This window comes from Synchiropus splendidus, chromosome 8, assembly GCF_027744825.2.
Source record: "Synchiropus splendidus isolate RoL2022-P1 chromosome 8, RoL_Sspl_1.0, whole genome shotgun sequence".
NCBI lineage: Eukaryota > Metazoa > Chordata > Actinopteri > Syngnathiformes > Callionymidae > Synchiropus > Synchiropus splendidus.
This window is the reverse complement of record NC_071341.1, coordinates 8,524,577-8,648,471: the sequence shown is the minus strand read 5'-3', so window position 1 is coordinate 8,648,471 and position 123,895 is coordinate 8,524,577. Positions and strand designations below refer to the sequence as shown.

The window sequence follows — 123,895 nt, the reverse complement described above, 5'->3', positions numbered from 1 at the left end:
AGACTAGACAGCCAAAGCCTCCTTCGAGGATAATAGTGAAGATGAAATTGATGAAATGATGATTTCACTCAAGTTACTGTAAAATACATCCAACTGAGTGATAAAAACTCGAGTTTAAAGTGAGTTTTCAAGGTGAACAAGGAGAAGCCGTGCTGCTTTCTTCGCTTGCTCCTCACTCTCCTTCCATGAACAAAAACACAGTATCTATGGTTTGCACATTCAGTGTGTGGGGAATTAAGAAGTGCAATAGTTCTCAATAGTTCTGTGGAAGTTGCATTTGTGCTGACTTGACTGGACTAATTCAAGCGTCTAGTCCAGATAAATAATGGTTGAAGATACTTTACTTGAGAGTGGTTCATGAGAATTGTGCATGACTCAATAGTTCAGAGCGAACAATACATTTTGAAGAGGTAAACATTCCCCATCACACCTGTTTACTGTGAAATGTCAAGGACTGAAATGGTTAAGAGGCAGAGCAGCACAATAATCAGGTGGCATTCTTGTGTGACAAATCTCACCCACAAGCCCCTGGGCTCCATACATGCTGCCGTGCACGCCTGCTATAACAGACTCGTTCATAAATGGCAGCAAATTTCAAAAGTCATTTTTCACAGTCTGACACGTTTGTGACAACAGCAGCTCATTCCAAACAGCCACTGCCCGCTGCTCTTGTTGCGTGACCTCTGTCTGTTTGTGTTGCTAAAATCGAGAAGACCTTTCTGAAAGTAACCCTCACATCCACTTGCACGCGCATTCATCCCCATCATTTGTCCACAGAGAGCATGAACAGATCTAAAGAAAAGTCTATTGAGACGCCAGCATGACTGTGAGGAAGACCCTTGCTGTCTCCAGGCAGCTCGGCTCTGAAGCATCTTCTCCTGTCTCGACGCCCACCAGGACTCTAAACATAGACCTGCAGAGCTGCTGACCCACGCGGCTGCTGCTCCGCTGCGTCTATTAACTGTTGCTCCGCTGGGAGACGCCTTTAACGAGACAGACGGTGAGCGGTCGCTCCAGAGGTGTCGGCAACATTTCACATTTATAATGTGGCTATACCTCCTGCGATACTCTCACTTTCTCTCTTCATTCCTTTTGAAATTTACTTTAAGGAAGGCGATTTTCCTCCCTTCTGCTCTTCAGTGACGGTCCGTGTCGCAACTTTTCATAAATGTAACAATCTAAATACATAATATTTAAAAAGAAAATTACAAAACTCCCACTTTTCTACATGTTAAAGCCATAGATTTAAGTCCGGGAATAGGAATAACCACTGATTTCAGGTAATTACTGAATCTAGTCTATATGTTCTATAAGATTTATTTTCCTCTAAAATAGAAGTTTATAAAAAAAAAAGGGAGCCTGATAAACATTTTTAATAAAAACAAATGACAAAAGAGTGAGCTATAAAATAATTTCCCTTTATGTTTCTAATCCATATATTGTGTATAGATCATTTCTTGAAAAAAAATCAACAAATTACATTTGTTTTAATTTAATTTCCAAAGTAAAAGTAGCACAAAGCATTCATCAAGATTAATCTATATTGTAATTTATTAATGTGTCAGTGATTTGTTACATATATATCTCACTACCTGCGGGGGGAGCAATTGACTTGTTGCAATTTGTGTAAAACCGTCTATTTATTTGCTATTACTTTGCTTATTATAAACTCATGCGTCTTTATCATCTGTGGCTGAGCCATGTTTGCGGCAACTGATGCTATAGCGCCATCCAACGGACAAAGGAGGGTCACTTCCGTCGCATCCACTCTATTGTAAACCTTGTCTACTGCACAGGAGTTTGTCCTCAATATGATGTGTGTAACAGCCGCACATTAAGTCACTTCATGTTCTCTCTGTTCGACAATATGAACCTGTAACTTGCACATCACACAAGAGCAAACCTTGAGAGTCATATCAGTACACAAAAGAGCTACATTTAAGGAGGCGCGGCCTTTATTAAATAGTGTTTGAAAATATATTATTTTCTTTGCATTCATCGATGTCTTTCATTTTATTTACATATCAATCTGAATCTGGCATTCCTGCTCCACTCTCCATGACATGTGGGCTGCACTTATTTATGTGGAACACAGAAAACAATAAAAGGTCACAGCAACCCAAAGCGCAGCATTATTATCCGCTGTCCCAGGATTTAGCCGCTGAAAGCCAATCCAAACTAATTTAGTGGAGGTCAGGTTCATACTGACTCTTGCGCTGGTGACCCAGACGACCCAACGGCCCAATAATCCAGTCAGCTGCCCTTTGACCTCTGCTGAGAGCATAAGCTGTTCCCTCAAAGATAATTTGATTTCTGTTCCATGTCATTCACTCAGAGCACATTTTTTTCTTTCCCAACATCTCAGCTGATGTGTTTTTATTTGATTCCACACAGCTGAACTCAAAAAACTCCTCACCTGACCACTATGTCGGGGGGCTGTACTGCGCCCTGCAGGGCCCCATGAGGTCCCTGAGGGGCTGAAGAAGCAGCAGCAGGTCCAGTTGGCACTCACTGAAAAACCCACCCACTTACCTGTCTTTGAGTCCAGGTCAGATGGTACAAGCTTCCTCACCAAAGAGCTGAATCTTATGTAGCTTGCTTCTCAGAACAACCTACTGTGATTCATGGCTTTTAAGTTCATTCAGCTCCCCAAAATGATTGAGTAGCCACTAGACAAGAACAGGAGTTGACAAGCCTCATAAGAGCCGCGGTCGTGACTAAACATTAACACGTCAGACCTATTTGTCAAATCTTTATCACATCTTGAAACTCGCTGTTTAGCAGGAATTAAATCACGACCGAGGGATCACAGGAAAGAAAAGCGGTGGCCTCCGGCTGGACCGGAATGAGAGCAAGGACGGCCCAAACCTGGTTTAATAAACCCCAACAGATGTCCAAAATGATCACCTCAATCTGTCACCTGCAGATAAAAATAGAAGCTCTTTAAATATGGATTACAAATAGCTGCGCTGACGTCATCTGACTCCATTAATGAAGCTGGGAAAGGACCCCGGTGGACACGAGACCTCACCCAGCACTGATGACACGGAGGGTTGAGATGCTGCATTTACAGTTATTATCTGATTCATTCCAGCGTTTGTTTTGTCAGGGAAATGTGCCGACCTGTGCATTACATGCAGGTATGGCACACACAACAGAACAGGAGGCGATGTGGAGAAGGAATCAAACTTTTTAACAATATTTGGATGAACAAATGAAAAACTTTTCTTTTTTTAAGCACTGCTACTTCTCCTCAGTAGCTGATGAGGCTTCAGTGAAACAGTGTCATCATTATCAGTGACCACTAGATGGCACGCTCCGTCATCTAGAAAGTCTAAAATTTCAATGAAATTTTAAATGATTTTTAAATTGAGAGCGCCACCTACTGAGCTGTGAAAATTAGTACAGTGTTTCACCAGCCCACACTCAGTAGTAATACCATTTCTGAAGCTTTTGAAGTAGCCAATATTGGTGTCCTGAACGCTACTGGAATTCAAATGAAAAAGTGATTTTTTTTACACTATTTTGCAAGGACAGCAGTGGAATTTGTGTATTTTAAAAGTTCGCACACTTCATATAGGAGTTGTTTTATTGGCATCTCATTCAGTCGAGCATTGCTTTACATCAAAACCTTCAGTGACAGCAGGGCAGTGAGGATGGTCGGCATCAAGGTGGTGAAGGTGCGCCACTCAGCGGCTGCGTTCCTGTCAACTGTCAAAGGAGATTTTTGGCAGTGTCTCTGGTCAGCGCCGATACAAGCGGCATAGCCCATGGCATGGGCTACAAAGTTCTGCTCCTGGACCCCATGGAAGAGGTGAGACATGGGCCCACGGGCGAGCACTGCCACGTCCTCACCGCTGTGGGTGGCTGACTCTGTAGGAACGGCAGCAAACTGCACATAGTCCTTTGTTTCTGGAATAGATAAAAAGCCGTATCAGCAGTTATGTAGTTATCAGAAAACACGAGGCTTCATGAAACAGTGTCTTCATTGTCAGAGCTCAGTAGGTGGCGCTCTATGTTTAAAATTGATGCAAATGGTTGTTCAAATCAAAGATATTCGAGTGGGCCCTCTAGTCCACATTTGAGGGCACTGTATCGTGAAGCCTCATCAGCTCATTCCTACTGGCGAGGCTTCATGAAATAGTTCCCTCGGTAGGTGCTGCTGTCGGTAAAAAAAAATGATTAAGGTTTCATTGGTTTCACAGTTGTTCAAAAGTCCAGAGGGCATTGGATAGAAGGACATTCTTTCATGATACTTCATAAGCTTTTACCATTGAATCACAGCACTGGGGTAGGAAAACGTGAGAGGTATAGGAACTAATGGTAGAGCCACCCTCAGATTTTGCGTGGATTATGGCCAAAATGTTGCCATATCTGCTTGACTACAATCATGCCGTCACTTACTGGTGTCGACGTCGCGGAGGTCAGGACGCTTTCCTTTGGTGAGCTTGTGTCCCGGTCCATTTCCGTACATCAGCGTGGTGTAAGGAAGGACGTCTGAGGCCCACAGTGGCGACTTACCTGAAGAAATACCCCAAATAAGGAACAAAAGAACGGTAGTAGCTGAAGATTTATATCTCAGGGACTTCACCTCAAGGAAGGGGAGCAGTGTGTACACTGTGAAGATTTATGCCCCAGACACACACACACACACATATAAACACAAACACAATAAGGAGGCGCCCCCAAGGGGCAGCGGAAGGTCTAAAAGCTTGTTGTGAATCTCGGTGTGTCTCTCCAGATGAGCCATTAGCCAGACAAGTCTCCTCACCGATGAAGAGCTAGGAGCTTCACAAGCACATTAATCATGGCAGCACGACTAGGGAGGAGGAGGAGGAGGGGGAAAGGGAGAGTAAACAAGGTTGATAGAGGGCCATTTCATTAACGTATGAGATGGGATCCTCCAATGATTGTATCTTAAGGGGCCTCCTTCCATAAACGATACATTTTATACATTCTAGTGAAGGAGGCGCTTGGAAAGTGAAGGAGAAGTCTTAAACTTTAACGTTCGGGAAAGTCTGCTCGGCTGGACTCCACCAGATGAAGTGAACGTAGGCTGCGAGGGTTTAATGACACTAGTTGTGGAAGCGCGTGTTTCAAATGTATATTTAGATCATTTAATCTGCTAATCTGAGATTAAATCTACACTGATCACACTGATGCACAAGACACGTGGCAGCTAGGATGATAACAACAACAACAAACATGGAGGAATCCCTGGACAAAAGCAAACAAAAGCATCTGTTTGCTTTTGTTCAGGGAGGGTTTTCTCTACACAGTGACCAGGGTTTCCGCTACTCTGAATGGAGTTGAAATTGTTATAACATTGAAATTCTTCATCCAAATATTTTCAAGACATTAAAAGAGCTTCAGTTTAAATAAGGTGATATAAAAACTTGACTATAGCCACCATGGTGATTTATTCTGTGGTCAAACTGATGCAAAATAAACAATATTCTGTTGTTTAAATGTATGTGATTCAGTAATATACCAAATTCATTCAAATTGAAAAATGTGGCTTCCTGTGGCAAATATTCTGATACCATTACACTGTGATTAATTGAGATTAATTCATCACAAATCCACTAATTAACTAGATTAATGTTTTTAATCGAATCCCAGCCCTAGTATAAGTCTCACATAATACTACATCATCTCCATCGTCCTCGATAACACGACCTATGAAGATTACAGTGATGAAGCTTTGATGTTCAACCGGCTGTTTCCAGCTGCAAGAGGAAAAAAGCAGCAGCGACGCTTTATATCTTAGCTTCATGAAACACTGTCATCATTCCTATACCCCACTAGATGGCAGTCTCTGTACTGTAATCGCTGGCTTTCAACAACTATTTCATGAAACCAGTTTTAAATCAAGAGCGCCACCTGGTCAACTGTGAAAATTAGGATACTGTTTCATCAAGTTTCATCAGTCCATCGTGACCTTCTGGATATTGCTGTTACTATGTAAATGTTGGCGCATTTGTGATGAGGTTTGAGACTCCAGTAATGCAAGCTGTATCAACAGAGAAGCTCAGAAGAAGAAGAAGGTGAAGAAGCTCAGCCATGCACCTATTGCTTTCTGTCTCAGGTTGGTTCAGAAGACTTAAGGAGAAAGTTCTCACACCCTGTAGGGAAACACTTAAAAGGGTTGGAGGAGGGAGGAAACTCAATACATCTAGGAGGCCTCACAGTCAGCATCTCCCTGTCTACTGAAGCTCACCACATAAGCAGGGACTTGTTGTAAAAGACTCAACTCCAGTCAGTGATGGGCTGATGAGGCTTCATGGAACAGTGTCCTTCTTTCCGTAGCGCAGTAGGTGGCCTGCTAAGTTTAAAAATGATGTCAGGTGTCAATGAAATGGTTGTTCAAATCAAAAGATTTTTTGAGCAGGGAGTGCCATCTAGTGGGCTCTGAATATAAACTGTTTCATGAGGTTTGTCTGTGTAAAGATGAGCGAAAGAGCGTTGCTGTTTCTGGTTCAAATGAAATTAAACTCTAGTAATATTTGTAGGCTGTTTATAATACTGCTGCCTCTAGAGACTTCACTGACTATGACTATCAACCGGACCATTCATGACTCCGACGGCATCACCACCATATGACACAATAACCTTTCAGCAGCTCTATGGAGTGAAAATAAAACTGATGTTACCAGGAACAGTAAATAAATATTTCGCCACTGTCACCATATACTTGGTTCTTAAATGTGATGTGATGTGATAAACACATTTAATGATCAATCCTCCTCCATTATGTTCCCTTTTTCTTCAGTGGAGAGCATATTTCAGAGCAAAAAGGTCTGTGGAAACAGCATCTGACATCATCACCAGTTCCTGTGGCAGCAGCCGACTCTAATGATGGCCAGCAGTAGGAGGAGACGTGGTATCAGAGATTAAGTCAGCGATATATATATATATATATATATATATATATATATATGATGGTAACATGGTGATTATGTGTTGGCACAGGCTTGTTTACTGGAAGAAGATAAGCAGATGCAGATGAGTTTGGGAGACGGTGCCGCGAGAGAGGGTGAGGCGTCATGGCTTGATGGTCCAAGATAGGTAAAGATGGGAGAGAGGACGAGGGACTGAAATAGAAAGGCGGAGGAGAGACAAGCTGCCATCTCCATGTGGTTACCCCGGCTGTAATTGCAGGGGAAAGAGAGAGGAAGAAATGTCAAGCAGCTGCTGGCAGAAAGACACGGGGGCAGAGAGGTGGCGAAACATGCACACACACACACACACACACACACACACACGCGTGTTACTTCTAAACCGCGTAAAACACTGAACATAATAATTTCAGAAGATTGTGGCCAAATTTCTTCAGCAAACATCTCTTTTTCATATTTAAATATGAATATATAAGCTTCAAATTTAGCTTAATATATCCATTTGTTTGCTACAGTGACAGATCATTGTGACTCCTCCACAACAGAGGACGTGCAGTGGGAGGAGTCACTATGGCCCATGATGTTTGCTAATGATGTAGTCATCTTTAATGAGCGTAGAGGAGGAGGAGGGGAAGCAGATGTGAAGAGGATTGAAAGACCTCTGACTGAATGAAGGAGATGACAAATGGTGAAAAACACATATGTCATGTCCTTTTATTTGAGTGATTTCCGGTTGTGTTCTGTGTTTTCCGTTTGCCTGTTTTTCCCCAGCTTTCCGAGTTCCACAGCATTCATTTGCTAATCATGCTCCCACAGATATCAACACCTCGGTGCCTCCTCGTGTCGCCAGATGGTTACTTTGCATTCCTGTGGTAAACTCTCCTGTATATTTGTACATTGTGTGCGCGCTTGATTTCCTTTTCAACCGCCTCCTTTGTTTCATTCTTCTTGCTCCGTTTCTGCTCCCGATTATTCCCCAGTTCGATCACGTGTGAAGGTTTTGTAAAACTCAGCTTTTGTTTTCCTATAGCTACCGTTATTTCCTTGTGTGGGTGTGTTTTATCCACCACCGAGCGTTTTCTGTTTATTGGGCCTTTCCATGGCCCGTTCCGTGTTCTGGTGTTGGCGCCCTGGGTTCTCCCTTTCTGTTATATATATAAATAAATCTTTAATTTAATCTCGTTCTCTGAGTCTTCTGTTGACCAGCATTCACACAGCACCTGCTCTGATTCCACCGACAGCCATGACAAGATAAAAGTGGGAGAATTACCCAGAATGCTCTGCCCTCTGAAGGGGTATCCATTGAAGGAGAAGGGGTGGGAGTGGTCGGCCATCACGATGGTGAGCGTTTCCTCCTCATTGGTGAGTTCAAGACCTTTGGCGACAGCGTAGTCCAGAGCAACAGCCTCGTGTAGCGCCATGTACGCTCGCCCGTCATGGTGGGCCTGGTCGATGCGGCCACCTGGACACAGCAACGTCAGCTGTAAAGGTTTGGTCGGTTTTACACAAACAAGATACGGTTGTGTCAGAGACATACGTATCTCAATATATCTCCACATTTATTCATTCATACCTTTGCAAATGTGAATGTTTGGACACGACTGGCTCACATCAACTATGCAAACCAAATACTGTCACACAGATCAACTGAATAGCAGAGATGCAGCCCATCATCTCTGACTTGTGATGTTAATGAGCCATCTGGTCCCTACAAAAAGAAAATCCCCAAATCTAAAGTGAATTAATAAAGAGCCGGAAGCCTTTTTTTTTCTTCCGCACAAATACCTATTTAATCATCTTTACCCAGTTGATGGAGGATGCGGGATTCAGATATATATATATATATATATATATATATATATATATATATATATATATATATATTGATATATTATTGTAAATCTCACTATGAAGTTTGGATTCGAGCACAAGATGCATGAGCTATATACCTTATTATTTTTGTCAAATTGATTTTAATTCCTTTTTGGAAGGGGATTGAGAGGTGAGTCTAGTAGTTGCATTGTTTTTGTGCATTATATTGACTCCTTGATGTCCAGCAGCTGCACTAAGCTCTCAGTTTGGCCCACAGTCCAACAGTTCCACTTGACAATGGAGAGTCTGTGATTAAGTTGTTGGCTGGCCTACATCATGAGCAGGTGGTCATAATGTTAAGGCTCATCAGTGCTCTGGGACGTTCACATTTCTCGACTAAATAGTTTACAAAGGTATTTCAGAATTCAATGATGGACGTCACATCTATGCAGTGTTCACCACTTGCTAGTTTGGAAGTCACACACATCACATCACACACTTGCACACCATAGTCCTGCATGGATTTATACATTTATGGCGGTAACTTGGGGCTGTGTAGCTCCACCGAGTCCCTCAGGCCGCCGCCTCAGATTAAAGCAGAGATGGATGGGAAAGCATCGGGAGACGCTCTAACGCACACACTGCAGCAAACTCATTGAGCTGTAAGCAGAATCGATGCAGAGTCACCGGATCCACTGCAGGGCCACAGAGCCCTGCGTCTGGGGCGCCTTGTCATCGGCAACTGGCTCTCTGCTAACTAACTCAGGGACGTCAGCGTGAACACATCTGCGGCTCACAGCATCAGTGGCCATGATGGTTAATTGCCAGCTGGACTGCTGTTTGTGAGCGGATCAATGACTCAATTGATCGGCACGCTCCAGGCTCATGCTGTTAGCTATTTTTAGCTGAGCAGTCATCTCTGCGGGGATTTCATTAGCCAGCCTTTTGAATGACAGCTGTGAAGAGTGTGAATGTCCTCACTCTCCACCAGCAGGAAGAAGCCTTTCGGGTTCTTCTGCAGGATGCGGATGGCTTTCTCTGTGGTCTCCACGATGGACGGGTCCATCCTTGGATCCCGGTCAGCTTCATAGCGCAGATCGCCCGGTTCAAACAGAGCTGAGGGACAAAAGAGGATGGATCAGTTTCATCGAGTTCATCCGGTCGCCCAAGTTAAAGGCAGCATGAGAAAAACAACGTTCCCCTTGTTTAGAACAACAGAGTGCAGTACTCGAGATGACTCAACTTTGGGAGAAAATAACTTGGGAATGGTAAGGTTGCAGGATTATGGGACATCAGAACATAATACAGTAATGGAATATAATAATATAAAATATAACGTATATTAGGTGACGAAATTATTATTATTATTATTATTATTATACAAATGCCATAATTATAAATAAACTTAGGTAGACAACTACCACAACAGCAAATAAACACATTAAACATTTCGTGATCACAAGGTCAAAAACACATTTTCCATGCCTAAGAAATATTGTATAAAACTTCCACCAGACAACAATTACAAAACACTGTAATATATCATGAGTCTATGAAAGTAATAAAGAAATACTACACAATGATTCGCATAAACACCTTGGACAAAATGCCACAACAAATCTGTATACATTAGTAAACATAACAAATGCCAAACAAAAGTCAAGGGCCGACGAGGCTTCATGAAACAGTGTCCTTGTTTTTAGAGCTCAGTGGGTGGCGCTCTTGGTTTAAGAGGGATGTCTCATTGAAATAAGTCATATCCAAAGATTGTAGGGCAGCGAGTGCCATCTAGTGGACTCTGAAAATATGACACTGTTTCATGAAGCCTCATCACACCATCCCTACCTACAACAAACACTGACCAACCCAGTGAAAACACCAACAGAAACATGAATAAATCACAGCAAAACGGCAAATCCTCAAACATTTTAAAAAATGTAATAAATATGACACAACAATGAAGTTCACTTAACACAACAGCAAATAACCCACTGCCTCCGCAGGACACTATGCATCGTAGACTAAATTGCTGTTTTTACAGTTTTTTGGTCTTTGTATCAACGTATCCAGCATCGGTGACTATGAAGCTTCTGTTGTGGGCCATTTAAGATCATATAAAAAAAACATTTTGGACGAACCCTCGCAATGCTTTTATGAGCAGATATCTATTTCAGTTTCTATAATACGTTACGTTTGTCATTTGTCAGAATGACTTCCCCGCATTACATAACATTGTTTCCGATCCATGATATATAATGCAGTCAATATTTCTTCTTACATGCCACAGAGATTGAAAAGGGGCGAGTACAGAACAGAACTAAAATTCCTCCATTTTTCTAAACAGTGGTTTGCGTGTTACTGTGTGTAATGCTTGTGCCTGTGTGAGGTCCCTTATGTCATGCTGTCATTCAGGCAACTGAATAACCCCGGTGAAGACAGAAATGCAGAGGAAAAACTCTACAATATCAGTGGTTTCCACAAGTCAAACTCTCTGTCATAAATGCGTCACAGCAGCCTCCTTGGACTCCGGTGAACTCTGATAGAGCAGAGCCACATGAGAGAGAGACTCGCCTGCTGTTTCTGAGCGCGATAATAATATTATATAATAATAACCTGTTAATGAACTAATATCTCAAACTGAAGTCCAACAGATGTCAAGAATTAAAAAGGCCTCTGGCTTCGGCAGATGGGAGTATATTAGTCTGGTGGAACTATTACTGCGGGTGAGACAGTGTTACTCAACAGCTGCTGTGACGGACTTCTTATCATTACCGCTGACCTATTGATCATATCAATCACATCTTTATGTAACCAGCGCAGGCTGAATTCTAACAAGCTCTGACAAAAATGATCAGATAGTTCTGGCGCACCTCAGGGCTGCGTGCTCAGTCCCATGCTGTTTATATCATCGCCAGTGACCCCACATGCTGACACCAATGTCTTTGTGAAAAAGGCACGGCAGCTTTGCTGCTGTTTTTAGGGTAGGTCATCCTGCCACTGCAGCTGTTCTCATACAGATGTTCTACAAAGGCTGTCCTCAACCAAGACGCCTTTCAGGGGAGTCAGGAAGTCACTCACCCTCACTCCCATTCGCAGTCTGTGCATGTCTCCTGTCTGAGTTTTTCTCCAGATTCTCTCTTGTTTAATCTCATCCGATTCGTCTGCCCCTCCAAACCAACCAACTTCTTACGGACACCTTCATCTGTGTCTTCACCTTTTGTCCAATCTATATCTACCTTAAGCTCTCATTGTCTCCTCCCCTAGATTCCCAACTACCCCACCAACCCTGCTTACTGCCTCTCTTTCCATAGACGTCCCATTTCCTTGCATTATTCAGCACACATTACACAAATGATCTCTAGATGAAGCTCTTTAAATAGGCTTGAAAAGCTCCACGAGTGTGAGGTCACTGATGACGCAAGGAACCAAGGACACTGTTGGGGTCCTGAACCTACCTGGGATTTTTTACGGGAGAAATTCACATCATGCTGAATCGTTTTAGAAGCCAGTTGCAGTGAGACTAGTTGGCAATAAAGGAATATTCAGGTGCAATAGGCGCAGGAGGAATGACTTACCCAAGAGGTAGTCGGTTTTCTTTGGATCAACGGCGTCAAAGTCTGTTTTGTTCCACACGTAGTGAGCCACCTGGGAGCCCAACGACAGCAGCAAAATCACTATTTTTGAAGATGAATGCTGTGAAGATGAGGGTTTACCTTTCCCGTCTTCAAGGTCTGCCACTCCTTGATGAGATCACGGCCATCCTTTCTCTTGCCTCGGGAGGAGTAGTCCGTGGGGTACTCTGGATCCTTGGTGCCTCTCGGAGTCATGTACTTCCTGCCTCCCCCGATGATCACCTGGAAGCCCCCGACAGTAAGCAGACACTATGTCTGCATGTAAGGACGTGAGCGACAACTTGGCTTACGTCAATGTCAACGTTTTTGATCAGCTGCGAAGAGATGTCGGTACAGCCTTCCTTCTTGGCACTGTCAGGCATGTCGGCGTCGCTGTACCACTTCCTGCTGGCACTGTGGGCGTAAGTGGTCGCTGGGGTGGCGTGTTGCACCCTAGTCGTTGTCACTACGCCAACAGACTTGCCTGGGAAACATGTGTCTTATTATAAAAAGTGTGATCATTTTGCCGCTTATGACAGGTTTGGCACACCACTATTCAGTTCCACAGCCTGTTTCAATGTATTATAAAGTTCCTTTCTTTTCTCCGGTTGAACGGCATAACGTGATGTAAGACTTTTGAGGGACTTTTGATGGACGCTGAGACAAGATTTGGTTCAGGGTCATGCATGATGTGTGTATTTTATGGCTGTTGATAAAAACAAGGACATGATAAGAGGAAGCGAACGACTGAATCACATGATCCCAGTCCGGGACCCGGCTCTGACATGTTGAAGAGATTAACTGCTGAGTCCCCAACAGGAGATGTATGTATAATCTAACTACCCCCTTCGTGTTTGCATTTCATTTACATTTCGATAAGTATTTTTCTCGCTCCTTACCAGCGTCTTTGGCCCACTTCAAAATGGATGTCACCTCATTCCCCTTCTGGGACTTGCAGATGCCGTTCCGGGCGGCTGCACTGACCCCGACAGTGTTGAGGTTGGTTTTGACTCCGCAGAGATATGCAGTCGCTGTGGCAGCGCTGTCAGGAATCTGGAAGTCCACACTGTAGGTCTGCAGGGGAGCACAGGAGGAAGCAACCACTGGAGTTCCATGCAGCACACTGACAGTCATCGCTATAGCAAGGTGTAGCCTTGTAACGCCAGTATCGCATGTCCAGAGGGGACTTCAAAGTGAGTTAGACTTTATCTACTGGTGATAGGTCAAGGGCTTGTTTAAAAGTGTCCATCGTGAGCTTGTGAGTACCTTAACCAACCCCACGTTGGGGAAAGTGTCCATGGTCATCACTGTCTCCTCTCCAGTCTGGTTCTTCAGCTGTCCCTTGAGGATACGAGCGGCGGTGTAGGTTGTGATGCTCATCCCTAAACACACACACACACACACACGGGTCGACACCAACCTGGATATTAAAATGGGAAAAGAATCGTTTCTGACGGTGTAGTGCTACAAACCATCTCCGAGGAAAAACAAGATGTTCTTGGCCACATTGTAGTTTGGCTTCCTGTCCAGCACTTGCTGCAACGTCTTCTGGGCCTGTGACCTCCAGAACTCTGGATTCTCCTCCTCAACTGGGGACCAAGTTCAAATGAGACAGCGTTGTGTTAGTGAAGGGAAGGCCGTGTGCACTCAGACACCACTTCTATTAGAGCTCAACACAGCCATGAGACACACAGGAACACAGGAGTTGGTCTGCTGCTCTTTGTTCACACCTGAGGGGTTTGTTTGTGGCAGCAGCTGTCGGCGCTCACTCCTATGCAGGGAGTTACATAACTATCCAGAAGAAAATTCATATTGGAAATCTTGGACTCAAAAATGCTCTTCCAATTCTCAGGACTGCTGTTACATTTGTTATGTTACTACGTTTCGACCTCGCGGATTTAGCAAGGCACTCTTCGGAGATGACTGGGCTTCAAACTATGTTTCGGATTATGTGTTCGGACTCGCTTCCTTACTGAACGCCACACACTGTTCTCCTTACACTGGTGATGGGTCGATGAGGCTTCACGAAACAGTGTCCTCAATTTCAGAACACAATAGGTGGCGCTCTTGGTTTTAAAATGATGCAAGGTTCTATTGAAATGATTCTTTAAAGCTAAAGTTTATGTAGCACGGCATGATCTAGCAGTCACTGAAAATCAGAGTACCGTTTCATGAAACCACATTAACTCATCACTACCTAACACCATAAATATAATATGGTTTTCTCCATCGTAAGATGATCAAAAGGTGAACAAGTCTGACTTTTTTTGAGACTTTTAATGTGGTAATAAAAAGTGAACGTTATTGTCATTTACAAAGGACGTCTAGTAGTAATGGGCTGATGAAGCTTCATGAAACACTGTCCTCATTTCCAGAGCTCAGGTTTTAAAATGATGGTGAGGTTTGATAGAAATGGTTGTTCCAACAAAGCAGAGAGTGCCATCTAGCTGGCTCTGAAAATGAGAACACTGTTTCATGAATCCCCACCGGTTCATCACAACTGCTCAGCACTACGCCGTGGACGCTGCGCAGAGACACACTCTCATCTGTCTTGGAACATCTAGACACTATTTTGCCTCCATTAAAAGAAAGCACTCAAACTCCCCAAGTGCATCTTAAGGCACAGAACATTGCATATTTGTGAAAACAAAATCTTCGAAGCGAACTTGAGTTGTTACAGTGATAGTTACATTTAGCTGTGAGAGATTTGCTTAAATTATAAGCTGTATACTTATAGACACTCATTAATAAATGCATTCAAAGCAACATCTATATTATATTTGATATAAAACTAAGTAAACATTTACACTGTCTGATGCATCAGCATGATCTTCCTGTAATATGTAAATATGAGACGATTGCATCTGAAGCTTTGGAGAATTTTCACAGTGTGTCTGTGAAACAAGTGCTCATACCTTTGGCTTCAGCAGAGGCGAACAGCGCCAGCAGAAGAACAACCACGCCGCTCCACTCCATGACCACAACTCCTCACAGCTGACGTGCGCTCAGCTCCTGGTCTAAACTCCAGTCTCTCAACTTCCAATCATCTTCACCCAGCTGTCATAAAGGGACGACGGCCCACACTTGGGTCAGCACACTTTATCGCTGGTTTGGGGAGAAAAGGTGAAATAGTGGAGTGCTCAAACACATGTAAGCATGGAGACATAAACAGAGTCTGCAGTGAGATGTTTGGATCTTGTGTTTGTCTTTGATAGAGTCAGAAGTGAGAGGTTGGTGACAGAGCTGACAGTGAGATTCATGGTGATTATTAGCTAATAATTTGTGAAGAAGCTGCGATTTCTAATCATGCAGTGATAACAAAGGGCAAGGTGGCAGTTATATAACTGAGCGAGACAGAGTCCAGTGGGCTTGGAGGATGACGCACTATTTTCCAATTATTATAAATCATTTTTATGGAGGCGCAATGACGCTGCTGTGTTCAAAGGCAAAACATCATTTAAATATTTATTCCTGATTAGATTGTGTCTAGAGATGGACGTAATTGAATATTTTTATATATTTTATATTGCCTTTTGTAACACTTAGAAGCACTTTATATCACAAATAATCCAGAATTAAACAGAAACAAACTGTTGATCACAATGGAATATGAATATCCAGACGCCAAAACAGTTGAAAACTAAACCCATCAGGCAGACAGAAGAACCATCCAAAGAAATTTGCTACAGCTTCCATGCTGCTTTTATTTTATTTTACAGTAAAAAACTGAAACATTTCACACATTAAAAAGCAGCATTTGCAACAAGCATTGTTGTTAGTTAAGAATTTCAAACACACATACATTTCCCTCATAATTCAACATGTAACCATCATCTCCGGGGTCAGTCGATGCTTGCAGGTTGATGCTGAGGCAATGAGGCCTGGCTCTCCTCCTGGTTCTCCTGGGAGCTCCTCTGGATGCTCAGCTCTCTGCTGGCCTCCTCCACACTCGGAGCTTTGGCTGCCTGGATGTGCAGCCTCCCCTCTGGACTCAGAGAGCAGATGATGTCTTCAGGGTTCACTCCTTCAGGAAGCTCCAGCTCTTGTCTGAACTCCTGGACTGAGTGCCAGCGCCAGCCTTCCTGCTCCTGCTGCTTCATCTCCGTCTTCCCGCTGACTCTCAGCTTCCTGCCCTGCAGCCTGACCGACAGGTCCTCTGGAGAGAAGCCTGTGGTGTCCAGGGTCAGCTCATAGTGACCTCCGTCCTCCTGCACAGCAGCGCTCATGGCAGCGGACGCTGGCTTCTTCTGGATCTTGTCTTGATGTGAGCAGATCAGATGCTGAAGGCTCCTCTGAAGGAGATGCTGTCGCTGGAGCACAACCTGCACCTCTGGAGAGAGAGAGCAGACTGGCCAGTAGAAGTCCATGAAGGGACTGAGGGCAGAGTGGAGTCCCCGAGTGGTCATCATCTTCTCTGCTCACCGCTCCTGCTGTCAGCTGAAACTGTGTGAAAGCGTTGGCTGTTCTTCTGTGATGCTCCCTGTGGGGTCTGGGCAGCCTTTATACTCTGACAGAAGAACACGTTTCCAGAACAATCCTGTAGTTTCCAGCAATCGCCAGCAGATGGCGTCAGTTTTCGGCGACATGCACATGTATGTCACTTTTCCTAAAAAAATATATAAAAATTTAAAGTTAAAAAAACAAAAATAAATAAATAAATATGACTTTCAAAAAAATAAGAAACAACATCCTTTGAATCTTCATTAAACTATTCTGGATGATAACGATTGATGATTTTAAAAGTACATGCGAGCAAACGTGATAAGTGAATTGGATTTAAAGAAAGAAAAAAAGAATAATGATAAAATAATTTGGGGAAAAGCTTTTGTGTAACTGGAGAAACTGCCGCCATCTGCTGTCGAATGCTGGAAACTACAGGATTGTTCTGGAAACCTCTGCGTGTTCTTCTTCTGTCAGAGTATAAAGGCTGCCCAGACCCCACAGGGAGCATCACAGAAGAACAGCCAACGCTTTCACACAGTTTCAGCTGACAGCAGGAGCGGTGAGCAGAGAAGATGATGACCACTCGGGGACTCCACTCTGCTCTCAGGCCCTTCATGGACTTCTACTGGCCAGTCTGCTCTCTCTCTCCAGAGGTGCAGGTTGTGCTCCAGGGGCAGCATCTCCTTCAGAGGAGCCTTCAGCATCTGATCAGCTCACATCAAGACAAGATCCAGAACAAGCCAGCGTCCGCTCCCGTGAGCGCTGCGTGCAGGAGGACGGAGGTCACTATGAGCTGACCCTGGACACCACAGGCTTCTCTCCAGAGAACCTGTCGGTCAGGCTGCAGGGCAGGAAGCTGAGAGTCAGCGGGAAGATGGAGATGAAGCAGGAGGAGCAGGAAGGCTGGCGCTGGCACTCAGTCCAGGAGTTCAGACAAGAGCTGGAGCTTCCTGAAGGAGTGAACCCTGAAGACATCATCTGCTCTCTGAGTCCAGAGGGGAGGCTGCACATCCAGGCAGCCAAAGCTCCGAGTGTGGAGGAGGCCAGCAGAGAGCTGAGCATCCAGAGGAGCTCCCAGGAGAACCAGGAGGAGAGCCAGGCCTCACTGCCTCAGCATCAACCTGCAAGCAAAGACTGACCTCGGAGATGACGATGCTAGTCACATGTTGAATTATGAGGGAAATGTAAAATATATCTGTTTGTAGTTTCATGCTCTCACACGCCTTGTTTATACTACTGAACATCCACTGCATCTTTGGAATTATGTTTCTTCACACTTTTGTCACTGAAAGTAAAATAAAAGCAGCATGGAAGCTAAAACAAACATGTTTGGACGGTTATTTCTGTCTGTCTAGTGAAGATAGTTTGTAGCTGCCCTCTGCACTGCCGTGCGTCTGGAGAATCCATGTTTCATGGGATCTCCGTCTTCATCTGTCACCTCCTTCTCTTTATCTTTTCGATCGTGCCTTAAATGCAAAACGCCACAGCTGATAAAAGTGGAGGTGGGTGGAGTTCAAAAGGCTGCTGTCACTGTTGAGTCTCGCAAGTGAGTAACTGTTACTGCTGAAGGTCACAGTGGCTCGAGCTGACTCAGCAATAAACTTACTTTCCGTGTGATGCAAGACAAGTTTTACGAACTGAAAGTCAATGAAATGTCCCCACATAACATAAAAAAAACACGATGTGTGTGTGTTTGCGTGAAGGATTGATACAAATGAAATGAAATGATTATCCCAAGTATATTTTTACATGCTTCCATCTGAAGGGAATTTAATCTCAGCACTATTTTCCATTTGATCAATAACAACAACAAACACCTGCTGATGTTTAGGATCCAAATGATGCAGTGATGTTAGAAGCCCTGAAGATTACTGACTAAAGAACAAGGATGATGGTGTCTCACTGTTTCAAAAGTAAAATAATGCTCAACTAAAACCAATAAATAAATGTCTCATCATATTCATCTACACACCAAAACAAGAGTGTCATCGCTTTTTATTACCACACGAGTTTTTTCCCCTAAAGTTTACCTTCTTGCAGTTTTGTGTTTGCTCCTCATTTTTGACATGAATTATATGAATTTATCTATATTTTAGTAAAAGTATGTTTATCTCGTGCTGAATTTCACTCCACTGACGTCGTGGAGAGATGTGAAAATATTTTCAGAGACGTCATACTTATCACAAAGCATTTATACTGGAGAGACTTCTTCTTACTATAACGCATCTTTATAGTCACAAGACTGCAATCTGTGACCAACAAATGTGTTTTTATTTCCATATTTAAATTTGACATTGCAATATTAATAAAGGTAAGGTTAACATCCATTATGTCAATAAGTTGAAACATCTCACATTTTTGTTAAATTTGTATTGACCAGTTGAAAAAAACTTTATACATTTCATTTGGCTAGCAAGAACATATGACATATGTACTGTATGATGAAAAATAAAATTAGAAAAAAACATCTTACACATCTTTGTCCAAGAATATAACTTCACAAATCAGAAAATCTGGTGATACACAAAATATTTGGACTTCTGTTGACGCTCTTTAGCTGAGAATTGACCTCAGGAGCTGGTGGAGTCAAACGCACTTTGATGATAGTATATTACAAAACAGTTCTTTCAATATTAGGTCCATCATCATCATCATCATCATGTTCATCTCCGAGGTCAGTCTTTGCTTGCAGGTTGATGCTGAGGCAGTGAGGCCTGGCTCTCCTCCTGGTTCTCCTGGGAGCTCCTCTGGATGCTCAGCTCTCTGCTGGCCTCCTCCACACTCGGAGCTTTGGCTGCCTGGATGTGCAGCCTCCCCTCTGGACTCAGAGAGCAGATGATGTCTTCAGGGTTCACTCCTTCAGGAAGCTCCAGCTCTTGTCTGAACTCCTGGACTGAGTGCCAGCGCTGCGTTACTTTGGCATAGCGTTGGCTGTTCTTCTGTGATGCTCCCTGGGGGGTCTGAGCAGCCTTTATACTCTATATACTATACTATACTCTATACTATACTCTATACCCTTTATACAGAAGAACACGTTTGCAGAACGATCCTGTAGTTTCCAGCATTCACCAGCAGATGGCGACAGTTTCTCATGTTACGTAAATATTAAAAACTGGAACATTCTCGCCTCGTTTACAAATGATAATTATTGTGACAGTGTGTAAAGTAAATATACATCGTTTTTAGTATAGATTTTTTTAATTTATATTGTCTTATTATGTATCACATATTGTCATGATTCACAGCTTGATATGAAGAGCACAGTGAAATAGTTGAAATTAATAACTTTTTTATGCATTACAATGGTTTCTACAGGATTTTTTTTTTCGTAATAAAATTTGAAAAAGAAATAAATCTAGTTGGCGCGAATCTACTGACGTCAACAGACGTCATGGTTCCGAGCCCGCGACATTTACTTAGTACAGTGAGCAGCCAACTAAATATACTACTTCAGTATTTTCGTTCTCTTCTCAGTCGTGCGTGTTACGTTCATCTCCCTGAGTTGAGTCTGTGAAGAGTAGCGATGCTGTGCAGCAGCACCGAGAACGCGACCACCGGCGACAGCTCCGACAGTGGGGGAGCGGTGTGGACTCAGGTGTCAGCCTCTGACCAACCACCCGCAGAGTCCACCTCCAACATCCCGGGATCCGCTTCTTCCTCGGTCTCCCCTCACCCGCGTTTGCCAGCACTCCCCACAGCAGCAACAGGTAACGCTACAGGGAGCAATGCGTCTTTCTCGTTATAATATGAGAATATCTGCTGTTGTGTTTGCCTAGGAAGGTTCCAGTTACCGAATCCTTCTTTCCTGTCTCTTACATCGGACAGCTCCTCCCGCCGCCATGTTGGAACACCCAGGGCACGAGCCACGCCCGGTTCATCCGGAGGCCCCCGCGCCCAGACGCCAGCCTCCGGCCACGCTGGTGCCTGAGATGAATTCACTGTTAAAGGTCGTGGGGAGGGATGACGAAGTTAGTCTCTCTCGTCCAGGTGCCAGTTGCTCCTCTGCGACCTCAGCATCTGGGGCCTCTGTGGTGGTGGCGGTGGTGGAGGGCAGCGGTCTGGCCAGGGGCCAGATCGGCATGGCCAGTCTGGACCTCAGATGTCCAGAGCTCATCGTGTCTCAGTTTGCAGACACCGGAACTTATGCCAAAGTAACCGACACACTCTCCCTGCTCAAAGCTTCCTGCTGTAGCACTGGTGTGTGACTCTTCATTTTTGAAGGTCATCACAAAGCTGAACATCCTGGTTCCCAAGGAGATACTGATGCCAGACACTGCTTCTGACAGAGGCAAGGGGAGCAAACTATTCAACCTCATCACACAGAACTTCCAGGTAAGTCATCCAGACCTGAAATATGTGGGAATTTATCATTGATGTGCAAGTATGTTTTATTCCTTTTTTGTATCTAACATTGATGCATGTGCTCTATAAATTCAACAAGACTGTGGACTGCAGTACATGTTTAACTCTAGAGAGATTAATAGCACAATTAACAATATTTATTTTCAGGCACAATATAGAAAACAAATATTCAGTTTGTTCTTAAATATAACATGTAATCAAAAGTAGCATGTTTATCATTGTAATTGCATTATATTTGGAGGGAATTATACTCTAAACTTAATGTATGACTGTGCAAACATGCTTCATCTATTTTGAAGTCATAAAAGTCAGAAGCATGCAGGGGAATTCGGAATGGTTTTACAACTTTATAACTAAAGACATCTTGCAATATCATTTAAATCATTTTTGTTAAAAAAAATTTTGGATTCAAATTTCAAAGATAATATTCAAGGGCAGAGTATTTTGGGAAAAACAAAACCACATAAAATGTACATTAAAAATTTTGCCATGTTGGAATATCACCGCACAATGTATGCATAAAATGCTTACAAATACAGAAGAAAACAAAAGTAGCATGTAATTATTATTGGAAGAATATAGGGACTAATAAAAAAGTGACATAAACATGGAGGATGAATATAACAAATTGGACCTTGGCTCTTTAGTTTGGCTGAGCTCCCACAGGGTGAGGTTTCACTTGCACCTGGGTCGGAGCTTCTCTTCATGGTGATACGGAGCCAGTTGAACTTCTAGATTTCTTGTGAATGAAGTTGGAAATGACGCGTCTGAGAGTCTCTTGTCTTCAATGTTCCTCACCAGGGAGTTGCTTTCACTGCGATCCGGAGGAAATACTTTAATGAGAAGAAAGGTCTGGAGTACATTCAGCAGCTGTGCACTCCGGAATTTGACACTGTGCTTATGGAAGTGCAAATGAAGTACGTCAGTGACTGCAGTGGCCATGTACAAAACCCTGTCTAATGTCGTGATGCGTGCAGATACTATTGCCTGTCCGCTGTGGCCGCGCTCCTCAAATACCTGGAGTTCAGTCAGAATAGTCTGTACCCGGCCAAGTCCCTCAAAGTGGTCTTCAAGGGGAGCGAGCAGACCGCCATGATTGACTGGGCCTCTGCTTCCAACTTGGAGCTGGTGATCAACAACAGCAACCACAGGTAGGACCGCAGGAGGGCCACAAGGTTCAGTCACTATCCTCCTCATATCCATGTGCGCAGAAGCAACCACACTCTGCTCGGTGTGCTCAACCACACCAAGACAGCCGGAGGAGCGAGGCGGCTGCGCTCTTCCATTCTGGAGCCCCTGATGGATGCGGACACCATCAACATTCGCTTGGACTCGGTTCAAGAAATGCTGCTGAACGAAGAGCTTTTCTTTGGACTGAAAGACGGTCAGTACCATTCGGTCCGCCCCTGATCCGATCTATATCTAAAGCATCTTTTCTTAGAACAGCCGTCAGTCACTTCCTGGACATCGACCAGCTGCTCTCCGTTCTTGTCCGCGTCCCCAAACAGCAGACTGTGCGTGAGCCCGTGCTGTGACTCACAGCGGTAATGCCACCCTCTCTGACCTGTGTGTGGTTTGGTTGTAGATCCAGGCGGCCGAGGCGAAGATCACACATGTCATCCAGCTGAAGCACACGCTGAACCTGGTGCCCCGATTAACAGTTTGTGTTTTGATCATTACTGATAGATGTTTACTAGGAAGTAGAGCTTGACATTATTGAGTCACACAGCACCACCTAGTGGTCTCTGAAAATGAGGACACTGTTTCATGAAGCGTCATCGGCCCACCACAAATGTCTAGCCTGATCCAAATGGGCATCCTCACTAGCTGCCTCCATACCGCTCCATGCAGAGGTCTCTCCTTGATAACTCAGTTTCCACCGCTGTTTCAAGACAGATCGATACTGAGTTCTCCTGACTGAAGATGCCGTGAGGGCTGGGGTTTATCCCACCTATGTGGGGTGAGAGGTGGGGTACGCCCTGGACAGGTCGCCAGAAGATTCTAGCTTATCCATTATGTACTTGTTTGCTTCCTTCATCTCAGATTTGGGATCTGCTCTGATCCACTATATTCATTTGTGTTTGGACACAGACTGTGCTGAGCAACTGCCACACTGCCCTGCTAAAAGCTTACAGCGCGTCCCTGAACGACCACAGGTGAAGAGTGTTCCTCTTGACTGACCTTCTGCTGCGCCTCTGAGAACACCTGGAGTGTTTGCTCTGCCTTGGGTGACAGATTCGACCTGATCCTGAAGCAGATCCACACCGTGATCTCCGACAACACCAGCTACGTGAGAGGGGTCCTCGACATGCGCACCCAGAAATGCTTTGCCGTGCGGCCGAACATCAACGAGTTCCTGGACATCGCCCGGCGAGCCTACGCGGAGATTGTGGAAGACATTGCAGGTGATGGTGCTGCCATTTTATTCAGTATCCACCACTCGACTTTACCATCATCTTCTATCTTTAAAAGGTGAAACACTCCTGTCTATAATGGTGTACTATCACAGGTCACTTGTTTTGCTTGTGGCACCGCCGTCCCTTCTTCATTCTTGTTATTCTTCCTGAGACGACCCTTCCAAACGCAGCTTTGATTCTCAGGCCTAGTGGACCTGATGTCTGAGAAGTACGGCGCACCTATGAGGACCAGCTTCAGCTCTTCCCGAGGCTTCTTCATTCAAATGAAGCGGCATGTGAACGCTTTTCCCGATGGCAGACTTCCTGCTGAGTTCATCAAGGTGAGCTGAAGCCAAGAGTAGTACGGCTCATCACTTCACCGCCCTGCTCTCCTCTCAGGTGACCAAGAACAAAGATAGCTATGCCTTCACCACCGATGACCTGGTGAAGCTGAACGACCGCTGCAACCACGCCCTGAGAGAGATCTACCACATGTCCTCCGTGTACAAAAAAACATTCACCACTTGCACTTCAACTTGCTAAAGCGTGCTGTTTCTGTAACCGGTCGTTCCCCTCCAGGGTGGTGGGTCGCCTGCTCAGCACCATCCATGAGAACATCCACTGCCTCTACAAGCTCTCGGAGGCCGTCTCCATGCTGGACATGCTGCTGTCACTGGCCAACGCCTGCACCCTGTCTGACTACGGTGAGTCTCGACGGCGGCTCCTCGGTCTCCTCTCCTGCTTCTGTCATTACAAGTTTAACTCATTGACATATGATTGTAAATATGTGAAACGCTCATTCCTAGGAGGGAACTAGTGTTGGTGTGACGTAGGGCTGCGACGATTAGTTGATGTCATCGATAACGTCAACGTCAAAATCGGTGCGTCGATGCGTCGTGTTGCTGTTGCTGTAAAGACATACGGGCCACAGGATGGGCATCGAGAACTGGTTGTTACTGAGAAGCAGTGAGAACATATCACGTTCTCTGCAATCATTCAGATATGTTCATTTCTATTCCTTTAATTGGTTCCTGACCGAGGTCCGACTCCAACTGGCTGCTGTCACTGCGCGCCCCAGGCTCCCGACTGACCGCCTCAGTCACAGTCACGGAGGAGTTCGAGTGGCGACGGGTTGTAGAGTTCAAAAGTGTGGCTTCGTTTTGTTTGCGAAGATAACGCGTCTCAAGGAGGAGCAAACCCCTTCGACACCATGGTAGAATGATGAAAGAGTGTTCCGTGTTTGGTCTGTGAGCGCTCTTCCATTCGCTCACAGACCAGAGCGAATCAGATATATCAGATCAGATATTTTATATGCGATACACGTGTATAGTGATGATTTTAAATTCTTCTCAAGGACTTAGAAAGACCTCCGTTTTAAAGAACTGGAGCTCTCTGTCAACAGTTTTCTGCTCCATGCTTCGCAGGGTGAATACATGTTCCTGGATTGTGTCTCATTATTCGGATATACTTGTTTAATAATGTAGATGATTTAAGCAACTTACGGTTAAACAGAAATTCAAAATAGGTCCAAACAAAGGTAATCGGCATTAGTCGACTAATCTAAAAAATAATGAATAGATAAGTCGACACTGAAAATAATCATTGGTTGCAGCCCTAGTGTGAAAATACCAGAAGGACCCAGGACATTGTTGTCTTGGCCTTTGTTACCACGAGAAAAGTCTCCTGCAGCATCCTCCTGCAACAGTGTCCACACAGCAGCGACACGCTCCTCCACACTGTGAGTGTTGTTGTTCCGCAGTCCGCCCTGAGTTCACCGACACGCTGGCCATCAAAGGAGGTCGACACCCCATTCTGGAGCGCATGTCTGTCCAGCAGACGGTGGCCAACAACAGCTTCATCTCCGAGGGCAGCAACTTTATCATCATCACCGGGCCCAACATGAGCGGCAAATCCACCTATCTCAAGCAGGTGGCGCTGTGCCAGATCATGGCTCAGATCGGTTGGTGCAGCGATCTACTCATGCATTGAGTCAGTCATCTAGACAAAGAAAACATTGAAAATGTGTTTTGAATATTATATATATTATGTTATAATACATATATATATATATATATATATATATATAGTAATGTTGTTTAATGCTTAATAATATGAATGAAAATACAAAGTAGTTTTTTAAATGAGAATTAACTTTGTTTTTGTAATATGAGTAAAAGGGAAAAAGTGTATTTTAAACTACAGTAAGCAGCAGATTTATTGGGAAATGCTAAAATAAATGTATGATTTGAATTTTTTAAAAATGCAAATTGAGTTCAATAAGATTTAACAGTAGTAGTTAGAGCACATTTTAAGCTGAATGAATCAATAAATGTGCTACAATTCATTTGATTAAAAAGGAATGGAAAATATCCAGGAAAAACTTTAAATTAAAAGCAATTATTTCAAAGTACAAACTTGTGTATAACACAGTGTAATGAGTGGAACAGTGAGTAAATGTGTTGCAGCGTATCATCTTTTCCTCCACACTGACCTGTAGCCCTGCCTGTCCAGGCTCCTTCGTCCCGGCGGAATACGCCTCTTTCCGTGTGGCAGATCAGATCTTCACCCGGATCGGAGTGGAAGATGACCTGGAAAACAAGTGCTCCTCCTTCATGGTGGAGATGAAGGAGGTGAGTTGACCTCTCTCCTCTCCACCTCTCTGAGTCAGTCATCGGCGTCTCACCTCCCAATAAAAGGTCTCCTACATCTTCCGCAACGTCAACGACCGCTCTCTTATCATCATCGATGAGTTGGGGCGGAGCACCAGTGCCGAGGATGGCTTCGGCATCTGCCTCGCCATCTGCGAGTTGCTCATGGGCTTAAAGGTAGCCGGCACCGTCTTCACCCTCTCAGCCAAGGCCAGACTCTTCCTTCTCAGCGTCATTTATTTTCTGTCTCAACAGGCGTTCACTCTTTTCGCCACTCACTTCCTGGAGCTGTGCCAGTCCCTGGAGTCTCTGCACCCAAACGTGGAGGTCCAGCAGATGGAGGTGCAGCACACCCGGGATGCTGACACGGGAGCTGAGAGTGTGGTGTACACGCACACGCTGACCCAAGGCTGCACTGAGGAGAGGCATTATGGTGCGTGACAGTCACTGGAGAACCTGCAATGTTAGAAAACCTCGCTCTCAGGAGACTCACTGTGAAACCCTGACGTCCACTGGCAGAGTGAGCATGGAATCATATTCAGAACATGAGCATACATGGTTTCCTAAACTGGGCGGTGCAATGGGTGTACTCCGGTTTCCTCCCAAAGACATGCTCACTAGGTTATTGGACGCTCTGAAAGTGAGTGAATGGTGTTTATGCTCCCGAAATTGAGTATAAAATAGTTGTCAGATTTTAAAAATGAAGCATACGATGGTGTTATTTACAGAAATGTGAGGACAAAACATTTTTAAAGTGAAATATACTAATTAATACCAATTTTATTCATTAAATGTTCGCAAATACTACAGTACATTTTGTTTTTAATACTTTCTAAAAAAACTGAAATAAAAATCTAAAATAAAAAGGAGAAAATGTTTCACTAAAATATGAAGAAAAAGTGCTTTCAGAAGCTTCATATTTCTTATGAAATACGGTCAACTGAGATCAAACTTGAATGATGACAGTGTTCTGTTTCTATTCTGTTTTGGAGGTTTGCATGCAGCAGGACTGACGTCACTTCCTGCCAGTGCAATCCAGGAAGCCAAGACAATAGCATGCAACATCAAGCAGCAGTTTTTGGTACGATTCTTCCTAATGTCTGAACATGAGGGGCTTTCCTGTATGTTTTCATCCACTCTCTACTTTTTTTTTTATCCTAAGTGACTGTTTTTGCTCCTCCATAATAGACATGAGAGGGTGATCTGTGGGGTGAAGTGGGCGCAGGAGCCCCAACAATTACCATGTAGTAGGGAGAGATTTTCAAAATACTTGTAATGTAATTACAACATATTACACAATAAATATATTATTTATAAATGTTTATGATATTCAGTTATACAACTATTACTAGTTTTTTAGAGAACAAAAATGCAGGGTGGTGTCGTGTCCTGTTTTGGTCTCCGGTCAGTCTGTGTTCCTCCTCTCACCTGAGGTCACCAACTTTGGGCTGGCAGGACTGTCCCTTAGTTTACCAGCCTGAGGTTGGAGGTCAGTCTGACCGTGTGTGGTGCTGTCGCTCTGCAGGACAAACTTGTGAAAGATGCAGAGGCACAGAAAGAGAGAGCACATTACCAGCTAGCCACTCGCCTCCAGCAGGCAGCCAGGAACTCCCGACTGGACCCGGACAGCCTGAGGGAGTATCTGAGGGGCCTGAAGACACAGTACGAGGCCGAGCTACAGGCCGTCGACGAAGCAGAGCCTGAGGACACGGCCTAGATGAGCGTCCAACCCAGATGCTTCTCATGTTGTGTTATTCTCATGTTTGTTTATGTATATATATGTATATATGTATATATATAATTCTGGTGAGGTTCAGACTTATATATATATACACTCAATTGTTGACTGTATCTGAAACAAGAAAACCTCATTATATTAGAACGTGTGTTCATGAATAAACCTGTGAAAGGTGGAAGAACTGCCACACAGTGTCCATCGAACTCAGAAACCTATTGCCTTGAAATGATTAAATATGCGAAGGAATGCCGGGCCGGACTTGGTGCACCAGAAAGGAAGCGATATTTGGAAAAGTTGCGTTTCACAGACGAGGTTTGGCGGAATGGCCGGCACATAAAACCTTTTAAACGAACAAAAACAGGCAAACGAATCAGAGCCGAGTATTATATTTTGTGTTAGAGACTCGGACTTCATTCACACTCTGTTGTAAACATGCAGAAGGAAGCTGATCTGGTTGTCACTTCCAACCATGCGCGTCTTTTTGGTGTTTATTCTTCGGTAAGTACAGTTAAAAATATCGTTTAAAACCGTAGACACATAAATATGAAGTCCATGACTTCTGTGAGGAAAGAAAATTTCGTACTCTGCGAAGGTCCTGCAACCAAAAATGACTCAACGGAGGCCTCTAGTGGTAGCGTCGCGGAAGTCCAGAACCGACACAAACCAAAACATATATGATCAAGATACAATTCTACACGTGCAGACACATCAAACCACAATCATTTCCACACAGATTTACACAGAGGTGAACATCTCAGTCATACACCAGATAGTTAAAGCTTTTCAACTATTCCACACCCTCTCAAAAACCACAGGCACCTTCTCCTTAAATGCAACAATCTTTATTATCTCTTACAGCTCTGGATGTGAAAAGAGGCGTTAATCTTCTTTAATTAAATATCTCTTTTTAATAAAGTAAAGCAAAAAAGTATTTACAAAATTTCAATAATTTGTAATCAATGAGTCGGGTAAGATGAGGACAAGCACCTTCTGCTGGAGGGAGAGAAATATAAATAGTCGGGGTGAGTTTGGGGGGGCGGGGAGGGGGTTCATGGCATCTCCACTTTTTCTTACCAAAAAAGAAACTGTTAACAAAAGCACTTCCACACATACCAGAGCAGAAAATGCAAACAGACATGACTATTTTATGATGTGGCACAGCCTGGATTTTTTTTTCCCACCAAATTCTTAAGTGAAGCACGGGAAAAAGGGTCCGAGATGCTCAGAGATGAAGGTGGGGGTGGGGGGTCAGGAGAGTGTCTTCACCCTCCTCAGCAGCAAAATGGTTCCTGTTCATCCTCCTCACTGTCTCCGCAGGCTTTTTGAGCCTCACGGTCCGTAACCGTCAGTCAGAGCGCCTGTGTGAAATGTCTCTCTTCGCTCTCTTTATAGTTATTTTTTCAACTTTTTTTTTTTTTTTTTTTTTTTTACAAAACACACTTCAATCATCCAACACCAAAAAAAAAAACAACTACATGGTAACATGTAGCCAATCAGCTGTGAACTGCTGACGCTGCCGAGTCCATGATAAAAGATGAAGTCATCAAAAATAGAAATGTGATCCGCCTCTTTTGGGATATTCATCGAAAGTGTCTTGATAGTGTTGCTGAGACGCAGGAAAGCATTTGAAAACAGTCTCAAAAAATACTGACAGAAACAGCATGATCTCCTGCAACGCATGACACTTCGCAGCATCTTTCTAGTCATCCTGGATTTGTGTTTTTTCAAAAAAGACATTCGGTTGAAGGAGGACAAAAAAAATAATAACACGATCGAGTGCTCGATCCAAAATACAATCTCTCCCAGTTGAAGAATTTTTTTCTCGCTTTTTTTCTGTTTATGCAGAAGGATCTTTGCTGATTCAGCTGAGCCTGAATCCACAACAGAAATGTCACGACCTCCGCGATGGCGGTTCCCGCCGAGGCCCTAGCTGTTGTCCGACTCGTCTTCGGCCTCGCGCAGCCACGTGAAGAAGGCGGTAACAGACTTGAGGGCCACTCCTTTTCCCTGCTGCTCAGCGGGGTCTTTGCTGGTCTCCCACTTGCAGAAGGCCTCCTCTTTGATCACGTCCTCATCGTAGAGGGCATCGAAGAACATCCGCAGTAGATCTGGTGAGGAGGAGACAGCCGGGCGTAACACGACAACTCAGGGAAGCAGCCTGACTTTGTCCACTTACTGGCTGGCTGTTCCATGTCCACCATCAGGGCCTGCAGGGCATACAGTGCCTGCAGCTCCTGCTGCTCGTCCGTTAGGTACTTCTGCAGCAGCTTGGCCCGACGCTTGATCTGCTCCACGTCCATCTTGTACGGAGTCTCATCTGGTGGGAAAACACCATTCTTTCATCAAAACTTGAACATGTCAACAAAAAGCTGCCACACAACAGGGCAGACACTTTACCTACTGTCATTTCCAGACTATAAGCTACTTTTTTTGCTGTCTTGAACCCTGAAGCTTATGGAACGGCGATGCTAATATATGGATTTTAACAAGCTAAAGAGCATCATGCGGCCAAAATATTGAGCTTCATCACATCAAACTGCTGTTTTATTGACCTTCAAGTGCTGAAAATGCGCTGATTTTGCCTGCGCGTCCCCAGCTCCGCCCACAGTCCCGAGCTCCTGGAGGACCGGAGACGAGAAGCATCAGCTGAGACCAGCTGTGGTGTCAGAACTTTGGACTCATGGGCGAAAACAGCGCATTTTCAGCGCTTGAAGGTCAATAAAATATTGATTCAAGTTCAGAACTTTGTCCAGTTTGTTTCATGAGTCCATCTCCATGCTGGACCCCGTTTTCAAAACTAGTTTAAAGTCATCCTCATGCATGTTTAAGCCTGTTGCACCACTAACCTTTCTACTGAGCAGACAGCACCACTGCACCCACAGCTTCTAAACCAGTGCGGCTTATGTATGAACAAGATCTTTTATTAAACTTAGTGGGTGGGGCTAATATTGCGGTGCACTCTATAGTCCAGAATTTACGGTAATTGGAGTCACGGTAACAGGAAGCACTTACTGATGATGGCAGCCTGGCAGACGCAGGTCATCAGCGCACGAATGAAGATGCTGGAGGAACTCTGCTGCTCGTCCAGGTTGGCCTTCAGACAGTGACACACCAGACTCAGACAACAGAAGCCACACCCATCTCAAAGTTACGCAACGGCTCTCTAGTGACTGGCAGTTTAATCTCGACATCTCCTCACATCTTGCATCATAAATTATCTGGAGACATGAAGCTATCTAGAAAATGTTCTGTGCTGATGTGAAATGCCACGAGGAGCTGAGGCCCCCACAGGGAGATGGGGCTGTAACATGACATCAGTGTCAGTGAGCATCCTCTCAGACTGTGAGGGGAGTCGAGAGCATGAGATGTGTTGAGAGAAAGGAAACTCATTGGTGCCACGTGTGTCCTGAAGCTTTTCGTCGTGACTACATCTGAGGTCCGAAACAGAAGAACCGACCTCCACCCAGTCGAAGATCCTCTGATTGTCAGCCTGGTCCCGGATGAGCCGGTCCAGCTCCTTGGTCAACTCCTGAGAGTCCAGCTCCTTCTTTGTGCTCCTCTCCGACTCGTCCCCAAGAGTGAACTCCATGTTCTGCACACAAGCAAACCTCGTGAGATCACATACAGACTCCAGACTCCATCGAGTCCACTGACCTTCTCTGTGACAAACTTGTCCACGTCCACGTCAGCAGGAAGGAAGTCTTTCCACCGCAACCCCGCCTCATTCCAGAGAGCACCTGCTTTTTTATGGCTCTTTTGGGGGAGAAACAGATATTTAATGACCGATTTCGGAATGAGTCACGCTTCAGCCTCGTCTTTCAAACATCTCACCAGTCCTTTGCAGAGTAAGTTGAGGATGTGGACCAGCAGCACTCCAGCTTTGCCCAGAGGAATCAAAGGCTTGGAAATCTCCCTGAAGAACAAAATGGGATCCACGTCAGCTCAACAAGATGCCGACATGTTAGCATGAAACGTTGAGGAGAGGTGTGGAGCAAACCTGAACAGCAGACCCATGGGGATGACTCCCTCGTGCAGCATGGGTGTGATCTGCTCAGCCAGGTACTGCCAGATGTGGGGGATGTCGATCTCCATGTCTTCACCCACCTCCAGGATCTCATGCAGCCTGCAGAGGCAGACAAACAGCAAATATTGATGAACAATGAAGGATGAAGAAAGATTACAGCAAACACTATGGGGAGAAAACCCTATCAATTGGGCCCAAAAATAAAGGGCTTCACATTATTCACTCAGACAACAGAGGTTTGGATCATCACACTTAATCCACTTTTGGTTAAAGAGCAACTCATGCACTGATTTCAGTGTCTTTTAAAATGATATTGGACCACAACTGAACTCATCCGTATATTTCTGTTCGCACAAAACCCTCGTATTAACTTTAGAAAATGTGCATAAGCCACGCCCATCAAAAACCACTTCATTTCTCCTCAACCATGCCCACTCAAACTTTCAGCCCGCCTCTGCTCACCACCAATGTAATGTAATGTAATATAATGTAATGTAATATAACTAACAGAAAACTCAGAGCTTCCAGCTTATTCTACACAACTGTTTTTCTTGTCACAGAGTCCCATACTTGGATGGTCCTCCTCATACTGACCCTTTATAATACTGCTGAGTTGGGAGGGTTCCCTTCTTCACGAGCTGCTGCAGCAGCTTGCCCAGCTGCTCTCGAGCCGTGGTGCTGCGCTCCAGCGTCTGTTCAAGTCCGTTTCGCACGAAGACAAACAGCAAGGGAGCGCTGTTCAACTCCTGCACACATTGCAGAGCTTCCTGTTGGGGACAGAGACCAAGCGATGAGCCACGTGCCAGCTGATGGTGTGCTAGCTGATCATATTGATCGTTCAGAGAAGTTTAAATGGACTTGATTCATTTGTCATCTGTGTGCACCTTCATATCGTTGATGTGCAGGTATTCCTCAATGATGGCTGTGGACTTCTTGTCCAGCTCTTCTTCAGTCAGTGCTGGCTTAGCTGGGCTCGGGGGAGGAGGGGTGGCAGCGTTCTCCCTCTTCACTGTTCACATACGACCAAGTTAAGAGGCGTGTGTGTTCATTCTGCAGGGCATCAAATCCAACAAGTGCATTTCTGCTTCCTCACCGTTTTCTTTGCTCCTGGCTCGCTCTCTGCTGCCACCTCGGCTTCTCTCCTGTGTCAAGTCTGTGACTCTCCGCACGGGATCTACTGAGCCACGCTGATCTCGGTCACGGCTCCTCTCCTCGTTTTCGCGGCTGAAGCTACGCTTCGTGACCTGCAGTCGGTTTCTGTCGCGTCTGTCGAAGCCGCGGTCGGAGCGGTCGAAGCGGTCACTGCGCTCTCGACTTGAGCTGTTTCTGAGGGACAGAACATAATCAGTTAAAGTTTGTAGCGAAACTTGAATTTTAAATTGGTGGTTTGGAGATTTAACCACCTCTGAGGGACTCGTCTGTCGGAGTCCATTGAAGAACCAGAGGACACATTCTGTTGCAAAGCAGAGAACCGGTTCAGAGTGCTGGTGGAAGGACGACCGCCGGACTCTGAGACTGGGGGGAAAAAAAAAAAGTTACAAAGAATTTCGAGTGGACAGAAACTGACCATTACATGAGGAAACTGACCAGCATCAGCAGGTTTAGTACTACTGCCACCACTGCTGCCTTTACCCCAGCTGCCCCAAGTGCCTTTATAGCTAGGGGCAAGCAACTGGTTGTTGAGGTCCAGAACAGGAGTCTGCAAAACATGAAAAACCTTGAATGTCAGGGACCAGTGTCTCAGGAGAAAACCACACACCTAACGCCACATGTTCCCCAACTCACCTTGGTGATTTTGCTAAGGCGTGAGGTGTCGATTGGCCGGTTCTTTGAGATGGGCACTGTGTTCCAGCCCTCGTCCTGAAGAGGAGCGCCACGGTTTGGAGTGTGGTGACTGCCACGGCTCCCGGGTCCCCTCTCACTCATCCTGCCTCCAGGACCGCTACCAATGGAGTCTTTCTTGGAGATGAAGGCCTGCTGCACCTTCATTTGCTCCCTGTGCTCCTCCATCTCCGCCTCCTTGTGGATCTGGTCGATGGTTTTGGGGCCTTGGTCGCCTCTCCTTGGGACCCAGTTACTCTGGAAATGCATGACGAAGCATAAGTCTACACAATTCAGTTTCACTCATCTCAGTCCAACGAAGCCAAATGATGTCCATAATTAATCATTTTAGATAGTTTGTGAATACATTAATGATAATAATAATACATGTTCTTTCAGTCCTCCTACACAAGACAGTCTTGTCTTGCTGATTTTAAGTCGCATTTGGTCCAAGACTATAACTGGCAGTTAATCTTGAAATTTTGGTTTCAGGGTGACAGGAGGGACATGATTTTTAATGGTTGGAGATGGAAGTTTAAACAGGTGTTTAGGTGAAGACACAAAATGTGCAGTAAACATTGATAGTATTCAAAACTTGTAAAAGTAACTTACAATATGCAAAAACTGGATTCAAACTGAATGTAAAAAAAAGCATGGATAAAAGATATAAACCAACAAATATAAGGCTCGACTGTGTGTATTTCCTTCAGGACTCACCCGCCTGAGGTCCTGAACATCCTGCAGCATGAAACGGATCCTAGACGACGTCTTCTTCTCATTTATTATCTTCTCCATCTGGTTGAAGTACGGGTCCATACGAAGCTGCAGACCCATTGAAAATAAAGGAAAACCCACTATCAGGTCAAACACATTTAAATGAATGTAGCGCTGGTTCACAACAAAAAAATGTTATAGCTAATAATAACAAACACAGCAGTGGCACAATCTCATTGGACCACATTAAGAACACAAAGCATAATCCCGCATCGTGGATTAATCCTCTCCATCACTTGTCACAATTACACTATAAAATAAATCATCTTATGTCAAAATAAATTTCAAAAGAAAATCACTTTCCTCGCATCTTTTATCTCTAGACAATATTAAATAGATTATTGAAGAATTATCTTTCCTTATCTTATTTGCGATTACAGATCGTTCACTGACTACTCAGAATAATAATAATAATTATAATAAACCATGAGTCATTATGGTTAATAACGTAATAATGTAAAAAGAAGGCTAGATAGTTTAGTTGAACACCTGTTTGTAGCTGCAATTCGATTCTCACTGTCCAACACTTTAAAATATCTACACACTGACGGCATTTCACCAAAGGCGCCAGATCACTGCATCATACTTAATCATACAAATAAAAAAAAAAAAAATAATAATCATAATAATAGTGATGATGATGATACACATCTTGACCTGCAAAAAATGCCTGATGGGAGACACACTCGATCTGATATAAACATCTCAGCACAGCTGGACTGTACCTTGGCCTTTTCAAAGTCGAGGTCCTTGCCGATGGTGAACATCAGTCTGCAAAGGCACTCCAGTGACTCCTCGTCGTGATTCTTCAGGAGCTTCATGATGCAGTCATGCATGATCATCTCAGTCAGCATCTTGAGTTTGAACAGCTCGCCAATGAACTTAATGTTTCCAAGCGAGCGTTTCCTGGCCTTGTTTTTAGCCTCTTCAAGTTCATCATTCAGTCGCTGCTTCTCCTCCTCCTGCCGGGATCATGAGAGAATGTAAAAAGTGTATGAGATGAAGGGGTCAGTTTGCAAATATTGACTTCTTCAGGTACTTTACCTCTGTTGCAGCATCAAGCTCCTTCTGCTTCCTATCAAAGATCACGTCGTCATCCTTGTCTTTCTCAAACTCCTTCTGGCAGCGATGTAGAAGGAGACTTCGGAAATTCACAAATTCTCCCGGCTTATCTGTGTTTTCCACTTTTAGCTACAGAAAGAGAACATGTTAGTGAAAAGCAAATCAGGTGAGGAGAGGTACTGCTGCTACGTGAAGAAGCTCCTCAGTTCCTCATATCCATCACTGTTCTCAGTGGCCCAGACACTTGGCACAAAGTTGAAGTCATCATCGGAGCTTGGTAGAGCGATATCTTGAAGGCAATAAGGAAGAAGATACATCCGTCTCTTTCCTCTGTTGTCATCAACACCATTTTAACCTTTCAGTTTGATTTAATGCCTCTCAGAAAAAATGCATTTCAAGTAGTGTCGTCTCATAACTGTCATGGCCTTTCAGCTGCATCTCATTCATTACAAGACTTCTACAGGAGGAACTTGTCTACTGTCAGCACTAAGCAGGAGGGGTAAAGCAAAATGTGTTTTAAGGGAGCAGCACATCCCTTTAGATGAATTCCTGTTTTCCTTTGTATCTTGTCTCAGAAAGAAAAAACACAAAAAGCTCTGTATGAGCATAAGAGGAAATGATTGGTTAATTCAAGGCACACCTACTGCATTGTTTGAAATTTTATACAAAATGTGTTTTTTTTAAATCACTGCAAAAATATTAGAATACAATTATTTGTTGTCAGAAAAGGCATTGCACTCAGAAATGGCAGTATTTTGGTTTAATGTAAGCTAAAACATGACAACAATGTTGAGTATTTAGTTACTCCACTTACCCCAGTTAAGCATCGGCACATGTTGGCATAGGCCACTGAGAAGTTGGGTTCAGCGATGGCCTTTTCGAAGATGAGGTCAATGACGCCTTTCAACCGTTCCTGTGTGTCGATGCTCAGCTCCAGCACTTGTTTCATCAGCTGCTGAAACTTCTGCGGGGTCAGTTTGTTGAGGATGCTTCTGACGCGTTTAAAGAGCTCCTGCGTTTGAACATCACTTTCACTCTCCTCTGTTTCTTCCCCGCCACGACCGCGAGAGCTTTTCTTCACTGTGGGCTTCCAGGCCTTTTCTGCCTTGTTGAGCTGGATGTCTTCTGTGAGCGACATGCTGGTGATGATTTTCCTCGGCTCTTTTCTCTGCATCTGCTGAGAGCGACGTGGTCCACCGATGCCCATGCCCATACCAGGAGGCTGAGTATACAACAGAATGAACAAATTCATGTGGAACTTGTTTTTTGATTCCAAAATTAAGGAAACTTAAGAGAAATTTGTGACACTGAAAAAAATGGGTTAATAATAGGAGTGTGGCGTCCCCAAGAAATGCACTTGACTGGTTGTATTCTCTCCTTGGAGAGGTACAATTTAAAGGAGTCCTAGAGTATAAATATAGAGAGTAGCTGTCAAACAAATCTGCATAATTTTGTCATGTCCATCTGCTAATCATGATGTCATATGCACCCATTTATTGGCGCTCAAATCTTCTAAAATAATAAAAGTAAACAAACGCTAATCAAAGAGAATGACATCAATGCATGCAACATAGTTCCCCAAACACTTAAGCATTTCTCAGAGTTTCTACTCACACAGCAGAATATTTTTTAACATGAATGAGCGTGACAGACCGGCAGGAGCCCAACTTTCACCAGTCTAAAAACGTTGAACCGCAGAAGTTGCTCAAATTAAAGTTACACTTCTGCCACACTGGTCACCAAAACCACAAACCATAGAGAGACTTATTCTTTTACTGAACTGCTGCCTGTTCCACCAGCTCTCCACTGACGACTGTTCTTGCAACAATTCTCATACAATGAGGATGAACTAAGACTCACCGGCCCTCGACCTCCTCCTCCCATTCCAGGCCTTCCGAGGTTGGCAAAAGAGGGTGTGAAATCCAGACCACAGTTCATCCCTGGTAACCGACTAGGGTCAATTTGGCGCAGGGGGGTCTTGTTTGCCTGAAATACGTAAAGAAAGACAGAAACACACAAGATTTAACTTGAATCCATCAGCCAAACAGAGTGAGGACAGAAGAAATGTACTATCCCAATTATAAACTTCCTCCGATAATCCTAACTAGCATGAACATTGGCACAGATTTTTAAAACCAGAATTCCAGCTGACTGGAAGCTGCTTGAAACAACACTTGACATGCTTCAGCCACACCTGAACTCCAGGAGCTTTCCTTTAACATAAGCATGCAATGAACCGTGCAGCAGGTGTTGCATTGTTGTAAATGGTCAAAGTATGGAGGCGCACATGCTTTCATAAATGCTTTCTTTGGGCTGGTCTGATGCTCCTTCTGGTCCTCACACAACAGTGGAGGGCAGTTCTGGTGTTTCAGTACATCCACTCCAAAAGCAGGAACACATTCATGTACTGTACATATATGACAAATGAAGGACTCCACCTTGTCAAGCACAACATCACTGATGGCAGGTAAACCTTCAGGCTTGTTCATGCTGGCTGTAATGAACTGGAAGCCCAGGAGAAACTCTCTGTCATATTTCTTCTTCTCCTCCGTGTTGATGGGTTTCCAGTCCTCTGTAACAGCAACAAGAGAAAAAAATGAGCCCTTGGAATGTTTTAACAGGATTATCATACAAAAGTGCTGCAGTGTACATCATCAACGCTTCTGAATGCAGGTCCTGTCATACTGCAGTACAGCTGGTTGAAGGTGCTGACAAGGAGACTGGTTTACAGACCCACCTTCTTTATACTGGTATTTCTTGTCTGTGGCTGTCGGCTCGGGTGAATTGGGCTGAATATTTTCAGCGTCTAATTTGTCCTCCTTGTCCTCCCAGGTCAAGTCGGACTCATCCTGGGTCGGAGGCAGAATGGCCGCAGGCTTAGGTTCGACTGGGGCTGCAACTGGTTCGGGCTCAGGTGGGACAACAACCTGATCCTGAGGTGGAGAGACAGTGGGCAGTGATTCCTGACTGACAGCATATAATGAGCTGAACAAGCTGTTTGTTATTTATTAAAGATGCTGCGATACAACAGCATTGTATATTCATGGTCTTTCACAAGATTCACAAAAAAATGCTGTGAAAAGTGTTGTCCATCTGTGTTGTATCTGCAAAAAATACATTAATATTTAACACACTGACACAACTGTTGGATGTTTGATGAAGCCTTTCATGGATTACACTAGCTATATGTCACTTTAACAACACTCCTCCAGCCATAGGTCTTCCGCTCAAACAACATCTAAGGCTGGTCTTTCTGAGCTTGAAAGCAGACAGGAAACATCACAACCAAAAAAGTGAAGCAATCAAAATATGTGGAGAAGCATACAATCACAAGCAACAAGCTCAATGGCAAATACCACGCATGGAATACCCCCCGGTGGAATCTAACTTCAAGTCCATCTATGATGAAATAATGATGTGTATTCATGAAATTGTCACTGTGGCTCTGCTATGGACCAGCAGCCCCCAACCAAAATGTCAGCAGCCGATTGCTGACACATTAAACTATTTAGCTTGTGAGCATAATAACAGAATATTAATATAAACATCACATGTAATGCTTCGCTCAACGACTCGTTCTGACATCATTGACCTTTTGCACATTTGGATCTCAATGAGGTTTTAAGAGGTTTTAAGTAGAGCTACAATATGGAAAAGCAAGAAGGGGAGTGCGACAAAAACATTTTGAAAATTTATTGAAAACAACAAGTAAACTGAAATAGGCTGTTTATCAGCTGATCAAAAGACCATGGCTCAAAAAATTCAAAAAAAAAACAAAAAACAGAACAAAAACTCAGTAATGAGCTGATGCAAGTGTTTCCAAGACGCATTGCTCCAAGTGGTGAAGACGGTTTCACAAAGGGTATCAACTGTCTGGAACTGATGGCCATTTTTATGAACTTCCCTTGCATCCCCAACATCCCCAAATGTTCTCTATGGGATTTAAATCCGGTCCAAAAGAGTGATGTCATTGTCCCTGAAGAAGTCCCTGGTCAAGCGAGCATTGTGAACGGATGCCCGCTGCAACATCTGCACATAACCAGCCCCTGTTTGACGACCCTCCACCACCTGAAGCTCCAGTGTTCCACTGAATGAAAAAGCACCCCAGAACATAATGGACCCCCACCTCCACTGTGCCAGGTAGGAAACATCTCAGGTGGGAGCTCCTTGTCATGTCAGTAACGTTGGAAGCCATTTGGACCGTCATGGTAATTTTTTTCTCATGAGACAATAAAACTTGTCCACCTTTTAATGTCCTACGTTTAATGCTCCCTGTCAAAGTCTAAACGGACAGTTTTGAGGCGTTGAAGCAGACGAGGTCTTTGAATTCATTTTTGGTTTTTGAAATCTTTTTCTCGCAGATGCCCTCTGATGGTTATTGCGCTGCAGCAGGCACCAATAAGGGCCTTAACTTATTTGAGGACCACCCTGTGTCCGGCTCAGCGCAGGTGTCATTTTCTTGAGTCTATCACTCGACATTTTTGTCCCGTAGTGCTCAGGATATTTCAAAAAATGTTTTGTCTCACTCCCCCTTCTTGCTTTTGCATATTGTAGCTCTACTTAAAACCTCATCAAGGTCCAAATGTGCTGAATGCATATTTGAGCAATTTTTCAACTGGTCTTAAGATTTTGATCAGGTCTGTAGGGTGTACTGTATACTGTTGCTCTTAACATACTGTCAAGTCACATTTGAAGAGTTTTGGTGAGGAGTAATGAGTTGAAGTTATCCCATTTCATCATCCATCAGCTTGACAGAGACCTCCATTTTATTGTTGTGGACTAGATTGGTGCTTGGTACACACTGGTTCAACTAGAGTAAATGATGGAATCCAGCTTGGATTTTCACCCAACTTAGGTAACTAAAGGATTCAGATTTAAGTTGCCAACCTAGAAAGGCAAACAAGAATTATTTCTGCACTTACCTCTTTAAAGGCATCGAGAAGATCTCCCTTGGCTTCTTTTTTGTTTAGATCCTTCATCTTCCTCTTCTTCTTTGGCACAGACACAGCAGCTACGCAAAGTGTATAATAGGCATCATATTGACTTATTTTATTCAACAACCACACACCAACCAATCGGTGACTCACCTTGCATAGTAGGCTCTGAAGGTGCAGGGGTAATGACAGGGGGAGGAGGGGTGCACTCCCTCTCCTCTGCTGCTGGGGTGGGAGGAGTAGGCACCGTTTCTGGGACGCTGCCAGCTAAGAGAGCGTCCTCTGTCGGCAGAGGTGTCTCTTCTGTGACTTCGGATTGGGGTTCAGGGCTTTCAACTTGAATATCCACAGTGTCTGAAAGAACCGTTTCTTGATCCTCAGGTGGTGCTGAGGCCTCAATTTCTTCTACTACCTCGGTCTCAACAGAGGCAGGTACAGTCTCATCAACACTTTCAGAAGTAGCTACTTCTTCAGCAGTGTCCACTACTGCTGTAACACTGATGTCGGGTTCTGCGATGGGGCTGTCATCACGCTCTGCTGTGCTGGTGGTGGGGACCTCAGGGTCCTGGGGAGCAGGGAGTGGTAAACCGTTAGGTAGGCGAAGCTCTTCAGGCTGAGCAATTGGTGACTCCAGAGGTACCTCCATCTTACTGGATGGTGGTGAGACCGAGGAACTATCTTCAACTATCAAACCATTAGAGGGGGGCTGGGGAGAGGGCGAACTTTCTGAAGCTGCAGCAGGTTCATCCATGTCCTCCGGATCTTTTGTAAACAACTCTTCTGTTGCTTTGTTTTCCGTTTTGTCTCTGGTCCGAGACATGTGGACAGGGTCAGGGAGCGGTGCAGGGTAAGCAGGCACCTCAGGCGCTTGTTGGAGGGGTGGGGTCGGTTCTTTCAAAATTGGGGGTGGATCCATTACATCTACAAGTGACAAGGTGGAAATAGTGCTTAGAGTGGGCTCCTCTGCTTGAGAAAGAGGAGGGGGGGAAGTGGATGTAGTGTCCGTGTCAGAGGAGGACGCCTCTGTTGGCAGGTCAGCCTTAATTTCAGGCGTCTTTGACCGAGGAAGGAGCAAGGTTTTTCCTCTGTCATCTGAAATGGGTCAGAATAAAAATTGGTTATAAGTGGGTCAGCAGCAGTACTACTACAAGTTCAGTCCGATTATGGGTCACAGTTCTTAGTTGGTACCGACAGTAATGAACTGCAGCAGCAATAACAACAGACATTAATGTACAGTATGGCACAGCTTTAACACATTAATGAAGATATAGAAAGACACCATCTCTACCTATCTCGTCCTTCTCAAAAAGGATAAAGAAATGAAGTTTGAAAATTCATAGATAATATGTTCAAATGTTTTGGGGAATGAAATGGAGACATTGTCATTGTCTTCAGATGCTGGCACAGTGTGTTCTTATTTCACACAAAACTGGTACAGTGGTACCTTGGTTTTCGAACATCCCGGACTTCGAAGAAATTGGAGTTTGAACAAAAATTTCGAGATTTTTTTTGCTTCGGATTTCGAAAAAAGATCCAGAAGTCGAACGCCCCCGAAAAAAGCCGGAAATAACATAACATGCGTGGACCGATCAGCTGACCCACAACGCGCTTTGTTATTGTGCATAACGCAGCCTCTGTATGCAGACGTGTCCCGTTAGCTACATTTACTGACTGTTTTTTCTTCATATTGAGGTGTAAAACCTTTCCTGTCTCCGCACTGGACCGTGGTAGAGGGTCAGAGGGGAGGTGCTCGCTCTCCACACCTCCGAGGCTGGAGCGCTCACTCCAGGGTTTGATGTCCTGGCTGGAGCTGGGACAGAGATGAGGCGAGTCTGGGACAGAGCGTTACTTGGTTTATGACTTTGTCACAGCCAAACTGCACAGAAGCGCACATTCAGAGCTGGACACGCACCGGGCACCTCTTCACTTCTGGAGAGACGTCACTCACTCGGCAACCCCTCCCACATGCAGCGGCCACACACATAGAGGAACAGCGCACCTGCAGCAGACACTCTACATTCACTCCTACAAAAGCCTAGTTTAAGGCTTGGAACGCATTATTTCTTTTTCAATTCATTGTAATGGGAAAAATTGATTCAGATTTCGAACAAATTGCATGTCGAACGGCCGTCTGGAACGGATTGTGGTCGAGAACCAAGGTACCACTGTATGATTTATACATTAAATGACTATAATATTTTGACAATATATTGCTGACGAACGGCAATTCAATTGAAGCAGTAAAATAAATAAGTCTTTATTATAGTGAACATTTCTGAGCACAACTGGGAACATATTTTTAAATAAAAATAAAGCACAAACTAAATTGTAAAATGTGACAATGAAACAGACCTAATTAAATTATTCTAACTATTTAAACTATTAATATTTCTCAATATCATAATGCAATTTAATTTGCAGTTAAAATTTTTGTAATAGATTATCTGAAGACTACTAGTGAACACTGGCACGAGCAGCTAGACATTCCACATGATTATTATATTTGTTCTTTTGTTAAATATCTAGAACTTTTAACCAACTGTGCCTCGAAGACATAGGTTTAGGAGAACACACGTTCATTTATTTAGGTGGCAAGTCAATTAAAGTAGATGTACTTTTGAACTTGTAAATATGCACAAACTGTCCTCCATTGTTACTTGGTCATGGCATAAGTCTCTTCGGGGTGTGATTTGTCATGCCCTACAGCAAAAGTGAATCAACACAGGATTTATTCTGGAGAATTGTTGTTTCACAAAGAGGGTGTGTTACGAAACCCTTTGAAAAGCAAAACAAACCAGCAACTCTTGGTCTCAATCAAAAGTTATGAATCCAATCAGGCAGATGCAGTTCCAACATTTCCCCTTCTACATGATTGGATTGATTCATTATTTTGAGAAAATAATTCAATCTGTTGTGGAAAAGAAAAAAAAATGTTCCTCTCTGCTTCGATGGTTTTATGAAGGGACAACGTGAAGAGGAAGGAAATGCTTGGCTTTAACACCCTGGAATGTTCAGGTAGATGTTCTGTCGACAAAACCTAAAATAGTTGTTGGGTAATTTCTGAGAATGACTTGAAGGTTTGTGTGTGTTCAAGCACCCACCTGGTCTGACCAGTGCTGGTGTAGCAGCAGCTGTAACGCTCTCACCGTTGGTCTGGACGACTGCTGTGCTTTCTGATCCAGATATGGCTGTCTGTTGAGAGAAAACAAAGCAGCCTTGTAAAGTATCAAATTAGAACTGAGCATGTTTCAACATAACATTCTGAAATTTCCCATTTTGCGAGTACTTTTAAGTACTCCAACTAAATAGGATAGGGATGTTCATACTGGTAAAGTTGCTGTGTTTTCTTTTTCTTTTTTAAAACCATTAAAAAAATTACATCACATGACTTTGAAACGGTGTGTTTTAAATCTTTAAATTTCATAAATAGAACCGTTTGTATCACTTTCTGGGTGAAAAACGTCAAGTATATCATAAGTTCTCTGTCCCGATACCACACAGTGGTGTTCATTGTGGGACTCAACCATGACAGCTCACCTGTGGTGGAGTTGGAGTGGAGCCACTTCGGCCTCCTGACATAATCTCCTCTGTAATATCTCGACCTCCCTGGTTCGGGTCTCTTATCCTGATCTGCCACAGACAGAAAGAACATGTTGTCATGCTTAAAGCAGAGATGACAAAGGTCAGGGCCGACGTAATCAGCACATGAAAAGAGTTAAATTAAACTGGTTAGGTTTCTTGTTCCCTGGAAAGGGGAGGAAAAGCAGTTTCAGCTGAATATGCAAGAGGATCCTCCCAGTGCAGAACGCCTACAATCATCTGTGCTCTCCGTCAGACCGAACTGAGTCACTAGCGCTCGCTCATTCAATAAAAAACTGCATTTTTTACATTCTGAGCAGGGACGTTCAACAGATCCTACCACTAAAACCAGAGTGAATCCCAGTGCAGAACAAATGAACACTTGCAGGACAGATTCAAAACCTGGACAGAAAACCTTAAAAAAAACATTTTGAGCCTCGAGTGCAGTAACACGTGTCATCCGACACACTAGCTCTTTTGAAAACTGATTCTCTCAAATACATGTCAGCAGCTGAAATGTATGAGGGATTGCAAAAATGCCAGTGGACAAAAGCATAATCCCCAATATCCAAAAAGTTTCTCCACTGTTACGCCAACACCTCAGCTTGCAACATAACAATCTGTTGACTGTGACTGACCTTATCTGGGGAAATGTAGCAAAACCCCGTGGGCCTCTCTCATCCGGGCGCTACAGTAGCTGCTTCAAAGGCCCGGCAGGTTTAACTTTAAACTGAGCAAAGCAGAAAAGGAGCTAAAAGTAGCCAGGGTAGTTTACCTTGAGTGAACCAACATGGATCCAGGCCGGGATACAGAGCAACACGCCGGGGTAACAGAACAGAGCAGGGCAGGGCAGGGCCCGACTGTCAGTGAGCTAGCTAGCAACTTGTCTCACTCTCTCTCCCTCTCTCGTATGCTGAACAGAACAGGGAGGAAAAAAGGATAAAGTGACTGGCCTTCTAAAGCTATGGTATTGGAATGTGCAAAACCCCCCCTCCCGCCCACAGAGACTAACAGACAGTTAAAGGGGCCGTAGTGGGAAGGTGGGGCAGGTCTGGGGGAGAGGGCGGGTTTCTAGGGGGGAAAAAAAACCTACAGTTAACAAATAAGCTGCGGCTAAGTAGAGATACACCCCTTTCACAGCTCAGTCTCTCACTTTGCACAGTCATCTTTGCAAGAACTTAAGTTGACAAACTTTTTTTCAGGCAGACCGCGTTTGAGCGGGGAGACTCTTAAGTAGGGCAGGGAGTGCCACTCAGCAGAACGGGGCTGGACGTTAGCCCTTCTGACTGGGAAGAGGGAGGAGATTGGTGGCCACGTGGAGCTGAGCTATGTGCTGACATGTCCTTCACCCCCTCCCTCACTCACTCACTTCTTCCTGGCACACGGTAACTGGGAAATCAGGAAGCAGATAGCTCAGCGAGAAACTCTTTCGAAACTGCAAGTCATTAAGCCGACATGGCCTTGAAAAGATCATTAATCTGTAACTCTGACATCAATAAATATGCCGTCACGCATCGCGTACTCCCTGTGACAGTGAATAGAAAACATGAGGAGCATGACTCAAGTGTCACTGGCATACATAAAATTGCTCAACTTTTTCTTTTGAGTGAACGGGGCACCTGCGGCGCTCGAGCAAATACGCGGTATAGTTTCTCAAATGGGCTCCCCTGTACAGTGTCAAAGTCCACCCTGGGCGACCAGACGCGCTGATAAGCAACCAAGTACCAGAGACAGGGGCCTAGACTGGACACAGGTCTCAAACTTATCACTTCTCTTGCGATACAAAATCATGGACGCATAAATGAGGAACAAGAAACAGCCATTTTTCACAGTTTTGAAAGAAGCTTGAAAAGAGCAATGAAAGAAAATTAACTACCATGGCTGAAACAATCACATTCACAAAGGATTCCAGCTTAAATGAAGACTGATTCAAATGGAACTCTTCTCATTTTGAGTTGGCTAGAGTTTCCAACTTGCTTCACAGTGGCATGCTTGCTGACTCAAAACAAGTAGCCAAGGCTACTCTTGTCTTTTTTTTCAATGCAAGTCAGAGAAAGAAACCACCACGAGACCAGATTGTGGTTTCATCGTTGGAAAACAAAACAGTGATGGAAAAAAGATTAAAGAATGTGAGTGAAAATACAATACAATATATCGTACAACTATGTTGCCTTTTTTTCTTTTGTATTATTTTCATTTTTGTCCATTCACCAAATTGCAGACTGAGTTTTTTGTGTTTACTTTTTTCTTAAGTCATTACATTTGCTTGAGGCAAGCCTAAAGTTATCTTCCAGAGAAATGTATCAGCAATATCTGCTTAAGAGATGGAAGTTTCTCATGAACCGAAAAAGCCATCTGTGTCAGAGACCTTGTCTATTAAGTAGCTGAATTACGTTTTCATTCAGCGAAATGACAAAATCTAATGGATGGTGATGATGGTCCATTTAGCACAAAATTTACAATACCTGTTTACGTTCCCTGATAGGAATGTGTTGTGGTGGCTGAGGTGGTGGTTGTTGCTGTTGGGGAGCAGGATTCATGATGACTGGCGCAACCTGCACTGAGGGGGCTGGGTAATACGCTCCAGCTGAAAGTGAGACAAACAGAAGATGATGAGCAGAAAAATGTAAGTATATTTGATGCAATAAATTGTTTTCCAACACGCTACAAAATACATTCTGACAAATAATGTAATTTCACACGCCAAGCGGGAACACGGGAACAGTCTCATCCAAACCCAGTTTACAGTTTGAACCAACAAATTGAAAAAACTCAAATATGTGACTGAAAATTAATATTGAAAACTACTAAATCTTGATGTTTGAAAATTGACATAACAGCATTTTGACATTGAGACGGAAGTCAAAACAATACTGTACATCATATATTCTGCTAGTGTGCATCCTTGAAAATGACTTCAGGCAGACGGCAAGGTACCGGTAAATAGAGATGGACTTCATAAAACACTGTGCTCAGTTTCAGAGCTCAGTAGGTGGCACCCATGCTTTAAAAATAAATTCAAGTTCCATTGAAATGGTTGTTCAAATCCAGAAACATTTAGAGTAGAGAGTGAAATCTAGTGGTTTGAAAATGAAGACACTGTTTCATGAAGCCATTACTACCACTATTACTTCAACCGATAAGGAGTCAGTGCCCAGCTGGTTGTTACATATCTGTTATCTCAACTAATTTTTGAGAACATTTAAAATACTGTATCAGTATTATTGGTAATACACATTTGAATGTGTGGCGTTTACATCTCGCCCATTCTTGAGTTCAACAGAATCGCCCCCGCACTCCATGTGAAACTGGAATTACTGGGGAGTATTGGTGATGCTGGGTCGCAGGCTGACAGAATGACAGAGGTTTTTGCAGCTAATCATTGGTCGTGTTGCTTCATCTCGAGTTATTTATTTGCATTGAATACTTCCAAAATCCACTTCATGTCAATGTGAGCCTCTTGAAGATCAATAGCAAAGGCACCTTCAGAAAAGACCACCAGCAGCATTCTGTTCAACATCAAGAAAATAGCATGTTTGCTTCAAATGCCACCGTTTCATGATAACAAGTCATCACCACAAATGTGCATCACTTGGCTTTGCACCATAAGGAAGATGCTTGACATCTAGGAGGATGAAAATCAAAATGTGTTTGATTGTCCATGTCTACTGGTTCAAAAGGTATGGCAACCACGAATGGAACTATGAGTAAAAATGCTAGCTATATACTTGAAAAAAAGTTCTTAGTATATCAGTGGGGTATCTGCACCTTGTATTTAAGTACAGTGTCTCAAGGTAAAGCCTGATTGTCATCCATTGGAATTATATGCAAAATGTATACAGTGTGTTACATCAAAATTGGACCACAAAACGGCATACTGAGGGCTGTAAGTGGCCTGTGAGCCACAAGTTTCAGGCTCCTGCTTTAGATGGACCACTAGCAGGAAGAAGGCCAAGCATAAGTGCTCAATCGCTAGCCATGAATCGCAGTTCTGTTTCAATAGTGAGGAAGATTAATAATTAAGCAGTCAGTTTTGTTCAGGGATGTTTTTCTCTACAAAATGGCCAGGGTTTCTATTACTCTGAATGTACTTGAAATACTTATAATATTTTCAAGAACTTAAAATAGCTTTAGTTTAAATATGGTGATATGAAAACTTGAATATAGCCACTATCATGATTTATTGTGCTATTGTCAAACTGATGCAAAATAAAGAATATTTTCCATTCAGTAACATACCAAATTAATTCATTGTGTGTGTGTATATATATATATATATATATATGTATGTATATATATATATATATATATATATATATATATATATATATATATATTTCAACGGCGGCGCCTTGCGGGCCTCCCACATATATATATATATATATATATATATATATATATATGTGGGAGGCCCGCAAGGCGCCGCCGTTGAAATATATATATATATATATATATATATATATATATATATATATATATATATATATATATAAAGTAGTAAAGAAGTCTTGAGTTCACACTGTTCTTACAGGAATGAGTTTGATCATTGTGCACATCTCCTGAAGTCATTAAACGTCAAACTAATGTTTGCTCCCTTAATAAGATAATTATAATAATTCTGGCAGATCAAATTTCTCAGGTTTTTCTAAGGTGGCATAATGAATGACTGTTAAAGAGTTCAAAGCGCCTCTACACAGGCAATGTCAACACGACTTCCCGTGTGACTGGCAGCAGATCACACTCAACTTCAACTTAAAAGTGACAGAAAAACTCATCAGATTGGAAGGGCCTCGACGTAGCTACAGTCGGCACACGCTTGGCCTCTCTCCCCCTCTGCATGCATTACAGTCACATTACTGAGTCTGCATTGTTGACCAGGAGCGGAGCAGGGCCTAAATATAGTCAAAAGCCACGCCGGTTGGAAAAGAGAGTTCGATTGAGGAAGGGAAAGAGACAGAACTAGACTCCCCCCCAATGCTAAAGAACATGCTGTGACCATTCTTGGACTGAGTCCAAATAACCATGAGGCTTGACTGAGTCCAACAAGCAGACTGAAGGCAAACGAGTTGCTTAGAGGTGGAGTGTAACAAGACACAACCAAGTGACACCTACCCCGATTGTCCTCATCTTTTTTTGATCCTCGATTACCCATTCCAAAACCCTTCGTAGGGTGACGTTGGGAACAAAATGGAGGGGGTTTCTCACACCCCCTCTTCTACTTCTTCCTGCCCAATCTACCTGACCACTCTTGCTGCCAGAATGACTTCTTTATAGACATTCGCCTCCCTCTGCCAGCTTGAGTCTATGTCACTCCTCCCTCTGACCTTCCCAATTCCTCCCTGCTTCTCACTCATTTCACCTCCCTCCCACCTCTTCTGCCTCAGCAGAGTGGTAGGCAAACTGAGCCGCTGGCGAGTGTTTAGAACACAAGCAGACCAGAGTTTAAACAACGTGAGGGGCAGAACTGTGAGGCCATGAGGGACAGATATGTATAGAGATCCACGTGGTCACTTATTTTACAAGTCTCACAGAAACATAATACAAATAATAATACTCATAATAATAACAAAACTATTTTCATTTCCATTTTATAAAGATACAATATGACTCATCAGAAAATAGTAAAGACAGTGAAATAAAAAAGAAATTAAGAAGAAAAGTTTAGAAGAAGAATTATTTTAAAATTGAATTTTTAAATACCTATTTTATATGTGTAAAACAATTTACACATGTACAATATAAACTATAATATTTTAACATGCTTCTAGTTTTCAAGGGCATAGCTGAAGTTCAATAATCAATGGGCTAATTGAAAATTTAACAAAAGCGCACAGACTCGCACTAAGTCACTCATTACTACCAATATTGTGATCCTCACTCAAATATTGCCCTATATTTTATCTAAATCATATAGACTTACACTTAGCACAATGTAACACCAATTTAATCACACTTCTGTGAACTCAAACTGTCCACTTAGGAAGAGTGCAAATTCACTATTAATTTCACATGCAAACAACAGGAAATCATCGACATTTTTAGCAATAAAGGAGTGGTTCTGCAGGTGGTGACCACAGACCACTGCTTTCTGACTGATGGTTTGGTCACTTTTGAATACTGGTTGTGTTTTCACTCCAGTGGTAGCATGAGACGGAGTCTCCAACTCACACAAGTGGCTTTACAAGTACAGTTCATTGAGGATGGCACATCAATGTGACCTGTGACCAGAGCAAGGAGACACTACCAGGCCAGTACATCAGGGGATGTGGAGGAGGCCATAGGAGGGCAACAACCCAGCAGCCTGACTGCTACCTCTGCCTTTGTGCAAAGAGGAATAGGAGGAGCACTGCCAGAGCCTAACATATCCCCTCCAGCAGGTGACAAACTTGCATGTGTCTGCGCAAACAGTCAGGAACAGACTCCATGGGGACGGTATGAGTGCCTGACGTTGAACGGTAGGGGTTGTACTTGCAGCCTAACACCATGGTCGGACGTTTGGTATTTGCCAGAGAACTCCAAGATTGGCAAATTCGCCACAGGCACCCTGAGCTCTTCAGTGATGAAAGCAGGTTTCCACTTAGCACATGTGACAGACTTGATAGAGTCTGAGAAGAGATGCCATGGAGACCGTTCTTCCACCTGTAACATCCTCCAGCATGATCATCACTAATGGTGTGGGGTGGCATTTCTTTGGAGGGCTGCACAGTGCTCACCAGAGGTAGCCGGACTGAATGTAATTGTAATTATCTGAACAAAATTGAGTGCCTAGAAAATATTTATTTGACTGACACAGATACTAAAGAACAATATTAATCCTCTGATGAAGACTTTCAGTGGTATTGTTTGGTGGACAGCGATGCTGCTTCTGCGCATGGTGACAGTGAGTTTGGTCACCGTGAGTCCACAGAAAATACACTGCCAATTGTAGTGGAGGCTGCATGGTCTGTGGACAGTGGTGATGCCCAGTCATCGTCATCTACCCAGTCATCATCGTCAACATTGTTGCATCAGAGATGAGAGAGAATGTCTCCAGTGGATCAGGTAAACATTTGTAAAAGTGATCTACCACAATATACCAATTATACGGCTGAATTTATTTTATAAAGTGATACCAAAGTGTCAAATATTTCAAATATTTAATTGAAAAAAAACCTGTAGGGTTAATGTGATCATTTGAAACTAGTACTTATGGCGTATACCAAGCAAGAGTACAGATCAGAAATTGAAAAAAACATGACATGGCAAATGACATTTGGGGGTCATGGACCATGGCCATGTCAGGGAGCACCATGTGATTCCTAAAAAGATAAGCATGACAAATGACAAATGGAAGTCTAACTAATGTAAGTACAATTCTAACATGGGACATTTCAGGGGTTAAAAAAAGAGTCATTGTCTGTTCTTGAGATGAGAAGACAATCAATAACCTCAAGGGGGCAGTATCACATCAAATAGTTTCACTTAGCGGCGTCATAAAGGTGATTTATCATTAACAAGGTCCTGTTGTTCTGTTTGAATGATATATTTATCAATATAGACCAATATGTGATCAACATATTTAGAAAAGATGTGTTAAACTTCGATCTCTGGTTGTAGGCAATCTTCCTTCCTGGACAAGTAAAATGAAATTAGATTATTTATTTTATTTATTTTTATTGATACATTATTTACTTTACTATAATGGAGTTCCCAGATACCATTCCCAAGTACCTTGGCTGACATAAAAACTGAATATGGTTGGTAAAATGAATAGATTAGATCGCAACAGAGCATAAAGGAATCCTTAAACAAGAACTATTTTCATACTAAACAAGAACCATTTTCCTACTTTCCTACTTTCTGAAATGCACAGTGGCCACTTAAGTAACAAGACCACATGTCTGTGTTTTATGACACAATATCTGCTGACATGCCACTGTACTTCGAATAGCATTGAGCTGGAACAGAGAAGTTACTATAAGGCACAAATTTCAACGAGCAAAAGTGAATGAGAACAATGATGCAGATAAAAGCACAACTATTTCAGAAAATATTCAGCCCTACGAGACATGTTGAAATGGCTGTCATCACAAAAGGATGCAGGAAAATCTCCTCACCGTAAGTACCGTACTCAGCTGGGCTGGTGCCAGGGTAAAAGCCAGTAGGGCCGGTAGGGACAGAATATTGTTGCGGTGTGGCTACATAGGCTGGAGAGCGGTACTGAGGAAGCAAACACAGTAAAGAAAAGAAGACAGCAAAGATTAATGAGGGCTGTCAGGAAAAAATGGAATGAGTCGTGTTCTGCCAAAAACGCATTATCAGCTTTTTAATTGTCTCTTTTGGAGTACTAGGACAAACTTGGAAGCCCAGCGCAGCTTATCAACATCTAAGACAGTGGTTCTTAACCTTGTTGGAGGCACCGAACCCCACCAGTTTCATGCGCTCATTCACCAAACCCTTCTTTTGTAAAAAAAATAAAATATGATACACTAAGTGCAGACTAGACTGAGGGGTGGACCTCTGCGGCGGAGGCTCCACCATACCCCTGAGACCGACTCACTGAACCCCTAGGGTTCGATCGAACCCAGGTTAAGAACCACTGATCTAAGAGCTGAGAATTCCTACAAGAGTCTCATAAATAATGTTTAGCGGTCAGGACTATATTGTGAGCAGGATGAATCACACATCCCTAAATGGTTAAGATAAAGCATTTGTCTAAATAAATGAGCAGATCTGTGAAGACAGCCCACTTGCACACACACATCTCTGAGCCATTAGGCCTGAATAATTTACAGGTCTCAGATCTTTTACTTCATGCAAATGAAACAACTTTCTTCAACGCCAATACTCATGTTTATAAAAGACAGAATTCCCCACAATGGGCCAAATTCAGGATATATAAACCAATGTAATCTAAATTACAGCATACATAATACAGCATAGCATATTGTAAATTGATACAACTTAAAAAAAACCCTTCTCATTCATCTTCTTGAGAAAGGCTAGTCATCTATCATATTTGGACTGAGCTGCAGATAGTGTGAAAGTAACTTATGAATAATACAGTTTTATAACTTATAAAGCTGTGCTTAGATAACACTACAGTAGACATATGCAGGAAAAACAAAAAAATATATATAACAGTGTGCGTACGCACGTCCTACAGCTGTTTCAGTTTATTAATCACCTATTACCATCTAACCTTCAGTTGGTGTACCAAAAAACGCTCTTTACTCCACCAAAACTGTACCCAGCAACAGAAAAATTGCAAGGGAGGCATTTGTAGGGTGGATGAAGGTAATTTTGAGATGGTGTTTTAAAGTAAAATGCACTTTGAGATGCCATTCACCATAGGTCACTTTATCTAAAATGAAATATTTTGCTTAAGTCCTGGATGGTCCGGTCTGGCTGGTGGTGCTGAAGTGTGACTCACTTCCATCAGCGACGTGGCCAAGGAGATAAGTGACGTCAAATGTGTCCTAACGGATGTTAGTGATGCATGAAAGCAACTGGGGAATAATTAAATATTTCCCTCTCAATCATGTGTTATTTAGAGTGGCATGTCACGTCCCGATGCTGGCACACAGTGGCTGACATGGTGCAAACATGCAAAGATGAGGATCGACAAACAGAGCCTCTCACATCATTATTTATATTTAATGCTTTGAAACGTGCTGTATCCAATTATGTAACTCATATGAGTGACTTCAACACGTTTTCAATGACTATTGATTCTTAGTGCCTGTATAAAGCCCTACTCGAAGTGCCATCACACTGGTTTCCATGAAAAAGGTGTTTATGCCAAGTCATTTCATTGAATTTAATCAAAATGTGGTGATTCTCAGCCCTTTCCCAGCCATAGCTTGCACATCGTGGTCAACAATTCACCTTTACCAAACACACATAAATATCAGAGGTCTGTGAAATTAGTATCTTTACTTAGGATATTTTAAAAAGGCAGTGTCACATAATTATTAACTGGGAGGGCTCGTACAACCCTGGCATATCTAAAGATAAGATTGCTTTTAATCTTCCCAAAATGGGATGACTGTTTTTCTGTGATTCTGCAGGAGTAAAACCAAACTAGATAGGAACATCCACAAACCTGTCCTTGTATAGTAAAGTAGGCAGGTCCCTGTGGAATCATCATCATTTGAGATCCAGGGGCTGGCTGATAGACATGGGTGGGTGTCACAGTTCTGGGGCCACTGCTGGGTGGGACACCTCTAGGCCCACTGCCTTGGGGGAGGTTGGCCCTGTTTGTGTAGTAGGGCTGGAAAAGAAGAAAAGAGGTGTTCATGATATGAATGACGGAAAACTCTGAACATGACAACATTAGCAATACACGGAGAGAGCAAAAAGAAGGCATTTAAAAGGAAAACCAAGCAGAAAAAGGAAATTCTGAATCAATAGTGTGAGACTTTCCAATAAGTGCCAAGTGGTTCTGGAGACTTGAGGCACAGCCTATAGTTTGTCCATGAGTCTGTGACTAGACATGACTGGGAACATATTGGCCCTGTCTGCCAGAAGAGATAAAGCCACTAATGCCGCTTCATTCAGGCTCCTCATTGACATTCTGCAGCTCGCCTGGGAGCTAACAGCGAGCCAACAGGATAACAATGGGCCAACACAGCCCCACTCTGCCAAAAATTACACACAATAAATGTACTCCGAAAACAGACAAAATAGACCATAAGGAAACATTCAATCAAGGAGGAAAACAAGTTACCTGCAGTGATCTGAAGCTTCCCTTCATCAGCACACAACACAGATCGCACACAGTGACACATCAAATGCAAGCGAGAAGGTGAGACAGGTTGAAAAAAAAGAAAGCATCATGATCAGTTAGAGGAAAGCCACCAGAGGCCATCAGTTCTGAGCATAGCAGTGGAAAAAAAACAGCCAACATGCAGGAGATGGGAGAATGGCAGAAACACTCGGAGTGTCAGTGGTCCATGTCATTGTGCAGAAAATATTAACACAGGTCTAAAGTTGGCTAAGCATGTGTAACAAGCAGATAAAGCCCATGACTGTTTTCACCCATGCATCCCTAATGATGTGGTGGACATAACAAAACTAGATGTAAAACCATCTGCTTTTATTGAACAAGACCTACAGCTTTTGTTCTCAAAGATTACGGTTTTGCCAGGTATATCTGTATTTGTTCAAGGTCAAATAAGGATTATATATATATATATATATATATATATATATATATATATATATATATATATATATATATATATATATATATATATATATATATATATAAAAGCGCCATTAGTACCTGCTGGTGTAAAGGCCTGGGCCCTGGCGCAAACTAGACAGGAAGAGTCAGACAGTGCAGAGGTTAAAGACAGAAGTAAACACTCATGCACTACTCTTAAGCAACTACAAACAAAACCTCAAAAGTACTAAGTATTGAACTAATTTACAGAGTTTGGAGAGCGCAGGTGAAGGAGACTGAACATTGCATATTCACTTTGACGTTATGAAACAACTTGTTCATGATTCAAAATGCAAAATCATTATCATAATGAGTCATTAGCCCAAGATTAAACCTGAAAGATGTCAAAGGATGTGTGAGCCAAATGTGAAACTGTGAAAGGCAGGCCAGTCCAAAACGCATGCAAGGGTTTTTGTAAATTTCATGATAGATTTAGGATATTATGTGATCATTCTAATGTCTAATCGAATCTAATCAGAAAAAGAAGAAACTGGAAAAGCTACGGGAAACAGAGAAACATGGTAACAAGTAGGTGTCAAAATAAAGTGTATTTGACTTGTAGCTGAAAATCTATCATATCAATTGCACGCAGATCTATTGCACGCGGACTGGAGGACAGTGAGCATGCCTACCTGTCTGGGCTGTGGTGTTGGGTTCATTTGTGGAGGAGGTGGGGTGGCAAACACAACAGAGGCAGGCTGCCCAGGTGGAAAGGAAGGCTGCAAGAGAGAAGGAGCAAATAAATAGAAAAAGTGGAAAAGGAGTCAAGTATGATGCAGGTGACAAAGGAGAGGTGTAATTAGACTTAAATGTTGTGCTAACACCTGAATGCAGTCATGATTTTGCCATTTTATGAGTTTTGTTTTCAATATCTTGCTGATATAATAATGAGCGAACAGAGATGACACATTTTCTGAACTGTTTTACTCTCCTGGCTTTTCATTAATCAGCGTTATAGTTCTAGTTCTACGTCTCTTCATCATCAAAAGTAATTGCATGCTTGACTGTTGGATGAAAAAAAAAAGTCCAGATTAAGTAGCAAAGATTTTCAGAAAACTGATGCGACATGTCGTGTTGCTGGTGTATATACGTCCGTATCACTCTTAGGCTACATCCATTTTCCTATACGAACATTTTCTGTGCTGGTTTCAAGTAAGCGCTCTATAAAAATCAAGCTGTTTCTCCCGTCCACACAGATTCACTGGATTTGCAAATGTGTAGTACATACATCAGACTATCGCGCTGTAATCCTCTGACAACAATAAGATGACAGCACGATGAATGCGCAAATGAAGCCTGTGAGCTGATTCTAACACTGGAGCATAAACAAAGTGATCGATAACAGACATTGGTGTTTACCGACAAGGCTGGTGAGCTTCTATTACAAGTCACCACTGAATTACATTAAAAAAAAAAAACACGTATCCTACTGGGTAACGCTCAAATTTATGATCTAGTGATGTGATGACAAGAATAGTAACTGACACGTGCCTCTCTGAAAGCAATTTGACAGTGGGAACATCATCAACATCACAGAAACATCTTACAATATTTTAAATATTTATAATTTTATGTACATTAATTTTCCTGTGTAATGTGATACCCAAGTTTGTGTTGTTAACTTGTGAGGATTCTTACCTGTGAGAGACCAGGGGAGGGGGCAGGATGGGGATTGGAAGGGGGTCCTGTTATAGGCTGTGATGCTTTATTCATTTCATGGAGTTCTGCATGAGGAGGCGGGCGTCGACCTGTGTAAGAAGCTTCAGAAAGACACATGATGATTGCTCAACAAGCACTAGCCATTAGGAAACACACAGCAGTTGTTGAGTCAATTAAAAGTAGCAACATTCAAAAGAAGGCAAAATGTAGTAAAAAATAATAACTCACATTTATGAACCCTTTAAGGTTCCAGTTGTGGTTCCAGCAAGATTTTTCCTACTGGAAGACAGAACACAGTCGTTTGAAAGTAGTAAAATATCAAAGATCAATGCTGTCAAAGTAACAAATTGGCAAACCTCATTCTCTTGACAAAACATGACACTTGAATAAAGAGCGGCGCTAATACGACTAGAAGCTTTTATCTTTGCGTCGCACACGACTTAAGGGAGCAATTCTAGATTTCATCATCATCATCATCAACAGTGGTGTCAAACCATAATATGCAGATTACTATGGGGAAGTTTCAGTCGATGGTAGATAAGATTTAGATACAAGATACAGATTAATGATTTTAGCAGCGTTAGATAATGGCTCCAGTTACTCATAGTTCAAGCCAGCAGCCTGTATAGCAGAGTTTTAAAAACAATGCTTAAGTATAAATTTATATTTCGTAGTGTATGAAAAAGGAAACTGTTTCAGTTTTTATTTATACCCAGCCTTAGTCATTGCAAGAGGCCAGTCACAAGTCTGCTAGTGTGGTAAAACCGTCCACTCATCAAAAAATTATGAGGTCTAAAATTAGGTGCCAGCATCTCGTAAAAGGGAATAAAATCACAATTTGTGTTGCAATGTGATGACACAAAAAAAGCCTGATATGAATTTTGGGACGGCGTAACTATAGAGCAGATGGAGCAGTGCAGACGGGGTCCTTTGAGCTTTGGTCGAGCCTGGTTACACTTTGTTTGTGTGCCGGTGCCCTAAAATCAACGCATCTTGCCTGCAGCGGAAGCTTGGACAGGGAACGGATTTTATAGCCAAAATGAACCAGTTACTCAAACAATAACCAACGCTGGATCAACAAACCCCATACAGCCATCTTAGATTAAAGGAATAGTTACTAACACTCAGAACAGAATGCAAAGTACGTTAACTAAAACTGACAGTGCCAGAACAGTGATGCTATACAATAATATGACTCTAAATCTAACCATTATGTAAAATACTTTGTAAAAACCGACAAAAATTAAAAAGAAACAGCATCAACTCCAAGCCTGCTTGAAAAGCAAATATAAGAAAGACAAATGTATATTGCTGAATCTTCAGGTAAAGTCAACAGAGAGAGAGAAACAGTTAATTATCCTCTATGTTTTGAAAAAGTTTCATAGTAAAGTTGAATTTTCTTGTGTTGACAAAAAATGGAAACTGAAACAATGATAAGGGAATAAGCAGGAGGTAATGAATGACTACTTTGTGGTCTCTAATGCTGCAGCTAGCAATCTGTCAAAAACAGAGCATATGAAAAACAAAGAAAGAAATCATGCAAATTGAACACAAACAAAAAAAGGCCTACACACAGATGCAGCTGGAATCTAGACACTTATTTGAGTTAAATTTGAGTTTCTCTTGTCAGGACCTCTTAGCTTCAACGTGGACTAAGTGCACTGACTTTTCCACAAGGAGTCATGTCGATCCAAATTTAGCAGTATAATGACACAGTAAAGAAGGCATCCAGGTCAAAAACTGAAGGCATCACCAAGGTAATCTGTTGTTTTTGCCATTGGCTGAGGTAAAGTGAGCGCATTCAGGCAGACATGGGTCAATGCAGCCATTGGAATAAGAGAGACACGACAGATCCTTGTCAGGTGATAATGCATGCAAAGGTCGAAAAAATGATTCCAAGTTTAACTTCAATGTTGTTTTGTTGTGCTGCCCAGAGTACTGATCAAAGGAGCCCTATCGGAATTTCCAGACTCAACTCACTTGCATGCATTTAAAATGTTGAAATCTTGTTCTGCACATGTAAGTGCCACACCATGATGTAGCACAGCTTTTTTTTAGTTATTTAATAATTAGTTATTGCCTTGTAAATTTGAATTCTTTTCTGAAATGACTTAAACCGTTAAAATACCCCTGTAATAACGCAAGGTGGCGATAAAAAAGTGTCAGAACTGTACGAAGTACATGTATTGCAGCTCAGCAGAAACTCTGCAACAGCCCAACACACACTCCATGGGGAGACTTTGGCTTGGTCAGGTAAAATGTATAACACATGAGCATACACTCCAATGATGACTATAGCAGCCACTAAGACTCTGGTTCAGTTCCTGTTAGACTGAATAAAGACAAATATCAGTCAACTTTGCGATTTCAAGGATTAAACAAACAATGGTCCCAACATTCCTCTGTCACTCTCGACTTACCAAAGCCAAAACACATCCATGTGCAACTCTTCTTTTTGGTTGACATAAAATTCCAAAATTATCTAAACTATAATCATTAATAGGTGCGAGAGAAGCGACCATCATTGAAAACCCCCCCCAAAAAAAAAAAAAAAAAAAAAACAGAATATCAAACATAAAATATGCATAGAGAGAAAAGTAAAATAAAACTATTGATAATAATAAGCATCATCATCCACAAAACAACCCGATTCAATCATGTATCTTGAGGTAGGGAAAATTAAATAATAATGAGGGAAAAACTGGAAAAACATTTGGTTTCTTGAAAAATAATAAAACATGAGCCCAAAGACCTGCCAGGGAGGACACGACAGCACGTAACGTATTTTAGTCACCTGCCTGTGCGTGTGGAGTCTGGTCGCTCCAATAGATGAGGGGTTTCAGAACAACTTGAATCACAGCTCTTAAAAAAACATAACACCAATTTGCTGCATTCAGGGACGCTCAGAATTTATAGACACCATGAAAGCAGGATCATTTTGAGAGTGTGCCACCCACAGTACTTCCTTGTTCACTCAGTTGAATCAAAATAATTTTTTTCCGTCATTACATAAGGAGAAAGAAAAAAATATATACTGAAATACACATGGATCTTCAGGAAAGGAAACAGCACAGACAGTGCTCTGTGGAACTGAGACATTGATAAAACAAAAAAAAGTCACTATTTTTAATGAATGATGATGAAGACAAGTTCTTTGGTCATTTATCAACATCATTCAAAATCCCTGAGAAAGCAGGAAGGAGTCCCTCAGACAGACATTGAGGAACAGAGAAGTGATTTACTTATTTATTACTTTATTTATGATCATTTATTGTACTTTTGGTTTCAAATACATGGTTGTGGCACGGACACTACTGAAAATAATCCTGAGTTATGCGGAATCACCTTCTTTTCTTTCTCTTGAGGAAAGCACACAGCATGAAATAGTTTTAATTATCATTGCCACCTGGACAAAATGTTTCAGAGAGACTCTGAGTAAGCACATCTGTAAGAGTGTCTTAGTGTAGTGTGTCAGCAGTATGGAAACTACATGACTGGGGCTGACATGGAGCCATTAAGGCTCATTTACAAACCGAGGGATTATATGACCAGAATGGTCAAATGCTCATTGGTGTACTTGTCTTTTTCAGGCATGCACAATCACTGCATTTGGAAATAGTCACCTTAAACGCTCTAAGGTCCTTAATACTGACTGAGCAACAATTGCATTACACAAATATTCTGCTCCACACACTCTCTTATTTCAGACCATTAAAGCACCATAGCGTCACAGCCCTGATTTCAGAGACTGTCAGAGGTGCAGATATGTGAGCTGAGGAACGGACTCCACGCGCCCAACCCCCCCATAATAACACATGGCTCAGTCATCTGAGCTGAGTTGACATGTAGTAGCGTGGACATCCAGCCACCAGTACCAGAGTTTGCGACACATGCGCCACAGACTGTTGCATAAACCCCGAAGACACTGTCATGTACCACTCTGCATCAGGCACATTGCTGCTGAACAATGTCTACTTCCAAAATAACTCATAAACATTAATCAAACTTAAAATAATGGCAGGAGGCATCCACCATCTACACTAAAATCATCCAAGAAAATTCATTTCATCAGATTGTAAAATGCCAGGAACATAACATATACTGACACAGGTCTCCTTAAATCATTCTGTCATTCAAATTTATTGCCACTACAAAACATGCTTCAATATTAAGTCTAATAGTGGAATCCTAAATTAAAAACATGTTTTTGGACTGTAGAAAAAACGCCATTTTCTCAATACTTCAGTGAAAAACTGCTCGTGCCCCATAGTCAGATGTCCCCTTGCAGCAAGGGGACAAATGTCCAGCATTTTTCAGAGTTTTTAAGATATTGGACCTAAGTGGAGCACTGCAGCAAGTTTCTTTCAATCAAATTATTTATAGAAGAAAATAACACAGTTGACCTCCCAGCTTATGTATTTCAATGTGATGGGTTTTTCACAAACATGCTTTATTGCACTACACTTATGTGTGGTACAGAGATGGGGTTTTTGTCACACTGATGAGATTTGGCTCTTCAGGAGCGTTCATTTTAAAAAGAGAACTCAAATGGATGAATAACTTTTTTTGCTCATTCCAACATGGGCACAAGACTGCCTTACAGTGCCACCAAATCAAGGAGGATTGGGTCACGAAACGTGTCTCTTCTGACAGCAGAAACAAATACATATTGTAGCGTTCACAATAATTGACAATCGATGGGATTTTAAATGGCAGTAAAAATACTGAGCCTTTTGATGTGATGTAAAGTAAGAGTTAAACATTTGCCAGACACAAAGTGGGCAAATAGGTTTTCATTTCATCACCCTATAATTCATTTCTTTTTTACTCCCATGCAGCCCAGAACTATTTTGATGCAAACAGAATTTAAAGATTCACAGCCACTGCACTGTTGGACAATCCCCAGTTAAAGTTTTCTTCAAAATTACACCCTATTTTGTTTGCAAGGCATGCATTATTTGGGCAGGAAATGGGTTTGATTCCGAACATGTTATGCAGTAAACAAAGCAGTTACATTGACTGAAGCCTACCTTCAAAGACAGGTTAAGGGACAAAAAAGGGCTTCCGAGTAAGCAAACTAACAACTGCCTCTAAAGATATTGACAAACAAAGCCAGAAAGAGCTGCAATGCTCATCCCAGGCCAACTGTCAGAAGGTACTGGTTTTCCTGAAGCCACAGGGGCGTGTCTGCACACACGCTCCACTTCTGAGAGACGCTCCGTGCCAATGCCGTTCACGTTCACTACTCCCAACATTCTGTGACAATATTACGCAGTAACGATTGTGCTAACTTTTCTAGGCCTCACGTGGGAGACCACGTGGTTTCCTGAGCTCTAGTCGCGGCTTGAAGTCAAGAAGTTACCGGCAAAACCACGCCTTACAACAACAGCAGCCGTGTCCGATAAATAATAGCGCTTAAAACCTTCCGCTGAACAGCCGTCACGACAAACCGCAAAAGGAATCCAGTGAATCCGATACATTTATCGTCACTAAGCTTGGGAACTGGCGCTTGACAGGTCATTTTCGTAATTACCCAGCAATGACGCTGTCATCCGCATCGTGACGATCACAAAGCCCCCATGAATCGACCAGGTAGAATGACTCAGACACTTGATTTTAAAGCGACGCAAACCAGTACTCTACGACACAGCAACTTACAGTGAGATTTATAGTAAATTAAAATGGAACAGGAGCTCAATGAAGTGTGTTTTGTAAAGCCACGAGGACCATAATAGGTACGCAAAATTGTTCGGAAAGAAAAACAAAACCTACATGATACTGGTTTACAATCAAAGGACCGGACAGCGTTTTATATATACTGTACCCATACTGATGTAACAACTGCATTTAACACTAAAATGCGCAGATTGCCGGCTACATCGTAATCACATGGCATCTGACACATTATATTTACAATGTCAACCATCAATAACTGACTTGACTTACAAGACTACACGGGCACAAGTTCACTATCGCAAAGGTTGCGCTGTAAAGTGATGTAAACACAAACACCGTGCCGATCTAATGATCCCTTATACTCGGCTAGCTGACCGTGTAGCGAGCTAATGCTATCAAAACATATTGCCACGGAAACAACAACAACGTGACGTGACAACGCATTTGTCGTGACGCCTTTCAAAATATCACACGCCGTCAAATGACATCCAACTGTTGACTTCTTCTCTACAGTTGTATCGCAAGCGTTTGCTCAAAAGCCAAAGTAGCCCTATGAAGAAAGAACACCCACGTCGTGTTAGCACAGAATGCTAGCATTCAGCTAGCCACATCAGACAGCAAAAAAGTCTCCACAGCAATGTTTATGAACACTATAAAGGAGCTAAACACACTTCAACATTGAATGGGTGTCAATGTGTCAAGAGCGGAGTGTTTTCCATTAATAAATATGATGAAAGATTGAAATAATTATCTCAGGACCGCAACGTTACCTTTCTCTCCTTGAGTCCGCAGAGCCGGACGGACGGAAAATCTTCCCGGAAGCCGGTAGAAAGGTAATTCCGGCGAAATCCCATCACGTGAAACTTCCCCACTAGTTCTGCTATTTTCTTCGACGGGCTATTTTTTCATCTAATAAATTACGATCATGACCCATCCACATTTTCAGTGCGTAAATTTAAAACATCTGTTTAATAATGTTTAAATTAGATGAGCTTCTTGTCTGAAGGACGCAGAAAAACCCAAGAAAAACTTCTGTCTCAGAAGTAAGAAATTACAACAAAGCCGTCGCAAGAGCAATGTAAACTGATGTGCTAGAAAACTTGGATGAAATGAAATTATTTTAGTCATAACTGTATTATTTACAACAAATAAATGCAAGCAGCATATCATTCCCTGTAGTCATTTTGATAATGATGCATCACTAACTTCTCACAGTTGGAATTTAGTAGAAGTAGTAGTATATTCCAATCCTAAATCAAGCATACAACTCTTGCTCAATGTGATCTCAGGGATCGAAAGGAGCAGAATAGAGTAACAATTCAAAAAATGTTCACCCCCTTTTTTCGAAAGAATTTCAGCCCCTCGTAGATTTCTGTTTCATGGAGTCCAAGAGCATAACTGAATTATTAATCCTCAGGACCATGTCATTACATTCCATCATTTGACAACTTCAGAAGGTTTCCAGACATGTTACTCTTGCGCCGCCACTTTCCATTGGTAATAGGGGTTTAACCGGAGACCTTTATCAATAATGTAATTGACATTTCATAAGATAAGGCTTGCATGGATCAGTCAAGCAGACATTTTATTACACTTGTCATAAGAATAACTGTTAAAAAAGAGAGAGACATATTTCCACCATGTGGATCTTAATTTTATTTTTGATTCAACCTTTACACTTCTGTAACAAAAACCAAAAATAAAGACACTGTGATAAAGAAGACAGTTTCAAATTCTCAAAATACAAATGGCCAACGTGGGATAGGGCAGGAGACGCATTCGCTTTCATGGTCTGATGCATGAAAATGAGGAGAGAACATTTGCTTTGATTTAAGTGGCCCCCTGTTCAAACTAACAGCTGCTTTGGTGCAAATGTAAGTGGAAGCTGTGAGCTACCAGATATCTTGTCTCTGCCAGAAAAACCAGACCACGACACCCCAATTAATTATTAACGATAGCAGGAAGGGGTGCAAGAGAAAACAAATATGGAAGCCAGATCGTCCTGCCCCACCCCTCTCAGCCATGCAATCAACTAAATAAAACCACTGCTGAGAACAGCGAGTGTTTGCTTCAGAGCGAGAGGTGAGTTTTAATATTAGGGGGAACTAGGTTTCATAGTCAGGGTTTTTCCGAAGGATAACAAATCCCTCCAGAATTGGTGTGACTGGGAGGTACTCTTCTGTTGCTAGCTCTGCTCTCTCTCCATGTGCCAGCAAGACAGGCGTGGTGTGAGTCTGGAAGCCAGTGATGGCTTTGGGCTTTCCTGCCTGGCCCACAACATCCACAGCCTGAGAAGGGAAGTATTAATTATACATGTGATGTAAATGCAGCGCTCTTGGAGACAAACAATACTAGTCGCATCATTACCTGTCCAACTCTGACAGATACAGGTAGTGGTCGCAGTTCTTCATCGAAGGTGACCAGCATTCGTGGTTGCATGGCCGCCACCAGGCCATAGAGAATGTAGTGAGATTTCCCCAAGATAACTGGAACAGAGAAAAATGTCAACTTGTTATTGTAATATATAATGACTATGGGATTTCACAGGCGACTACTGCGGAGATGGTTTCAGTTAAACACTTATATTGACAATGAGGGTTTATCAAGATTGAGTTTGCTTTTTATAAAAAAAGAAAAAAGGGGGCTCATGAGCAGACTGAAAATGAAAGTGTTATATGTTAAATTAAAAGTTATCAAAATTCTATGCACTTGTGCTAAAACCACATCAACTACTACAACTATAAAATGATTAACTGATTTCATGATTTTCAAATGTATCAATTGTCAGCCCAAACTGTTAAAATATTAGTATTAAAAAGAGATTATTTTGCATTACGTGTGAGTTGAGACTGATTTCACTTTCAAAGAAGAAAAAGAACTTTGAACTTTCATTTATGAACATTTTGCAAAGGTCTTTCAAACCGAACATCACAGATGAAGGCTTTACTGTGTAGTTTTGATGTCAATTTATGTGGTTCACATTAAATCGTAAATTAAAGTTTTACTGTAAAATATCATTTTGATGCGAGAATTAAAGGGATCATTTGATTGTTTAATCCTTGAGGGGCAGAACAATGAATCAGAAACAAAAGCAGACAATGGCTAAAGCTATGAATGTGTGTGGGAGTATAGTGTTAAAAGCAGCGTGAGGAAAAATTGCTCACTGTTCTTGACGTCGAGGAAAGAAACAAGTACGGTGAGTAGCCCAGCCACAGCAACCTGACTCATCAGCTGCCTGTCACTATGGTAGGGACAGAGAGTCAGTGTGCCTTTGCCCAGGTGAGTCAGACCCTGCACAGGAACAAACACCACAAAGTCAACATGAAAGGCACACACTTCAGGGATGCGTCACTTTTACAAAAGTATATGTGTGATGTGCATTTGATTTGAAGCCCACCTGAGCCAGTCGGACCATGAAGAGATTGTTGGGGTCTTTGGCGTGATACTGTGCCAACTGTCGCAGCATAGCAGCCAGGCGGGCATTATTTGTGCCTGTGAAAAAGTAGCGTAAAAAGTGAATGATACTCCAAATATGACTACTCAGACCTTCATAACTCCCTGCTTAATATTACGTAGTACTCAGTTGTTTTCACATTTTTAGGAAATCAATTGGAAACTATCATGCACTGTTTGTTTGTACAAAAATATTTTTCAGCCATTAACCTTTTTGAAAGGCATTAGATTACATTGTTTTAGCCTTCAACGTATTTTTCCCCAAAAGAGTAAGTTTAACTTTTTCCCCGATAATCATAACAGTAACTAAGCCGGGGCTTTTGTCCCAGGAACATTTCCAGTATGGGACTTACCGCTGCCCACCATGCCCATGGCGAAAATTGAATTGTGGGAAACTTCGGGGTCAGCGTCATGGGAAAACTTGCTCAAGGTGTCCAGGATGTTCAATCGTGGATTGGACACTGAAATCAGAGCCAAAGCCAGGGGCACGGCCCTCCTCAAAGCTGGCTCGCCATAACGGAGCTGATGAAATAAAAAGAAATCACAAATCAGCGTAAGTGTCATGCAATGTTATTTTATGTAAAAACAAGTCACAAATTGCTCACCAGATGGCCAAACGTTCGCAATGCCATTTCGGAACCAATCTCTTCCCCCATGGCAATGAGGGCGATGCCAAGTACTGCTACACCCTGAGATGAAAATATGTACAACTTAGTATTGCACCTTCGTATTTTGCTTAGACTCCAAGGGCCTGTATTAAAAGGCAAGTTTAACAAACCCAGTGAGAGAATCCGATGTGTGGCTTGATCCACTCTGAGCTGTCAAACTAAACTCATTCGGTTGAAAGATGGGGTTTATGGCTAGTTCTATCCATTCAGAGTTGAAGTGTCACTCCTTCTACTTCTCCACAGTGGAAATAAAAACATTCATCACTGCATATGCGACTAACGGACACTATAAAAATGTGTGCCTTTATTGCAAGGGGCTGAAAATATTTTTTATAAGTGACAGTATGAAGAAAAAATGTAGTATTTAACAAATATTTAGAGAGAAGGCACTCGACCACAGACAGCTCCTGTCATTCTACTCCAACACACAAGTTACTAAAATCTCCAAGTCCACTCCTGATGGAGATTTCTGCATAGAGTCTGTGCTTCAACACAGTAAACTGCAGCCAACCTACTCGCAAGCAGGTTCAGTTCAGAGCATGTCGCCTGGGTAACTGACACCCGGTTGCACTGGACCTGCTTTGTGATACCAGAAAACCATACTCAGGGCTCCAAGTACAGTAGCACACACTGCTATTTAGTTAAATTTATAGAAATATTTTGGACCACCATTACACAGCCATAGATTTATATACATTTATGAGAATACTAGAGTACTCCATCAGGTCCAGTTTCCACTCATCAACTCAAGTGTTGCGACTATGAACATATCACAGATCAAACAATTAGCAGAATTTGGATACAGTCCTGATATCCATGATAACTGACTAACTGAGCGAAGAAAACAATTGCATTACCTGGTGAGAGCCCATATCCGCTGTGTCTTTCTTGTCTTTATCCTTTTTGTCCTTCTTGTCCTTTTCTTCTTCTTTTTCTTTCTCCTTTGCTTCATAGTGCTCACTGCAGATGTGAAGAAGCTGCTGCACCTTCAGCACATTTCCAGATCCTGAAAGTCAAGTACAGCAACCAATTAACTGTTTGGTCACATGATGTTAACATTATTCATATATTATGTTTTAAAAAGACAAAGAATGAAAAATTATAGAGTAAAAACATCAGGATTTCCTTTACGTCAATATGCATTTAAGTGTTCTCACTAATATTAATGAGTTAGTGCTTATTTGGGATTCAACTAACATTTTTCATTTGATTAAAATTATGATACAAACCTGCGTACGCACAGATGTCCACCAGTGTGTTTGCAAAACTACGGAAAGGTTCAGGAACAACCTGAAGAGCTGCCAGTGTTGTTTCAATAGCCTCTCCTTTACCTGCCAACAGAAGTCATGCCAAACATCATTTCTGTCTGCTCATAGAAGAATACTGCATATATATATATTTTTATTCTATATTTTTTCCTACCAAGGTGGTTCAGGCCTAACCCAAGCGGCAGCCAGCGGGCATAGGTGTCCTTCAGCTCTTGCTCATTTTTCTCCATGATAGTTTGCACTATTGAAGAGGTGACGTCACCATTACAAGACCCGACAGCGATCATTCCACACGCCAATGCTGTCACGCCAACCACCTTCACAGTACAGATGATAGCAAATTATAACTTACGACTTTATGACTTTCTTCATGGAAAAGTGTAAATAAAATAAAATGTAAAAATGTAATAACTATGTATAAGACTGCATGTGTACCTCCATGCTGGATTTGGAGTCACCCATGACTGGGAGAAGAAGGGACAAAACATCTTCTCTGTTGGAGCCAGCATAAGCCAAGCCCAAACTGCAATTACAGCAAAGTATTATGTGAAAATCTCCTCATTGTCAGAACTCAGTCGTGGCACTCTTGAGTTTAACAATTACACGAGGTCTCATTGAAATGGTGGAAATAGCTAAATCCAAAGATTTTAGAACTGGGAGTGCCATCTAGTGGGCTGCGAAAATGAGGACACTGTTTCATGAAGCCTCATCAAAATTCTCAAAGCCTCAGATATTTGCTAAAGAATTTCTCACCCGAAAATGGATCCTATCCTCATGATGTTGCTGTTGTTAAGGACATAGTCAGAGAGCAGAGCGAGGGCAGGGTCACACTCATTCCTTACACCAGAGTTTACGATTCCACAAGCCAGCAGAGCACCAGACTAGAGAAGAAATAACATGAGTGGGAGAGCTGATTTAAAGAGTGATATGAATTTCATGACTACGTAATAATAACACACTTTATTTAAAAGTGTCTTTCAAAACACTCAAGGATACTGTACAACTTAAAAATAATTAAAAGCAGACTAAAACAATTGTTTCTCCATATTGAATGATTACTTCAATCTCCTCTAAGACACAATTTAACACTCCCTTTTCTTATATTAATTTGCATGATTACTTCCAATGAATGTATTACATATAGTGAAGGCAACATTTAATCTTGGCTAACCAAGTCTCTGAATCATCATAGTCACTTCTCTTTAATTTAATCAAAACAATTGTTGCAATTGTTTGTTGTTTTTTTTTTTAAATGAGCCACAGAGATGATTAAGCCAAATGCATCATGTAGCGATAAACATATAACGATTAAGTCTTAGACCTGTCTTCAGATGTTATTATTCGATTCACATCTAAGGGAATTATCAGAATTTATGACTGGCATGTTAGCAACATGAAAAAATAGTAAATGACCACTGAAAGGTGCGCACACTTAACTAAGGTTTCTGGTCATAACTGGTTCATAATTTTAACCTCAAGGAAAGTAACAGCTTTATAAGTACGAGTATTTTATAAATTACTACAATACACATGTATGTATACACATTTGTTATCTTTGAAAAAGAGCTGAGTGGAGGATTTAAAGTGGGTGCAGTAGTTTATGTTTACCTTGATATAGTCCTCAGAGGAATAGAGATATTTGTCAATCTGTGTCAGACCACCATCAACGTCCCACAGCAGGATCATACCCAGAGAGGCTGCAGCACTGAACATGCCTGAAAGTGGTGATGATATATAACTTCATACATTGCAGGACTCTAACATACTTTTGTTTAAAAAACTGAAATATTGTTTACCGTGGTCCTTGTTTTTGTACAACCATTTATTGCCGTCATCTGTCAGCAGCTTATCTTGTCCGAAGGCAGCATTGACGAAGCCATTTACAAAGGAAGAGGCCAAGTTCATACGAGCGGAGTCCACCTGTGAGCCGCTGCCTCCAAACCCTTCAGATAATGAATACATATTTTAGTTACCAGCTACCATAGCATAACTCCATATTGAAGCATGAAGGTTCTTAATAGTAGTTGAGAGGGACTCACGGTTGTTCTCCAAGTGGGTTTTGTATATGTCATCTGGGACCTTTGGCTCCATGATGTCCAGCTAATAACAAAACAATAGGCTGGTTAACAGGGACTAAATTATCACTTCAGGAAAACATTACTGGTAAAGTGTAAAAATAACAAAGCTCAAATAAACTGTATTTCATGGGAATTATTTAAATGAATGAGTCTAATGAAATTAAGCTAATAAAGCAACTATCATTCAATTAGACTGAAAAGCTTGTATTCGACACAATATAGCGATAAAAAAAAACAAACCAAGATCTTGCTTTTTTGCAACATTTTTTGGTGATCAACACAATTCTCATATGCAGTACCTTGACCAAGTCAAGAGACATCATGAAGGAAGTTGCATGAGACTCGTATGTTATAGAGCAAAACAACATGCAATACCAACGACAAAAATAGCCTTGAGGGAGCTGGATTTCAGCCTTGCTATTAGTCAGCTGCTTGTCCATTGAAATCCCACCAGATGAATTCAAGACAATATAAGTGGGACAAACTCAAAATGAATTTGAATGTACCAGTTCTCACCTCTCTTGCCAGGGCTAAGAAGTTGCTGTTGAGTTGCACATTGGACATTATCTCTGTCAGATCTTCATAGTCCTCTACGTCTTCGTTAAGCTCCAGGTACATGCCGTGTCGCCCCAGCATGAAGGCCATTTGCTTCTGGATCACTCTGCAAGAATGAAACAACCATTTAAAAAAAGTCCCACTCAGGCACAGTCATGAATTTAAGCACGCAGAGGTGCAAAGTACAAATACAAGTGTGAATACAGATGGCAAAAAAATGTATGTACAACAAGCGTAACAATAGGAATTGTCTGATACAACCGTACTGAAACAAAGAGCATTTTACAAGTATGAAATGAAAACCATCAAGATTCTTTTGATACACCTGACCGAAAACAGGCAATAAGATTTATAGAGCCAACTGACTGACTGAACATAAAACATGAACCTCAGACTGACACCAGTATACACACAGTTACATATGACCACTATTTGGTAAAATAGGGAAACATGGAAATGAAGGGCAAAAACTGTTTTACATTTTGCTCTTTTTCTAGCTCTGTGTAATGTACAAAGAAATATGGAATTATATGTAACAATGATAATAATAATAATGACGGCATGTTAAACAATAGTAATACAAAAGTCAACTTCTAATGCAAGACATTTACAACATATTACTGGATACTGTAATAAACATTCATCCATTCAATATGGCATAACACAAGTAGTTCTCACATGTCTTTGCAGGATGTGAAGATATTCTCCACAAGCTCTACATCATTGAGCATCAGAGCCAGCCTGAGTGCTTCTGGGTAACGGTTGAATTTTCTGAAGATGGTCAAGGCACATCGCAGCAATGCAGAGTTTTCTGGCTCAGGGACGTAGCTCACACAACTAGAAAATCATAAAGTCAGTAATTCAATTATGATTCAGTCATTCTAAAACATTTTTGTTTGACATGGACAGAAACAAATCTTACCTTGTAAGGTAAAGGCAGACCTTGCCATAAGCGTTTTCATCGATGTAGTCCTCCAGCATGTCCAGTCGTTCAATCTCCATGAGCAGGTCACAAGCCTCGTGCTCAGCATTGTGTGCCATGTTGTAAGGCACAATCTCCTTTACTAGTTTAAGCAGCGTGTCCTGCTGGGTCTTGTCATTCTCATCTACCTCTTGCCACTCCTTAGCCACCTCACCTGCCAGGTGCCTGTCAGAGGGGAAACACAATGACGATTCTATAATCCATCATTTTTAGTCACTAACATTACTATGAAGTAAACAGTCATCTGTCAATTGCTATCATAGATTAAACAACAAGGGGGTAGACGAGGCACTCCTCCAACGAGACAAGACTAAGTTCAGAAGAATGGGACAAGGATTTAATTACTTTTATGAAATTAAAAAGTCAAAATACATGGATGAGCACTGGCTGACAAAACCAGAATTTGTTTTCTAGCTGGCAGCCATGTACGAACTGCACAGTGAGCGCTTTGTTCACAGCACTTAAATGACAGCTGCCACCTGAGGTCAGATCTACTCATTTCTGCGGTTTCTCTTTCTCCAATCTAAATTGCAGTTTTTCCTCTATACTTCCCCACTCATTCACACACCCTGTCAGGTTTTACTGATAAAACAAACAAACAAAGGAACCCCTCTTACCGAACATATTCATGCCCCCAAGATGCCAACTCTTCTTGTGAGCCAAGAAGACGGTACTTCAGACACTCCCTTTCACCACTCATCGTCATGGCAAGAACTGACACCACATCAGCACAGAAACGCTGCAAAATACATTGATTTCAAATGGAATGTGTTTCATGAATAAAACAATGTATTCCAATTAAACAAACTCAGCTTTAAAGCAGGGTAATTGTCTTGTCTTGTCATTTTCAACCACAACATATTATTGAAACTAAACTACCATACCTTGTTCTCACCAGCATCCATGCCGTCATAAATCTCTTTGAGCTTTCCATAATGAGGGCGCAGAAATTTCAGAGGTTTGGGCACCGAGGTCATTGAAGTGGTAGAAGAGCGAATCTGCCGACGCAACTCTTCCAATGCGGATCTGTACAGCGAAGTGTCCTTCTCCTGAAATTTAAACAAGAAAACGGTGTAAACTCTCCGGTCTTCAAATTCATTTTCAGAAATAGAAAAAAAAACCACTTACACACAGTCTTTCCACCATCATCTCCAAATCCTCCTGCAGCTGCTTGTCCTCTTCAGACTGTAAAGCAATATGAAATCAATTTAAAAAATAAACATTCCAAATAAAACGTTGGTGCAAGTTAGACTTAATCATTTCAATGCTGTAAATGGTTTTCATAACACTTTTGCTGAGATGAAAACGAGAGCTCACCTCACACTAGTAATTTATGCAAACCACTGACATACCTGCACTGTCTTAACGAATATGGGTGTAACACCCACTTTATTTCGAATGCCACATTTCTTTGTGCATTCTCTGTGATGCTAAAACTACATAATTTACGTTGTTCATTACTAAGACCGCAAAAACATAATATTCCCTCCAGACGAAATACTTATTTTTACGATCGTCTAAGAAGAACGAACTCCAGCTATCAAATGTGAACATTCACTAACAAAAAAAAAAAAAATCACAAAACAAGACACACAATCCAAAAGTTAACAACATATTCTCTGTCAGTGTTTTGTCTCGAGTTAATAGTTCGGCCAGTGACTGCTGTGTCATACATCATACGGCATAGCAGCTAACCATAGCTAGCACCTGAAGCTAATCGTTATGTGCCGGCTTAGAAAATAATATTGATATTGAAAATAGTTCATTGTGAAAGTCATACACGGATAAAGTAATAACTGGTCTCCAAGGCAGAGCAAGCCACCAGAGCACAAACAGAGCAAAATATCACGGTGTAAATGTAGTTTCTTTTGAATGGCAGGTAGCACAGGCCTGGGAAACCATGTTGTCAAAGCGACAGTGACTCAGGCAAAATAGCGGTGTCTGCTCAAATAGGCACGGATTTACCAGCTCCTGCTCTTCCTTCTTCTCTTTATCCTTTCCCGCGGGCTGTTGGCCCTTGTCTTTGTCCTTTTCCTTCTCATCGGGTTTCTCGGTCTGCTTTTTCTCTTTGTTTTTGGCTTCCTCCATGATTGCTACGATGTAAACTCACGGCTAACAAGAGACACTGCAGAAAACCGGAAGTTACGCCTTCTCTTTACCCCATCCGGATGGCGACGCTGAAACGAGACCGCGTTAAAAACAGTCTGGAAATTTTGTCTGACATACAATCCGACGACAACGGCAATTATGACAATGTAAAATGGGAAGCAATAATGACAATAATAATATATTTTTAAAATAAACATTTAAAGAGAGCGACCATATCAAAATAAAACTTTGGTGCAAATGATACGTTGCTGTGCAGTACCGGTGATACAGCCACGACCTTTGTTGGATGAATCTCAGTTACTGCTAGTTGAGCTTAATATATGCCTTGAAACAGTTGTGGATTTAAAAACAAATATTTTAGATTTTAAATTTTTAGGTGAATAAAATCGATAAAAAAGAAGCTCTCATTCGTGTGTAAAACATAACATCGGCAAAAATCCTCGTTAACAATTGTGCTGGGTTCCTACTTTTTACTTGCGCCACAAAGTTGCAGACGCAGTCACGTGATCACTTAAGTCATGTGACACTTACCGAGTTGCCTGTTCCTCAGCTTCATTCGGAATGGCTTTTCGGGTGCGTCGTGTGGTCCTTCTTGCCCTGTCCTGCCTGTTTGCAGTGGGGCATGGACATTTTAAAGGCTTCGATAAATTTGTTCGAGTACAGCACGCCAGCGTTGAGCCTGAGGAGCAATGGTTTTCACAGAAACTGGATCACTTTCATGGCGCAGACAGCAGAGTCTGGAAGCAGGTACATTTCTTTGACGTCTGTTCATCGGTTCGAGACGTTTCTAAACCTGAGTTAGTGAGTTATCTGTGATTAGGGATTCTCTTCCTCTATTTTTAATGCTACCGGTGAACTATAGTTCCCTCTTCTGCTCAAATGTGGTTTCGCACGTGATGTTTTTTTTTTACTTTGAATTTAAATAAGTATATTCCCTTGTATGTATTTTATCAACCAGGAGGTTTCTAGTTATACTGTTTAATAATTAATACAGTAAAACATAACCGTACACACATCTACTTTAAGTATGTCTTGCTTCCCCCTCTCAGTTTCACTTGAATCACCCCCCTCACGCATCAAATGTGATTTAGACAGCTTTGCTTAAAATACTTTTTTTATTTTAAGTAAATAGTAAATGATTCTAACTTCAAAGTCAAGTATAACAGGTTCATGATAGTTAAAGAGTTGCCTGAGCAGCACATACTGTATCTACACACTTCCTTGTATATATGCCAAATTTCCTCCTAAATGTTGTCTTTCAGAGGTACTTTGTGAATGAAGCCTTCTACAAGCCTGGAGGTCCTGTGTTCCTTATGATTGGTGGGGAGGGTCCAGCCAACCCAGCATGGATGCAGAATGGCACGTGGCTCATCTATGCTGAAAAACTGGGTGCCCTTTGCTTCATGTTGGAGCATCGTTTTTACGGCAAGAGTCACCCAACTAGGTAGGTTTAACAGCTGCTTGCGTAGCCTGTGAAGAGTCGCTCCTCATAGTTACTGTCCTTATACAGTGTTAACATCCACGCTGGAGGCACACGCCAAACCTATCCAGCCACACACAGTATAAGAGTAAACTCTAATATTTTATGAGTCTTTAAAATAGCGGCTTAGATTGCGTTAGCAGGAATTAGACCTCTCAGTGCTCTTTAGATGATAAAATCTGCATGTCTGCTATCACAGGAAGTAATCTACCCAGACTTGGTTGGTAACAAAAACAACAAAGAAGATGTGCTATTGCATGTTTTGTATCAAGATGATTGTTTGATTTCCTGAAATATATTGTTTGCAAATTATAGAAAAAAAAAAATCAGTAAAATTTGTAAATAGCCTTTTATATACTTTTATATACTTGCATTGCACTTTTCCCACTTCTATTGATATTGATACAAGCTCTGACACTTGCATTTCTGTACAACAGGATAAAGTACACTAGAAAGGAAGCTATATTTTGTTATTGCCCAGGACGCAATTTATGTGTGATTACTGTTAAATATATTCCGAGTGCAATGTGCTCACTCAGACACCTGGTGGCAGTAGTGTAAAAGTGCACTGTCACTTCACTGCCAGCAGCAGCAGTGACGAAAAGAGAAAACGTTGGTAAAGTAATATATTATCACAATAAACATATTAAAGTTGATTTATTTCAGTGATTTGATTGGTTGAGTTTTAAAAAGTAAAGATTGAACTGAATTAAAAATCGTGGCAGAGGAGAAGAACACAATTTCCCGGAGCCTATTCAGCTGTGGCCTTAAGAACTTTTCGGGACTGGTCTGTGCGGGCCGACCTGTATGACATTTAGTGGGTCGCATCAAAGTTCAGCAATGTCATGGAGCCCATAAGATTAAGGCCACTCTGGATCTGATTTTTTTCTGGCATAGGATTTTTAGGTTAAATTGTTGAGAACTGTTGTGTTTAGTTTAGATATCCTTTATTGGTCCTACATTAGGGGTGTGGAATAATAAGCTGATGGTTGAATCCTACATGCAATAGCTTTGTGGTTACACCACTAGATGGCACTGCCATATTCACTAAGTGACAGTCCATTTTCTTCATCTTCTTCTCTCTTCTGTTGTTGCAGTGACCTGAGCACAGACAGCCTTCAATTTCTCAGCAGTCGCCAGGCCTTGGCAGACCTGGCTCATTTTCGCTCGGCAATGGCCGAGACCCGGGGGCTGACCAACAACAAGTGGGTGGCATTTGGAGGGTCTTACCCAGGTTCTTTAGCTGCCTGGTTCAGGCTCAAGTACCCTCACCTGGTGCATGCCTCTGTGGCCACAAGTGCGCCCATCAATGCGCAGGTCAACTTCCCAGGTACAAAGTTTGCCCTTGGAATACCTGAGTATTATGATTGTTTCCTGAGTGTCTTAGCCCCTGAACAGATTTTATTTGACCAAAATAGTTAGGGTTTATTTTTGTTTTAACCGACCGTGCCCCTGGATGCCTCTCTAATCTCCATCTCATTTAAGACTCACATGACCTAATATCAACATATATGAATTAAATTGTTAAATCGTATGAGTTTTGCCCTCATACTTGTGTATCCAGTTGCTATTTATTTACATGTAAGATTTAACTATTTATTTCATTTCTAAAGACTTTAATATTAAAGATGGCACAAGGTACATTTTTTTTTCACTTGCCTTCCAGAGTATCTCGAGGTGGTGCGACGTTCACTGGCATCAGAATCCCCAGAGTGTCCCCTGCTGGTTCAAAAGGCGTCTGACACACTAGTTGAGCGCCTCAAGGACCCAAAAACCTATGCGAACATCACCAAAGATTTCAAGTAAAGTGCACATATACATCAATGTATTCTTACCATGAGCACTCTTCCGCCACATAGTATCTGAATACACAAAACTATGTAGATAAAAACAAACATTTCCATTGTTAGGTCAACAGACATTTTAGATGAAGTTCATCAATAAACTTGAATATACTTGTGTTTTGCTGTTCATGCATTCTGCATTGTTATAAGAGTTGCAGTGGATATATGCTTGTTTTACTGTAATGTGTAACATATGATTCATGGCACCATTCATTTAATGATGTTTAACCGGCCACTGGCTCAACACGATTCAGTTCTGAGCCTGGTTTTAAAATTCAAGTAGGAAGTCTAGCATATCTTGCTTTCGCCTTAGTCACCAACCATACTTGTTCCATTTATATTTAGAAAATGAGGGTGTTTAGCAACTGAGAGCCCAACCAACATGGTCAATGACGCAGACTAAATGGCTTTTGTAATAGCATGGCTGGTCTGTAAAATTAAACTTCAGCTGGCAAGCACAGACAGGCAAATGTCACCATGAGACTCAATGGCCACTCTGTCTCTCTTGATAATAGCTGACCTGTTATTCACTTTTCATTGGTACGTGTTTTCTGTGCGTATTTTGGTGTGATTGTTCCACCTAAGTGAGCAAAAACCTTCTCACCACATCCTTGTTGTGTGAGCCTGTCGTCCCACCTACTCTCTGTGGTGCCTCAATGTTGTTTCCCTTCCCGCTTTCCCCTCCCAGCTTGTGTTCCCCGCTGCAGATCCAGACAGAGATGGACTCGGCCTACTTTCTGGAAACGCTGGCTGGCAACTTCATGAATGTGGTCCAGTACAATCTAGACAACAGGGAGTTTGAGGTAAGACAGAAAGGACACAAGTCGGGGAGCAACAGCCAAACACGATGATACAGCCACCCAAACATAACGCTTCACTGAAAACTATTTAGGTTCCCAGTCACGTCGCTACACCTACAGAGATAAAATGATCATTTTAAGATGCAGCAAAACAGATGCATCCTAAAAACATGTAACTGGACAGTCAGGTCCTGCTACTTAACATGCTCCTTATGTGTCAATGGAATGCAGAATGGCACTAAAGGCCGGTATCAAATCAACGGATTTACTTTTGACGGTGAATAATTGTCAGTTTGATTTGACTGTCACTTGTTACTTGTTCTTGCCATCAGATTGCCTGCTGATATTGCACTCAAAAATCCTCTGAATGTCGGTGGGTGAACTCAAGATGGCTCATAAAAATAGATTTACACGTGAAATTAATATTTATTTCAAATCATTCTCCCACATGTATTTTATGAATGTTGAATATTGTAGCTGTAATTAGTGCAAACAGCAGGTGTCAGTTGCAGATGAAAAACAATGATGAATGAGAAAATCTTCATGGCATTGGCAAATCAACATTTTTTGGGTGTTATGAAATTATTTTCTTCCTGTTTTGGTGGTTATGTGACTGAATATGCGGCCCGACCAATTGAAAATGAAACTGTGCCACATTTGTGAATCCAAATGAACCTACAGAATCATACCAGAATTAAGTCACAACCAGGTTTCCCCCTTTCCAACCAGCCCTGTAAGTTTCGTTGAAATACTTTTGGAGTTTGTTTACAAGCGCACTGAAAAACAAGAGCCGTGATAAATAACCAGCAGAGGTAACTAGAAAGGCACTGTCTGTGTATCCCTCTATGTATGTGTATCCCTAAAACTCTGCATTATAATGAGATCAATAAAATATTGTCCATAATTTCTTTTGGTTGTTCTGAATGGTGCTGGGTGCTTCCTAAGTCTACATGGAACACCACAAAATTCCATTATTATTTTGTTTTTTATTAATTTGTTATTAGTTTTTTTTTATTTGTTCAATTTTGGAAAATCCATTCAGTTTATAGTCCACATTCATAATCGCATTTGTACATGATACATTGTTATGGGGAGATTAAATCAACTGGACCTTTAAAAAAAAAAAAAAATGTCATCAAAGTGGTAAGGGAAGGGATTGAAAGAAGCTAGTTTGGCTGTATCCAAATCAGTTATAGAAGACCATGTTCATGGCGCTATGAAACTTTTTTGAATGTTAATTTAAAACTCAAATGCTTAAAGCTTTTCTGTCTTTGCTGTGTCATGTAGCTTTTGAAGTTTTGTCAACTTTTGATGATCACACGGTACCTTATTTTACTTTCCAGAATCACACACTGACATGTTATTTTGGAGCTGAAATGGAAAGTCCCTACCCCCTGAACCCCTAACAACTTTTAATTTAGAACTACACAAATGTTACACTTTCTGCCGTGTTACAGCTATTTATGTCCATTTAGCAGCACTGTGACAGTTCTTGCCAGTTGCCCTAAATTCTCCTCTTTCCCCCCTTAGTTCTTCCCCTCTTTGCCCCTCTCGATGCCTCGAGGAGACGTGAGTCCGGTTACCAATAAGCTGATGTGAGCAAGTAACAAAAGATGCTTTGGTCTCTTTGGTTTCCTGTCGCCCTGAGCTGAAGGGACGCTTATAAAAGAGCCGAAAAGAGTGGTGAGCCACAGAATACACAGCACTGGAGGACAAATGCAGCCAATAGCCGCCTCCTAGACACAAAGGGGCCGAACAGACCAGCAGGTTTTCGGTGCCCTGAGGAATGTAGCTGCAAACGGGGAGAAAGGTGTAACTCAATCAGAAAAGTGAGTGCAGGAGAGTCGGCGCGGTAGGTTATCAATGGGGGGCTTTATAAAATACGGAAGGAGGTTGCGCAACACTGAGGTTTGTGCAAATGCTATCAGTTCCTCCTTTTACACACAATAACAGATGCAGGGAAATGTGACGGACATTAAAACAGAGTCTCAGATAATAAACAATTTCTATTGTTTCTCTAGGTATTTAAGGATAGCATCCCCTATTTTTTTTGTTATTCATTGTGGTACTGTTTGTCATTAAACCTTCACAGTAATTTAATTTTCTAATGGAATAATTTTTCTAGTGGATTTAAGATTTTAATTCACTTCCATGTGTGCAGGCCAGCTTTGTGGAAAAAAAGATCAAAATTTTGTCTTGTAAACCTCTAAAATCAAAAAATAAATTGTAGCCTTTTTTCATAGTAGATTTATAACATAACTTTAGTAGCGACTTTGCCCATTTGATGCTGTTATTTTCCTTGAGTTTAACTTTACAGGGTTTTTTTTCCCATTTAACAACCACGAGCCAGTGTCATTCTCTGCGTCTTGTTTCCCACAAATGTCCAGCCATCTAAAGTAGCCTTTTGATGGTGTTTGATGATACTTGCATCCATTCCTCATGAGTCTGGTTATGTTTGTTGATGAAACCACAGATGCACTTTTTGCTGCTAAAATTTTGGACCTCATTGTTCCTTAAAAAAGGAACACTGTGATACTCATGTGCTGCTCGTGAACTTTAATCACTTAAAATGAAATGCTGAAACACCACTGACGGCCAATTTTAAAATCTTGACAAAGTTCAGAAACGTAATATTGGGTTGTGTGTTTAGTTTGGAGCTCGATTTCTAGGCTGGTGGTGTTTTTCCGTTTATAGACTGAAGACTGGATTAGCGCTTCACTTGACTCACCCTTCTACCATAAATTTGTTCACCTGTTTTTAGCAGTCTTCCTGTCAATCAAAAACTTGTGTCCATTTTAAAAAAGCATTTCCAATTTGAATGCATTAACTTCATTTTAAATCTAATTGAGCATATCCTGTGTTTGTTTGTTCCCTCTAGGGTTTGTTAGGCAACATTACCATCAAAGTGCTGTGTGATGTGATGAGCGACGCCTCACTTGGAGACCCTTATGCCCGCTATGTTGCTATTGCCCGACTTATGATGGACACATACTCGATGAAGTGCCTGGATGCCAGCTACACAAACAACCTCAGAGACATGACTAACACTTCCTGGGACGGGCCGGCTGCTGGCGGAGGTGAGCTTGTGTGTCCGCTTTTACCACTGCGGATAGTTTTTATCAGGTTTTCTATTATGTCACTGTCCCTGGCTTCTCCTCATCCTTGTGGCTTTATGACTTAAATGGATGACACACAGAACTTGGAGACATCAGTCTCTGGAGAAGTAGAAGAACCACAAAGTGGAATGTTAAGACACCCAGACTTATTTTTGTTAGGCCACTCTTGGAGGTTGTTTGAAAAGACACTCAGGTCTAGTCAGTTTAAATAAATAACCTGCTGAATTGAACATCAGTAACACTTTGCACCGTCTCTGGTGACTCATTGCTTTCAGAGCCATCTTAAGTCAATAGTGTGACTGTATTTGCAGTTAGTTTGGTAGGTAAATGTGAAATTAATGAATTCAATTCCTGTCTTCTGATCTCAATACTATTACTTCTGCTACCTTTTGTAAAAACAGAATATAATGTTCAGGTGTGTGATGGGGGGGGGGAACATTGTGTGTTGTCAGGGAGACAGTGGTTCTACCAGACATGCAGTGAATTTGGATTCTATCAGAGCACAGACTCGCCCAACCAACCGTTTGCTGGCTTCCCTCTCGAGTAAGTTCAATGTTTGTTCACCTATTCCTCATCACCTATTAAACATTTCAGTGTTCTTGCATCATCCTGATTTTCACCCTTGCTCAGGTATCAAGTGAAACAGTGTGCAGATTACTACAACATCAGCGCCGGGCAGTTGACTGAAGCCGTGGAGGAGACGAATGAGTATTATGGCGGCTATAATGTCCGCGCGACCAGAATCGTCTTCCCAAACGGGTCAATTGACCCCTGGCATGCACTGGGCATCACCCAGGACATTAGTGCCAACCTACCTGCTGTTTTCATTAAAGGTAAGCAACCAGTCATGACAGATGGAGTAGGACTTGGATTTAGAAGTTACTGCCCTTCTGCTTGAATGTTAGTCCTCAATGTCAATATAGTCTTCACATCATAAAACTGAAAAACATTTTAATCACTATCATCAATGAAACTACACACACACAATCTGCATTAAAGGTGCCTAAACCTGTGTGCTTTACAATGCTCACCTGTTGAAGCGGGAGAAATCCAAAGCCAGGTTTATCATCTTCAGTGAGTTTAGGTTTGGCACAGTTGCATTGTTGTTTTTAACACCCCTGAATGCCATGCAAATGTGCGAACGGTGACAGGGATTCACTTTCAATATGTTTTGTTTCTTGCAACACGGTTTGGCCAACATCTGCAGCATCACTCAAGTCTTCAAGAAGACGAAGAACTAGAGGAGATACTAGTAGCAGTAGTAGCAGCAGCAGCAGCAGCAGTTGCTGCCATTGACTGAGCTGGTGCTGCCTCTGAAGGAAATCAGAGACCAAGAAGCGGATTTTTGTTTTTTTGTTTTTGTGTTCCAACAGGGAGTCGAACACAGACGCTTGAAGCACTGCATGCTTCATGGACCACAATATGGACTTGCATTAGAGCTGTTTTTGATGTATTTAAATTGATTTTGTGCCTGCAGAATGCACATGACCAATTTATCCCCTAATTCGCCTTCTTAAATTCTGTGGTGAAAATGTAAAGATGAAAAATAGAGAGGAAAAAATAGGGTTCAGCCACACACACAGTATCCGCTGAACTACTTCATTCTATTTGTTGAGCACTTGTCACTGAGTGTCATGGCAACAGTGAATCATAGATTAATTCAGCCTTTTTTCTTGTTCTGTTATTGTTTCATTTGCTACCAGTGAGATGATGGATTGTGCGCTGAACTGGTTAATCTGACCAATGGTGTTTCATTTTATATTACAGTTGTAGATTGATTAAAACAAAAAGAAAAGTCAGACGAGGTGTACAATTTTCGGGAGCGTTCGTGGCTTAAGCATTCTATTCCAACGTCTACTGTCATCCATCTACTCTTCGAAATGTGTTGAGATTTATACTCGGGTTGTGGATTTTTCCTGCTCTGATCTCAGCTGCAATAGCAGAGCAGCTGAGCAGCTCTCTGTTCTTCTCCAATGGTTGTGATTTCCCCCTCATTCAGAATTTTCTTTAATAATGGTCCTCCATGTGAGTTGAGTCACTCTTCCTTGTTAAAACACTCACATTTACTCCTGCTCGTTCAAGGCCAAAACCACATTCCCCGTTCACAACAATGACTTGCTTGTTGGACTCTAATTTTATAAGTTGTATGATTGTTCCCTAAAGTTGGAAAATCCCAGTTCCACATGTCTCGCCGCTAATGCTCCTGTTTTTTCCCTGCAGGAACAGCCCACTGTGCCAACATGTACCCAGCCAGGTCGCAGGATCCCCTCCAGCTGACCATGGCCCGAGAACACATCTTGCTGCTCCTCCAGCAGTGGCTGAAGCAGTGAAAGTCCTGGGAGACTCAACTCTGTGTTATGAATGTCACATCTCTGCAGACTATAAAATAGATTCCATTGTCACTTTTGCAAGCTAGTTGAATTCTGCAATGAATAATATACATGTTTTGGGATTTAATCAGAGATCAAATAAAGATATTTTTATCACTTTGTGTTTTAATTTTCAGAATAATTAGCCCTGAATATGGTTTATTAGACCAAAGGGAGTTTTATTGTTATTAATAACAGATGGCCGATTCATTTCCTTGTGCAGACAAGTTTTCCTTCCAATCCTCAATGTGGTCCTTTTAGTGTTTCCAAAAAGACAAGCTTTAAGAGCGCTGTTGATTAATGTACTCTTATCAGTCGTCTACATGGTATGGTCAGCACAGCTGACCCTTACTTACTAGATGCTCGATAAATGGATATATTCAAACTATTCAGAAAGTTGGACTCACCAGCTTCACCAATGTGCTGTTCAATCCATGTACCATTGAAAAGTTCTTCAAACTCTCTTAAGGTGCTCTTGACTTCAAAGCTATCATTGACAATAACTTGGTCATCCAAGTGGGATTTCAAAACTACTAACTCCAGGAAACCTGAGTAGTCTGGAAGTCCACAGCTCTGACATGGGTTTTGCAAGTTTTGGCTTGCTTGATGGAGGTGAAACTAAAATGTCATTTTGGCTTTTGATTGCATCTGAAGATGAAAGAGATTGTTGATACAATGTGACGTCAGAGAGATTTGTTTACCCCACATTGTTCACAGGTCTGCAGTGATTCAGTACACAATAGTCTTATCCTTCCCACTTGCCTGTTCAATGTTTGTTCAAACAACAGCCCCTTCGCTACATCCCAGAGACATCTACTCTTTCTAACACTGGACCCACCATAACTTTGTTCCTTAACATCTGAAATACAATTTGTATTTCAGATGTTACAGGTACATAAAAGGTTTAGTTGAAGCCATCATATATTTGCAAATTATAAGTGGAGCATATTACTATTACAAATTAGTAAATCAAATATTAAAAATGTTGGTGTTCAACTCAACCCGACTTCAGTGCCAAAGTTTAAATTGTTTTCATTTTAAGCTGTAAACTTTCACATAGTTAACTCAGCACATACAGTCATACAGATTTCCATTGTCATTTCCTTACTAAAAATATTTTTCGTCATTTCTTGCACGGTGAGCAGCGATGAACATTTCTTCTGCCAATACAAACATCTATTTTGCTTTTCATTTTGACTCATGGCACCCCAACGCTTTTGGTGCTCTGCTGCTGCAACAGAAAAAGACTTTCAGAGCAGGTGTTTACCTGTAATCTCTGGAATGGAGATGATGAAAAAGCCAACCAATAATTTAATACACTAGTCAATTGAACATGTCCGGGTTTGCGTGTGCTTTGAATATTACAATAAAACATGATCTGCTCTGTCTCGACTTTTTATGATTACTGTTATTTTCTACCAAATATTTTTCTTTCATTTTGCTTTATACAGCTCATGGCTGTGAGGTTAGCCTGACTCACCGGAAGTCGACCTTAAAACCCGTTAATAAGACAATTCAACCGGAATCCACGTTCTCTTATAAATTTGGGAGTTATATTCGTATCCTTGGGTTTTTTACGGATGTTTGTTGGTTGATGTTACGCTGAGCACTGCCGTCTCGAAGTGCGTTTATTTTGAAGAGAGAAGGGAAGCGCTATTTATGTTACTCCGGCGGAGGGACACAGTTGCTCAGAAGGCGGAGTTGAGTGCGCTGCAGTCCTGTGTGAAGCTGCGCTGGTGTCTGTGGTGGAGTTGGTTTGAACGTGATAAAGTCGCCTCATATTTCCATACATCAACTACACGAGTGTGGACTTTTGGTTAAATAACCCGAAGAAGCGGACGCGATCTGATCAGGTCTAAATTTCACCTGTGGAACGAAGCGCTACTGTCTTCCACGGAGAGGTGAGAACAACTGGCTTTTACTACTTAGCGGTGTCTAGAAACACGCTGGGCAGGTACAAGAATCTTCGTATGATCCATACCTATAAAACAACTGATCAGCTGATGGTTGCATTTTTGGATAATTTGAAGTTGCCATTCAAGGAAACGTATTTTTTGCCTGTTTTGAACGACTTTTCATGCTTGGGTGGCTGTTTCCTGAACGTTTTCACTGTTTATTTTAAAGAAACATGGCGCTGAACTTCCCTTGTGAATAGAAATAAAGAATATATTTTATATGTCCTGATAAAATAAAGCGATTTGATATATATATATATATATATATATATATATATATATATATATATATATATATATATATATATATATATATATATATATATATATATTTGATTGTATTGTGTTGCGTGGTTCGTTTTATTCATTTTTAGTCTTTTATTCTTGACTGCATTCATCGTAATTTTAAACTTTTTTTTATTATTATTAAGTTATGGGATCATCTCTTGCACTCCAGACACCCGTCCTTTGCCCTCTGTTGTTTTGTATTGTTTTATTGTTTTATGTACAATAACATAAAAATATTTATTTTTATGTTATTGTACCATCCCTTTTATCATCTTTTGACCATACTGAGTTCAGTTTCATCCCAAGTTATATAGGGAATTATGTTGCCTATGATCCATTGTTCAGGACCTGTATGTCTTCTGCTTTTTCTCTTATTAGAGTACACTTGATATTTCATCATAATGTAACCAACCTCAATGACTTCTCTCACTGAGGGGCAATTGTAATACAAGTTAATTTCCGGGGGTCACACCAGACTACTTCTGGAGTCAGTTTTCATAATTCCTTCTTGTGGTTTCTGCGGATGTAGGCAACGAACTATGAGTTGAGTGACCTCAGAGTTACCTCACTGCTTGCCGATGATGTTGTCCCGTTGACTTCATTGCTCTGGAAGTCATGGAGGGACTGATGAATTTGTTACCTTCTGTCAGTCAGTGAGGGAGACGTGGATGATGATCATGATAATAAATTCCAAAGCTTCTTTTTCTTTAAAGCTTTGAAATACTTCTCCAGTTTCACTTCCATTAAGAATCTATTCCCAGAATTAAAAATGTAAAACAGAATCTCATCACTGTGTTTAGTTTCTTGTAAACATTTACTTGAACATCAGTGACCTTTTTTGACCACTCAGTATAGTAGCAGTTGACTTGCAAGATCACTTTCCATATTTTTTTTTTACATGTATCAGAGAGTATTTTTGAAACGAGGCTGGAGGTTAAGTTGCATCAGCATCGTTTGTTAACTATATGCATCTCGATGTTGTTAGGTGCTGCAGTGTCCATCATGAGGAGGTGTCTGCTATTCACGTGTCTCTATGTGCTGTTGACTGCGAACGGCTTCCTTGCTGTGCTGTCCCAAGCGTTGTCTTATGGGGAGCGGGGCTCCAATTTAGGAGTCCAAGTCTTTCAGCAAGTGGTCCTCAGCAAGCCCCTGGAGAATGTTGTGATGTCCCCCCATGGAGTGGCTTCCATCCTTGGCATGCTGTTGCCCGGAGCTGACGGCGAGACGCGAAAACAGTTCCTCAATGCACTACGGTACAAGAAAAACGGTAAGGAAATTTGGACGAAAAATGTGTGAACCATTGGCATGCGCTGAATTTAAAGCATGTTCCTGGTCTGAACAGGTCCTTACAAGATGCTGAAGAAACTGCACAAGTTGCTAACAGCCAAGTCCAACCAGGAAAGCGTTTTAATTGCCAACGGCATGTTCGCGCAGGAAGGGTTCCCCATGGAAGAGGCTTTTGTGGACACCAACAAAGCCAACTTCAACTGTGAGAGCAGGAACCTGGACTTCAGTGACACACAGGAGGCAGCACACATAATCAACCAGTGGGTCAGCAATAAGACCAAAGGTGGGCAGTTTCAGCCTCACCTCAGCACTTTACAAGATGCTGCACGACTTATTTGCTGTCTCTTCTTTTTATTGAGCTCCTTCTGTCTCCAATATTTATCCAGGTGAAATCTCCGGTCTAGTCAAAGCGGACATGCTGGATTCCGCTCTGACGCGCCTGGTTGCTGTGAACTCCATCTTTTTCAAGGGGTTATGGAAGTCCCGCTTCCAACCTGAGAACACCAAGATGAGGACGTTCACCGCTGGCAACGGGAACGTTTATAAAGTTCCTACAATGTCCCAGCTCTCCCTTTTTAACATCGGTAAGTTTCATGACAGAATCTGATTGTATTCATTGTTAAAAGTGAAATTAGTCACCATCATATCTCATTTTGGACCAAAAGCAACCAACATGGATGATTGAAGAAGTCTCGTTCTTTTTAAGTCATTCTGCAGTAGTGTTTTCTGAATGAGTTCATGGAAGCTTTTTTGGTCTTGTTTATATTTCTGATTAATTTTGACTGTTGTACTTCTCAAGATGCTGTCGCAGTAGCTTTTTGCTGTGTTTTTTGAAGACAAATTCGTTGGCATTTAATGCTACACGCAACATTTATCTGATATGATCGGGTGTTGTTTTTAAATCAGGCTGTCACTGCTCTAAATTTAGACGTGCTGAGGCACAAGTGAGAGTGTTGACTGGACTCTCATCTCGTGTCTGTGTGAACAGCCTGCCTTGTTATTTCTAGCTTGGTTTGTCTTTCTCCTATTAGTACAGTCGTCTATTTGTGTTATTATGAACCTATGAATATTTGAACTCTTATTATCATGTAATGCTTTTATGGGAGGTGAACATGCCCTCAGCAAGTCTTGCGTTTTCTTTCTATTTTGTTGAATATGTCAGGCAGTACTAGACCTTATTTGATATTCTCATGATTCAGGCAGACATGACTGTTTCTCTCTTCCTGTTCCCCTCAAGCTGTCTTATGAACTTCCCTCTGAACACACCGGGGCTTCTCTTGCGGGTTCATGTGGAAGACATCAAAGTTCCTGAAGTTCGTCGCTGAAAAAAAAAAAAAAAAAACATGATCTGACCCAATCCCCCAAAGTAAACCGTTGTACAGCAGCTGAATGCTCCCAGAACTTAAAAGCACTCTTGTGAATGAACAAGAGTTGTTTGATACAAATACTTTGCTGTGGGGGAAGACAAACTGCTGAGGTGGTTAGCCAAAGATGCCTCACTGAGAAGCTCACTGAGAGAGCAAAATCCAAGAAAACTCTGTGCTGAAACACTCTTACTGCCATCTTAAAGATGGAGAAGAGGTTTTTTTTGTGGGCCCCTTTCTATTTTATCCGACTGCAACCATTTAAATAAAATATCGTACACATAGATGGAACATTTTTGTCTCCTGAGGACCATGAAGCACTATGAAAACACCTTCAAAGCATTTTAGCCATTTAAATGATCAGATAGTCATCTCTCTGTTTGACAGACAGATGACTATCTGATCACCCCACATCTTCTGTGATGGATCGCCATAATGCAACGTTTTTATTCTCACGAGACACTATACTATGTCTATAACTGTGTTCCACTGTCAAAACAATTTAATTTCCCTTTGGAAGTGTTAAACACCTTGTTTAAAACAGTTTAAACACTGTATTTAAAAAGCAAATATATCAAGATACAATTTTAATTCCATATCATCTGGTGATCTTCGTTCAACACGGCTCAGTGTTTTTCTGTTCAAACAAAAATTCTCATTTACTTACTGCGATTTATTATTATTGCGTTTTCTTTGTTTTTTTTTCGGGACATTATTAAATATCCATATATAATAGCCGTTTCCAGGTAGACACATTTTTATTTTTAACCCCCGGGGCTATAAGACTACGGTGAAAATAGTTGGATATTAAGCTCCCACAGCATCTCTTTCTTGTTGCATCTGCGCAGAGGTCTGTGATAACATGTAAACAATTTAGCCCCGTAAATGTTACTGTCAGAAGGTGATCTCAAATAATACTCTTTCCAAATGCAGAAATACTCCCACGGTCGCTGCTCTGACCAAACGTCTGCAGGACGTGCATTCTTCTTGCAAAAATTTGAATCGAGATATAAATCGAATTTTCGAAGTTTCAGGAAGAAATCAGATAGGGACAAAAGCATTATCTCCTAGCCCACAAACAAGTCTGGTCCCAGTTGCCTGATTGTGTCATATCTGCGATTAACAATATGAAAATGTCTTGCTTTTTTGTACTATGTACTGTAGACTTGTATCACTGCTGGTGCGACAAGTCCTCATATTGGATACTAGTAAAGCCATTTAAAGAGACTTGTTTTAACACTCATGATATCTTTGTTTATAAAGCACAATCTGAATCATAAATTCAATTTGAGCAATGTCTCAAAGAAAGCAATTGGATTTAGTTGCAACCAAATGCATGTTAATTATTGTCTGTACAAAAAAGTGAAGTGGTCACTGGAGACCACAAACTGAAATGAAAGGTTGAGAGTTGAGCTACAGATTTTAAAAAAGCACAAAAACAACCCCTTCAGATTGTAAAATTGAGCATCGCTGGAGTGAAACTGAATAGATCAAGTTTTATTATGATAAAACCATCAACATGATACAGTTGCTGCTGGTGCGAACATGACTGTGTGATCTGAGAGATCTGTTCAGGACGTTCTGGGCACACTATTCTTTCCTTTTCTTCCTTTCATTTTGAGTTCCTGCTCAGTATTTTGTGGAGGGAACCATCGGTTTGAAGTGTTTTTCGGTAGTTTTCATTCCGGCGCAGAGCTTGTAATATACATCTGGGAACACCTGTCGACTGTGAAGCTATTTTCTGTCAGGCACGCTGCTGATGAGCTCCCTCGCGACTTACGCCAGCTTTCATTTCCTCTTGTTTTTATCCTTATAGCTAATGAATCTCCTCCAACAAACTGCTAATGTATAACTATCCTTTTTGTCCTTTCTGCGCACTTGCTGATATATTTTTGGATGTGTGTCTATTACATTACACCTTAAAGAGTGTGGGTGTCGAAGTCAATCACACAAGGGAACATTATGATCAGTAAACAGACTTTATTTTAAAACAGAATGTTATTTGTCTTGATTTGTTGCTTTGTGTGGCGATGCATCGCCCGTCCTTCTCCACCAGCATTTCTCCTAGAGGCACCATTGTAAATGCACTTTCAGTCTTTTGTCAAGTTCTCTTCCATTCATTCTGGAGGTTTCTGGATGGCTTCCGGGTGTGATCCTCATGGATCGCATCGATGGACGCTGGTTTACTTATGTTAACATGTTAAGGCAGTAAATTTGATGGCGGGATACCTGTAACAATTTTTGTTGCAAAAAAAGGTTGGGATGTAATATTGACATTTTCTTTAGTCACAAGCGTGAAAGCAAATGATCTGTTCCGAGGTTTGCATTTCCAACGTCACACTGAAGGCTTCTACCTCTCTCACCAACAGGCCTGCCCTCCACACCAGATGGCATCAAATACAGAGTGATCCAGCTTCCCTATCAGGGAAACGTCTTCTGCATGCTGATTGTTGTGCCTGTGGATGAGGGCACGCCTCTGTCTGCTGTGATCCCACACATCAGCATGAGCACAGTGCAGGGTTGGACAAAGTCGATGGGAATGAAGAAAGTCCGTCTATTCATCCCTAAGTTAGTGCCACGTCATGACTGAAGTGACTGAAGGTGACAAACTTACCTGAGGCTTGTGTGCTTGTCTGCAGGTTCACAGCTGAGGCTGAAGTGGATTTGAAGGATCCCCTCCAGGCCCTGGGTGTGACCGACATGTTTGATGCAGAGAGGGCTGATTTTCGACATCTGAGTGAGTGGTCATGAGACGTGGTGTGGGTTGATGTCAGCAAGGCCCTTGGATGGCCCCAGGTTGTTGGATTTGAGTTGTGTTGACCGAAAGTATAGAGGTCGACATGCCAGTGATGTGGCGATAGAAGACTATAATGTTATCTTACAGTGCCACCTTGTGGTGTGCTATGGACGAGCAAAAGGAATAAACTATTCTATCTAACAAATGACTTTTTGATGCTCTTTTGAGAACATTCTATTAATGTCTCTTAAATTCCCATTCAAGTTGGATATGGATCAGGAACTCATGATTGACTGACTTATTTATAGTTACTCTGAATAATAGTTTGCTAGAATTAAGAATTTTAAATGAAAAAGTGTGTCTGTATGATGAAGAGGCCCCAACCTGACTGTTGTTTTTACAGGTTCTGAGTCTGTCCATGTGTCCAAAGCACTCCAGAAAGCCAAAATAGAGGTGAACGAAGATGGAACAAAAGCAGCAGCTGCCACTTGTGAGTGTTTCTGATTCAACTAAGTGACTTTTCATTTTCTTTTCTTTAGGTCAACTGTTTATTCAGACTAGAGAAGGTGTGTCCCTGTCACATTCTCATTTCTCTCGCCACTATTGTTTTGTGTTCAGCTGCGATTCTGATGGCTCGCTCATCTCCACCTTGGATTAACGTGGACAGACCTTTTCTCTTCCTCATCCGGCACAACCCAACTGGTATGTCTTTATTTTGATTCTTGGCCATTTTTGCTTGTCTCTATTGCCCAAGTATTGCACTCATGCAATGTAAAACAAAAGCAATATTCATCAACGTTGCTCTAACTCTCTCTAGGCACTATCCTCTTTATGGGCCAGATCAATGAGCCGTGAGCAGTCCAGCAACTGAAAGTTGAAACACTGCCATGCATGAACACACACCTTGTTCAAACATGATAATGGCATACACATTTACATTGTGGTTATTATTTTATGCATTGCCTTTTATGTTACCTCTTTACTTTAATGTGTTGTTGTGGGCTTCTGATTTCCAGCCATTTTAATTTTTTTGGAAGACTTTCTTTAATCTTTTTAAGTTTTTAAATGACTTTGAATGTTGGTTTTGTATTTTACAAGCTTTGGAGTAGAACGTTTTTTTGATTAATTTTCCTGTCGTATTCTGTTATTCCGTCTTAAACTGAAGCAGCTCCAGTCTTTAAGTTATGGCAATGTCTTTTCGATATCACATGCAGCTATTTTAAAGAATGTTGTTTTGCTTCATGCCAATTTTCTTTTTTTGTCAAACATGCTTCAAAAGGGAAAAATAAATGGTTTTTGAAGGCCTAATTCATCTGTGTTGTTGTTTTTGTTTTGATATGTTTTTGCATCTACAACATACTGACAAGTTTTGAATAAGAAAATACATTTTGATATGGTTCCAGTGTAAATTGTCACAAATATTTAAGTTTGAGGACAAATAATTAAATGTTTTGTTGCAGAGATTACTCAGATTTATGAATTGTTTTGTTAAACCTTTTGATAGTTAAAGAGTGATTTTTACTTTTTTTTGTAACTCTCAGTAGATGGCCTTGGAACCCACTAACCTTCTCCTTGTGATGGTAGTTCAAAGACTATCATAAGTGCAGGAACATCAACGCAATGAGTAGTGAATGGTGCCACCAAAGAGTTATTTAACTGGCAGTTAAATACCGCTTAGGCTGAACTTATACACGCCAAATTGAAACAAAAGTAAACTGGAAACAAATGTGAGACAGACACAGATGAAAATTTCTGATACTTTGGAATGTGTATCACTTGAGCAACATAATGAATTTGTTTAATGGTCCGGATATTCAGCAGTCTAATCGTTGCAGCCCTAAATAAATCACTATCTATACAGTATATTATCATGGATTTGGATTTTTTTTAAGTGATTGTTGAACTTTCTGGTGCGCACGCCTGCAGTCTTTACGGTAAAGTTGACAGCGGCTCCGGGTGTCAGCTGATCCTCGGAGTAGCTGCCGAGCTGGAGAATCAGCTGCAGGAAAACACTGCTGGCGAGTGTGAGCCACCATGGCTGCGGAAATTCATTCCAGGCCCCAGACCGCCCGGCCGGTTCTTCTAAACAAAATCGAGGGACACTCGGATGCCGTGAACGCAGCGGTTTTAATCCCGAAAGAAGATGGAGTTATCACAGTCAGCGAGGACAGGTGGGTTCGCGAAACAAGGCTAACTGGAGCTAGCGGGATCTGTCTAGTCGCTGGACACATAACTGCCACTTTTCGGCGCAGCTAGAAATTAACTTCATTTCAAATTGGGTAAACTGTTTAGGCAAGTCAGGAAATTAGGTTAGGAGGTAGTTTGACCTAAACGAGCACAGTCTTACTACAAAAAAACGACCGCGAACGTACCACTAGCATATTAACAGCGAGCATAGCTTAGAGTGCGTCTGTTCTCATCAGTTGATAATATCTGAATATCGTTCAGCATTACACAATTTATCATTTGAAATACTGATTCGAGGGCGGGTTATATCGGTACGTGAAAGTTCCATGTTTATTTGAGAGAATATGTATTACCTTGTGTGTCTGGTGTTCTGAGTCATTTTGTGTAGCCTTCATGAATTATGAGAACTTTGTATCTTAGTTATAAAAACTTAGGTGAGGCTGCACAAAGTATTACATGTATTGTACTTAAACTGCTTGAGAGATATACTCGTCAAAGAGCAGTCGAAACAACGGAGTGCAACATTTAAAAAACGCATTTATAATTCCAATACTTTCCGCGTGACGACAAACAATCCTTAAATCTATAGACATGTGTAAACTTAGCTTTTGTTTGTCAACCACGGAGAGCTGTTATATCAATTTACACTTTTAACAGGATTTTTTTTTATTATTATTATTTTATTTGCTTTGTTTTTGTTTAATATTTATTGAGGAACCAACCGTAAAAGTGATGTGACGTTTAAAAAACTCTTGTGCTACAGCACCACGGTTATCCAACTATATTTTAGATGTCATTTTCTACTGTCAAAATAACGCGATTGCAGTTGTCTTGAGTATTTCAGAGGGACAGCTCATGGAGAAGTTTGGATGCCAAGTTAGGGAGGGCAGAATCTGATAACTTGCTATCATGGAGAGGAGAAACATTGGACAAAGAGTGTTCCATATTTTAAAAGAAGATGTGGAAAACATCCAAATGCTCATAAACAAGGACATGAAGAGGACAGCCAAGATTTTAGGTTTAGGAGGATGGCCTTTTTTCAGTTTTTGGTTCAGGATCTCAGGATTGCAAAGCACTTATTCATATTAGGTTGGCATTTTCCTTGTATAAATCTTCATTTAAACAGGAAAAAACTAAATGTTCCATGGAGGCAGAAAGTCATTTTAACCCCTGTACATTCATCACAGTTAAAATCTAATTCAACTCGCATCACAGTAATTTGATTTTGTGTCAGTGGCCAGATGGCTGTTCCTTTTGTACACATTTCTATGGTTTCATTTCACTTCAGTGTTTGGAATTCCCGTTTCTTGTCTTTTTTAGTTTTTTTTTATGTGTTTGTCAGAACAAGGAAGGCAAGTGTTTTTTTTTTTTTAAAGAGGAATTGATCTTTGTCAAAAGAAAGTACAAGAAATCAAACAACGTCTATACATTCAGAGAATGTCAAGTAACCATAGTGTACACCAAATATTTGGAATAAACAAATACAAATCTGTATGATATAATTTATGACTTGAAACTCGATTTTATTCATAATTTCCAATCCGGTAAAGAAAGCAAAGAAGTATGGATATTAGGACTTCATGTGATTTAATATTGTTGTTCATCATCACTGGACAGACACATTTCACCAAAGAGTTCCTTGTTTGACACCAGTGAACTTAAAACTGACATCTGTGTGAATCTGATTGTACTGTGCATCCCAAAAGCTTAATAAATTGGAACCGAGTCTGGGCAATTGTCCTTCTGCCCTCCACGGAGTTCTGACTCAGGATAAGCAGCCAAGAGACTGAATGAACAGTGTGGTCAGTGTTTCATGATACTTTGACTTCCATCTTAGAACCATCCGTGTTTGGCTGAAGAGAGACAGCGGTCAGTATTGGCCAAGCATTTACCACACTGTTTCATGTAAGTAACAGTGAAGTGATACTCATGTTGTGCCTTATCATCCACAAAAAAACAGATTTTTTTTTCTTTGCTTAGCTCCGTGTTCTTGCATGTCGTACCACCACGACAGCAGACGCATCTTCATCGGGCAGGACAATGGAGCCGTTGTGGTGAGTAGAGTGAAGTCTGGACAGGAGCCTTGGAGGAGCTCTTTAAATTTGGCTGTTCAAACAACACTTTAAATTACTTGACTAGATATATTCCCAGTATCTGGTTTTACCTGCCATTATACAATTTGCCCAAAGGCTCTAATTGTTTGGTCTAAAACTAGTTTTTGTGTTTACTTGCTTTCAGGAGTTTCTCATCTCTGAAGATTTCAACAAGATGAACCATGTTAAAACGTATCCAGGTAAGACCAGAGGATGACCCTGCAGAACACTACTCTGCACATATCAAATTATTGCAACACCGTAATTGTGCAATTTCCTCATACAGCTGACTTGTTGCCCAAACTGTAATACGTGGCCAATCAGCTGCTGTGTAATTGCACTATCAAACAGGAAGTTGAATATTATATCTTGCTTTAAAATGAGCTGCAGGGGTCACATTCATCTTTTTTTTTAAGGTTCTTGGTGCCTCACAGAGCCGAAACCCACCTCATATCCAGAATGTTTGACCCAGTTGCAGCTCTTGTCAGCAGTCAGCTTCATTCATCAACGTCATGATGAAATGAACAGAAATGGAGCAACAATTAATGCACTATAGTCCACTATTTGGACCTGCTTAGGTGACCCTACGATGTGAAACCGATAGAGATGTTATGTTCAAGACATAACATCCTTATGTTGATTGTTTTACAGAAGACATTTGATTCACTGTGGTTTCTCTACAAGTGTATACAAAAATGAGGGAGTATATTGTTCTTTCATGCAAAAATTGACGTTCTATTCTGGAATTCTGGATTCTCACTTGTTTTGAAATCATCTTGGTGACTCAAAATATTACTTTATTTCATGTATTAAAGCATGATAAATCCGACAGTACTTTTTTGTACTAGTATTTTTTTGTTTTAGAATCATGATTAACATTTCAAATGAGTTGTGTTATAAAAATAAGTGTGTTTTGCAATTCATATTATTGTGTAAAAATATATTCATAATTGACTAGGAGTGATTGACTACAAACAGAAGCAGACTTGGAGGAATTTTCTCCAGTTTCTGACAGAACATTAAATAAGATTCTCACTGCTCTATTAAAGCGTGAATTATGCTTGATCACACAGCATTAGGTCACATGTCCTAGGCCCCTGCTTTAGTCAAGACCAGCGTGGCAAAGGCGTCCATTATTTTTCTGCATAAAAGGTGGCAACCCCCATGACCTAATCCGACCTCCCCAATATGCCGTCCCATTTACCTCAGGTCATGTCTGTTTTAGATTTTTTTTCGGTGGGAATACCCAGCCAAAAATTGGATTTACGCATTTACTTTCCTCATCAGTGCTTCCTCAATTGCAGGCATAAGCATGCTTATTTTTCTAGTGTATCTTCGCACATTGATTTTTCTGTCTTATCAAACCAAATTTTTCATGATGTTACTTCTCATCTTTTTATTCAGAATTATGCTCTGCTTATAATTACTACGTTTTTGGAATTCTACTCATTATTTTCTCATTTTTTTGTCATTTACTCTGCATATACCTGTGTCATTCATCCGTTTTCATTTGCATGTCCCCTAACTGGAGCCGATCACAGCAACTTTGTCCATGAGCTCAGGAGACACCTTACACAGTTATTATACTCGCTACCTCTGTTATACTGAAATGTGGTGTTTATAAATGTAGTGTTTCATAGCCTGTGAGCCTACAATTCGTAATTTTACGCATATAAGTTTGTGCACTGTAGAAAGCAGTCTCGTGTTCCAGATCCAGTACTCGGTCTTCAGCTGCCACAGCACTATCTTGGTTCTTACTGTATTCAGCTTCAAATCCTGACCTCAGCTTCATGGCTTTGCTGTGACTCAGTGGAGAATTTATCTGGGAAAGGTCAGCTCCTCTGCTTTTTTTTCCTCCAGCATCACCACTGGAATGCTCCATCTGGTCTGTTTTCGAACAGCAAACGATTGAGCATCTGCTCTCTTCAAAGATGGCAGAATGATGGATCTTACTTCTTATTACAAACCACCAATGATTGTAGTCAGACGTCATCCACCATCCACTTCAGTTTCAATAATAAATGTAGATAATTTTAAGACTTAAATTGTGTGGAATGATTCTGCGATTTATCAATGAATATTCAAATTAAGGCTTCAGTGAAAAGAATAGTGTGATCAAACTGGACTCGGCGTGGTCATGAGATGCCAAGAATTTCACTCACTGATAGAATGAGTGTATGTGTAGAGTTCACCACATTAATTTCTAAGTTACAGTCACAGCAGTCACAGTCAGACCCAAGACCCAGTGGCTCGTAACTTCACCATTTTAACAATAAGAAATGTATTGATTATGTAACAGAGTGCATTATTACTAAGTGTAATCACCTTACACTTACTAAGAAGGTTCACTGCTGCTCTGATAATTGTCACTGTCAAAATGAACTCGCATTGTTATGCACAATGGAACGTCAAGCCTGCGCCTGTAGGTACTCACAGGCACTTTTGCATTTCAAACACCTACGGTCAAAAGAAAATTATAGTGTAAATTGATTAAATGGATCAATTTCAAATGGGTCCTTCATGTAAACTGGGAGAACTCATGGTCTTGAGGCTTTAGTCTGCCTTAGTGGAATTAGTGGAACAATGAGCACAGACTCTGATGGGATCAGCTCAAAGTCGACTTAAAGAGTGCTCATCTTTGTCGGCTAGGAGGCCAAGCCCAGTCAAGGAGATGTGCAAAATGAACACGTCTCTGTGTCGAAGCCCCATAAACAAAGGTGATTTGGTTGTGTTTGATTTAATGTTGAGAATGTCATTGACATCTGCCCCTTGTTCACATTTTGACTTAATGAGTAGTAACAAGGATGTGTTTGTTTTCCGCAGCCCACCAGAACCGTGTGTCAGACATGGTGTTTTCCCTGGAGAGCGAGTGGGTGGTGAGCACGGGCCATGATAAGAGTGTGAGCTGGATGTGCACCCAGAGCGGCAGCATGTTGGGTAGACACTACTTCACTGCTTGGGCCTCCTGTCTCCAGTATCCTTCATACTCTCGCTGAGTCATCAGGAATACGTATGTGCATTAGAATCTGTTTAGTCTTGCTTTGCTGGTTATTTGTCCCTGAGTCGACTCTCAGATATGACCATGAGACTCAGCATGCCTTTGTGGGCGACTACTCAGGACAGATCACGCTCTTGAAACTGGAGAAACAGACGTACTCCATCATCACGACACTGAAAGGACATGAAGGTAAAGGAGATTCATCACACTATCTTTTACTCTTAGCGGTTTTTATTATCCTGCTTTCTGTTTACCAGTGGTGCGTGATGTCTGGTCACATGCCACCAAGCTTTATTAGACCAGATGGTTAATTCTGCTTGAAATTCTGGGTCAAAGTTCCCCAGTGTTTACTGATAAGTAAATTACTTCCTCATCGAAACAGTCAAGTTTTAATGCCTGGACTCTTCAACACTTTCATGTTCCACAAAATGAAAACTGCATGACTAGGACGGCTGTAAACTATGTGCACATCCTGCACTATACATTTATGCCCGTACAGGATTAATAAAACATTTCGATCTTGTGCCTGAAAAATAAAATGGTCACTTGAAGTAAACTTTTATATTTTGTAGCTTTGAATTGTGGAATAATTATGTGCTTAGCATGGATTAAATAAGATATTTTTGAGAAAGTGCCCACATTCTAGTTTATAATAATTATTGTATTGTATTTTTTTCATGTTAAAGAAAAAACATGGACTATCTCTGACTAAAGACTTCGTTGTCGTCGTTCACCTCTGCAAATAAATCATTAAAGAATAGTAAATAAGTCGGCTAATTTTCCTTTAAAAATATTGAAAAATCTTAATTTCCCATCGTCAAGGCAATTCCACCCACACTCACTCTGAGGAAGCCATTGTATCTGAGTGAACCAACACTCAAGTGCCAGCTGAAAAGCCAGCTCTCTCTCCTCTTTCTGATACTTTTACTCAGTCATTACTCTTGATGCACCTCGCAAAAAGCTATGACACACAAGCAATGTGAGAAGAGAGGTCGTAATGAGAAAGATGCTTCACTGCTGCAGTGCAGACACCAAGTATTGTTCCCCCTTTTCCCATATCAGAAGTGGACACACACTAAGATGAGTATGTCTTTGATACAGTGGTACTTGTCTGGATACACCCAGATGATGATGTCGGAAAGAACTAGCTTCAGGTTTATCAAGAGGCTTTTATCCTCCTTCAGCATAGCTTTCAACTGTTGTGGTGCCTGTTGGAAATCCTTCATGAAGTTTGTGAGCTCTGATCTGGCGTTGTGGTTTTCCTGCCTCCTGTCCAGTAAATTGTTGGTGCTCTCTATCGAGCTCTAGATGTTTTTAACAGCCTGGTCAGACAGACTGAACCCGATGCCATCTTTCCTCCATCATTGTGGTGATTTATTTCAACAGTAGCTTGTTGTGAGGTGACTCATTATAACTAAATGGATGCCATTATGTGTTGCCGTGTCTCTCTGCATCAAAGTGGCCAAGAATGAGTGTGACTAAATTGCTTAAGATTAATGGTACTGTGTCCATAATATTTTCTGCTACATTACCATGTGAGCTAACAAACATGATGGAGAACACAATTTACAATTTATAGCTGAGCCTCCTGGTTTCTCCTCTGAGGTTCCATGTAATATATGAGTAGTCATAACACATTACAGGACAGGTTTAACAAACAGAACACATGATTGTATTTGGGGCATGTAGGTCCTGACGGTGCCGGCTGATCCGGTCCACAATCATCATCCCCTCCTGCCTCTAGCTGTTTTCATCATATGACCCAGTGCTTTGTTGTCTGCACACAACTCTGTTTCTGTTAGGGTGTAGGAGTTGAATTTTCTATAGGGCTCGTGTCACCTGACTGTAAAATGAGGTCTGTGAAAAGACACATATTTTTACTTATTATGTCCAGATTAGGGTGACATCAACCATTCAGTGAGTTAGAAAATCGGGTTTAACACCATGTACATAGATAGATAGATACTTCATTAATCTCCAAAGAGAAATTCCCAGTTGAATATGTTCTTTGGATTTTCATTGTTGTTGCAAAGCAAATCAGCACTTGGTTATCAGATTACTTAATTCAGTTACAACTGTTCATCTGCTGGGTTTTGAGGTCGTAGTCGTGTTTACAAAGCTTTGTCCAACTTAAGGACAGGGGAAAAACTATAATGTATTAATATAATACATTTCTTGTAACAAATCAAATAAAGAAATGTTTTGATAATCTACATACAGTGTGAGACAGACACGGAACTTGAAGAGAAACTGATCAATATCCTGGTATATCCATAAATTAATTGTTTTTTATTTTAATGTAGATCACATCCACATATTTTCACGCATTGATTACGTACCTATTGTATTCTTTAATGATTTAGTAGTATTCTTTTCAACAGTACCTGCTTCCACCACTTGGTGTCACTCGTGTCGTTCACTCAAAAACAGTTGCTGATTCTTCTGTGAATGTCTTCCAGGCACTATAGGGACTCTGTGGTGGGACCCGGTCCAAAGGCTGCTGTTCTCCGGAGCATCTGATCACAGCGTCATCATGTGGGACATTGGGGGCCGAAAAGGACGGACTCTGCTATTGCAGGGACACCAGTAAGTACCCTGCTATTTTCCCTTGCGCTGGGGAAATCATCACCCTGTCACTCTTGGCATCTTAATCCTAAAATAAATCTGGGAATACAAGTTTTTTTTTTATTCCTGGCAGTGTTTCTCTATCGTGTGCACTCTTCCTTGTCACAGACCGTGTCAGGAGCAGCTGCCCTCAGGCACAGACTGTTTACGATCACTTCTTTCACTTCAGGCTTTCTCAAGTCTATCTGACATGGAAGTCAGATTTTCATGAGCCAAAGAGCTACTGACGATATTCACTGACACAGGATGTCAGCCAATTACACCAATATGTAATGTAATTGATGTTGTTCAATTTCTATTCAGCGACTTTAAAAAATGTGTTTTTCATTTGTTGTTATCCAGTAGCTTTGTCCGTTTTGCATGTTAAGTTAAAGCACTACAATGGGAGTTGAGAAAGGAGGCTGAAACAAAGATTCCTGTGAGCTTAACCTGAAATGTAACTTCTCTTGACTCTGTCCGCAGCGAGCGTGTCCAAGCTTTGCGTTACCTTCAGTTGACAAGGCAGCTGGTGTCATGCTCATCTGACGGCGGTGTCGCTGTGTGGAACATGGACGCCCCAAGAGAAGAGGTTTGTGTGCCGGTCGAGGCGCTAGATTATGTATCATGTTTCATGGTAGTAATGATTTTGACGGGCGTGTCTGCAGGCTCCTCAGTGGTTAGACAGCGATTCTTGCCAGAAATGTGAGCAGCCTTTCTTCTGGAACATCAAGCAGATGTGGGACACTAAAACGCTGGGTCTCCGGCAGGTAGGTGACCACATGACTGCTGGTGAGTCATCAGCATGTGTGCTAATTCTGTTTCCTGCGTGTAGCATCATTGCAGGAAGTGCGGTCAAGCTGTGTGTGGGAAATGCAGCTCTAAACGCTCCACGTTCCCGATCATGGGTTTTGAGTTTCCTGTGCGAGTGTGTGACGCATGCTTTGACACAATCAAAGAAGAAGAGTGAGTAAAGCGGCGTCACCTTTTACTGCATTCGTCTGATCGAATATTGATGCATGTCTGTGTGCGTGTTGCAGTCGAACGCCTCTGGCCTCCTTCCACGAGGGGAAACACAACATCGCCCACATGGACATGGACCCATCCAGAGGCCTGATGGTCACTTGTGGAAGTGACCGCATTGTGAAGGTGAACAACAAACAGCTCTTTGTTAAAGGCCGCACTGGCTGTTGTTTCTGCAATGGACAACAGCCTTTTATTGGAAGTGCAAATCCTGGGCTGCATCAGAGATCACCCAACAGCCAGGGTCCGTGGGGATTTACAGTCAAGGCAAACGTTTAGCGTCATATTCAGCCTTCATTTATTTAGCTTTTGATTTTTACAATGTGACTTTAAAGAGTCAAATCTACGTGTGGTGATGATTTAGCGTTTTCTCTTTGGACCATATTGGACATAGTTTTCAGTCATGTTCATTTTTATGGAGCTCATTTATATCCATAGCCCTTAACCAAATATTGAGTCCCCTATAATTCTACGATGTGTGAATCATCCGAACAGTAGATCTCCTCATCATTCCTCTGATAGCTCTGGTTCACTGCTTGATTCATTGAGCCCTGTCCCTGTCCTGCAAGTGTCCTGTCACATCTTCTCAAATTCCATCTTTCATGTCTTGAATCATCAATTCCATTTATAAGTATAGTGGCTGTGATGATGAGTGAAGTCGATGTGACTGATCATTTGCCTAGTCACTTCTAAACCTGCCATTTGGCCTTGGAAATACAACATTCTGAACTTCTGAAAGTTCAAATTTATTGTTGCTTTTCAGTTGAGAGAAAGCAGGTGGTAGAGTGCAGCTGCCTGTTGAGGTGAGCGTCTGGGGCATCGTAAACATAGCTGCTGCTCTGATCAAATGTCTTACCTGGTAAGAGCGACATGTTCTCTTGCTGGTTGAAACCGTTGCAGTGTTGGTGAATGAGCCCGAGTTGCACTCGTGAGAGGAGAAATTACACTGGAGCTCGCTTGAATCACCCAGAAATGTTTTGCTGAGCTGATGTTTAACAGCTGCTGTCATAAACTTGAGAGGGCCCTTCTTGTCGTTCCCCATTCCAGCATCATTCACTTTTATATGGCCACTAAACTAACCCTTTTCCTCAGATAACAACTGAATGTGATTGCATCCCAAGTTGAAAGTAAGCTTTTCAGACAAGTTAGAAAAAAAATCTTGCATTTATTCGACTCCGGAGGAATCGTAATGGGAGCCTGGTTTGATGCCTCTTCAACTTTTTTGAACATTTTTTTGTTGTACATTATTTCATACTCTGAGTTCCATGAGATACTATTTACATGCAGTATTGCTGCAGCACAGGAAAAACAACTTCTTTTTCATAGCTCAGTAGGTGGCGCTCTCAGTTTAAATGACTTCAGAGTTCATTGAAATGGTTGTTTAAATCTGAAGAGTTTAGAGCAGAGAGTGCCATCTAGTGGGCTCTGAAAATGAGGACACTGTTTCATGAAGCCTCATGAACCCATCACTTTCTTACACTGACAATGACACATGCAAAATGAGAGTCTGAGGTGCTGAAGCTGAGGAGGAAGTGATTGAAACAGTAGTTCTCAGCTGTGCCTTTGTGGACATTGTCCTAAACTCTAGCTGTAGTAGTTAGATGCTCAGTGCAGCAGGTTCCTCTGCTCTTCTTCCTGTTTGCTTTCATTTCCAGTCCGCAGCTTACCACTGCAGACCTGCAGCTTGAATAAAACCCCAAAAGAGTTAAATGATAAATAATTCTTCTCTGAACCATTGTACTCTTCCCAGTGTGCCGACTCTTCATTGGCCGTTTGTCTCCACAGATCTGGGACATGACGCAAGTGGTTGGCTGTAGCTTAGCAACAGGCTTCTCTCCGCGCTGATTGGGTCGACTCTGCACCGCCCTCCCATTTGAAGAACGGCAGGCCACCCTCCTGGTGTCATGGAAACCCCTGTGTATAGTATCCAACTATCTGGACATCATCTGTGTGTGAGACGGTGCGCGCGCGTGTGTGTATGTGTGCATGAGAGTGTTGATGTCTCCAGATTCCATCAATCCGACGTTTGCTTTTGCTGCGATCAGAACTCTCAAGCACAACTGTGTGAGCGTGGCGATGATTTCTCCTGAAAAGAGTTCGGCTTTTGGTGTTTACATCCTGATATTTTGTGTTCCTCCTGTGGCCCCCAGCCCCCTCCTGCATCTAACCCCTGCAACAGCAGCAACTATCCACGCCCTCCAGTTTATAGTAGATGGTTGCTGTGTATTTTGTATCTCCCTCACTTCACCCGCTGGCCTTAAATCAGTCTCAGGAGGTTTCACGTCACTGGGGGGAAACAAGCAAGGACTGCTGCATGTTGAGAAGGTTGGATGTGCGAGTCAATGCACTTCACATGACTTCCCAGGTGAGATGTGGAGGGGGGTGTGGATTTTGTTGCCACGGCAACAGCTGGTGTGTATTGGATCTGTGTCATTTCAATGAGGTGTTGTAATCATTTCAGTAAGCAACTCTATAGAGACGGCACGCGCCGCGCGGCGTGTGAGAAATGCTTAACGCTGTAAATCTGAGGCTGAACACGAGATACGTTTAAACTAGAAAGGCTCTTAAGAAGGGATGGTACTCTCAAGTCAATGTAGCACGTCGCAGCTGCTCCTTCCAAAGCCTTAACTATAGAGAGACACTCACCCAGCCTTTTGGATCGCCAGTGCTTAGAACTGTTCAAACATCTGATTTGGTCCCCATCCTCTCCCCACCCACACGCACTCACCTGAAACAAGGATTCGGCTGTACATTTTAGCTTGCAGCTTCTACTGTAAGACCCAAGCTTCTTGCCTTACTAACCGCCGGGAAGTCTAACATGGCCGCTCTGATCTTCAAACTGTAGTCACATTCCAGCCGTAGTGGTTATCTATATTGGTGGTATTTATCTGTTTTCACACAATGTTCGATGACGATTTAGTCCCTCATGTTCCGTCCTCATGGCAAGCTAATGTAATCCAAGCAGCAGCCCCCGTAAATAAACTAGAAATCTTTTTTTCTTGAATGAAATTGGTTTCATGGTTTCACAGAAGTGATGAAAAACACATTTCCCATGATGCAAAGCATCAATATCCATCCACTGGGACTCGTCCAAAATGTACATGTCTGAAAGTTCAATAAGTTTGTTTGTATTTTATCTTTTGTTTCTCGTGCGTTCTTCAAAAACAATGGTTTTCTGCAAGTTATTTACTACTTCTGGATTAAAATGTGGAATATGTTTTGATGATTTAAAGAAAAGAAAAGTCTCTTTAATCTTTGGTGGATAATCTAAATCCCATGAAGTCAGATGAGTTGAGTCAAAATAAAGCATTCATTTAGACCATTTAGTTCTATGTGCAAGTTAAAATGGGTTTGCAAAATAACACTTTACTTAGGCACTTACTAGTTTTTATTCGTTAAGTCGGTAATGGTTTCTAAAAAATGGTAACTAATTATTTTTTGGCTCCGTGTTAAGTAGGAACTGAAATATTGATATTGACTTTATAGCGACAACAGAAGTGGCAAGCTTTTGAATCTTTTGTTTTGGTACAATATTTGAAATTACATTTTAACTGGTCATTGGTATTTTAGAATTTATCATTTGTCAATGGCAAACTGGATTTGTTATTTTGAAAGTTGACCATGTTTTCATATGATTAGATTTTAATAAAGATAGAAAAAAACAAGTGCTGGAAATAAATTTCAATCAAATTTAGCTCTTTGTTTATTGTTGCCCAAGTCGCAGATTTGAACCCGCATGTAGCGACTATGTTAATCTTATTAAAAGTTACTGAGTAAATCTGGAAGTCAAAAACATTTTTGGATTTTACAGCCAAAAAAGTGTATTTTATGTTCCCTAACTCGAGCAGCTGATTAACTAGGTTGGTCTTTATTCCTATGGGATTAAATGAGTTTAGTTTAGTTTATTTTTTCAAAGTTTTAGTGGTTTGTTATTTATTTATGTCCAGCGTCACCCCGGTACATTTCACAGTTCAATATCAGGAACCATCTTCAGGTCAACAGGGTCATTGACGTTACTGCCAAACAGCCATGTTTTGTCTCCATATTTCAGCCACAAAACCCGTTTGTAATGACCAACATTGGCACTGGAACGAATGTGTCTCCATCAACCCTTCTCCATTGACCAGGACCAGTTTTTATTTCCTCTTATATGTAAATATATAACACTAAATGATGTTGCTAATGTACATCTTCAGAAGAAACTGTATTTTTAAAAAGCTTTTGTGGAAACAAACAATACTGACTTTGTTCTCCTGGGAGAAAAGAATCAATAAAGATGTTCTGTTCATTTTGCTGCTTTGTGGTTGCTTTTTGTTCCAAATAAAAAAAAAAATAGGAAAAAAGCAGTTTTGCTTTGTTTTTCTTTATTCAGACACACATTATCCATTCTTAAATGAAGCCAGTGCAGGTGTTACTGAGTGTTACTGCTCAGCTCTGGTGACGCTGCTTCTAATCTTGGTTAAAACATCATTGTTAAGTAGCGGTTAGACGACAACGACGGTGTGACGGTCGCATCAGATTCCCATCTGATCGACCTCTTGCTCTGTCACACGTCTGACTGCGGCAGCTTCGGTCTAACGGATGTAACACAGTAAGTGAGCAAATGTATGTAAATAAAAAAAAAAGTTATGTACATGAGTCAAATCTGGAGGTTAGACACACGCCATTATCCAGGAGTGGAGGTGCTGCAGGAGTAGAAACAGGTGCAGCAAGTGTTCTCAGTTGGGCTGGAACATCTTGGCCAGGTCGTCCAGCAGGGACATTAACTTCTGCTCCTCCAGTGGGGAGCTGTGGGTCCAGGCCAGTGGGAGGTGGGTGGACACCATCCTTCGATCTATGTGGACACACACACACATGCACACATCAATGTTTACTGGTCCGCCTCTGAATCCCCCAAAGCCTCGTCTGGTCCTCCAGCTGAAGCCCTATTGACAAGTGGACGGCACCGGGGGAAATCGAGGATCAGAGAGTCACTGCTGCTCATCCACAGCAAGACCCGCTGTGCCATCAAATATTTACTTTCTGATCCGGCATAAGCGCTGACTCGGATGATCAGGTGCCAAATGAAAACCTTTAACCCACAACTAATAAAGAAATAGAAATTCAATTATCGCAGAAGGTCAATAGATCCATCATGGAAGGACCAGGAGGCTGTGTATAGATTCTGGTGATGCAACAGCTCTTAGACTGGCCAGGAAACAGATGACTGCACACTTCAAGAGGAGCAAGAGCACTTATGGTCTGAGAACTCAAGGTCACTTCTCCACCAATGACCCCCACTGATCATAGAAGAAGAGCAGCCTAAAAGACCTCGCACTGCCTGATGCATTTAACCTCTTCGCCTGGAGGTGGAGAACCAGCTGCATCAGACCCTGCACATGTACTTTGGGTCTCTCTTCCATCTCTGGATCATGACCACCAGACCACGGACCAGTTTGTTTCCCAGAGCTCTTTAATGTAACAAAATGCAGAATTGGTCCTCACAAAATATATATTTTGAACCAAAATAAAGTTACAATTTGAATATAAAAATCTTGATAAATCCGATGAATTTCCCCTCCATTCTAGATTGTTTGCTGAAACAGTTTTAATTCAATAAAGCATGGCATTTTCTTCTGTTTCTTTTACTAAAATGTTTTTGATAATATATATATATGTATATGAGGATCCAGAAAGTAAAGCTTGAAGACTCTTTACAAAACAATTTATAAAAAAAATTTGGGGTGGGAGTCAAGAAAAAAAATGTGATTAATTAATCTCAATTTATTGCAGTTTAATGGTACAAGAATATTTGCCACAAGAAACCACATTTTTCAATTTGAATGAATTTGGTATATTACTGAATCAAATGATGGACTTATGCATACATTTAAACAACAAAATATTTATTTTGCATCAGTTTGACCATAGCACAATAAATCACCATGGTGGCTATATTCAAGTTTTTATATCACCTTATTTAAACTGAAGCTCTTTTAATGTCTTGAAAATATTTGTATAAGAATTTCAACTCCATTCAGAGTAGTGGAAACCCTGGTCACTGTGTAGAGAAAACCCTCCCTGAACAAAAGCAAACAGATGCTTTTGTTTGCTTTTGTTCAGGGATTCCTCCATGTTTGTTGTTGTTGTTCTCATCCTAGCTGCCACGTGTCTTGTGCATCAGTGTGATCAGTGGACCAGGAACTCCTGCACTTACAAAGGTTCCCTGTTGTCTGGAGAGCAAACTGTTCAATTAAATTAAATTACTAAAAATAACTTGTTTAAAGTCCCATCCCACCACTAAAAAAAATACAACAACAAATAAATGAGGAAGGCTGAGGTGAAAAGTCAGAGTAGCATTTGAACGCATCACAGAGAACATGAGGGTGCAGTACGCTTCTATAGGGCCTGTGAATCAAGAGAGGTTGAGTGTTTGTTTTGTGTCACTCGGCTCTCTGGCAGTATCTGGCACCAAAAGCATTTCACAGCAGCTGCGATGGATGTCAGCCAGACACTCCTCTCCCTCTCTCACTCATTCATTCATCAATGATAGGTGGCATCAGACCAGCCTTTTGTGCGCGTTTGTAACACAAAATAAACAGGTCAGATGTCAGCGTGACTTCACTCACGGACCCTGATAGAAGCGTCCGCTGGGGTTCTTGACGGCGGCGTCTGAGATGGCCAGCCACACCACGGTGTCGGCCCCCTGCTCCGGGGTCCGCAGGCTCTGCTTCATGGAGCGGTGGAAGTCAGGCATAGCGTTGGCCACCGCTGGAGCACAGAGAAAGAGATGGATGCCGACGAACAGGAAGTTGTGTGGACTCACCATTGGTTCAAAGTGTGCGTGGTACCTGGAGTGTCCACCCAGCCGGGATGCATGACGGAGAAGTGGATGTTGGTGTGACTCTTAGCCAGCTGCTCCGTCATCACCACCTGCTGCCTCTGAAACACACACAATGGTGTTACAACATACATTCTCTGGAGATCAGCACCACGTGGACCTCAGCGTCAAATAAACGGCACAAATAATGATCCAGTCCCGCTAGCTTCTACGTCATTCCTGATAATGTTTGTTCCAGAATGGGTCGCATCTCAGTGATTTGGTGAGGATATAAAAGAGGTGCCTTGTGCTGGGCGTAAACCATGGTGCCGTCATAGTGACCCCTCTCAGACTGCAGGTTTCCCGGCCGCAGCTTCTGCACCAACATCCCCCCAGATGAGACTGTGATCTGCAAACACAGGAGGTCGGAGGAGAAGAGACGGTGGGTGTTGAGTGACTGCTTTCATGGAGGGAAGAACATTGAATAAATGATCTTATTTGTTTGATTGAATTCATATTCAAAAATGGTCTAAAAGACATTATTTATCAAATAAAGGAGGAAGCAACTGACAAATAAAAACACCTCCCCTCCATTTTCTTCTCTAAATCTGGAAGCAGCAAGTGAAGAAGGTAGAACATCCCGCTCCCTCCTCTACTGGAGGAATAGCTAGGGGTTCCCCAGCCTCCACCCAAGTTGGCTTCAGCCCCAAACTCCCCTGCAGGAGTGTAAAACTCACTCACCCAAGAGCCATGATGGCTCTGGATAAAGAAGGGGGTTATGTGCAATGCATTTATGAAGCTTCATAAAACAATGTTTCAGAACCTTAGGTGGAACACTCTGCTCTTAAACTCTATGGTTTTGAACAACCATTTCATTGAAACTTCCCAATATTTTTACCCCACAAGCGCTGAGCTCTGAAGACAAGGACACTAGGGATGAGTTGTGGTGAGAGCTCCCTGGACGCAGGTTCTTCTAGAGTTGATGACCACCAGCTGAACTCACCACTCTGGGGTCGGCGCTCTTCTCCAGCAGGGGGATCAAGCTCTTGGTGAGAATGTAAACTCCTGTGGAACACAGTGAAAATGAAACACCTATTAGTCCGTCCTCACTGGTCTCCTGTGACTCACCCAGGACATTGGTGGCGAAGCTTTTCTCCAGCCCTTCAGCGTTCACGTCCCTCTCGCTCATGATGGCGCCGGCGTTGTTGATCTGAAGCAGAAGATCACACCAACATCTGAGACATCGTGTACCAGGCGTCTGGTGGAGGGTTCTTCCCAACAAAAATACGAGGAAATTAGAGCATATAATCATGCGGAGCATTAATATTACACGTCATACTTACTGGCAGTGGCTCAGCATCTCCACTATTCTCAGAAGGGAACAGAACAAAATCAAACAGATCATTATTTGACTTACAAGGACATTAAGAGCCTTGAACTTCTTCTTGAAGCCTTCGGCAAACTCCCACACCTTCCTGGTCTCAGACATGTCCAGGATGTGAAGGTAGATCTCCTGGTGTTTTTAAAGACAACCACACACGTACGTTACTACGGTGATGCTGGGATTAAACCTCCTGTGCGAGTGAGACAGCAAGGCTTCACTTTGTTTCCAGACTCCTTGACGATTTCTGCTCTCGCCTCCTCGGCTTTGTCCCTGTTTCTGCAGATCATGTGGATGGTTCCGCCTGAATCACAGACAGTCAGAAAATGTCGACAGGCAGAACATGACAAGTCATTCTGAGGTCAAATATACATCAAGGTGTATTAAAAAAATGACACTTGGTTCCCAATAAAACTGTCATAGTTTCGTTTTATGTGTGCTTTCGTTTTGTTATTTGCTGTGTTCCAGTGTCTTGCTTCCTGTTTTCAACTGTTTGGATCTCATTCCGCTGATCAGTAGGATTTCTACCCCTGGGTTCCAGTCTGTGCTGCCAGATGGTCACTTTGTGTTCCAATGGTTTTCGTGTTTGTCCTCCTCACGCCGTTTCTGGTGCTGACGTCTTCTGTTCTTCCTTACTGTTAGTGTTTGTGTTGTGTTATTTGTATTAAAGTTACTGTTAACTTTTAACTCTGGTTGTTCGAGTCTTCTGTAAACCGTCATCGACACTGCAATTGGGTCAGACTCACTTAGTGATCATGACACGAACATTACATTAGATGGGATTTATGCCTGAATTTAAAAAATACATATCAATTTAAAAAAATGCAGAGGTAACCAATAAGTGAATTGCAATCCACCAGTGGATCACAAAAGTAGGTTGTGAAGAAGTAAAAAAGAAATCTCATAATTTTGATATTGATAAATTGGGATGGTCGCATCAACTTTATTCTAAAATTCTGACGGAAGCAGACATGATATAATAAGGGAAAGGAACTCTCCTGACCACATACTGCAGCAACCAAATGTGCAGGTATGTATTTCATAAATCTGCCTGAAATGAGTGACAAGAAAATGAGGCTGTCAAAGATGACGGCAGAATCAAGGCTGTCACGCGGAGAGAGGCAGAGAATCAAAGAAGGCAGGGGAAAAATGACTCCTCCACTTCTCTCGCCTCAGGTTTCAATCCAAATAATGAAATGAATTGCCTTTCAAATGAGATACTTCTGTGTCCAAGTGACCCTGCACGTCTTGGTAAGGGTCACAAAAGGTCCCAGCTTGAATGCACGTGTTAAATATCCTTTCCTTGCTTTAAAATGATTTGCACACGACCTAAATATTTGGCTTTCTATCAAGATTTTGGGAACTTTCTCGCCTCTCTTTTCCAGATGCAGCCAGTTTACTGGACAACAGAAGCCAGTACCTCTCTTAGCGATGGCCATGGCAGTGGCTTTCCCAATCCCACTGTTGGCTCCAGTGATCATGAAGGAGCGTCCTGCCATGGACACTTCCAGATCCTTCTCCAGAAATCGCTTAGAGGCCGCCAGGAAGCCACTCCTGCACACACATCCACCACTTTAAACAATATTATCGGACACAGCGAAGAGAACAGTAGAAGAAGAAGTTGGTTTACAAGTCAGGCATGATTTCAAACATAAATGTCAGCGTGTTGAGGATCAGTGCTGAGGTACAGAAAGTGTCTTTACTGCGCGGACAATGAAGGAGTCAGTGTGCCAGGCAGCATCTCTGATCAGAGGTCAGCATCTGAGACCACTCATGGTGACAAGAGGGTTGTGTGTGAGTGTGTGCGCGCCCAGGACTTCAATAGCAGCCATTGTGCTGGACGCTATTGTTGAGGTCTAATGGAAGGTGGGGATGGGGACAGTGGGGCCACAAGCGAGCTTAATGCTGGCACTGTTCTATGGTGTCATGCCGAGAACTATTAGGACAAGGTCACAGCGGGCTGCCAGACCCTCTGTGGGGGACAAGATAACACAGGACAAAGAGGAAACACCACTTGAGATAGCAGTGTTTGCCGCACAGTTCTTAAGCCTGGAGTTTAGATGATAACTATTTCTTAGGAGAATCAGCTCATCAACGTTTCTTGTTGTTGTCACACACACTTTTATCCGAGAACACACCTCCCCCTCCTGCCTCCCCCCATCACCCAACTGAGGCTGAGTGATCCCAACATGCTTCCTGGTCTCACACCACCTGACTCGGATATACAGGTACTGTATATGCCTGAAAAACCTTTTTGGGAGGAGTCTCTCTAGAGTTCTGCTTGTTTCGGACATGAACGCTGGATATACAACATGAAATCTGAGCAGGACATTTGATGCTTTGCTTTTTGAAAAAGCCAACAAAAATGTCAACTTAAACTCTGAAGCAAGATTGTCACAAAAAAATCTAGTCCTTAACAGTCAACTACAGGACCACAAGGAACTGCCCTACAGAATGCACAACTCCTCATCAATACTACAGGCACAACTGTATATCTCTCTAAAAAAAAACACAAGGTGACTACATGGTCACACATCCTCCCAAAGTTGTTAAAAATAAATTAAATGAAAAGTTGCACTGCATTCTCTATTTTTAAAAATGTATTTCAATGCATTTAATTTAAACCAAATCCCCATAACTTTGACATGTTTTCACTCCCCACCTTAGTCAGAGTGGCACACAATCCGAATAAACAGCTGTGAGCTGATGTGAACACTAACACTGGTATCTAATCTTAATACTAAGATTAAATAGTAGAAGAGAAGGAATGAAAGTGAAGTGATGGTTTTGTATCATGACCTCTTATTCCCTCCCCTCCCCGCCCCTCCCTTACCTGGTGAACTCAGTGAGACCCTTCAGGAACCAGGCGGAGTTTCTGTACAGAGACATGATGCTGCTTCTGTTCCGAACTGGGACTCAGCTGAGGTCGGACCCAGACTTAAAACAGCTGGACCGAAACCACGTGGATCCGCAGAAGCGGAAAAATAAAACCTGACGTCTTTGCTGACCCGCAGTGGCTGAAAGAGGTACTGCAGCCAAACGTTGTATCCATAGTATGCTGTATATGTAGTGGAATGGAGGCAAAGTGAAACAATAAATAAAATGAAAATAAATAAAACTGTACTAATATATAAAACTAACTAAAACTATGAATGTGCATATTAGATCTTACAAGGGATTTTTATTGCCAGCTGTGTTTTCAAATGTCATCTTTAGCCTTTAGTGTCCAGCATTTTTATTAGTACTAATAAATACCGGTTAAGTGTCACATCTAATGTGAAAACACATAACTTTACCTTAACAGTATGTAAACGTGACTTATAACATTAATTAATTAATATTCTGCTATTAAAACTTATCGTAGAATTGGGCAGATTTCAGATTCGAAATTAGAAAAGTTGTTAATTTCTGTTAAAAATAAATGCCAACTTGCCAAATAAAAACTGAATCAAAAGGAAACTGCATCGAACAGCAGCAAAAATAGTGTCTTAGCATTGAGCTCATGTTTACTATCATGTATCTGATGAAATTTGCAACTAATCTGACTACAGATGTGCTAAAGTCATGGTTTAATAATGTGAATTAAAAGGACTCTTTTCTCAAGAACATGATCAGACACACTTGTCTGAGGTTAAATGCCAGAGCCCTTGTGCGTGCGAGTGCGTGTGTGTGTGGGAGGGTGGGACAACAATGCAGGAAACACCACCGGTGTTGAGAAATCAGCGGGATCTTGACTCATCTGGAGTCTTATTCATCTCTTTTCCTCAAACTTCTTCCACAAAATGGTAAGTTATTTAAACAGCCAACTACTTCAACTTTCCATAACATCAATTTCGAAATAGTTTCCAGGGATTCCTTTTTATACCACCTGTTATACAAGTGAATATATTGAAGGCTTTTGATCCAGGCGTTATTCAGGTGCCTGCGTGATTGACAGTTGGTTTAACACACGACGATTTAACATAATTAATTCTGCCTTCGTCCTTTAGAGTTTATCTTACCTGAGGTTCTCAGAAGTACAAAGTCAGCTGCACAGTCAGACCTGCAGACTCACAGCACTCCAAGTTGCTCTCTGCTTCCTTGCATATACTTTTCTTTTCACTGCATTGTTGCATTGCCTTTTCTCTTGACTGACATTTGTGAGGCACATGCCACCCACCAGGATGGACTGGAGCCCGAATAAAGCCGTGCATGACTCAAGAGAGTTTGCTGCCTGAACATTTTTTTCTAACTGAACAGTATGAGAATACAGGCTTTGTTTATGTCCTCCAGATGCGTTTCTTGCTGCTGTTCAGCAGGCAGGGGAAGCTGCGCCTGCAGAAGTGGTTCACACCAATGTCAGACAGGGAGAAGAAGAAGGTGATCAGGGACATGACCATGCTGGTTTTGGCTCGTCAACCGCGTTCATGCAACTTCCTCCACTGGAGGGATCTGAAGATCGTCTACAAAAGGTAGCACAAATGTGTCAGCTGGTGTAAACAGACGTGCTAACCTCAGTGTCGCTGAACATTCTGAAGAAGGAAAACAAAGGCGACTGCACTCCCTGACCAGAGATCACTGTCTTGACAGAGGTGAAGTTTGTCTTGAGCAAACAGAAACCATGTCAGGATGAGGCAACGCAGAGCGCCTTATCACGGTTACAACCCTGCCATAAAATCAAAGTTCTCACAAGTTCTTGGAATCAATGCGAAACTGACCTCAGAGCAGCCATTTAGAACAGTGCTTCTCAACCTTTTTGCTTCCTGCAGACCACTGTATCAACGCTGTCTCATTTCGTGAACTTAAAGCAAAACAGTGTTGCTGCTTGCATGCATTCTTATTCTGACATGAACAATGTCGACATCTTGATGGCTGGTTTTCGGCTAATACACTTCAACCATGACTCCGTTGTTTTAGTGGCAGCAGTGAGTCACAGATGACTGGGATCAAACCATCCTGATGTGGAGGAAACTCACTTCTGTTTTGTATGATAATAATTATGTGTAATTATTAACTGATATCTATTTTATGCTATTTATTAAAAAATTCACATAACATAAAAAAAAAACCTCATGTAAACGCATCCGCATTTGAAAACCAGTGATTTAACCCTCTCTTGATAATGTTCCTGGTTTGTAGTGTTTAGTTGACACGTCATCGATAAGTACTTCTTCAGTGAATAGGCAGAAATGAATGACAAATTTGTGAACAATTTATAATGGAAAAAAACTATGGTGTGATGATATATAGTTGGACTGGACAACAACAACTAGTCAAAGGCTTTGAATAAAAGTCATGTGATTAAGGGTCTTTCTCAATGAGGTTCTCACTGTGAAATATTTATTAAACTTCATTTATTTCATGCTAAACGGTGAGGACAAAGAATTGAATTGTCATTGTTATTATGTTTTTATTTTAACTAATAAACTCCTCAACAGACTGCATCAAAATCTAAACTCAAAAAAGGCATAAAATTTTATTAAAACATTTAATCTTATCTCATCCATGTTACACTGGTTAGGATGATGTACAGTGGTACCTCGGTTTTCGAACGTCCCGGACTTCGAACAAATTCGAGCAAAAATGTCAAGATTTTTTTGCTTCCGATTTCGAAGGAAAATCCAGAACTCGAACGCCCCTTAAAAAGCTGGAAAAAACATAACGTGCGCGGACCGATCAGCTGACTCACGACACGCTTTAGCTACATTTACTGACTGTTTTTCCTTCATATTGAGGTGTAAAACCTTTCCTGTTTCCGCACTGGACCGTGGTAGAGTGTCACAGGGGAGGTGCTCGCTCTCCACACCTCCGAGGCTGGAGCGCTCACTCCAGGGTTTGATGTCCTGTTGTGGGCTGGAGCTGGGACAGGGATGAGGCGAGTCTGGGACAGAGCTAAGTTACTTGGTTTATGACTTTGTCACAGCCAAACTGCACAGAAGCGCACATTCAGAGCTGGACACGCACCGGGCACCTCTTCACTTCTGGAGAGACGTCACTCACTCGGCAACCCCTCCCACATGCAGCGGCCACACACATAGAGGAACAGCGCACCTGCAGCAGACACTCTACATTCACTCCTACAAAAGACTATTTTAAGGCTTGGAATGCATTATTTCTTTTTACATTCATTGTAATGGGAAAAATTTATTCAGGTTTCAAACAAATCGCTTCTCGAACCGCCTTCTGGAACGGATTGTGGTCGAGAACCGAGGTACCACTGTATTTGTTTTTTTTCTGCTTACATTAAAATGTGAATTGTTCTCTTTGGAGTGGCACACAATGAGCCATGGCAATTTATAATAATGGCCGTGGCTACACATGCAATGCAGCCAGAGCTCTGAAGTGGCTTGTCACGTGTGCTAGCATTGGCCAAATACATGTAGGTCAACAACACTTGACTTCAACTGAACTAAAAATAACAGACCAAGCTAAGCTAAGATAAGTCTACTGATCCTGCTCCATGTTTGCATTCATCCACCGATTACAGCAGAGGCAAATATTTGCAACAAGTTGACTCTTGTGGGCGACACACTTGCCCACACCCAACTCTCGTGTGCTACTGGATATTTAGTGGAGAGTGCAGGAGCAAAGCCAGACACTCACCTGAACAGGTGTGAATGTCAGCAATACAAACATACGATTCTGCAGAAAAACTGAGAGTGGAACTTACTCAAGGCCTTGATCTGGCAACTGAAGATGAAATTGTGTTGTTTCAGCAATTCTTGACTGACACCAAAGTGGCCGTCAGAGTTATTTGCCGACTTGGGATTCATAAAGTAAATTCTGATCATACTCTCCCCTCTGCTCTCTCAGGTATGCCAGCTTGTATTTCTGCGCAGGTATGGAGAACCATGACAATGAGCTGCTCTGTCTGGAGGTGCTGCACAGATACGTTGAGCTGCTGGATAAATACTTTGGTAATGTAAGTGAGAACAGATCTCATCATACTACATCAACTTCATTGATCCGTTCATAATTTTGACACTAGAAACAATGGCACGTTCTTCTCCAGAGTGAAAGACACAGCTGAGAAATTTCCATTGCTATGAATGAAGAGAGCGCTTGTCATCTTTGAAGCCTGTGGGTCACCAAAAAACATGGGTAATACCCAAGGTTTGAAGCACCAAGTGCTTTAGGATAGAACAAATTCAATATTTTCATGGCTGTCATGAGGTAACTAGTGGGGCACTTTCCCCAGCGCCCCAGCAGTAATGAACAGGAAGTGGTTTCCCCCAAAAATATAACACTTTATGTTTTGTAGGTGCTAAATATAAATAAAATTCCCTTTGAAAAATAAATAAATGAACATCATGGCTTTATGCTGGCACAGTAACATGAGGAACCAGCGCCCCCTATAGAACTATAGGTTCATGCGTGAGCCAGACACAGAAGGGAGGCTAAACACTTTATTTTAATGTTGACACCTCGACTGAGGATAAGCCAGAGTGAAGTCCTCATCATTGGTTTGGGGTCTGAGACAGATATTCAAGGATGTGATGACATTTTTCTAAACCTCCCAAGCCTCAAACTGACTTCAGCTTGTTCCTTCATCCAAGTGATGAGGCTTCATGAAACAGTGTCCTCATTTTCAGAGCTCAGTAGGTGGCACTCTTGGTTTAAAAATGATGTGAGGTTCCATTGGAGAAGTTGTTGACATCTAAAGATTGTAGAACCAAGAGTGAAGTCTGAAAATGGCAAGTGTTTCCTGAAGCCTCAGGAGGCCAGTCAGTGCAGCTTATATGAGGAGAAGCAGGTGGCTGAATCTCTGACTGATGAGTGACATCCGCACGCTGTCACCACTCAGCAGTTGCCTATTTCTGATGATCGACAATTTTGTATTGATGGTGTGGTTCAATTTATGTGTTGCAACATCAAAGGCACAACTTAATTTTTTATCGTCTGTGTTGACCTCACCACACGTGCCACTGTGCGATTATACTGTACAGCCAGCAAACTTGGTAAGAAACTCCGTACACTAGGGATTGTTTCTTGGTTTGTGGAGGTTTCTATTGTAAGTACAGATGTTCAAAAATAACACATTCAGTGTTCAACAAACACATTGCATCTTTACGAACATTTTTTAACCAAATAGTCGCAAAGACTAAAGTTTCCCAAGGTTCAAACATGACGCACAATCTTTTTACTGAGCTTTTCCATTGAAACTAAAAAAATACACCATAGATTATCTATGTAGGAACAGAGCACCTGAATACGTGTGAAGCACCTCAAAATAAATACATATCTAGTGAGAAAAACCATGTTTCAAAGTTAGCAAGTCATTTCCCTCTTAGACAGAGTGTTATATTTTTTCATATCTATTATTTAAATTGAGACTCGTTCACGAGGTGAATGCACTATTTTTAGCTGTGTTTTCTGTTCTCTGGCCTTCACAATCGATCTCTGCTCTGTACATAACATCATTTAAGTTTTGCTTCCATCAGGTGTCAAAAGTCAAAGAAACAAATACCTTATATAACATATACAAGAGGAACTTTTTGTCTCCTGATGCTCGATATCATTTAAATTAGTTGTATCCATTCACACATCTCACCTATAGTCACTAGAGCGGTGCCAAATTTAGAAGAACTGAGTGGACTGTATTCACCCTGGTGTTAGTGGAATTGAATTATTAATGGAATTATGCTCCGCAGGTTTGTGAGCTGGACATCATTTTCAATTTTGAAAAGGCATACTTCATCCTGGATGAGTTTATAATGGGAGGAGAAATCCTGGAAACATCCAAAATGGCTGTTGGCGCAGCGCTTGAGGAGGCCGACAGTCTTCAGGAGGTATCATGAGATTTGAACTAGCTTGGTAAATATTGATCTTGGTGGCTGATGTCCGTCTTTCTCTTCTCCCCACAGACTTTGGACGAATACATGAACAAGCCAGCCTACTGAGCCATGAATGAAACTGGAGATTCATCTCTGCAAATATTGTGCATAGTGATCACCAAGGGCCCCTGGTTTTAATACTGAAAACACACTTTTTTTGTGGAAGGTAATGTAAATTATGTATTCATTATTGACTAAATAAAGATGTTTTGGTTAAGAATTGAATTCAGCGGAAATTAAGAAGCACTACACAGTAAGGAAAAATAAAGTCAATGCTTTATTAACTTCAAGTATGTCACATATGAACACATTTAGGAAAGAATTACCAAAAAGCAAACACAAGTGGAATCCAACACTGAACTGGTGGTATGTGTTTGTCTTATAAGCTATGACTGTTGTTCAATCTCTAGTCAACACAACAGAATCACAACCGCTTGACTGCTTGTTTTATCATCCAAAATACTTTATTTCGACCCTTTCCGAAAGAATATATATATATATATATTTATACGTATCTACAGCCTGTATTTATGCCCCTGGGGCAGTTTTGGCATCAGATTCTTCCGTCTCTGGGTTCAGGTAATTCAGTAATTTCATCACGGCATCATTATCGAAGCTTTGTGTGTCGCTGTTTTGCACATCGTCCTCTGACTGTCTCTTTTCATTCTGCTGCTTGTCTGAGTCCATCTGATCCAAGTAGTCCTGAATGGCCTGCTCGAAAGACCCGGTCATGGCCTGCCCGGCCTCCTCCCTCTTCTGCGTGGCTCTGTAGCTGCTGGGTTTGGGGTATCTGGACAACATCTGAGACGTCAAGTACGCCGCGAGCTCGTCCTCTCCCACTGTGTCGTCATAGTCCTCCTTTAACTTGGCAGGCGGGCGCCTCTGTGGGGAGGTGGATTCCCCCGGACGCTCTGCTGGGCGGAATCGTGACAGTGAGCTTTTGTAGCTCTGCTGCTTCCTGACAGGAGCCTCAGCCTCTGTCTCCGCCCCCCCCAGTCCCAGCAGGTTGAGGATCCGCTCCGTCTGCAGGTTTTGAGGGCTCTGCTGTCTCTGAGGGAGACGTCTGCTGTAGAACCTGGATGGAGGGACTTTGTAGGTCAGTTGAGAGAGCTGGTTTCCAGCTCTGGGTAGCTGGCTGCTCTTCCTGTTCTGCGACGTGGATGAGGATCGGCTTCTGAGCATGTCGAGCAGGTCTTCAGGGGGGATCTGGTACTTCTGTGAGATCCTCAGAATCTCATAAACAACTCGTGGGTCTATGTTCTCTCTATACTGAGCGACCCGTCTTTCTTCTCTCTCCTTCTCTTCTTCCTCTTCCTCCTCTATCGCTCTCTTCTGCTCCTCCTCTGTTTTCTCCAACACTTTGAAAATGTAATAGTCCACCAAGTTGGTTACGTCATCTGGATCACTGGACCTCTTCACTGGATAGCTCTCCTCCTCTTCCTCTTCATCGTTGGCGTCTTCGTCTTCATCCTCAACGTAGTCAAGCCCTCGGTCGAGCTCGTGTTTATCCTCCTCCTCTTCCTCCTCCTTCTCGTCCAGTGGACCCCAGTTGGCTAAATCTGCCCCGAAGTCATCATACGCCACATTCCTCACATTAAACAAGTCTTCAGCTTCATCCTCCTCCTCCTGCTGTGCCACATCTTCTTCATCTTGCCGTTTGGTCGCGGTCTTTCCAGTGGTGAACTTGTCCAGTTCGTCAAAGACGGACTGCAGAGTGGCCAGGTTCTGAGGGGTGTACTTCTCCTCTACGTTCTCTGTGGTGCGCTTGTAGGGGCCCCTTTCGTCCTCCTCTTCCTCATCTCCTTCGCCCTCCTCATCATCCTCGAACATGAGTGGCAGCTTCTTATGAGGCATGATGGCTTGCTGCTTCTGCTGTTCCCTCACACCTGATGATCCTCTCGAGCTTCCGCCGAGAGACGTGGTGGGTTTGGAGGCCTGCTCAGTCTGCTGGAGGGTGCTGAGCACAGCCTGCAGCAGCTCCTCGCTCTTATCCTCCTGCCCTTCGTCTGCACCCTCCTCATCCTCATTTGTGGGGCGAGAGGCCAGTCTCATCATGGCTTGCAGCTTCTCTGTATCATCCACACGTGCGCCGTCGTATCGTCCAGCCTGGACGTCCGACTCTGCCCTCTGACCAAGACTCTCGATGTACTCCAAGGCTTTCAGCATGTCAGCGTTCGGAGGCCGATGGACACTTCCCCTCTGGGGGTCTGACTCACTTCCCCGCAGTCTGTGGTCTCTGAGTGAAGCTCCGTGTACGTGAGTGAGGCAAAGGAGGAGGAGGCTGGCGCACCAGGCAAGGGAGGGGTTTCCTCTGGTGGAGCTACAGAGGAGTGACGACATAGTGATGCCTGGAGAGGAGAAAAAAGGGTAGACACGTCAGGTTTTTCCTAACAAGCATGACGAGCCACTGTTTACCGACACGAAATATGTATGTATATTTTTAGCAGGTTAAATAACACACTTTTCACGGTAAGGAATATTATATAATATAGAAGAAGAGAATTTGTCATTTATTGCAGAGGCAAGCTATCATTTGTCATAAAGCTTGATCATAAATCACAGCTCAAGTGAACATGCATGGAATCAACTGACACTTAAACTACCATGTTAGTAAGCCTGCCCCCACCGGGTGAGTGTTTTTCTCACACTACGCAACAAATGACTGGATGTTCGGAGACTGAAATAAGCATTCACAATTAAATATTAAAAATATGCACATTAGAATCACAAGACTAAAGTTGCAGCCCGGAAAGATCCATGTAAGATATGATATATATATATATATATATATATATATATATATATATATATAGCCGGGCTGCAACTTTAGTCTTGTGCAACGTTTTTATTGCAATTGTTGCGTCTCTTATTATTATTATTGAGCGGGTTTATGCCGTCAAGCATCGCCCCCTGCCGGTCAGCAGGAGGAACTGTAGCAGCAGCAGCGGCTCCAGCTCAAATCTCATTAGTCTTCAAATTGCTGCTGTCCGTGAGTCACAGCCCTGGTTGTCACGGTAACCCGGTGGGGCTGATGTTCTCGACAGAACATTGTCCTCTCAAACGTCAAAACTACTAACACGTTGCTACTCCAACCGACCCGCCGACACGGACTCAATTACGATCAAAGGAAACACGTAGTAAAAGCGTGTTTATTGAGGAAAAAAAACGCGACATGGTCGACAGACTAGCGCACATTAATACAGGAATGAATGATAAAAAGGAGATTATTACTCGTGTAGCTTTTTTATTTTCTTTCTAATTTTGGGTGAAATACTAAAAAAAAACGCGCATTTATCTGAATGCAGTTTAAAAGTGTTAAAAGTGAAATATGAAAGGAGGGTTAAAACATTTTTTTTTAAACGGAAGAAATGAGCAGATGAGAACAAAAGACGGCGGACTGAAAACATCTTGTCTCCAGCTTCGGTGCATCAGGTTGTTCCTCGAACACGAATCGGTCTTGAGAAATCTTTTTTTTTTAAGTCAACTCAGTTGTTGAACACGAATGAATCCCGCTATTCTATGGCCGAAGTCTTACCTTCAGCGGGAGTGCAGGGTTGCGGGTCTCCGGCGGGTCTGATCCAGCACCGCGGACAGCTCCTCGGCTATTATAGTGACCACGTGACTCGTGCGTCACCGCCACACGCAAGTTCATTTGAGTCAGCCCAAGTGCTGGTGTGAGAGTGAAGCGGTTCTGACCCGGTCTCGGCACAACTGTCCAGCTTCTCAACGAAGCAGGCGCAAGTTACTATTTTTGGAGGTAAAAACGTGATGAAAGGGACTTGCTGTTCTCGATGTTTTCTTATACGTTTCATGGCGGTGTGATGTTGGGGTGACGTCAGAGGGGTAGTTGTGATTGATGCTTGTTATCAAAATTGCAGCACTGAACGGCAGACGATGACTCACATATGGTCTCTGCCACAACCAGAGAGGGGAGGGGGCTTGAGGGGGGGGGACTGCAGAAGTGTGTGTGTGTGAGACAGAGGAAGAAGCAGGGCTTTTAAATAAAGCAAGTGCGCACTCTAATATGGTTTCTGGCAGCTGTCTTGTCTGGCATGGACAGGTGTGAGTGGCTTGCTTTTTCATTCATAAAACTCCCGTGCGCTGAGAGCGCGGGCTGACCTGCACTGACCTGCGCCTCTTTGTCTACAGATTCTATTAAAAAATAGAGCTTCCTGCAGAAAGACAAGAGTTTTGTCATCATCCCTGGATTCGAATTTATGCCCCGTGGCCACTCACTGGCAAAGTTACACAATCAAAACAACTCTGTTCGACAAAACAGTCTGCGAATGGCTGGGAGCAGTCGAGTGGTCTCTCCTGGGGGTTCCACTCCAATCAAACTACATGTTGCTAAGTAAATTTCCAAATTTCAAGTGAGTATATTAACAAAATAAGATATTTCATATCCTCCAGTCAGTGCTAACATAGCTCGCACGACGCTCACTAGACTAACTGATCCAACCAAGTCTCTCAGATCCTTTGTCTTGTCACGTAGCTGAATGGTGTGTTTCACTCCTGTAGCTATTGGGGACCGCCCTGCCCTTAGGATGCAGAGGTACTGCAGGATTCCAGGATCAAAGAGAAGCTCTGTCATGCAAGGTGGTTGAAGTGAAGTGGTGTGCAAACCTGGGACAATGACTAGGAAACACGTTGGGAGCAGGAAATAGGTGTATGAAAAAAAAAAAGTCAACGTGCTAATGGCTACGTGCGAAAAGGAGACTGCATGTGTTGTCAATAACTCATTATATCTATATAAGCACTTTGGATGTTTCAGACAAGACTAGCTCACTATTTTTATGCAAACGTAGATGGATAAAGCCGGAATGTGTCAGAGCCTTGGCGTGGAGCTGCTGACACACACAGAGCTGTGATGTCATGTCAGGTGGATTCCCAAAAAAGACAGAGTGATTGAGTAATATCTGTTCAAATGTGTGGATGGAAAGTGAAGCTCATGACTCCGCTGAGGTTCTTCATAAAGGACAATAGTGTGTGACTGTAAACACAAG

The 123,895-nt window shown here is 42.0% G+C and overlaps 12 protein-coding genes and 1 non-coding gene across 21 annotated transcripts; 6 read left to right on the top strand and 7 right to left on the bottom strand.

The window, feature by feature from the left end:
- Positions 1-3,619: 3,619 nt before the first annotated feature.
- alp3 (alkaline phosphatase 3) lies at positions 3,620-13,704 on the bottom strand. The gene is made up of 9 exons (XM_053873562.1): positions 13,589-13,704; positions 13,222-13,396; positions 12,634-12,806; positions 12,425-12,565; positions 12,287-12,356; positions 9,693-9,827; positions 8,170-8,361; positions 4,405-4,521; positions 3,620-3,912 (listed from the first exon to the last, which is right to left on the bottom strand). Exons 1-9 carry the CDS (start codon positions 13,700-13,702, stop codon positions 3,620-3,622), a joined length of 1,410 nt encoding a protein of 469 aa, XP_053729537.1. The 5' UTR covers positions 13,703-13,704.
- A 2,310-nt stretch (positions 13,705-16,014) lies between these two features.
- Positions 16,015-16,731, bottom strand: LOC128764068 (heat shock protein 30-like). Its single transcript, XM_053873501.1, has one exon. The coding sequence runs from the start codon at positions 16,729-16,731 to the stop codon at positions 16,165-16,167; it is 567 nt and encodes a 188-aa protein (XP_053729476.1). The 3' UTR covers positions 16,015-16,164.
- A 559-nt stretch (positions 16,732-17,290) lies between these two features.
- LOC128764069 (heat shock protein 30-like) lies at positions 17,291-18,007 on the top strand. Its single transcript, XM_053873502.1, is given in 2 exon segments — positions 17,291-17,530; positions 17,533-18,007. Coding segments are annotated over 2 exon segments (564 nt in total). The 5' UTR covers positions 17,291-17,337; the 3' UTR covers positions 17,904-18,007.
- Positions 18,008-20,162: 2,155 nt separating this feature from the next.
- Positions 20,163-27,984, top strand: msh4 (mutS homolog 4). Of its 5 annotated transcripts, none has more exons than XM_053873496.1 (20): positions 20,163-20,472; positions 20,542-20,685; positions 20,753-20,916; positions 20,987-21,097; positions 21,929-22,044; positions 22,105-22,278; positions 22,342-22,511; positions 22,574-22,641; positions 22,713-22,787; positions 23,219-23,283; positions 23,363-23,532; positions 23,728-23,864; positions 23,923-24,026; positions 24,103-24,227; positions 25,283-25,483; positions 26,035-26,153; positions 26,220-26,348; positions 26,427-26,604; positions 27,164-27,252; positions 27,697-27,984. In XM_053873496.1, the coding sequence occupies exons 1-20, from the start codon at positions 20,289-20,291 to the stop codon at positions 27,886-27,888; spliced, it is 2,715 nt and encodes a 904-aa protein (XP_053729471.1). In that variant the 5' UTR covers positions 20,163-20,288; the 3' UTR covers positions 27,889-27,984. The 5 variants fall into 5 exon arrangements, with proteins under 5 accessions (XP_053729471.1, XP_053729472.1, XP_053729473.1 ...); XM_053873497.1 differs by having other exon boundaries at positions 22,339-22,511; positions 22,713-22,772; XM_053873498.1 differs by having other exon boundaries at positions 22,339-22,511; positions 27,769-27,984.
- A 1,317-nt stretch (positions 27,985-29,301) lies between these two features.
- On the bottom strand, positions 29,302-63,477 carry LOC128763565 (eukaryotic translation initiation factor 4 gamma 1-like). Of its 4 annotated transcripts, XM_053872485.1 has the most exons (33): positions 63,415-63,477; positions 57,197-57,247; positions 56,948-57,069; positions 55,942-56,028; positions 55,370-55,402; positions 54,812-54,832; positions 54,188-54,355; positions 52,200-52,302; positions 46,569-46,690; positions 44,062-44,154; positions 43,626-43,716; positions 40,678-41,616; positions 40,513-40,601; positions 38,328-38,523; positions 38,029-38,162; positions 37,451-37,576; positions 36,405-36,812; positions 35,573-35,719; positions 35,254-35,490; positions 34,472-34,576; positions 33,719-34,012; positions 33,521-33,632; positions 33,337-33,448; positions 33,027-33,259; positions 32,818-32,942; positions 32,528-32,700; positions 31,907-32,032; positions 31,741-31,822; positions 31,564-31,662; positions 31,367-31,501; positions 30,922-31,003; positions 30,086-30,226; positions 29,302-30,017 (listed from the first exon to the last, which is right to left on the bottom strand). In XM_053872485.1, the coding sequence occupies exons 3-33, from the start codon at positions 57,020-57,022 to the stop codon at positions 29,836-29,838; spliced, it is 5,070 nt and encodes a 1,689-aa protein (XP_053728460.1). In that variant the 5' UTR covers positions 57,023-57,069; positions 57,197-57,247; positions 63,415-63,477; the 3' UTR covers positions 29,302-29,835. The 4 variants fall into 4 exon arrangements, with proteins under 4 accessions (XP_053728460.1, XP_053728461.1, XP_053728462.1 ...); XM_053872486.1 differs by lacking the exon at positions 54,812-54,832; XM_053872487.1 differs by lacking the exons at positions 54,812-54,832; positions 55,370-55,402.
- Positions 35,789-35,863, bottom strand: LOC128764395 (small nucleolar RNA SNORD66). The gene has a single exon (XR_008415761.1). It is a non-coding gene; the product is annotated as a small nucleolar RNA SNORD66 (small nucleolar RNA).
- An 808-nt stretch (positions 63,478-64,285) lies between the features above and the next one.
- On the bottom strand, positions 64,286-73,791 carry psmd2 (proteasome 26S subunit ubiquitin receptor, non-ATPase 2). The gene is made up of 21 exons (XM_053873684.1): positions 73,614-73,791; positions 72,777-72,833; positions 72,533-72,697; positions 72,266-72,387; positions 71,589-71,813; positions 71,345-71,503; positions 70,628-70,772; positions 70,073-70,133; positions 69,830-69,976; positions 69,642-69,748; positions 68,787-68,914; positions 68,469-68,556; positions 68,188-68,350; positions 67,995-68,096; positions 67,623-67,771; positions 66,703-66,786; positions 66,451-66,619; positions 66,042-66,136; positions 65,809-65,935; positions 65,012-65,130; positions 64,286-64,932 (listed from the first exon to the last, which is right to left on the bottom strand). The coding sequence occupies exons 1-21, from the start codon at positions 73,734-73,736 to the stop codon at positions 64,750-64,752; spliced, it is 2,718 nt and encodes a 905-aa protein (XP_053729659.1). The 5' UTR covers positions 73,737-73,791; the 3' UTR covers positions 64,286-64,749.
- A 492-nt stretch (positions 73,792-74,283) lies between these two features.
- On the top strand, positions 74,284-83,627 carry prss16 (serine protease 16). Its single transcript, XM_053872883.1, has 9 exons — positions 74,284-74,504; positions 75,020-75,201; positions 76,335-76,567; positions 76,904-77,039; positions 77,770-77,884; positions 80,760-80,958; positions 81,450-81,540; positions 81,628-81,830; positions 83,218-83,627. The coding sequence occupies exons 1-9, from the start codon at positions 74,319-74,321 to the stop codon at positions 83,325-83,327; spliced, it is 1,455 nt and encodes a 484-aa protein (XP_053728858.1). The 5' UTR covers positions 74,284-74,318; the 3' UTR covers positions 83,328-83,627.
- Positions 83,628-85,052: 1,425 nt separating this feature from the next.
- serpine2 (serpin peptidase inhibitor, clade E (nexin, plasminogen activator inhibitor type 1), member 2) lies at positions 85,053-92,305 on the top strand. The gene is made up of 9 exons (XM_053872897.1): positions 85,053-85,267; positions 86,595-86,876; positions 86,952-87,179; positions 87,283-87,480; positions 90,630-90,828; positions 90,900-90,997; positions 91,401-91,487; positions 91,616-91,699; positions 91,815-92,305. The coding sequence occupies exons 2-9, from the start codon at positions 86,612-86,614 to the stop codon at positions 91,850-91,852; spliced, it is 1,197 nt and encodes a 398-aa protein (XP_053728872.1). The 5' UTR covers positions 85,053-85,267; positions 86,595-86,611; the 3' UTR covers positions 91,853-92,305.
- Positions 92,306-92,971: 666 nt separating this feature from the next.
- Positions 92,972-106,187, top strand: wdfy1 (WD repeat and FYVE domain containing 1). 2 transcript variants are annotated; one of them, XM_053873064.1, is made up of 12 exons: positions 92,972-93,168; positions 95,022-95,089; positions 95,165-95,238; positions 95,423-95,477; positions 98,101-98,251; positions 98,352-98,464; positions 100,735-100,861; positions 101,363-101,468; positions 101,545-101,646; positions 101,712-101,842; positions 101,917-102,025; positions 103,685-106,187. In XM_053873064.1, the coding sequence occupies exons 1-12, from the start codon at positions 93,032-93,034 to the stop codon at positions 103,742-103,744; spliced, it is 1,233 nt and encodes a 410-aa protein (XP_053729039.1). In that variant the 5' UTR covers positions 92,972-93,031; the 3' UTR covers positions 103,745-106,187. The 2 variants fall into 2 exon arrangements, with proteins under 2 accessions (XP_053729039.1, XP_053729040.1); XM_053873065.1 differs by lacking the exon at positions 95,022-95,089 and having other exon boundaries at positions 92,990-93,168.
- A 48-nt stretch (positions 106,188-106,235) lies between these two features.
- On the bottom strand, positions 106,236-112,988 carry dhrs12la (dehydrogenase/reductase 12-like a). Its single transcript, XM_053873066.1, has 10 exons — positions 112,913-112,988; positions 111,500-111,633; positions 110,301-110,383; positions 110,116-110,211; positions 109,827-109,908; positions 109,702-109,763; positions 109,003-109,107; positions 108,730-108,820; positions 108,512-108,649; positions 106,236-106,733 (listed from the first exon to the last, which is right to left on the bottom strand). Exons 1-10 carry the CDS (start codon positions 112,966-112,968, stop codon positions 106,618-106,620), a joined length of 963 nt encoding a protein of 320 aa, XP_053729041.1. The 5' UTR covers positions 112,969-112,988; the 3' UTR covers positions 106,236-106,617.
- Positions 112,989-113,794: 806 nt separating this feature from the next.
- On the top strand, positions 113,795-119,033 carry ap1s3a (adaptor related protein complex 1 subunit sigma 3a). Its single transcript, XM_053873137.1, has 5 exons — positions 113,795-113,864; positions 114,352-114,530; positions 116,872-116,980; positions 118,710-118,847; positions 118,923-119,033. Exons 1-5 carry the CDS (start codon positions 113,862-113,864, stop codon positions 118,956-118,958), a joined length of 465 nt encoding a protein of 154 aa, XP_053729112.1. The 5' UTR covers positions 113,795-113,861; the 3' UTR covers positions 118,959-119,033.
- A 117-nt stretch (positions 119,034-119,150) lies between these two features.
- scg2a (secretogranin II a) lies at positions 119,151-122,513 on the bottom strand. The gene is made up of 2 exons (XM_053873199.1): positions 122,428-122,513; positions 119,151-121,240 (listed from the first exon to the last, which is right to left on the bottom strand). The coding sequence occupies exon 2, from the start codon at positions 121,230-121,232 to the stop codon at positions 119,421-119,423; it is 1,812 nt and encodes a 603-aa protein (XP_053729174.1). The 5' UTR covers positions 121,233-121,240; positions 122,428-122,513; the 3' UTR covers positions 119,151-119,420.
- Positions 122,514-123,895: the final 1,382 nt, after the last annotated feature.

What these genes read in the sequence shown, in the direction of transcription:
- alp3 (XM_053873562.1), bottom strand. Translation starts at nt 13,702, where the DNA reads ATGAGCATCACAACCTACACCGCCGCTCGTATCCTCAAGGGACAGCTG. An exon ending in GAAGTGGGCCAAAGACGCTG is followed by an intron (nt 12,807 to 13,221) that starts GTAAGGAGCGAG and finishes CATGTTTCCCAG; the next exon opens with GCAAGTCTGTTGGCGTAGTG. An exon ending in TCAAAAACGTTGACATTGAC is followed by an intron (nt 12,566 to 12,633) that starts GTAAGCCAAGTT and finishes GGGGGCTTCCAG; the next exon opens with GTGATCATCGGGGGAGGCAG.
- LOC128764068 (XM_053873501.1), bottom strand. Translation starts at nt 16,731, where the DNA reads ATGATGACCACTCGGGGACTCCACTCTGCCCTCAGTCCCTTCATGGAC.
- msh4 (XM_053873495.1), top strand. Translation starts at nt 20,289, where the DNA reads ATGCTGTGCAGCAGCACCGAGAACGCGACCACCGGCGACAGCTCCGAC. An exon ending in GCCAGCCTCCGGCCACGCTG is followed by an intron (nt 20,686 to 20,752) that starts GTGCCTGAGATG and finishes TCTCTCGTCCAG; the next exon opens with GTGCCAGTTGCTCCTCTGCG. An exon ending in CTTATGGAAGTGCAAATGAA is followed by an intron (nt 22,045 to 22,104) that starts GTACGTCAGTGA and finishes TGATGCGTGCAG; the next exon opens with ATACTATTGCCTGTCCGCTG.
- LOC128763565 (XM_053872485.1), bottom strand. Translation starts at nt 57,022, where the DNA reads ATGAATAAAGCATCACAGCCTATAACAGGACCCCCTTCCAATCCCCAT. An exon ending in CCACTCCAACTCCACCACAG is followed by an intron (nt 43,717 to 44,061) that starts GTGAGCTGTCAT and finishes TTCTCTCAACAG; the next exon opens with ACAGCCATATCTGGATCAGA. An exon ending in GAAATACCAGTATAAAGAAG is followed by an intron (nt 38,163 to 38,327) that starts GTGGGTCTGTAA and finishes TTGCTGTTACAG; the next exon opens with AGGACTGGAAACCCATCAAC.
- psmd2 (XM_053873684.1), bottom strand. Translation starts at nt 73,736, where the DNA reads ATGGAGGAAGCCAAAAACAAAGAGAAAAAGCAGACCGAGAAACCCGAT. An exon ending in AGGATAGGATCCATTTTCGG is followed by an intron (nt 68,557 to 68,786) that starts GTGAGAAATTCT and finishes CTGTAATTGCAG; the next exon opens with TTTGGGCTTGGCTTATGCTG. An exon ending in TATCTGTCAGAGTTGGACAG is followed by an intron (nt 64,933 to 65,011) that starts GTAATGATGCGA and finishes TTCCCTTCTCAG; the next exon opens with GCTGTGGATGTTGTGGGCCA.
- prss16 (XM_053872883.1), top strand. Translation starts at nt 74,319, where the DNA reads ATGGCTTTTCGGGTGCGTCGTGTGGTCCTTCTTGCCCTGTCCTGCCTG. An exon ending in TGCGCAGGTCAACTTCCCAG is followed by an intron (nt 76,568 to 76,903) that starts GTACAAAGTTTG and finishes CTTGCCTTCCAG; the next exon opens with AGTATCTCGAGGTGGTGCGA. An exon ending in AACATCACCAAAGATTTCAA is followed by an intron (nt 77,040 to 77,769) that starts GTAAAGTGCACA and finishes TTCCCCTCCCAG; the next exon opens with CTTGTGTTCCCCGCTGCAGA.
- serpine2 (XM_053872897.1), top strand. Translation starts at nt 86,612, where the DNA reads ATGAGGAGGTGTCTGCTATTCACGTGTCTCTATGTGCTGTTGACTGCG. An exon ending in GCTCTCCCTTTTTAACATCG is followed by an intron (nt 87,481 to 90,629) that starts GTAAGTTTCATG and finishes TCTCACCAACAG; the next exon opens with GCCTGCCCTCCACACCAGAT. An exon ending in AAAAGCAGCAGCTGCCACTT is followed by an intron (nt 91,488 to 91,615) that starts GTGAGTGTTTCT and finishes TTTTGTGTTCAG; the next exon opens with CTGCGATTCTGATGGCTCGC.
- wdfy1 (XM_053873064.1), top strand. Translation starts at nt 93,032, where the DNA reads ATGGCTGCGGAAATTCATTCCAGGCCCCAGACCGCCCGGCCGGTTCTT. An exon ending in GCTTGGGCCTCCTGTCTCCA is followed by an intron (nt 98,252 to 98,351) that starts GTATCCTTCATA and finishes GTCGACTCTCAG; the next exon opens with ATATGACCATGAGACTCAGC. An exon ending in AAACGCTGGGTCTCCGGCAG is followed by an intron (nt 101,647 to 101,711) that starts GTAGGTGACCAC and finishes TCCTGCGTGTAG; the next exon opens with CATCATTGCAGGAAGTGCGG.
- dhrs12la (XM_053873066.1), bottom strand. Translation starts at nt 112,968, where the DNA reads ATGTCTCTGTACAGAAACTCCGCCTGGTTCCTGAAGGGTCTCACTGAG. An exon ending in TCAAGGAGTCTGGAAACAAA is followed by an intron (nt 110,212 to 110,300) that starts GTGAAGCCTTGC and finishes TAAAAACACCAG; the next exon opens with GAGATCTACCTTCACATCCT. An exon ending in TCAAGGCTCTTAATGTCCTT is followed by an intron (nt 109,909 to 110,115) that starts GTAAGTCAAATA and finishes CTTCTGCTTCAG; the next exon opens with ATCAACAACGCCGGCGCCAT.
- ap1s3a (XM_053873137.1), top strand. An exon ending in TGGATAAATACTTTGGTAAT is followed by an intron (nt 116,981 to 118,709) that starts GTAAGTGAGAAC and finishes TATGCTCCGCAG; the next exon opens with GTTTGTGAGCTGGACATCAT. An exon ending in AGGCCGACAGTCTTCAGGAG is followed by an intron (nt 118,848 to 118,922) that starts GTATCATGAGAT and finishes TTCTCCCCACAG; the next exon opens with ACTTTGGACGAATACATGAA.
- scg2a (XM_053873199.1), bottom strand. Translation starts at nt 121,232, where the DNA reads ATGTCGTCACTCCTCTGTAGCTCCACCAGAGGAAACCCCTCCCTTGCC.